This window comes from Lineus longissimus, chromosome 17 (assembly GCF_910592395.1).
Source record: "Lineus longissimus chromosome 17, tnLinLong1.2, whole genome shotgun sequence".
In the NCBI taxonomy this organism is placed as follows: Eukaryota; Metazoa; Nemertea; class Pilidiophora; order Heteronemertea; family Lineidae; genus Lineus; species Lineus longissimus.
Window position 1 is genome coordinate 5,674,149 of NC_088324.1, and position 144,179 is coordinate 5,818,327.

The 144,179-nt window shown below is 42.0% G+C and overlaps 6 protein-coding genes and 1 long non-coding RNA gene across 10 annotated transcripts; 4 read left to right on the top strand and 3 right to left on the bottom strand.

Moving 5' to 3' along the window:
* Window positions 1–12,925: 12,925 nt before the first annotated feature.
* LOC135501695 (multidrug and toxin extrusion protein 1-like) lies at window positions 12,926–51,624 on the bottom strand. The gene is made up of 19 exons (XM_064793938.1): window positions 51,474–51,624; window positions 49,132–49,311; window positions 48,451–48,569; window positions 47,995–48,096; window positions 46,858–46,975; window positions 46,320–46,419; window positions 40,279–40,321; window positions 36,505–36,549; window positions 35,600–35,697; window positions 33,127–33,224; window positions 31,412–31,525; window positions 29,335–29,402; window positions 20,165–20,273; window positions 17,425–17,500; window positions 16,372–16,441; window positions 15,845–15,977; window positions 15,321–15,415; window positions 14,369–14,489; window positions 12,926–13,905 (listed from the first exon to the last, which is right to left on the bottom strand). The coding sequence occupies exons 2-19, from the start codon at window positions 49,289–49,291 to the stop codon at window positions 13,508–13,510; spliced, it is 2,067 nt and encodes a 688-aa protein (XP_064650008.1). The 5' UTR covers window positions 49,292–49,311; window positions 51,474–51,624; the 3' UTR covers window positions 12,926–13,507.
* Window positions 41,454–42,680, top strand: LOC135501843 (uncharacterized). The gene is made up of 3 exons (XR_010449655.1): window positions 41,454–41,730; window positions 42,074–42,159; window positions 42,372–42,680. It is a non-coding gene; the product is annotated as an uncharacterized LOC135501843 (long non-coding RNA).
* A 4,872-nt stretch (window positions 51,625–56,496) lies between the features above and the next one.
* LOC135501268 (universal stress protein Sll1388-like) lies at window positions 56,497–64,042 on the top strand. Of its 2 annotated transcripts, none has more exons than XM_064793295.1 (5): window positions 56,497–56,880; window positions 58,400–58,544; window positions 59,637–59,744; window positions 62,892–62,998; window positions 63,516–64,042. In XM_064793295.1, the coding sequence occupies exons 2-5, from the start codon at window positions 58,418–58,420 to the stop codon at window positions 63,747–63,749; spliced, it is 576 nt and encodes a 191-aa protein (XP_064649365.1). In that variant the 5' UTR covers window positions 56,497–56,880; window positions 58,400–58,417; the 3' UTR covers window positions 63,750–64,042. The 2 variants fall into 2 exon arrangements, with proteins under 2 accessions (XP_064649365.1, XP_064649364.1); XM_064793294.1 differs by lacking the exon at window positions 62,892–62,998 and adding an exon at window positions 61,609–61,715 and having other exon boundaries at window positions 56,704–56,880.
* A 3-nt stretch (window positions 64,043–64,045) lies between these two features.
* LOC135501269 (equistatin-like) lies at window positions 64,046–71,329 on the bottom strand. Of its 2 annotated transcripts, XM_064793296.1 has the most exons (6): window positions 71,143–71,329; window positions 68,252–68,353; window positions 67,126–67,252; window positions 65,116–65,195; window positions 64,728–64,921; window positions 64,046–64,196 (listed from the first exon to the last, which is right to left on the bottom strand). In XM_064793296.1, the coding sequence occupies exons 1-5, from the start codon at window positions 71,327–71,329 to the stop codon at window positions 64,731–64,733; spliced, it is 687 nt and encodes a 228-aa protein (XP_064649366.1). In that variant the 3' UTR covers window positions 64,046–64,196; window positions 64,728–64,730. The 2 variants fall into 2 exon arrangements, with proteins under 2 accessions (XP_064649366.1, XP_064649367.1); XM_064793297.1 differs by lacking the exon at window positions 68,252–68,353.
* Window positions 71,330–71,699: 370 nt separating this feature from the next.
* Window positions 71,700–92,324, bottom strand: LOC135501692 (nose resistant to fluoxetine protein 6-like). 2 transcript variants are annotated; one of them, XM_064793936.1, is made up of 17 exons: window positions 92,010–92,324; window positions 88,254–88,916; window positions 86,973–87,117; window positions 83,343–83,497; window positions 82,893–83,010; window positions 81,388–81,481; window positions 80,200–80,393; window positions 78,911–79,105; window positions 77,879–77,972; window positions 76,958–77,050; window positions 76,462–76,627; window positions 76,026–76,105; window positions 75,332–75,460; window positions 74,813–74,954; window positions 73,962–74,151; window positions 73,374–73,516; window positions 71,700–72,851 (listed from the first exon to the last, which is right to left on the bottom strand). In XM_064793936.1, exons 2-17 carry the CDS (start codon window positions 88,386–88,388, stop codon window positions 72,687–72,689), a joined length of 2,238 nt encoding a protein of 745 aa, XP_064650006.1. In that variant the 5' UTR covers window positions 88,389–88,916; window positions 92,010–92,324; the 3' UTR covers window positions 71,700–72,686. The 2 variants fall into 2 exon arrangements, with proteins under 2 accessions (XP_064650006.1, XP_064650005.1); XM_064793935.1 differs by having other exon boundaries at window positions 88,254–89,553.
* A 496-nt stretch (window positions 92,325–92,820) lies between these two features.
* Window positions 92,821–107,178, top strand: LOC135501425 (sodium/mannose cotransporter SLC5A10-like). The gene is made up of 13 exons (XM_064793542.1): window positions 92,821–93,367; window positions 93,816–93,887; window positions 95,549–95,653; window positions 96,015–96,179; window positions 96,669–96,855; window positions 97,402–97,607; window positions 98,203–98,338; window positions 99,118–99,234; window positions 99,847–99,988; window positions 102,518–102,686; window positions 103,455–103,670; window positions 103,786–103,945; window positions 104,747–107,178. The coding sequence occupies exons 1-13, from the start codon at window positions 93,284–93,286 to the stop codon at window positions 104,968–104,970; spliced, it is 1,983 nt and encodes a 660-aa protein (XP_064649612.1). The 5' UTR covers window positions 92,821–93,283; the 3' UTR covers window positions 104,971–107,178.
* Window positions 107,179–110,419: 3,241 nt separating this feature from the next.
* On the top strand, window positions 110,420–120,708 carry LOC135501501 (low-density lipoprotein receptor-related protein 2-like). The gene is made up of 9 exons (XM_064793647.1): window positions 110,420–110,689; window positions 110,911–111,258; window positions 113,867–114,202; window positions 114,794–114,985; window positions 115,327–115,611; window positions 116,230–116,412; window positions 116,904–117,374; window positions 118,966–119,130; window positions 119,521–120,708. Exons 1-9 carry the CDS (start codon window positions 110,620–110,622, stop codon window positions 119,970–119,972), a joined length of 2,502 nt encoding a protein of 833 aa, XP_064649717.1. The 5' UTR covers window positions 110,420–110,619; the 3' UTR covers window positions 119,973–120,708.
* The last annotated feature ends 23,471 nt before the right edge of the window (window positions 120,709–144,179 follow it).

Sequence of the window (144,179 nt, forward strand, 5' to 3'; positions counted from 1 at the left end):
GGCGTGGTAGTAACCGGACCTGTTTCATAAAGCCTAATAAAGTACCTTTAGCCCTAATGCTAGGATAAAGTCACTCCTTAAAGGAAGAACGCGTTTCATAAACGTGCCTTTAAAATATCTAGGTTAATGTTACCATTAAGAGTGTTTCAGGAAGTGGTTTTATCCTGTCTTTATTTTATTCGGTTCCTTTAAACCTGAAGGTAGTCTAGAGTTCCTTTAGTCGCGAGGACTTCGTCCAGGGTAGACGCAGAATCACATTGCGCTTGATTCAGGAACGGAATAGGCGAAATCTTCGACGAGAACGGGTATTCAGTGATCGATTCAATCCGCTGGATTCCTCGGTTTTGTCGTCAGCTGTCGGAGGAGTTGGAGCATCCTACTCAGAGAAATGACGCCCTCCCAGTCATTGCAAGTGTGTATAGCATTACGATATTTCGCAACCGGCCATGAACAATCTAGTATCGGTGATATTCACCATGTGAGCACTGCGACAATATCGAAGTGTATTGGCGCTGTGTCATCCGCGTTTGCAGCACGCATTGACCAACACGTTCACTTCGAGAGGGACCTCCAGAAGGTCAAAACCAATTTTTTTGATAACACGGGTTTTCCAAGAGTAATTGGATCGATCGATGGCACCCTCGTATACGCAAGCCTCACATCAACGAAAACGTGTATATCAATCGGAAAGGATACCACAGCATTAATGTCATGCTAGTTTGTGATTGGGATATGATCATAAATAACTGTGTGGCACGTTTTCCAGGAGGGTCTCATGACGCCTTCGTTCTGCACAGTTCAGCCTTTGGCCAGGCATTTGAAAACAATCCACCGAATGGTTGGATGTTGGGAGACTCGGGGTATCCTTGCAAGAGGTGGCTTCTGACACCTCTTGCCAATGCCCACATCAGACAGGAAAGGACATTCCAGCGGATGCAAATAAGAGCCAGATGCATCATAGAACGATCTCCTAAAGCAACGGTTCAGATGCCTCCGCAAGGAGATTCAATACACACCACAAAAGGCAAGCATTATTATTTAGTCCTGCTGCCTGCTCCACAACATTGCTGTCCGGGATAGATTGCCCTTAGTGGAGGATTCAGATGACGATGACGATGATGACGAGGACTCTGATGATGACGCAGGGATGATGACTTTCCTTCTCGAGACATGGATGTTAACTGCAATCAAATTCGCCAGCTTGTAATTAAGTTCTGAGTAGAACTCCACTAAAACATCCAAGTCAGTATCAGTCCAATTGCGAGATCGCTGTCTCTTGGCCATGTTCCCGGCACAGAGTTAATGCATGGAAAGAAAGTTGTGTATGTCGAAAGGGCATTTATATAGTGTATAGGAACCAAAGACACTGAAATTGACACATTTTGCCACGGCTCGATCATGTATTACGAATCTCAACACAATAAATCACTCTGCGTTCGAGTTATTTTTTTTTCACCAATGAGGTACACCATACAATCATTTACTAATGGCAGGCCTGTTAAATTTAATGTAATGGCAGAGTAAAAACAAGTTATGAAACGATTTTAATACGCAGCTTTAAATAGACGTTATATCCTTCCTTTATGGTACCTTGAAGGAAGTCTGTTAAAAAGTTTTATGAAACAGGCCCCTGGCTAGGAGGATAATGCTGAGTTCTAAGTGTGGTCTATAGATACATGTAGGGCTTTTTCCGTGACCACGTGTCGAGTAAATTCCGGCGATGTCATGTTACATGAATATTTGGTCACCACCCAGATGTAACCTCAATGCTGAGTTGAGTGTTCAACGTGTTCAAAGTATGCAGAAGCTCTGCTCCATGCACATCTTTATTGTTACCACAGGCTTTCGTGTCCCTGGCGCATACTGAATAATTTGTTGATGGCCAATATAATATCTGTATAAACAAGTTCAATTGAGTATCACTGGTAATTGTTGTGGCATTCGCTGCCTGTTTCTAACTTGTTTTAAAATGTTCTTCCATCTATTTATTTTTCTCACTGCACAATACAGCACTGCACTCTGTTGAATGTACTATTATGTACGACTAAATAAATAAATAAATTGAAATAAACGTCAGTGATTCAGCTATTATTTTATTAACAAAGGAGTTATTGATTATGAATTGCAACAACGAAATATCATCTCCAACAAACAAAAAATGAACACCATTGATCTTAAACCTTTTGTTCCAAAGCTACGCTTACAATTACATGTACTTGTTTTATGATTTCATTCATTTCACATGTGACAACGGAGAGGAATACTCCCTGACGCGCATCTTTTCATCTTTATGCATAAATTGTTCTTGTCACATCCTGGAACCTCATACTACTGGTGATGTGACCGGTCAGACTTCAGTTAATGCCAAGTACACGGTTCACTGCATTCGGATGAACAAGATGAGGAAAGCAGGTAAAACTACATTTTCGGCAAGAATGCGAAAATCGGACCTGTAAGACACATTATTTTCATAACGGATGAGGAATTTCGTATCGCACCCGTTTCATCGCAATGTACAAATGTATCAGACATTTTGTTCTCTCAGTTCGTCAGGCTGCAGATAACCGTCAGCAGACACAGCTGAATTTATGTACACGTACTTGACGTAATGCTACCCTTAAGCGATCTGTAGTCAACAATGATTTAATTGAAATTCGTTTTTTTTCGTTCTGTCTTGACCATCTTCACCACTAAGGTTTTCGCATATTACTAAGGGGATATTATCTACTTTCTACTCTCGAACAATACACACCCAATGCACTGCAATAGACTATTTGCCTCACATGCATCTCACGCAGGTCCACTGGTAAAACTGGTATATAAACAGCAGAAGAGTGTTTACCTTGTGGGCAGAAATCCTGGGCGCTATATCTTTTTGCATTGCCACATCTCCGAGAGAAGATCATAATATCAAACACTGTGGAATATTTTTTGATCAAATCAAGGGAGATTTGATTTTTCTCGCTACCTGAGAACGGGTGTATACCCAGTCACGCAAAGTCTTAGTTTTTATAAATGGGATATTGGAGTCATTCATACATGTAGCTACCATATATTAAAAAGAAGTACCCGACCACGAGGCTCAGGATGATCGTAGACACGAAGCAAAATGGATTTCTTACACCAGTGACTATCGCCACCCGTCTTCTCTTAGTTTCACAATTCGCAATACGCGTATTCATAACCTTAGGAAACAGATGTTGGGACTGGCCTTTCGATAAATTCAACGTTGGTGAAAATATTATCGACGGAGCATGGGTGGCAAGTGGAAGGTTACAGGGATTTCAGAGAAACCTGAAGTCGGGTCCGCTTGTTCCCGGCGCAGAGGGAATTGAAAATGGCGCCATCGAAATCGGAAACAGGCTACCTTTGATTCGACTATTTAATGTGCACCTATCATCAGATCTACAGTTTACGCTGATGTTCAGTGCTCGTCTGATACCAAATAATGGAGAATCCGTCGCTAAGTTCGGTATCCTGATAATTACAAACACAGACAATGTACGAGTACTATCCATCCGTATTGAGGTAAAAAAGAAAGGCGCAAGGATATGTATCTTCCGAGGAAGGTACAGATCATGGTTAAATCTTGGTAAAACCGTCAAACTCGGGCAATGGGTCAGTTTTGTCTTCAGTCACCGTCTCGGTCAACTTCGTTGTAACAACATGGTGAAGCTATATGATACTGGACAGCGGGTTGGACGAATGAAAAATATATATATAGGTTACAATGCTAATCCCAAAATTCCCAAACGGTACAATATTGTGGTTGGTAAACTTCAAATTGACAGGATCCTCCTTTTTGACAGACTGATAAGTGCCGGTGAGATAGACAATCACAAAGCATGGTTGCGAGGTAAATTGAAATCACTTTATGTTTTTGTATTCTCACAATGGATCTGGCCTGGTTCCAACCTTAGGCGAGTCCTGGTGTGTTCTTACAAGCCACCATTTTGTCATGTGGCTCCATTAGCTTTCAGTCGTGCCAGAACGTTTACATATACATGTACATGTACACTGAAAGTTTGAATAAAATCTGCAATTCTTACAAAAAACTCTTGATCAGGTATAAAGGTTGCATGCCATACATACCTACATGTATTATTCCTATAAATACATGCAAAAATTGGCATTATGTGCAATATTTCAAGAAATATAAGAAAATAAAAATATCGCGAAAAATCAATCTTTTCAAATCGTGTTAGTGCTGTTTCACCTATTATATTACTTTAATGTTAATTTCGTATGATGAATAGAAGTACGTTTACAGTAATGTGTGTCTGAATGTGCTAGCGTGCAAGTGTGCTTATACATGTGGTAAAGAGGTGAAGCATACAATACTTGGTACATTGATACCAATACACTGGAAGAGGACCTCCCAGAGGGGTCCCTACAATAACCTCCAGATATTGGTGTTTCTCCAAGTTCAGATCAATGTACACACAGAAGCTCAGTTATCTCACTGGTTTCTGCGTGGGTTAGGAAATCGTGTCCGTAGTCTCTCAGAACCAAATGTTCCCTAATCTGTGTCCCACCTGTTTCACTCATTCCTCCGTTTGGGTACCAAAGTTTGCTATTAAATCTGCCGTAAGAGCTTTTTTGTTGTTGTTGTACATGTTCGTTATATACAAGTGATTGGTACTATTGCTTACATTAGTAGGAGGCTTTTTCCGACTTATTAACGTTTTCTATAACTTTTCCTGATTTATCCGACATTTCTCCGACATTGTCCGACTTTTCGCCGACTTTGACCAAATGGTCGGATTTGCAGAAAACCTGTGAAAAAAAATTGGACTTGCCAAAATAGCTCAATGAAGATCAAAGGCCTTTGTTGAATGGGGTAAATGAGGTGAGACCCTAGGTAATACTATGCCCGCTGTACACGATCCCTCAAAATTGGATGAAAAAAATTTGACCGAAAAGATTGATGAAAAAGTTTGATGAAAATGATTGACCGTGTACAGCGGCCATTACACCTAGGGTCACTCCTATCTCATAATCGAATTCAACCTAGGCCTTCGATCTTTAAAGGCCTGTTTTGGGAAGCCCTATTATTTTCAAAGTCGGAGAAAAGTCGGTCAATGTCGGAAAAATCAGGAAAAGTTAGAGAAACCGAAATGGCATTCTGCTCCCTTCAAGGACTGGTCGCACATGTAATTTTAAGTCATAAAATACATTTCAGGGAGAATATTTCGGAGGAGGATGAGCAAGATCATAATTTCTGCCGTGTTTAGTACTGCAACAAGGATGCCATTATCAGAATGTGCTATAAACTGCATCATAACGACAACATGTCGATCTTTTAGCTGGCAAAAGAAAAACACCGTTTGTAGAATGACTGCTTCAGATGAAAGAAATATCGCAAGAACTTTGCGAGTTAAACAAATATCAATCATAAGGCTACCGTTCTATTTTAAAAAGCATTACAAGAACTGTGGTGAATATGTGTAGACGTGCAATTAATCAATAACACTCAATGACTGAGAGCCTTCATGTAGCTCGTGGGTACAGTTTTGCTTATTGCCCCCCCCCCCCCTGCAGGCTGTACATGTTTTAGAGAGTTCGAACCTAGGTTCGTATCTCTTAATGAGCACAGAAACGACCACAAGCCAATTCTTCCGGAATTGAAGATGACTTCACGGTGCAGACCAGTTATAGTGCGCACCACTGTGGTGGTTATCCTATACACTTGTAATTCAGGCGAGCGATCATTGAGGAGACCCCTCCCCCCGACACATTAAAAGATGTTTACTGGACATCTAGGCATCTATGTGATAATAATATATGGAGCGGTGGGAACTCTCGTGTGTACTTCCCTTGGAAGATGAGGTTATTTTGATACGTTGATTATGTTTTCGATTGGGTCGCTTAATCTGGTGATGACGTGTCTCCTAAATGGTTGGGACATGTGTCACCTGACGAATGCCTAATCGGTCGATTTTATATCACTTATTCGGCTTTGCCACCTGTTCGATTGATTCTGTGTCACTTGTTCAGTTATGTTTTTTATCGGTTGATTTCGTGTAACTTAGTGTGTTGGGTCACTTATTCGGGCGATAGTCACCTAATCGGTTGTAACAACCCCTAATTACCTTTTGGCAAGCTTTCATCTGATTGGTTAATGTTGGATTTCAAATTTCGGTTTCAAATTTCGGATTACAGATTTCAGATGAGCCTTCTCGGCTTTCGTATGTTATAGTGGGCTCGTGGCCGTTATGACAGAGTCACGAGTATGAATCATTTGTTCAACCTTCATTCCGAGCCTCTGTCCCATATCCTGACCACACAACATGCATCGAGTAAACCTAGTGAATGACCAGTTCAAGAGGAAACTTTCAACTGATATTTTGTAGAATCATGGACTCAGTTAGTAAGGAGTTGCCCTGGTATCATGAGAATGGGACGACAGTAGTTTATTGACCGACTACCAAATATCTTACCATGTAAGCCATTGAAGCGAGTTGAAATGCAATGGACTGGGCGCCAAGTTGAACTGGGCCAAGCAGACCTGTATAAGAAGAAATAAAATGGTTTTATCAGGAGGTCACCTCCTAGATAGAATGGGCTAAGAGGTTGGAAGAGTGAGATTCGTCACCATCATACGAATCATGCACCATCATCGATAAAGATTATATGCCGCTGCAAAAGATGAAAAACAATACCTAGCATGACATAGCGTCCCCTAGCATGTTTTACGAATTCAGCATACAACATGGTGGAATATAGTGGAAGAGCGTCACACCTGAGAGAGGAAGGTCCTGGGTGCGAGGCCCGTCCACTAGAACTTGTATCGTGTTTTACCGCCCTTCTCCTGGCACTCATTCAAAGTTGTTGGTGAATGCACATTTAGAGGCAACTTTACGAACAATGTCGCGACCGACCCCTGTTATGTACACATTCTCCGGAGAAGAGGCTACGATTTGCCAATGTCAATGAATTGTAAAACCTAATTAAGCAAGGAATCCAACCTTAATATTGAACTCACATCATTTCATCAACCTCACTAACTTGTCACTGGCTTGCTTCCATTTCTTCCATTTACCATCATATGGCGAAAAGACCAACGTTGGTCAGGGTGGCCCATATTCATAAAAGTTCTTAAATGCCATAAAACCCTAAGTGGCCATCTTCCCAAAGTTCCCCACCTAAAATTGGATTCATAAAGCAACTCAGCGCCCCACTTAGCTAGGTTGACCGCTTAATTTTGAGTGTAACACTTATCTTTCTTCAAAATATACATCAGGTACCCGTGTTATATTTCTTGTTGATATCTGCCTATGAATTACTTCATTATTCATTGATCGTTGGCATTCAAATGTGCAAATTGCAAAGCATTTCAGTCGCAAGCAACTTTAGCTCAGGAAGCAGCGCGTAATTCCTCCCAGTTACCGATGATTCTAGGTCATCCCTCACAAGAAGAATCTTCGCTGATCAAACCTATATCGCTAATATAATCATAAGTCGTTTCAGAAGTCCAGTGGATGGTGGCGATCACGAAAACCCCCCTTTCTCTGTGAATTGCACGCCTCATGTTGCCAAGCCAACACCAACAAAATTATCTCCGACGAGCGCCGTGCTCAAAATGAACTGAAAGAACCAGTCCACTTAGAGTTGACTTAAGCATGTTTATGAATATAACTTATTTTAGGTTACTACCCCACCTAAACTGAAGTTGCATTTTAGGCCGTGCAGGCAAGTACGTCAACGAACCGAGTCGCGCGTACACGTGATTTTGTGTCACTTACTCAGTTAGGTGACATAATCGGTTGATTTCGTTTCAACTTTTCGGCTAGGTCACTTTATCTGTTGATTTGGTGTCATTTATTCAATTAGGTCACTGTGACTTGATCGGTTGTAAAAGGGGCCAGTTGCTTTTTTTTAACAAGAAACAAAATCCTGTTGAAAAAGTGTGTCATGATCATCAGGGGTTAGAGCTACAATTCGATGCAATAAAGCTTGTTTTTTTACTTTTAATTTCTCCATTTTTATAACGGCAAAGTACTGAATGTTACACTTGATCTCATTGGCTAAAGGTTTCCGATTAGGATTTTGAATCTCGGATTTCGAACCTAAAATTTAAAATTTCGAATTTTCGATGCGCCTTCTGGGCTTTCGTTACGAAAATCCAATCAGAATATAAGATGGTCAATTTTTAACACAATCTACGTATGTACCTCATCCCCGATCGCTGTTGAGGGAGGGTTTGAGAGTCCTAATCTGCATAGCTTCCTTCACGCCACGTTTAAACCACTCAGGGTGGCGAGAAGGAAGTAGCCAAATATGTAACTCATTAGTCTTATTTATTCAAAGTTCTCTAAATTTCCGTTGAAAAAATTGGCGAAATCCGATTCTTAAATATAGATTTTACGATTTAAAAAAACTATTCAACAAATGGCCGGGTATATTTGGCAAGTCGCTTGCCGAATAGGCATCATTTTTGCCCTGTTTGGAGAGCCGCTTACCGAACAGCAATGAAAATCAACCCTGTTTGGCAAGCACGTTTTGCCGAAGAGGTAAACAATTCTACCCTGTTTGGCGAGTTGGAGACCTAACAACACAATAGCCAATCGGAGAGCGTTACGTCTTATTTGAATTAATATGCGCATAATCAACAATGGCCCATTTCTCGCTCGCGAATCATTTTCTTTTACTTAACTCATTTTCTTGTCAAAAATCGATGGAGAGGAATATACTCGAGTATATGATTAACTGATAAGCGTAACAAATGCATCGGGTACAATGCTAAGGTCATTGCTGTACCTCCAGTAGTGTTGTTGACCGCTTTGCCGTTGAATGATAATGAGCTCTTCGACAACTATCAATAGTAATGAGTTCGGCTCTCCATTCAGGGCAAAAAAGTCGCTGTTTGGTAAATACCCATTTCCTCAATAAAAAGATAACATTATGAATTTAGAAGTGCTTAACATGCTTAGGGGAAAGGGTATATTTTATACGAGTTCTGAAACCCCTTTAATGCATGCGAGTACTCACTATCAAGCTCCAGCAGGGAGTAGGATTATGCACGATAACAAAATGCCCCATTTCGCATTTCTTTCTGGGCGTTCTGGGCTCGGTTGTTCAAATTGTGTCACTAATGCTGGCGTTAACTGAACTTGGGGGTTCAGTCTAAGCACAGGCACGTGGAAATAAGATTAATGATTAACAATTACTGCTATGTGCCATGATAACACACATGTATAGTATTATCACTATAAAAAACAGTTTAAGTTTTGATAAAACAATTTAGCGAAGACTTTGTAATCTGGTTACAAATGTGCAGTACCTTCCATTCTTTTACAAGAGCTGAATGATGAATAATTGTATACGCCTTGATTACATATTTCAGTTAAAGTAATAACAAGTATAGATAAGATTCTTTAATCCAAACTTGAAGATAACAGCCTAAATTTAGTTTGGTTTCCTACTTTTTGAGAGAGGGAAAGCTTCTGGATTCAGACGTGAATTGGGAGTTGGCCTACCAAAGAGCAGCAAGATGTCGGGAAGCAGAACTCAGCATCTGTAGAACCTGTAACAGAGAAGGAGGATCCTGTGATACATGAAGTCGAAGAACCTGAAGTGAAACAATCCAGCCTGAGGATAACAAGGATGTGGAGGCCAAGAATACAGAACCAGAAAAAGAGGACCCTCATACTGGGATGATGAAGAGAGGCACCAACGTTGGAACTGGGAGAACATCATGAAGAAGGTGGGAAAGAAGATGGTGTAAAGCCGGAGGGCGATGTGAAGACGAAGATCGGGTTTCAGCAGCCAGAGAGGTTAACAGACCAACTCCGACCACTCCCGGATCTACCTCAAAGTGATATGTTCGACAGAAAGCCGATTTTGCCTTCAACAAAGTATGAGCCGAGCTATCAGACACCGCATGAGGACCGTCATCTCAGGACTCAGAATTACGCACAGCGGTCATCCATCTTCAATGATGAAGCAGCAGCTGAGACTCCAGGTCAACGAAGTAGGGCCCCATCCAGGCAGTTTACCAACTTACCTGATGAGACTGATGATAAAGCTTTACGACAGTTTTTCCAAGGAACAGTTAAACCTAAGCTGAAGCACTTTCAAGGAGAAAGGGACAATTATTTTGATTGGCGTGAGCAGTTTGATGTATTTATCGACCAAGCTCAGGTACCAGTCCGGCATCAGATGGTAATGTTGATGTCGGCTCTCCAAGGAAAACCCCTTAATTTGATTGAGAAGTATGGCTACACCCAAGTTCAGTACCAGGCGGCCTTATATAAGTTAGGAGATTGATATGGTGGTAAACGACGACTCATCCAACGTCACACGAGAAAGCTGATCTCACCAACCCGAGTTCATAAAAACGCTTTGAAAGGCCTTGAACGATTTGCTGACAACATTGAAGATGCCGTTATGGCGCTGAATGAACAAAGTGGAGAGTCTGCATTGATAGGAGATTCAGCCATCCTTTCCATTGTCATCCAGAAGACCCCATAGAAACTCTTTCTCAGGTACCAAGATAGCAAGCCGGATCATGAAAATCGCACCTCATTTAGCCGTGGGTTGTCCGAATACGTGAATAGGGGATTGGAGTTACGTGGGATTAGGGAATCCACCAATGGTGACAGTGACAAGAAGGGAAATTCCAACCAAAATGCGGGAAGCAAAAAGAAGTTCCATTCCATAGAAGCCCGGGAAAAATTAGTGGAATTGGTGATAGGGTCGGATCATCCTGAGTTGTCTTTGTCTTTAGAAGAAAGAATAGGAAACCCGGGAGAGCCGATTGCCAGAAGAACCCCATTTGGCTGGTGTTGTACCGGAATAATAGAACCAGGAAGTCCGAGAAATAAGCTTCAGTCTTGTTTTTGGGCCGTAGTAGGAGAGGTGTCATTGAATGAGAATTATAAATTGTTATGGAATATGGACATTATCGAACCTGAGCGCAGTGATACATTGCCTCAAGAAGAAAATTGTGCCTTGAAGCACACAGTGGCATCCATAGCGAAAGTGGGTGATAGATATCAAGTCGCCATTCCGTGGAAGGAAGGATGTCCAGACCTACCGGACGATCGAAAGATGGCCGAGAAGCGACTTCGTAGCCTTGAGGCACAGCTTAAGAGGAACCAAGAGGTTGCTGAGAAGTACAAAGCAGCATTTCAGGCGACAACCGATAAGGCTTACCTTAAGAGGGTCGACCCCGACGTTGCAGAAGAACTAGGCTTGCCTCACTCTGCAGTAGTGAAAGAAGATAGGGAAATTTCAAAAGTCCGGATAGTCTACGATGCTGCCGCCACATATGAAGGAACAAGTCTTAACTAGAATTCCGAAATTTGCTGGTAGCAAATTTGATAGTCCCCAGGTAGTCGTCATGTCAACCGAGTAGAAACCGAGTAACAAACTCGACTGTAGTCAAACTACGAAGAAGAACGTGTGCAAATACTCGAGTCGAACGCGTTCGAATTAACAGCCTGAGTGTAGTATTTACTTGCGGTTACAGACAGGTCGTCATCATTGTATTTACGCATACGCGAGTAACCGGATGTAAACAAATCCACGTGTTTTACGAATGAAGCATTGGAGTAATAAAGTCCTTTTACTCTAAGGTTGAAATAAAATAATTCAGGCATAAATGCCCATAATGGGGGAGTTGTTTTTATTTTTATTTTCTACTAATTAATAGGGGAAGGAAAATCCAAATTATTTTAATAAGTGTGGTTCAACTAAATAACTGTAGATTGCATGATGACAAGCCAGGAGAAATCCAGTTATTTCATGGAATACCGGCATTCTGTAAATAAAAGCACGTGGAAAGATATAAATATCTTCAATCAAATGCACGTGACTTAATTTGTTTACATACGGTTACTCGCGCATGCGTAAATACAATGATGACGACCTGTCTGTAACCGCATGTTTAGTATTTGACCTTGACCCGATACTCTCGTCAAAATCGCAGCACAAAACGCATCTAAAGCATCGAAATATTCAGAGTTTTGAAAAATCGTTTTGCGATAGTCCATGAATCGAATTGGGTTTCTTTATAATACCTCCATCGTCCCATCGCTCGACCAACTCCTGAGAATAATGACGTCATTATGTCGGGGCGGAGCTTATGCTAATGTGTCAGCGTCGGCATGTTGGGAGAAGACGGTATCATATCTCAGCAAAATATGCTTCAAAAGTATCGAAATACTCAGGATTTTTAAAATACTTTTGCGATAGTCCATAGATGGAATTGGGTTTGGTGGTGTAAGGGTGATTGATTTCTGGTTTATTTAGCCGTTTTGCTGGACTACCGCAATGAATGTGTAAAAATCGTGGAAGAAAATAACAGTTTCGAGAATTCCAATGATATCAATGTAGTCCCCAGACGGGATCTGGGGCTATAATGAACAAATGTTACCGGGACCGAATCTGCAGAAGGATATCTCCGAGATACTCGTCCGATTTCAAGAGAAGCCTGTAGCTATAGCTGGTGATATACGAGAAATGTTTAACCAGGTTTTGTAAGACCTTAAATCGAAGAGGTACCATAAGATGTTACGGAGAGGTTTGGACACAACCAAACCTATACAGACTTATGAATCTCAGTGTCTGGTTTTCGGATATAGAGCGTCTCCCTTTCTAGCTCAGTATGTTCTACAGCAACAAGCGAGAGAGTCGCAATACAGATATCCTGTCGCAGCTGATACTATTCTAACATGTACCTACATGGACGATATTTTAGATAGTATCGAGACCATCCCTGAAGCCAAAGAGCTGAGAGAAGAAATCCAGGACGTTGGTAAATCAGCTGGGTTTGTAGCTCGGAAATGGTGCAGCAACAAGATTGAAGTATTGGCAGACATCCAAGTTGAAGAGAGCCATCGGGGTAACCATCGGTTTTCATTCAAGAATCAAAAAGAAGAAAGATCACGAGAAAGCGGCAATGAATACATATGAACGTGTATAATCATATCCAATTCAAAGTTTATTGTACAGCTTTGAGAATTCATTTACATCGGCTTTACATAAGATATCTCGGGCGTACAATAAACATCAACATCAACAGAATAAATATATCATACGACATGATTATGATTATGTATATAATTGGTAATTTAGCACGGAATACTAAGTATCTAGCATTAAAGCATTTCCTTTGAAAATCCTAATAGATATTGTCGCACGATCATGATCAGTGCTTTCGATTGAATCCGCAATAAAATAATTGACGCTGAAAAAGGTTTTTGGCTCCAGGGCATATTCAGTATGGTCAATACCAGCTGGTATCTACAAATACCGGAAAAACTAACCAGCTAAATGGTACGCCCTGTACCAGCTGACACATGGGAGGAGACGCCCAGGCCGCCGCCAGCGAAGGTCCTACCTGGCTTACACCCGGTCACTGCCGGGAGATGGAGAAAGTCTGCTGACACCTAGCCAAATATAGGACCTCGCCCAGGATAGGGTTAGTAGGCTGAAGCTTGTGATCGCCTAATCGCAGTCGACTAATAATGATAATGATGATGATGTTGATGATGATGACCATCTAAGGAGTAACCGTTGTATTCATAAAAGTCGTTGAAGATATGGCAGCAGAAATTGTTGACGTCACATGACTAGCGGTGGTCGTATTTATGACACTAGTGTAATTACAATATGGCAGGGTCGTGTTCAAAAGTGGAGAGTTTGTTGTATTTTGTGGAATACAGAGTTCACTCCAGTGGTCTTGGATGGGTATGAAGAACCGCACGCACAGTCCAGCGGCAAATGTCAAGATCATCCCCAGTACGAATATCATTCGTTGAAAGATGACTTGTTTGCCAGTTGGCTTCTCTGAGTAGCGGCTTTGATCCAACAGGTTCACTTCACTGCTTGAGACGTAGGGACTGTGAATAACTGAATGAGTTCGTTTTCGTCTTCTCGGTTTATCTTCGTTGGCGAAGGCTGGAAAAGAACCAACGGTGTTAAGATTCGGTTAACCGTTACATTTACTAGATAAAGGAGTTATGGTATTATTCCTTCAATGGGTGGGTATGCATAAAAAAGAAATGAATACTATCAGGAGAAGCAAAAAAATAAAGAAATTTACCAGTAGTAAGTAGTAAAAGTATAAGTAAAAGGTAATTTTATGCGCAATTGAATGATGGGAACAACTCCATACACACGAATAAGACGTATCGGTATGTATATTAAGTGCTGCATTATCCCATGAATCTTATGCTAAACGCTTAATTTCATCAGGAACAGTTGGGAAAGTTTCTCCAATCTAATACTGATGTAACAATATCTCTAAATCTCTCCTCCAAACATCCCCTCATGATCAGTGTTCTCGATTGATTCGAGTTAGTGCACACGCTTTTTTCCTAATACATAATCAATATGCGTTTATAATTTTGAAATGCATTACCAATCCTCTCCTCTTCGGCCTCCTTGACTTCATCCCGTCCTCGGAATACATCGTCATTACCGTCAAGCAAGGCCTGCTTCTCATCTTCCGTCATGTCAGCCGTTCCAGCACGCACTTGAGCCTGGACAGGAAATAAAATAATGGAATAACAGTAACGGCGACAGCAGCCGCGACAGCCATGGCAGCAGTGCCAATATTTGTTTCTCATTTTTTATGGCTCCGCGACTGCACATCTCGGATATATGTTTCACTCAATCGACAAGACAATCGCTGTGAAGTGACTTGTTTTAGTTTACAGGCAAGCGTAAATGTAGTTGTCAGAATTAGAATTATGAATTTGACACCCCCCCCCCGCCCCCTTTTAGACTCAGATGTGAGTGCAAGCGAAATATTTACCGGAAGATGCAACACAGCAGTTTTCGCCATTTCGGTTAACAGTTAAAGGCAAATACTACTATACTCATCACGCGTCATAACAAGACTAGTGCTTATAGTAAAAACAATTATGAAGCATAATGATGATGATCAGGACGTCGACGACGACGACGACGACGACGACGACGACGACGACGACGATAATGGTATATGATAAAGATGCTGATAATGATAACCCACAATTTGTCTCTTTTATCTGCTTTATCTATTGGACATTGTTCAAAGCGCTTTTGGAATTATTACTATACCGGTCTCATCAGCATTATCAATATCATCATCGCCGTACACGTTTAATGTCAATAAAACGCTTAAAAGTAGTCCCTTAGCTGTTAAATCATCAGTGGCTCGTGGCGAAACTCTGTAAAACTGTCTTTGATCAAAAAATCAATAATTGAAGAATCGTTTGAAGTATATACAATCCTTTATGCTGCAGAACGTGGAAGTATCCGAGCTGCTGCAATGTTTTAAGTTGACGTGGTTGATCATAGTGGTGAATGCTGAATATGACGAATGTTACCTTTTGGACCTCTCCCTGCCAATCTGTCTTGTAAACGACGATGAAGAAGACGGTGGACTCGATAACTAGTCCAACAGTGAGCCCAACGTAAAGACCTGCAAGGGAAAATTGAGTATTTGGTTTCAAATTGATCTTGTGGCAAGCTAATTAAAAAGGGGTTATCTTTAGACGTAAAATGCCTTATGTGTGTATCGTGTGCCACTAAACACTAAGACGTCATTGGTGTCATTTGCCAATAGCGACACATTTCATGCCCGGAAGCCTGGGTTATGAACGGATCAGGCGGAAGCAACAGTTTTTGCAGAAGAGATGCTCTTAAAATCGTGTGGCGACAAATCGTAGACTCCTCGAAATGAAAGTTTCTGAGCTTTAAAAAAGACCCTCTTTTTTCGAGCAACAGAATTTTTATTTCACAAAAAAACTCTACAGGGCGCATATTCATGTTGGTTAAATCTTTCGAAGGTGCTTCAAAGAAAAAAAACAACATGTATTTCTATTAAGAGTGAGCTGTACTGGAAACGTACCGAGTACCTCTAACGATGTGAGGAACATAAGAGATATTCCAACAGGAAGGCCGATGATGTAATAACACGCCAGGATAATGCCTGCACCAATCCCCTGGCGGCCGCAACCTCTTAGGATACCAGCACAGACTCCCTGAAGGACAAATGATGATAAGCTATGACGGTAAGACCCCGTGAGGTTAAAAAGCCAAAAACCAGCACGACTTTTTTTCATTTTTACCAAAAATTGACAGTACGATTTGCACATTTGCGTTGGCTGAAAATCTTTCACAGGCACCAAGCAACAAACTTAAAACATAACATTGAAGCCACACTGCTTAACTTGATCAACGTGCAATTTCAAATATGTTCGTTTACAACACGTACTTATACGGATCACCAAAACAGAATTGTCAAATCATCAAGATATATATATGGTATCCCTGAACAAGTTATCATGGCTCATCATTATTGTTGGTAATCGCTCTGTTATCTGAAGGGAAGACTTTCCAGACCTCTGTTTTGAAACTACTTTCATACTGACTTACGGCAATACTGTCAAAGAACTCAAAGAGTGCAACCATCAGAATGACGTTTGTTGCATATCTGATAACTTCACTGAAAAGGAAAAAGGTGCAGTAATATCAGCGACTTAAAAGTGAATTAATATCAATTATTTCAATTACAAGTTGTCTCAGAATTTCTAGCTGGTCACTGCCTTACGAAGACCTCTGAAGAACGTGGTACGAAGTCTGTAATTGTACTTCATTGAAGATGAAGGTGATATGCATAAAAACTAGTAAATACTATTTTCCGGTAGAGATGACGTTTTACGAGGGTCGTGTAAATGAATTCAGCCAAGGCTTGATAACACCAGACTTTCTAGGGCCCTAAGGGTTGCGAAACCAGCCTATTTCCAAGTTTAAAAAAATTTCAAATAGCAAAATATAACTGTCATATTGCTAGCTGCAACGGCCCCTAACCACTTTACAGTTGTGGAAATACGCCACGTCCGCACTACGTTATAATATTCTTTCCAGCCAGGGGTCACTGCCAGGTGATAGTTCTATAAGATAAGTTCCTCAGATGTCATGTGACTGTCAATTAACATAATGAAAACCATGAGCTAAATGCTTATAACACTGAACTACGACAAAAAAAACCTGAAACCCTGCTTCATTGCATCTATCCAGGAATTAGGAATGATAGGTCGCCTCCCAAAACGTTCGTATGATCAACGTCTCAGCGGAGACCGTAAGCTCATAAGTAAATGCTCCTATTTATCCAGTGATTCATGTTAAAAGCTGTTATGACACACTTAGTAGTATCCTCAACCAAAGTCCTGAGGACAAACGCAAAGGACTGATTGTGGTTGTGGGATGTCACCGTTGTTGCAGCACTCAGTTGATTATTATTGTTATTATACATATTACTATAACGTCACTTTACCAATAAGCTATTATATTCAGATTGTAACTTTCCCATTCATGTTATTGTTTTAGAATCAGGCTCAATTGTAAAGCCCTTTTCTCGTCACTAAAAGACTCCAAAATAGTTTTACCCCTAGAGCATTTTCATTTATACATTGACATGATACTTACATATCAGATGAGAATACATATGGGATGACGCTACTTGCTGCTGCTATAAATGATGCCATGAAAAGACTGGAACACACTTAAAGTAGAAAGATACAGACATGACAGACCCAATCCTCAAGTATATTTTGTGATTACTGTGAACACGGGGTTGTGTTACATTTATCGCTAAATATACTATGTAGACTCAACATACAACACCAGGTTTAAAGCTTCCTCTTAATTGCACCACTATAGTGTAACGGATCGGAACGTATAATGTCAAATGTGACCCGCTCTACCAAAACTAGGCGCTTGTCGCATCTGAACTTGACAGGTTGATACGGACTTGTTGTGCATTTCCCTATTGTAGACCTTTTGTGAAATGTAACCAAATCAGTTTGTAATAGATTTCACAAAAGGTCTACAATAGGGGAATGAACAACAAGTCCGTATCAACCTGTCAAGTTCAGATGCGACAAGCGCCTAGTTTTGGTAGAGCGAGTCACAAATTTGCAGTTTCCCGATTGTAATGAGGACATGCCAGGACACGCAAGATGAAATGTTAGGCGTTCAAACTGATAGTGCATTCAAGGCTTTAGTGTTCGAATGAAAAAGTTACGTGTACAAAATCGAAGTATACATTCGAACTGTTTCGAATTAACGCTATTAACGATAATGTTTGAAAACACGACAGTAGCCTCTTTGGTGTCCTGGTGCGGCATATCCTAACTACCATGCCGAAACTGCAAGATGAGTGTATAGTCCATAGGTCTACATGAGCCAGTTAGTCTTCTATTTGGGGCTTGTATATCGCTGAGAGGTGCTTAGCCTCGAATCGAGAGGGGCATCCGTCGGCGAGATTGCTGCTGATTACCTATGGTTCTACCTCTCTCTGGGTGAGAGGTGACTGCATGCCGCGGCGAAAATGACATTTATTCCTCCATACCTTCGCCACGGCAGTCTGCTTCAAACTTGTCGGACATACACGCCTGGCGATAATGGAGATGCTTTTAAATTTCACAAATAATTACGAATTAGGAATTACTGCTATTCATCCAAGAAAGTGACGATACGATCAATGTTTTTTTCAGCTGATCTGAATCTGCTTAGAATGTGGTTTTGAAAAGCAAAAAGCTTTTATCAATACGCTGAACGGTCACGGCAGTGAAATCGAGACGACGAATGGGCCAAGTGGTTTTTTGATCGCAAGACTGGTCGGACGCGTACTATCCCCTAGCTTTATGTATGTATTACAAGATACAATCCTGTGGCAAAATGGAACATGCGTTAATGTGGAAGCAATGGTTTTGCATTTCGTAATATTTGCGAAACTTCACTTTTAACATCAGCAACCTTTAATCAAATTTAATTCATAAGATCTATTGAGCATCATATCAAGACATAAGATAAGCAACCGAATAATGAACATAAACATAATGAAATGGCCAGGGCCATTGTGCTCACCTCATGTGGAGGAAAGATGGATAAAGAGCATGGTATTGTGTCATGTAGTGTTAGGTTTGATGTAGGTCCAAGCAATTACAATTTCCCCAAAATGGCCAATTTACAGTACATTCGACCTCTGTGACCTTGAAAAGTAGGTCAAATCAAAGAAGACCCGGGTGACACATTGAATGGTTGTTAGAATTAGATGTACCTATGATATAAAATTGGTGCCAATCGGGCAAGTCATTACTAGGAATAATGGCATTTTGAAGAATTTAGGATTTGGCCCCCTCCCTGGAGGCCAAACGGCAAATCAGATCGCACCAAACTTCGGTACCTAAGATCACCTGACCAAGGGGTACATGTGTACTTAATTTGTGATCAATAGTCATTGCAGTTAAGAAACGTGCCATAGTTACGGCCTGACGGCGAATTTACGCCATTTGGCCTCTGTGACCTTGACAAGAAGGTCAAATTAAAAACCTGTGTGACATATACTGTATGGTGGTTAGATGTACCCATGATATCAAATTGGTGGCAATCGGGCAAGAAGTTAAGGAATAATCACATTTTTAAGGTTTTTGGATTTTGCCCCCTGGTGGTCAAGTGGTGAATCATATTGGACCAAACTTCGGTCCCTGAGATCACCTGACTAAGGGGTAAATGTGTACCAAATTTGGTATCAATAGTCATTGCAGTTTAGAAACGTGCCATCGTTACATCCTGACGGCCAATTTACACCACTTGACCTCTGTGACCTTGAAAAGGAGGTCAAATCAAAAACCCGGAGGATATATGATGCACCTTTGCTAGAAGTACCTACCATATTTTTTTCAAAATTTCCCGACTACTATTAAGGGAGATATTGCATATTTTCACTTTTAACGTTTGGCCCCCTGGTGGCCAAACCATGAAACGAATTGGACCGAAACTTGGTCTCCAAGGTGTCATTACATAAGGGTACATGTGTACCAAGTTTCAACTCAATAGCTCTAACAGTTACGAAACGTGCCCTGCTAACGGACGACGGACGACGACGGACGACGACGACGACGACGACGACGACGACGACGACGACGACGACGACGGACGACGGACGCCACGGTATGGGATAAGCTCACCTCTGCTAAGAGGTGAGCTAAAAACAGACAAATGAGCACAATGATGGCACCCAGTGGGGACGCCCGTTGGAGTCATAGACCCATAATAGGGGTCACCTTCTAGCTTATGTTATCATTCCTTTTTAACATCATTATGAAGGACGGCTCAGAGCTTGACGGCTATCAATTTTTCAGCCGACAGCATATAATCTCACCTATCATAATGAGACCAAGTTTAGTAACTTGCCATGCCCGCCCATGACTCTCGGATCCCAGCATCTGCCCAACCCGGATGTTACAGGCAAGGCCAACTCCAAGGGGAAGCTGCAAATAGATAATACCAATTATAAAATGATATACTAAGAATTTGGAATTTAAGAAAAAGCCAAAAGCTTACCCCTCACAAAAAAGACGTAAACTAAACTAAACTCAGGCTCTTATCTTCAAGTTTGGATTAAAGAATATAACCAATACTTGTTATTACTTTAATTGAAATATGTGATCCGTCACAGCAAAACCATACGCATGTCGCACAGACGATGAGCCTAAATGACACCAGGGAATAATTGAAGAAATTGATGTGCTCATATTTTATAAAAGGCAGACAATAATAAATGAACAAACAGTCCGTCTCGACCTGCCAAGCTCAGAGCGACATGTACCTGGTTTTGCTGTGACAGGTCACATATGTAATCAAGACGTATAAATTATATATATCATTCAGCTCTTGTAAACGAATGGAAGGTACTGCAGTGTATATTGGCGATTTTGGTCACCACATTTGAATCAAGATTACAAAGTCATCGTAAACTTGTTTTATCAAAACTTCAACTGTTTTTTATAGTGAGAATACTATATGTTATCATGGCACATAGCAGTAATCTTTAATAGTTAATCTTATCTCCACGTGCCTGTGCTTAGACTGAACCCCCAAGTTCAGTTAACGCCAGCATTAGTGAAACAATTTGAACAACCGAGCCCAGAACGCCAAGAAAGAAGTGCGAAATGGGGCATTTCTGTTATCGTGCAAAATCCTACTCCCTGCTAGAGCTTGATAGTGAGTACTCGCATGCATTAAAGGGGTTTGAGAACTCATTATATAATATACCCTTTCCCCTAAGCATGTTAAGCACTTCTAAATTCATAGTTTTTATATCTTTTATCGCTTTTATTTCTTTTATCAACTTTTTTGCCCTAAATGGAGAGCCGAACTCACTAATATTTAGAGTTGTCGAAGAGCTCATTATCATTCAACGGCAAAGCGGTCAACAACACTACTGGAGGTATAGCGAAGAACCTTAGCAATGTATCCAATGCATTTATTATGCTTATCAGTTGTGACCCGCTCTACCAAAACTAGGCGCTTGTCGCATCTGAACTTGACAGGTTGATACGGACTTGTTGTTCATTTCCCTATTGTAGACCTTTGGTGAAATGTAACCAAATCAGTTTGTAATAGATTTCACAAAAGGTCTACAATAGGGAAATGAACAACAAGTCCGTATCAACCTGTCAAGTTCAGATGCGACAAGCGCCTAGTTTTGGTAGAGCGAGTCACAGTTAATCACATACTGGTGTATAATCCTCTCGATCGATTTTTGACATGAACGCAAGTTCTGCAAAAGAAAATGAATCGAGAGCGAGAAATGGGCCATTGTTAATTATGTGCATGTTAATTCATATATTATGATGTCACTTCTCTCCGATTGGCTGATGCGATGCAAAGTCTCTGGCTCGCCAAACAGGGTAGAATTTTTTACCTCATCGGCAAAACAGGCTTGCCAAACATCGTTGATTTTCAGTGCTGTTCGGCAAGCGGCTCTCTAAATAGGGCACAAAATGATGCCTATTCGGCGAGCGGCTTGCAAAATATACCCGGCCATTTATCGAATAATTGTTTGAAATCGTAAAATCTGTCTTTAAGAGTTGGACTTCGCCAATCATTTCAACGGAAATTTAGAAAACTTTGAATAAATAAGAATAATGAACTACATATTGAACTACTTCCTTCTCGCCACCCTGAGTGGTTTAAACGTGGCGTGAAGGAAGCTATGCAGATTAGGACTCACAAACCCTCCCTCAACAGGGATCTGGGATGAGGTACGTACAAAGTTTGCGTTCAAAATTGACCATCTTTTATTCCGACTGGCCTTCTGTGGCGAAAGCCCAGTAGGCGCATCGGAAATTCGAAATCCGAACAAATCCGAAATTTTAAATTTTATGCTCGAAATCCGAAATTCAAAGTCCCTAATCGGAAACCTTTAGCCAATCAGATCAAGTGTAACATTCAGTACTTTGGCGTTATAACAATGGAGAAATTAAAAGTAAAAGGTCAAGCTTTATTGCATCGAACTGTAGCTCTAACCCCTGATGATCATGACACTCTTTTTCAACAGGATTTTGTTTCCTGTTAATAAAAAACCAGCTGACCCCTATTACAACCGATTAGGTGACATCGCCCGATTATGTGACCTAACTAAATAAATGACACAAAATCAGCCGATTTGGTTACAGACCGTTCAGGTAACACGCCATCGCCCGATTAAGTGACCAAACTGATTAGGTGGCACAAAATCAACCGATGACCTAACCGCAAAAAAGCTACGAAATCAACCGATTTGGTGGCCAAACCGAATAAGTGACACAAAATCAGCCAATTTGGTGACACACATCCCAAAGTTTAGGTGACACGCCATCGCCCGATTACGTGAACAAGCTGAATAAGAAGCACAAAATCAACCGGTTAAAGTCAAATCATCTTCCAAGGGGCACACACGAGTTGGCACTGCTTCTTTCGTGGTATTACTAACGGTGCAACCAAGTGCGCTTTGAATACCAGCAAATCGGTTCCTAATAAATGCACCCACTATTGTTCGAAAGGGAATCTTTAGGCAGAAGAGAGGTAGGCCGGATTAAGTTACACGAAATCGCCGATATGGGTCACTCTGATCTCTCAGAATATCAATGCTGTTCACGCTTGTTCGAGGAATATATCATTACTGAAACCAACATTTTCAAGGCTCTTGTCCACTGTGCATAAGCCTTGCACCATATGCTTTAGTCTACTAATTACCACCACTGTCACCCCCTGGCTGTTGCATAGTACATGTACCTCTTTAAAGAGGGTTATTTGCCTTTGAGTGGTGTAATATTGAGGTTTTGGTTGATCCGCTTTAGCTCCAGTAAATTGTATAAGAATAAATGAACTGGCCATGGGGCATGTCCTCAGCTTAAGGCATGAATAGAATTTAAAAAGTATTTTATGACACCTGACCTACATGTAGTATATACGGCATAGAGGTACGCGACTTTGACCATTTTGGGTCAACAAGTTGAGATGCTTATACGCTATAGACTCCTTGACAAAACATTCAAAACATCACTAATGTTAAAATTTAAGAGTTTGACCCCTTTGACCTTGAAAAGTAGGTCAACATTAAATTGATATGTATTTACAATGGAAACCCTTTTCGATTTCTTTTCATTTAAGGCACGACACTTCCTTGTACTTTTGCTATGTGCAAGTCCAATACAAACAAACATGGTAGGTAAGCAGATGTGGGGTTTTCTCGGTAAATTTCACCTCAATTAAATTGAGAGTTTGTTGAAAACATTTGGAAAATGAACAAATGAACAGTCCCTTGCAGGCAGTTTCCCATATAAGCACAAAAAACATTCACCTGCCGGAAGATAGGGGGACTAATTGGTCACCACCAAGATGTAACCTCAATGCTGAGCTGAGTGTTCAACGTGTTCAAAGTATGCATAAGTTATGCTCAATGCACACCGTTAAAGTTACCACAGGCTTTCGATGTCTTTAAAGACTATTGATTACGAATTGCAATAACGAAATATCATCCCCAACAAACAAAAAATGAACACCATTGATCTTAAACCTTTTGTTCCAAAGCTACAATTAAAATAACTTGTTTTATGTTTTCATTCGTTGCACATGTGACAACGGAGAGGAATTCTCTATGACGCGCATCTTTTCATCTTTATGCATAAATTGTTCTTGTCACATCCTGGAACTTCATACTTCTGGTGATGTGACTGGTTACACCTCAGTAAATGCAAATTACACGGCTGACTGATGAACAAGTTGAGTAAGGCAGGTAAAACTACAAGAACAAGAATGCGAAAACTACAAGAATACGAAAATCAGACCTGTAAGACACATTATTTTCATAACGGATGAGGAATTTCGTATCGCACCCGTTTCATCGCAATGTACAAATGTATCAGACATTTTGTTCTCTTAATTCGTCAGGGTGCAGACACAGCAACCGTCAGCAGACACAGCTGCATTTATGTACTTGACGTAATGCTACTCTTAAGTGATCTGTAGTCAACAATGATTCAATGAAATTCGTTTTTTTCTTTCTGTCGAGACCATCTTGACCACCAAGGTTTTCGCATATTACTGAGGGGATATTATCTACTTTCTACTCTCGAACAATGCACACCCAATGCACTGCAATAGACTATTTGCCTCACATGCATCTCACGCAGGTCCACTGGTAAAACTGGTCTATAAACAGCAGAAGATTGTTTACCTTGTGGGCAGAAATCCTGGGCCCTATATCTTTTTGCATTGCCACATCTCCGAGAGAAGATCATAATATCAAACACTGTGGACTATATTTTGATCAAATCAAAGGAGATTTGGTGATGGAAACTTGACCAAGCATGTATATCCATTTCAGGTGAGGTTGGCATAGTAATACAAATTGTGTTTCTCGCTGCCTGAGAACTGGTGTATGATGCCAAGTCACGCAAAGTCTTAGTTTTTATAAATGTGATATTGGAATCATTCTTACATGTAGGCTACCCTACATTAAAAATAAGTACACGACCACGAGGCTCAGGATGATCCTAGACAAGAAGCAAAATGGATTTCCTACACCAGTGACTATCGCCACCCGTCTTTTCTTAGTTTTGCAATTCGCAATATTCATAACCTCAGGAAACAGATGTTGGGACTGGCCTTTCGATAAATTCAGCGTTGGTGAAAATATTATCGGCGGAGCAGGGGTGGCAAGTGGAAAGTTACGGGGATTTCAGAGAAAATTGAAGTCTTGTCTGCTTGTTCCCGGCAAATATGGAATTGATAATGGCGCCATCGAAATCGGAAACAAGCTACCTTTTATTGAACTAAATGCGAACCTGTCGCCAGATCTACAGTTTACCATGATGTTCAGTGCTCGTCTGATACCAAATAATGGAGAATCTGTCGTTAAGTTGGGTATCCTGATGATTGTACCAGTACTAATTATCCGTATTGAGGTAAAAAAGAAAGGCGCAAGGCTAGGTATCTTCCGAGGAAGGAAATACAGATCATGGTTAAATCTTGGTAAAACCGTCAAACTCGGGCAATGGGCCAGTTTTGTCTTCAGTCACCGTCTCGGTCAACTTTGTTGTAACAACATGGTGAAACCATATGATACTGGACAGCGGGTTGGACGAAAGAAATGTATATGCATAGGTCACCATTATAATCCCAAACTTCCTAAACGGTACAATACTGTGGATGGTAAACTGCAAATCGACAGGATCCTCCTTTTTGACAGACTGATAAGTGCCGCCGAGATAGACAATCACAAAGCATGGTGGCGAGGTAAATTGATATCACTTTAATGTTTCTGTATTCTCACAATGGATCTGGCCTGGTTCCAACATTAGGTGAGTCCTGGTGTGTTCTTACAAGCCACCATTTTGTCATGTGGCTCCATTAGCTTACAGCCGTGCCAGAACATTTATATGTACATGTACATGTACACTGAAAATTTGAAAAAAAGATCTGCAATTCTTACCACAATTATTTTATCAGGTATAAAGGTTGCATGCCATACATACCTTAATGTATTATTCCTATGACTACATGCGAAAATTGGCATTATTGGCAAATGTGTAAAAATTCAAGAAATATAAGAATATCAAAATATCGCGAAAAATCTATCTTTTCAAATCGTATTTGTGCTGTTTTATCCATACATTATCTTAACGTTTATTTCGTATATCAATAGAAGTTCATTTTACACAGTAATGTGTGAGTGTGAATGTGCTAGTGTGCTAGTATGCTTGTACATGTGATAAAGAGGTGAAACATACGCGATTTTGATTTGGTACATTAATACTAAAACACTGAGAGTGGACCCCAAGAGAGGACCCCTCTAATAACCTCCAGATATTGGGGTTTTACTCCAAGTTCAGATCAATGTACACACAGAAGCTCAATGATCTCACTGGTTTCTGCGCGGGTTAGGAAATCGTGTACGTAGTCTCTCAGATCGAAATGTTCCCTGTTTCACTAGTTCCTTGGTTTTGGTACCAAAGTCAGCTAACAAATCAGCCGAAAGAGCTTGTTTATTGATGTTGTACATTGTACACAAGTGATTGATAATGTTGCTTACACTAGTAGGAGACTTTGTCCGACTTATTAACTTATTAACGGTTTCTGATTTTTTTTCGCTGATTTTCTCCGACATTTCTCCGACATTCTCCGACTTTTCTCCGACTTTGCCCAAATGATTTATATATGCCGGATCATTGAAGGACAAGTAAGATATGTTGATGAAAATCAGATACCAGAAAAAGGGAGTTAGGATGCGAATTGCTATATATAGAACGACTAAAGAAGAAATGAAGGTCATGACAATCTGTAAATAGTGTAAAAAGTTAAATTTTTTGTTTCTTCCCACTGTGTTAAACCCGCATGCGTATAAAATGAAGAAGTGCAGAAGTTTACGTATGAAGGAGGCAAAGACCCTTCATGGGCCAAGATGCCGCTATGACGGTAACGGTAACGGTAAAATGGTCGGATTTCCAGAAAACTTTTGAAAAATAATAGGGTCATATGACATTAAAGATCAAAGGCCTTAGTCGAATAGGGTTGATGAGGTGTGACCCTAGGTGTGAATACTAATTAGCTCCTCTCCTTGGACCCTTTTCATGTCGGACATTATTGTATCTGGGTTGGACCTCTTAAGGGGATCCCCGTGACTTCTAAAACAAAGGGCCTAATTCGATCTATAAATGGTAAGAAACAAAGTTTTATGTATATAAAAACAATTGGTCATATTAAATCATAATCTGGAATATCTATAAGTTATTTACAAACAACTGATAACACTCAAGCACAAATACCTTTTTTAAAAGTTCAACACTATTATCTTGGCTTTTTTTAGAAAATCGCATAACTGTAAACCATGAAAATCGCATTTTAAATGTAAACAATTAATTAATTGTGAGCATTTTAGTTTTGAGATTTTATAGAATGCACCATCAAATTAGAACTTAAAGAGCCATACATTAATGCATAACCATTAAATTTGGCAGCCAATGCAATGCGTGAGTCATCCATCACGATTGTACTTTTTGAATTGCAATGTAAGGATCTGTGAAATGCACTTTTTCTGCTGCACTTGGTCAACTCTTTGCAACATACTTGCAAATAGATTTGAGTATGGTCATCCTCTTGCAAACAGGGCCTACAACACGACTTCCATTTACGCATTGAGGGAGTAAGTATGTATCGAGTAAAATGGCCTGATATTGTCAGGTTGGAGTATATGGTGTACAATTCAAGAAGTTTAATTCAAAAACAACACTTTTACCAATGGTATTGAACAAACATGAAGGTATTGGTCTGTATTATGCATGCAAATACTGTCAATGAAACAGTTCAGTACATCAACAATTTCTTGAATTCATAAGGTTTTGTTTCTTTAAAACATTTATCTAGTAAGGCCCATTTTTGTAGAAGTCTGCCCTGGAGTGGGCCATCCAAGATGCATCCATGTGTGATATGCAAAGGGTCCAAGGAGAGGAGCTAATTAGTATTCACACCTAGGTTCACTCTGGGAGTTTGAATCACATCTCATTAACCCATTTCAACTTAGGCCTTTGATCTTTAATGGCCTATTTTGGGAAGCCCTATTTTTTTCGAAGGTTTTCTGGAAATCCGACCTTTTGTACAAAGTCGGGCAATGTCGGAGAAATCAGGTAAAATGTTAGAGAAACCGTTTCAACGGTTTCTCTAACATTTATTACATTTATTTAAAAAAAGTCGGAAAAAGCCTCCTACTAGCGCTAATGGCGTTCCCCTCCCTCCAAGGACTAGCCGCCAACCCAATATATTTCAGGGAGAATTTTTCGGAGGAGGATGAGCAAGATCATAATTTCTGCCGTGTTTAGTACTGCAACAAGGGTGACATTATCAGAATGTGCTATAAACTGCATCATAACGACAACATGTCGATCTTTTAGTTGGCAAAAGAAAAACACCGTTTGCAGAATGACTGATTCAGATGAAGGAAATATCACAAGAATTTTGCGAGTGAAACAAACATCAATCATAAGGCTGCCTTTCTATTTTACAAAGCACTCCAAGAACTGCGGCGAATATGTGTAGACGTGCAATCAATAACACTCAATGACTGAGAGCCTACATGGGTACAGGGTACAGCTAGTGGGTACAGTTTTGCTTATTGCCCCCTTTCCCCTTCAGGCAGTACATGTATATGTTTAGTGAGTTTGAACCTAGGTTCGTATCTCTTAACGAGCACAGAAACGACCAGAAGCCAATGCTTCCGGACTTGGAGATGACGTCACGGCGCAGACCAGTTATAGTGCGCCCCTCTATGGTGGTTATCCTATACACATGTAATTCAGGCGAGTGTTCACTTAACAGACCCCCCCCCCCGACACATTAAACGATGTTTGATGGATATCTAGGCAGTCTATGTGATAATAATATAAGAAGCGCTTGCAACTCGTGTATGGCAACTCGTGTATACTCCCCTTGGAAGATGAGGTTATTTTGATACGTTGATTTCGTTTTGTCACTTATTCGAATGCCTAATCGGTCGATTTTATATCACTTATTCGGCTTTGCCACCTTATCGATTGATTCTGTGTCACTTTTTCGGTTATGTTTTTTTATAAGTTAATTTTGTGTCACTTATTTGGTTGGGTCGCTTATTCGGGCGAGAGTCACCAAATCGTTTGTAACCCCCAATTACTTTTTGGTAAGCTTTCCTCTGATTAGTTAATATTGGATTTCAAATTTCGGGTTATAAATTTCGGATTTCGGACTTCATATGAGCCTTCTTGGTTTTGGTATTTTATGGTGGGCTCGTGGCCGTTATGACAGAGTCAAGAACGCGACAAGCCATTTTTTGTCAACCTTCGTTCTGAGCCTCTGTCCCATATCCTGACCACACAACATGCATCGAGTAAATCTAGTGAATGACCAGGTCAAGAAGCAACTTTCAACTGATATTTTGTAGAAACATGAACTCAGTTAGTAAGGAGTTGCCCTGATATCATGAGTGTGGAGCGACCACCAAACAGTAGTTTATTGACCGACTGACAAATTTCTTACCATGTATGCCATTGAAGCGACTTGAAATGCAATGGACTGGGCGCCAAGTGGAACTGAGCCAAGCAAACCTGTATAAGAAGAAATAAAATGTTTTATCAGGGGTCACCTACTAGATAGAATGGGCTAACAGGTTGTAAGAGTGAGATTTGTCACCATCATACGAATCATGCATCATCATCGACAAAGATTATATGCCGCTGCAAAAGATGAAAAAGAATACCTAGCATGACATAGCGTCCCCTAGCATGTTTGACAAAATCAGCATTGAGCATGGTGGAATATAGTGGAAGAGCGTCACACCTGAGAGAGGAAGGTCCTGGCGCGAGGCCCTCCCACTAACACTTGTAGCATGCTTGACAGCCCTTCTCCTGGTACTCATTCAAAGTTGTTGGTGAATGCACATTAGAGGCGACTTTACGAAGGATGTCGCGACCGAGCCCTGTTAAGTGCATTCTCCGGAGAAGAGGTTACGGTTTGCGAGTGTCAAAAAATTGTAAAACCTAAACGAGGAATCCAACCTTAATACTGAACTCACATCATTTCATCAACCACACTTGTCACTAGCATACTTCAATTTCTTCAATTTACCATCATCCCACGAAAATGACAATTATGGTCATGGGATGTCGATATCAGTCAGGCGGATTTGAAGCCTCAATGCTGACGAGAACGTCAACGAATCAAGTCGCGCGTACACGTGCAGGCGCGGCTCACGTAATCAAAAATGCTATTTGTAGCTCTCAACTGACGTGATGGCGCAGTGTAGCGCAGTATGGGCACTCATTGGTTTCTACTGAAAGTTATCTGGATTAGGCTAAGAAAGTACACTCTCAAAATGTATTAGTAAATATGACTAATTTGGTAGTTGCTATTGCACCAAGTGTGAAATTAGCAAAAAAAAAACTAACCATTAATTAGTTGTTCCAGTTGTTCCAGTTGTTCTAGTAAAAACTACATTTGAAATGGTTAAGGATTGCTATTTTGATAGTTCAACAACAAATTTCACAAACGGTGCAATAGCAACTAACGGAGTAGTAAAAGATAACTATTAAATAGTTACCTTCACTTTTTAATTTTAAGAATGTATTGCAAAAGCGCTTCGAGACTTTAGTTTGGTATAAAGTGCTTTGCAATTCATTATATTTTTCATGCCGGTACATGTATATTAAGTAGCCCACGGCACATGTCATTTTCCTGAAGTTGAGGTCAACCATACGCACCACCATATCGGCCTGAACTTAAAAACCTTAAGCAATTAGAACTCCTACCAAACCAAGTGATGGCAAATTTAAAAAAATTGGGAGCCTGTTCTTAGTTTTTCAGAAAAAAGTGCCCCAAGTTTTTAATTAAGGAATTTAACCCGAGGCGGAGGACCTTGGTTGGATACAGTCCAAACCCGAGCCGATTTTAGCTCCACCCGAGAGTGTCTTGGTAACTCAACCAAGGTCCGAAGCCGAGGGTTCAATTTCTATTCTAAAATACCTCAAACTTAAAGAGATAGGCCACGAAAATAACTTGAATATGTGCGAATTTGGCAAATTCCATCCATCGCCGGCCCGGAGCGCAGGTAGCGCCGTTGTTTACATTATGTTACGGCAACGTTACAGAAAATGAGACATGTACATTTTGTACAGCGCGCATAGGAAGTCCGCATCGGCTCGCTCAAGTGATGCTAAAATCCGCGCAAAGCTATTTGGAGCGTTTCTCTCGGCAAATAATGTGTAGTGCTCATTAAAAAACTTAGGGTGGTTGATGCTTCCTTGGCTGATTTGTGTTTGAAGCAGTGTTTTGAGAGCCTCAAACTTCTGAAGTGAGCTGAAATTCCATTGACGTCGCAGCCCGGTTTCCACATTTTAGTGCAACCCGAGGGGACTTTGGTAGAGCATCTTGGTTGCGTGTCCAAAACACTCCACTCTCAGAACGAGGCTTATGCATTTTCCATTTAAAAGTTGACTTTACGGTACCAAGGTATTTTAGAATAGTCTTTCACTACCTTTTGAAAGAATTCTAATCACTCTAAGATTTTACAATTCTAGCCAAAACAGTGTTGCCTATTTATAAAACCTTAAACGTTTACCTGCTAATACTGTGCCGATCTCAAAGCTCCACCACTCGAGACCAACCATCAACAACCCTGCCATAGCCATCTTGAGAAACACACCCCAGTCATAGAAAACATCGACAGTCCAACCTGAAAAAAAAAAAATTATGAGCCACCGGGAAAGGCAACTTTGTGGCAACGAAGAAATCTATCCGCGTGTCTGGGACTGTGAAAGTGTCATCTTTCAATCGATCAAGATCAAGTAGCTCGAAGTGCATTCTGCTTTAAGAATACTATTCTCGTTAAAGGATGGGCGGCTTTTATTGCAGTATGTTTGGTCTTCCTTTGGTTTATCAGTAAACTGTTTTTCTTAACGTGTTTGATGCTTTTCCAACATCGTTTCAGCTCTTATATCGTAGAAAAACGCGTTATTCAGTATTTTTAGTTCGCCTTAGTCCTGGCGCGAAATACCTTTCCTGCCACGTGAGTGCACGCCGAGATCCGAGTTCACGTCAATCTACTATGACGACGCAACTTCATTTCCATTTATCGTCACAGTTGCGGGGTAATCAAGCGCCGTCAGCGTAAAGTCGGAAAAATCTACATCAGCACCAAGACGTCACAGGGTAGATCCCAACTCCAGGAAACCACTTACAGTGCATCGTTTCAAGTGGAATGGGTCGATGCATGGAGATCTAACTCAAATCGGAGTCAACATCCATAGTGAGACTGTGTCATTGTAGGATCAGGTTTTATTATTGCGATATAACGTTTAAAAGTGAGTACAGCAAAGTAATAGAAAGGATTATAGCTTCCGCCCGACTCCGACTCCTAGCACGAGGAAAGGTGCGCATATATTCACTTCAAACGGTTATGATCGAGCCTTCGAGACGAGTTGATGTACTTTTGATGTATACATGACTGTATGCACACCAATCTCCTAGCCCCGACACTGGTAACGGTTGCTAAATGATACATGTACATGTATATCTGGCACCTTCCGGTTATTCTCTACTCTGTTAAAGGGCAGCAAATGCAACAAGTCTGGTTGTATGCACACCAGCTGTAACAACATGGCGGAACTTGCACCCGACAAAAACGCCCCTTTTAACGAGTGTTCTTGCTGTCAAAAGTTCATCACTGGCCATTAGCGTTTCGCGTAGATCATATGAATAGCATTCCGCGATAATGAGGTCACTGCAGCTGCTGCCCTCCATTTCCCTCCGTTTCGTAATGGAGTCAGGCGTTCTAACTATGGCAGTTGGATTCAATCTGGCACATGTCCGAGTGTTGGAAATACTACATAATTGTTCTGAATATTTCTCTCTCTGACTCTATGGTATCATTCATGCTAAAAACAATGCAGGGTCAAAGATAATTGACTTTGAAATAAGCTCAAATGCGTAGAAGTAAGTGTCGATGTCCGACTGTCACGTGACTAAAACGTCATCAATATCTTATTCAAATGACCTTGTGAGCTATAAATAGTAACGTCGTGGAATGCTATTCAAGAAACAACAGGGAAATGCCCTGAAGCGAGGATGAGAAAAGAGAAATTTGTTGTCGGAGAGCGCTTACGAGTAGATGCAGGACTATCCGTGTTTCACGAGCACGAACACACTACTGGATAACCTTTGCAGTTGATGAATGTAGAATGCAAAACGGGAATCATCTCGTAATCGGAGCCGGAGTCGGGCGGCTGCTAATCCTGTCTAATAGCTGCGCTTGTCATAAATGCCAGAAGTACGTACCTCCCCAAGTTGGCTTGAAGACCTTACTGATGAGGGTGTAAAGAACCAATAGGATGGCCATCAGGTAGAACGAGATGAGTTGGGACACTGCCGAGCCGCTGCAGAAGAAAAGCTACAACGTTACCGCAAAACTGTCAATCAGCCCTCCATCCCTAATACTCTCGGTTTATTGATCCAAGAGCGCTTTAGTAAGGTTACTTCGAAATCGGCACTGAGGCCAGAATCATTAGACAAATTGGAGTTGGCAACCAACTGTATATCAAAACTGAGAATGCTTAGATCTAAAAACCGCTTCATTGATTACTAGGAAGTTACAGCCAGACCAGGCCGAAACTTGGCGTCATGACTATCAGACGAAATTGTTTCGCCGAACCACCGTCAACATCGTCTTTATGAAATGAAGGTGTTGAGTTTGATGAGATCAACAGGTTTATATCTAAGGTCCTCACTAGAGTATTCAGAAACCATTTTAGATTATACAGGCATGCGAACAGCCAACTAGCACATTTTAGGGAGAACATTAATGGATTTTGAGCGATAATTTGGCTCAAAATTAGGACGTTTTAGGTCAATTTGAAGGTTATAATTCCAATATTTTCAGATGTTTCCATACTACAGGTACTTACGTAGATCTTATGCATTGCACTAACGGGCTTACATCTTGAGAAACAATATACTATACCCAGTTACCGTTTACCCTTTGAGATGCAAAGAAAGGACGTATGAAGCTGATATCCCACCATACCAAAATTTCTTTTTTCAGGCATCAGATGAAGAGCATCTACCATCTTGCCATGTGCCTCAACATCATCAAAGAGATGATGCGAGGCAGCGCGGATGTTACCCGAAAGAAAACATAGGAAATTTTAGGAAAATTTGCTGGAAAGACTGGAATGTTAGGGAGGCACAAAAAATATTAGGAATTTTAGAGCCGTTTGCATGCCTGTTATGATGTCTGACTAGATCGGGTAAGTAAGCAAACAGTATATTGCTAGTCACAAAAAAATATTTCAAATTTGAAATTTAAGAAAAGGTTAAAACGAAATGTTGAATATACAGTACAGTATGTTAATTTGGAAAAACACGCGTGCTGAGAAAGTCCGAAAATAATGAATGAGGATATAGTTATTTGAGAGCCTTCGAGAATAACAGAATACCCGAAGAGCCTCGACAATGAAATCGTTAAGCCGCTACACACGAGGGATTTCTCACCAACTTAGTTGGAATTTGAATTCATAACAGGAATCGGCCAACTCAAATCTTTCGTGTGTTTGCAACGCAGACCAGGTAACTGATACTTTGCCTGATTGGTTGGAGTTGCTGGCTGCACTACCGACTTGTTCTATTTCTCGATGTGATTCAGTCAACAACATAGTTGGGCCATATTTTGACTCTTTACCTTTATAGAGTCCCATAGGCGCCAAGGCTGTACCTTCTCATAATCCAGGGTTTTGCCCAAAACCTCCTATTATCCCATCGATTTCTCCTTTTCCTCTTTTCACTGATACTTTTTACAATAATAATAGATAAAATCTCCTTTTTCTTCCTCTCATTGTACACAACAAAATCATTGGCAGCCATGTTTCTAGATCTAAGATTTCCCCGCCAGAAATAATAGATTTTTGCACTCAGCCTTGACCAAGGTTTTGGCCTAAAAATAGTGCAGGACCTAAATATTGCTGCGATTATGTCTTTCGTGTGAGTCGGTGAACGACTCTCAACTTCCAGTCACCTATGCACCTGTTCTTAATTTTAAAACCAACTAAGTTGGTTAGAAATCCCTCGTGTGTAACGTGCTCAACTCGAGGTATTTGGACGAAGAGTGTTTCATATTAGGGACGATTGGCACCACATATTTTGGCTAGAACTTTAAATCCTCCTTAAGGACTCTTTCAAAACGAAGTGATTGCCCATTTCAAAGATGGGATCGGGATTTGGGAGTCTGTTCTTTAGTGTATTAAAGGTTGGGGTTCACATACAGCCAACACTTTTGACAAGAGGCGATCTTCTCACCTAATGCTTACTACATGCCATTTGAACGCAGATTTAATTCCCTTCGTCGCTCAGATAAACTCTATTCAAAACAAATTCTATGCACTTTTCAGCGTTCATGGTCGGTCAGTCAGAGAGAGGCCCATTGACCTGTTTTGCACATCGGAGGTTTAGTTCAACGGCAGGCGTTCAGATGGCAGTCGTAGCGGTTTTCGCTTTTTGATGTTGATGTTGAACGAGAGTCTTTCAAATAAACCCTCATTCCTAGATTGTTGGCTCGTGTAATGGACGCAGTGTAAAATTATGATAGGCACTTGCATTTGTGACATATTATTTGACCCTAAAAGGCAAAACCAATACGTTGATGACTGACCCACTTATACTTAATACTTCTTTTGTAAACATTATCATACTGCTTTTACAACAATTGAACAACTTGCCGCAAGTTTGTTTGGACTGTGGAAATATAGACCCGACTTACATGTATCCAAAGTCAAATACATAAAGAAAGAGGTAATGCGTCAATGCGCATGTCCCGATGCCTATCGCGCCTATGATCACCGTGGGCAACAAGATATTCTGAAATAAAAGCAACAAATTATTGATAAGCTACGTCACGCCAATTTTCTAGGTCAAGTGACAAAATTCATCTGAACAATTTTTCATACCGAATTTCTTTCTCGGTGAATTCAAACCTTTCCGGCTCAGACATGGGCATGATATTTTCACAGAGGAATAAATGATACTTCATTATATGACTGGGACGAATAAGTCCTCATGTTTTCATAAATGAGTGGTCATGTACATTCGAGCAGTGGTTTTCCGACAGCGCACCTCGGGACGTTAATAACAAGCCCAGTTACGCGACGTAGTCGTTAGCCACTCGTGATGGCTCCTGCCGAATGAATAAATTGGCACATCCAGGCCTTGTCTTTGCCTAGTTCACAGGTATTTGCTTCTTCATTATGTAACTTGCCAGTGAACCAGTAGTGAAATTAAGTAGAATTTTAGAAAACAAAACGTCTTCCAAGTTTGTCAGCAGTCACAACCTGGTCCGAGTCGGAATTCAACGCACAAAAAATAGTCCTGAGACTTTTAAACGCTCCGCAAACGAGCAGCGTTTATCATTGCAAGCTGCGACGTAGCGATGACAATATGACGATTGAAATTGAAAAGTTGCTGTCGATGATAAATTAAAATCAACAATCTCGCTATCTGAGTCACATTCAATGGCGATACAGGTTTCCGCGATAAAAAACACTTGTTGGCGAAGCGCTTTTATATGCAATTGACGGAATCCAAGTCTTTCGAACGAATTTTATTTTATTTTGAAAGATGGAGGAATGGAGTGGGTTGGGTAGGCTAGGCTCTTGTTGAAGAACTTACCTGACATCGAAGGTACTGCAGCATTATCTCCTGTACGAAAATCGCCTGCAATGGAAAGAAGGGTCATTGTCAAAACATAACATTGTACACTCGTGGTCAAAAGTTTATGGACACCAGTTTTCCTCAATTTTCTCGAAAACCACTGGATCAAAAATTGCCCGGGTACTATCGAGGTGTAGAGAAATTCCTAGGCTATACGATGAAGCTAAAACTACCGACAGGTATTATGATGTAATGATGCTGTAATGTAATTTGTATGGACACCCCCTAATCAACTTTTTTCTGGTTTTCTTTTACCAGGAGAAACACATTGTAGGAAAATACAGTTTAAGACACTAAATTCCGGATTATTCTCATTGCATTGCCCTAGTTGTCCCATATTTGTAACTTTTCGCACTGAGGCCCTGCACTGCATAAACTTAACTAATAACATGGCCCTTGTCCTCATTTTCCTGGCAGAAAACTAACACAAAGTGAATTTGAATAAAGAAACAAGTGTTTGGATGACCACAGTTTGTCATATTTCTATGGCTCAGACAGGCCATCTTCGTAATTTTAAGTTCTGAAGTTCAAGCCAACAGACAGTGATTTGATGAGTGTTATGAGTGTTTATGTAACGTGTGCTTAATTATCCAATTATGAGTCGTGGTATATCACACAATCGGGGACCATTTTATTAGTGCTTGGTCAGCTTGGAATACTGGTGGAAATTGCTAAGGAAAAAGGTGAGAAAAACGCATTTTCATTGGTAATTGTTGTGGCAGACCATGCTACTATGTCTTCTGAACAATGGAGACATATTATAGTGAGAAAAAAAACGCCAAAGAAAATTGGTTGATAAAAAAGTTGAGGGGTTGTCCATACAAATTACATCGCATCATCATTACATCATGATACCTGTCGGTAAATCTAGACCAACTTATAACCTAGGAATTACTCTACACATCGGTAGTATCCGGGTAATTTTTGACCCAGTGGTTTTCGAGAAAGTTGAAGAAAACTGGTGAACTTTGACCATGAGTGAACACTCATATTAAGATCACTCAAAGATAAAATACATGTTTCAACCTCTCAAGTTCTGTCTTCTACAGTAGATAGAACCTGTCTATTTAGGACACCCCGGGACTGACAAATGCTGTCCTTGATAGAGAGGTGTCCTGATTAGAGAGGTCGAATTGAATGGAAACAACCGATTTGAGACCAAACATAGTGTCCTTAATCAACAGAGGTGTCAGTAAAGAGAAGTGCCACTGTGTTTCCTGATGGAAGAGTATAGGGGATCTCTCCAATTTTGGTTGAATGGTGACCCAATTACTCCCTCACCCTCATCTATAATAGACTCTCAGACCACAGTTATAATCCACTCATGACTGTTTTAATTTTCTGAACGTCGCTTAACACGGAAGTTAGCTCTCCTTTTTGACAGCTCAACCGACAGAATTTCAAAACCAGGGATCCATTATTAGTCTAAAACTGTGACTGTTGACCAATTGCGTCTGTTCAAGTGTCTATTGCACAATATAGTTCATGCTGGTAATGAGATCGGACAAACTGGAAACAGGTAGATATTGATCTCAGCTACATGTGGCTGACAATTTGAAAATCTGTGATTGATATAGGGGGAGTTGTTAAAAATATGGAAGTGACTACTTGGCAAGCCCGGCTTACCAAACAGCGACTTTTTCTTGTCCTGAATGGAGAGCCGAACTCATTAATATTAAAGTAAAGTCTCCAGCTCGCCAAACAGGGTAGATTTTTTACCTGTTTGGCAAGTCCGGCTGGCCGAACAGGGTGGCTTTTAGTGCTGTTTGGCAAGCGGCTCTCCAAACAGGACAAAAAAAAGATGCCTGTTCGGCGAGCGGCTTGCCAAATAGACCCGGCCTAAAATATATGACTTTTTTCATCGTGGTGATATACAATGTAGTTTTGCTTATGTTGTCCAAGGATGGACACATGTTATTGTCGTAAACCAGGGTGCACATTTTACTTGTCGGAGGGCTCGCCTTTAATACACAAGTTTATATCTCTCCAATGTCGATCATGAATTTAGCACACATTAGTTCACATCAATTTCACAACACTTTCGTTGATTGTTTCTGCTCTAAATTGCTTCTGGTTAACGATAAGGTATTGATAAGATAATTATTATCAATGGTCACTTATTTAAGTTGATGAAAACTATCTCTTGTGAAAATTGTTACAAGTAATGGCAAAAAATTGATCAAAAAGATAATATAAATATCGTGCAAACAGTCCATGATTGTGTGATCAAGACCACTCGGGTAGAGCGAAAAGAGGCACCGGCCGGGGGGGGGGTTGACGGGCATGCAATTTGAGGCTTATTCGAGTCTTGATTTAAGAAACTGATGATATCAAACTGGAGGTTTTAGTTGTGTCACCAATTAATAGCGCGTGACAGGACCTATGACAGGATCTGAGGTTGTCCCCGGGTGGACTGCGCCCTTCTCCTGTTTCTTGTGTTTGTGCCTCCCAAAATCTAGGGTCTATGTACCCATTTTCATGACTGAGGTGGACTTTGTTGCCCAATTGTTTGCCGACCCCCTTAATTACATTCAGGTTACGGTGCGGCAAGCCTTCCACTTCAAGCTAACAAGACTTACTATATCAGTGCACTATATATCACATTTTACACAATAGATCAGCTCACACAAGATGGATTGACCACTGGTCAATGTTTACGTGGCCCGTGCAGGTCACCCATTGTTTCTCAAATTACTATGTCGTATCTTCCAACGTGGCCAAGGTCAGAAAATTACTGATTCATTCGCACAACTAACCTACTGACCATTAACTAAGCAATATACAATGATTGAAGTAAAGCAAAAACATATACATGTATCATCAACTCAAATTCATAAGTACATTAACCCAATATGGTACCATACTCTGGTCTGAAAATAACTCATAACATAACACATTACATGACGCGCGTGGGCGGGGCTAAACTGTTGGGTATTTTAGCTCTCCCCGAGCAGTTTTGGGGAAGACAATCAATACCGACAGTGAGGTATCAGTTTCTATTTTAGAACACCTCAAATCTTGTGAATTTCACAATGAATGATTATTTTTATTTTGAATGCTTTTAGACTGCATCAATATGTGACCCGCTCTACCAAAACTAGGCGCTTGTCGCATCTGAACTTGACAGGTTGATACGGACTTGTTGTTAATTTCCCTATTGTAGACCTTTTGTGAAATCTATTACAAACTGATTTGGTCACATTTCACAAAAGGTCTACAATAGGGAAATGAACAACAAGTCCGTATCAACCTGTCGAGTTCAGATGCGACAAGCGCCTAGTTTTGGTAGAGCGAGTCACATATTTTGTACTAACCCAAACCGTTTTGGATGCCTTATCATAACCGCTGAAATTCGAGACGAGACTTCGTTGGCGCATTTTCACTGTGAACAGTAGGAGGGAATCCGACTCCAAGGCCTTTAGGAATGATTGATAAAAACTGGATGTCGACAATATTTTCATAACATTTCAATGATTGATGAGTCCACTTACTATTGCGCCTGTTCTAGCGGGCTTATTTCTGATACTGATTCTGTTTTCTGATTCAATCAATCATTCAGTCTCATATTGAAGAGCGCTTCACAACAAATAATGTGGCTTCACACAAGTCGCCGAATGGTGTCTGGAAGTCGAATGCAGCGGTCAATGTGAAAACGTATTAAGGGGATTTAGTGGCTTTTGCAGCCAACTTTAATCGAATCCAAGCACCCGCATTATAAAACGTAGTCCTTACCGGTAAGGCTGGCATCATCCAGGTGATGTACTCCCCAGCAATTCTGGAAAAAGGAAACAAGAGGCGTACATCAAAAGATGCATTTTGGAATATTACAACTAGATAATTAGCGCTAAAGATAGGGACAGTTTGAAGTGAGATCGTCAACTGAAGATTGGTGTTTGTCTATATTAAGGTTGAGGTTGAGATAGTGTCAAGCGGTTAAGTCTCAGTCCATGATACCACCATGCAGGATCATGCAAATGGTGGCAAGGTGGGGGGTCAACAGATCTAGTTGTAATTTCTACCACAGACCTGTCCTAGGGTACTATGAAGGCTGGTGGATTGGTTTCGAAAATAACCCCACAGTTTTGGGGTACGGCTGTTAACCATTTCCTACTCATTTTCCTTTTAAAAAAACATGCATTATCCCTCAAAATAGGCTAAGTCTTTTGTCAATTTTCGTGCATCAAACAGAATTATCACTAAACACCGCCTATTGAAATTGAAAGTACATGATCTGAGCTACCTTTTCATGCCTTTTGTTTTGCCCCAGGTACATTTTAATGATAGGTACAGTACGTCCCAAAAACAATGCAATCTCAAATTTCAGTAAAAAGGCAATTTTAACTCTCCTTTAGCTCCAACACTGCAGTTTTTTAGGTGATGCCACTTCCAGGTAAGGAAGTCAGAATGCTGTTTTTTAATTTGCAAAAGAAAAAAATCCGGCCGCCCTCACGGTTTTCCGGTGAGGGGGTCGAGTCGCGCCCTTCTCACTGGTGCCCATTTTTTGCCCATTCCCTCAGATAACTGACGAAATACACATGCTTTCCAAATAAAATTACATTTTTAGATGTTAGTGAACCCCCCTCTCCCTTGCCCCTCCCACACACTCCCTCAAACAACCTAGAGGCCTTTATTACCCCCGTGGAGGCTTAGCGGTCTAGGCGGAAACGAACACCAGCAACGACAACAACAACAACAGTTACAGTTACAATGCATTGTGTACATGCACGTGTACATTGTGTGATAGTCTATTGAAAATGGAACCTGAAAAATCACAGTTGAAATGTGGATTTGCTTTCATATCCAAGGATATCGAGTGTGGTACTGACGCTTCATACCCCAATGACAAGAGTGTGATCCCCTTGAAACAATGTAAGTAGGACGTGCACTCCCATTTGATGCGTTGGATGTCCTCCAGGAAAGCCAGTCAAGTCAAAAGTGAATGGGAGCTCATAGCACTTCGTGCTGGCGTGTTTGATATGAGTTCTCCAGTTCTGGACACCACAATATGCCCGAACCACCGATACAAGTTGAGTTTATCATGGAATCAGCAAAGGAGATGCCAGCACCCACTTCATCAACCCTCTAAAACAAGTCGGAAGCCCAGAAAAGATGGTGGTTCAGTTCATCGAGTGATGTCTCGGGAAATATACATCAAGTGGGGAGTTTTTGTCCCAGTTGGCTCAGGTAAGGGATCAGTCTCAAAATCACTGAAGTAGAAAAGAAGCAGTAGGCCTGTAATGATACCCACTCTGACTAAACCTAACTTTGGTGCAAAACCAACTGAGTGATAACGATTTACCACTTCACTTGTGTTCTTCCTAGAAAGTTGATTGGAGCCTTGGCTTGATGATCAGGAAGTCCCAGTTATGATTCCCTGCCAGTGCCACTGGAGGTGATGCTTCACTGCCGTACAAAATCAGCATGGCCGTTCGCATTATCAAAACAAGTCTATCATCATCATCATGTCCTCACACTATTATATTGCTCATCATATTATCATTACCCCCATAATCTGGTGCCTTTTCAGCTCTGTGTAAAGGATGTGAGGCTAAACATCGAGTATCTGTGGCAAATGTAGAACCAGAAGTAGAACCAGCACCCATGGATACAGAGGTGAGTTGAATGAAAAAAAAGGGGAGAAGATTCGGGGCAAGCCAAAGTGAATATTGGTTAATTCTGCCTGCAGCGACTGACTTACATGTAAGAAGGTCACTGATGAGAGAGGAGGGACTAAGCTGAAAACCTTGATGCCATTCTGGCTCCCATCTCCTTGGCAATGAGGGATTCTAAGCCAAACCTGATTCTCCATCAATATTTTTTTTCAGTCCGCTGTTGCCTCTTCCTCTGTTCAACCAGCCGACGCCTTAGAAAACCCAGCAGACGGGACAGAAGGGCAAATTTGATGGGTAATGTTGTTGCAACAGTATCATAAGGACTGCTGGTCAAGCACTCTTGAGCTGGGAGAGAGAAATGATAAGAGGGTGGAGACAGATTTTCTGAAATGTTGGTCTTTGAGCCATGACTGGGCAGAATTAGCCCAGTGAAAGTTGTCAGCTACACATCAAGAATTCTTGATTTAGAATGAAAGGGTACGACTTTATTGGATGTACATTCATCAGGCTTGACCTGAGATTTTCCACGCCATCGATTGCAAATGCATTGTTCGCATTCTACAATACATCTCTCATTTTCTAAAGAAAATACATGCTGAATTTCCTAAAACTGTTACATGCTGTGTTTTTGTCTCCCTTGACTAACATAACCTGCAATATGAAGGACATCCAGATTTGATGTTCTAGTATATCTAGGGGATGGTTCATCAGGTAAAATGCGGGGCTTGGTTGAAAAATGATTTTATAGCGATATCTTGGGATAAATTTGAACTTTGGCTTTCAGTAAACAATTGTAAATGCCAAGATAGATTTTTAATGTCAGTATACTTAGTAGCGCTAATGTCAGTTTTGAACAACCAAGCCTGCTACTGGAAAGTGGGACTCTCTCCTGATACTATCCTGCACTTGGGCATGACATGTAGTACCGTAAATGAGGTGTTACTAGTATTGGTCCCTCCCTAGTAGTGGTTAGTAGTGGTTTGGCTATTGTCTGCAAAATAGCCTTTTTTCTATGTATCATTATATTAGCTTGTAAATAAATCACCCATTTGTAAAAAAAAAGTGTCCCTGCTTCTTAGGTGGCAGCACTGTCCTCTGCAGACAGGTACAAGTGTAGCATGTGGAAAGTTGTGATCTCTCCTAAGGGACTGGACAGTACCGTATCTCAGTTCATGAAAAACTTCTCCATTCCAGTACATGTATATGTACAATTTAGCCAATGCTAGAGCAACTCCAGGAGAACATTTCACCGCCAACCAAGGAGCTAAAAACTTCCAATAGCAGTACTCTGACGGTGCAGCCAACTGCAGGGTTGTCCTCATCAAACAGTAATTACAGTAGGAACTGCACCTTTGGTCAATTGGCTCCTTAGCAATGGAAGGTGTTACTAGTATGTGAGAGCACTTCTGCAAGGTTCTTAGGAACAGGATGATCCCTGCATGGGTTGATAAAGATGTATTAGTAGGTCATACCACATGCCCTTCAGGTGCCTTAGCCATGGGGGGGGGGGTCCAACCCTTACAACATGCTCTGGCAGCATGACACAGGTTAATGATGGGTCAACATTAGCATCCTCACCAAAAGGGGGGTTTCTTTAGGTTTTCGGACTGTAAGAAGGCCTACATGTAGCTTATTCAATTACGTTGCCATCAGGTAGGCCAAGGCCGAAATGTTATTTGAAATTCAAATCAGCATTTCAGGACCTATGGGGCCCAATTCCCCAAAGGGCTTTCATCAAGGGCAAATTTGTAGTGATGAGCTTGTTCTTTTTTGGGGGGAAAATGCAAGTGGAGTTATTTACCGGTAGGCCTTAAAATAGGTAAGTAGGCCTAGGCATGGGGGGGGGGGGGGGGTGATCATGGTGGTTGACAGTAACTACTAATCCTCATGGCCAGCACCAAGCATAAATTATGTGTTCATTATGCATTTATTTTATAATTCATCAAGTGTACACAAGGTGGCAGCACTAGCCAATGAGTGTCATTTTGGTGGAAAATAGCACCTTTTCCTTGGTTTATCCTGGGAAAACAGTAAAAGCGGCCGGAAATTTTATTTCTGATTTTGAAAGTAGGTATCATTACCTTTATCATGTGCAAGCCACAGCATTCAAAGACCTGCAGTGTTGGAGATATGAGCGTCGATAGAGAGCTCTTCCTAAGCACTGCCCCTAGGTATGCATAATTACTAGGCCTAGCACGACCAAAGTATGAAGTGTTACTCAATGACCTGTTGCAGAATGGAAGATCTCATCAAATACTTCCATCATACAAAGGGGGAAATCCAGCTATTTTTTTTAGTCTCTGCAGGAGTGCCCAACATTGACCCAAAAATACACAAAAAAATAGGGGGAAAAAAGCTAAAACAAGCCCCCTAACTAGGCCTGCCCCTAACTCGGTTGCTAGTGATTTTTGAGAGTCATCAATTGCTGTGTAATGATGTCTTAGTGGAAGGATCTTGCATACCTAATCTCGTTAAAAACGGTTGACCCCCACCTTGCCACCCTCTGCATGGTGGTATCATGGACTGACACTTAACATCTATTTCATATAGAATTGTTAAGGGAGTATTACGAGTTCAAGGCAGGAAATAATTCAGAATCACAGTGACATGGGGGTAGGAACCAAGAGGCGTATTTTGTTTTCCTAAACATGTAGTTTTACACAGGGTACATCAGCAAAACTTTCAACCAATCAGACGCTAGCAAATCTGTGACATAAAACTCGTAAAACAGGTAGATCCATGTAAAGTACAGTATGTAAGTTATGTACATGATGTAGTGTTGTGATGTATACATGAATACTCAGCGAGAAGATGAGCACCAAGTTTGGAGACAAAAATACGACAGCATTTTCCTACAGTCATCATCCGATGCATACTCGATCATTGGTCGGGAGTGAAAAGTAGATGATTTAAACCAGTATCTTTATACTATTTGATGCTGGAAAGTTTTATCGTGGTTTTCGTACGACGCAGTGTACATCGGCAAAACATTCAACAAAACCACCATATTCCAGCGTCAAAATAGTAAGCTGATTTGAATCATTCACAGTACACACTTTACACCCCGATCAATAAGTATGCAGCTGTACTGTATTCTACATGGATCTAGTACATACTTTACGAGTTTGCTTCCTTTTTATGATTGGTTGAACATCTTGCTGATGTACATCGTGTTGTACGAAAGGTTCAGAAAAAAGAGTCGCCGCCCGGAGGGATAGTGGAAGTCCTCAACGAAGGGTGCGAACACACTCGGCAACCGCGTTGCCCTAACGTCTAACACTAATAAAGGTTTAAATTGAAATATATTAACATCCATCACATTTGCTCCAATAATGACCCAATAATGACTCAATAACGATGTCGCCTTGATCACAAGATTGTAATTGGAAAATAATGGCTTTTTAGATTCGGTCTACACAAATCTGTACCCAATACACTAGTGGGAGGCATTTTCCAACTTATTAACGGTTTCCCTAACCTTTGCCGGATTTCTCTGACATTGTCCGACTTTCCCCGACTTTGTCCAAATGGATTAATTTGAAACTTTGAAATTAAATTGCAAAAAAATAAGCCATTTCTGTATTTCATCTTGTATTACACAGTAGTTTCCTCCTGCTTAAATATGGAGTTGCCAAAGTCAGATGCACTCATGTGTGACATGCAAAAGGTCGAAAGGGGAGGAAGTCATTAATATTCACACCTATGGTCACTCTGGGTGTTTGCATCACACCTCATTAACACCATTCAACGAAGGCCTTTGATCTTTAATGGCCTACTTTGGGACGACCTAGTTTTTGTTCACAGGTTTAATGGAAATCCGACCTTTTGGACAAAGTCGGGGAAAAGTCGGACAATGTCGGAGAAATGTCGGAGAAATCAAGAAAAAAATAGAGAAGACGTGAATAAGTCGGAAAAAGCCTCCCACGAGTGTTAGTTTGTTTCCATGTAATGAAAAACCGCTGAAGGTTGTTTTTTGACTGCAAAAGACATCATGAGACGCTAACCCAGAGTAAGAATGAATATTTTCTTTTTTTTCTAAAGGACAATACACTGCAGTTAGCAATTTTAGTATGTTGGAATAGCTTAGGAAATAAACTTTACAATCTGGGTTTGTTCTCATTGTCAGTAGTTTTTGGCTACTACAGACTCACGTATATTTACCTTGCAATTTCCCTATCCTGTCCCATCGCGACAAGTATGAGCTCGGCGTTGATATGGATTGCCCAACATGGGAATATGAATAACAATATGATCATCATACCTGAAGGAAAGCATGCATAAACGATATGAAAAATACATTAGACCCTTCCCCCAAAGTCCCTAAACCGGTTTGATAAGAAAGTGAAACAATTATAACGATCTAACATAGTCGAAAATTCAGATCAGATTCTTATAAGATTCAGTGATCTTTTCAGTTCCGCGTATCTGTATATTCGTTACATGATTCTTATTCCAGATCTGATCCACATGTAAGAATCTTACAATGATAATGTAACGAAGTGATTTTTACTTAAGACCTTAATTGTAATCTTTATATGAATTTCATCTTGATTTTCGAGCAGGGTCCGTTATGACGCTTGAACGAAATTCGTGTGCAACCTGGGGTGCAAGAGGCGACCTTGCAATGCGAAAGAATTGTCATCACATGGCATGCAGATAAAATTTGAAAAAGATACTCATAGTTAAAAGACAGACTTACCTCTGATGAGATAAATGCCTACCATCTTCTTGTTGACGCTGCCAAACGATTGAGAGAAACATGTATCGCACGCGGTAGAGAGACCGGCACCAATAGATACACCAGTCACGTTAAACACCTGTAAGGAGTGACGAATATGGATCAGAGACAGACGAGGCAATACAAAATCATCTACTTCTTCTGCTTCCTAGCGATCACTGCCGATCTGTTAAAGGGATACTCCACTCATTGAACAAAATGTCCAAAAAACGCACAGTTGGAAGCCATGGCCTTAGTACATGAATATGTGTTTTCAAATGTTGACAAAATTCATTCCCTAGATGTTTTGAGCAGTTCTGTCATACATTGTCATACACACGACAAAAATCCAAAATCCATGGGAGCTGCCATTGATCTAACTTGTGATGTCACTAGTGCTTTGTGAATATTCATGCACAACACTGAATAGGCCTAGGTCCTAATGCCATTGAAATTAAAATCATTGCGTAATGAGGAACAATGATGACCATGGTGCATGAATATTCATACAGCACAAGTGACATCTCAAGCCAGAGTAATGGCATCTCCCATGGATTTTGTCATATTCGTATCAAATTGAATTATATTGAAATTTGAGAATATGTCAAATCAGACCATGGGCTACGGATTGTGGGGTTATTGCATTTTTTTTCAATGAGTGGTGTATCCCTTTAACAAATGAGTTGTTATTCCGAGATGTTCTCTGCCTCAATGTATCAATAAAGCTTGTTATGCGGGCAAGTTCCTCGAGGACAAACAAACGTCGTTCCTAAACGGTTGCCAATCTCGGACACCTCCCAAAGGTTGTGGTCAAGGGTCATAGGTTCCATGCGATGTGTGTTGCGTTCTCTCGACTTCGCAAACCCTACACACTGCACGGTTCCCTTTAAACTGGACCTCCGCTATAAGATGAGGCTGCCTACGGTGGCATGACAATCACTGTGCTATTTTGGACTGATGAATTTCCCATGTTCCCACGAGCTGCCATGCACCAGCTGGAATTGATGTTCTCCGATCAGCAAGGTTCAATCAAATATCTTGCTTCTATCTCTGTCAAAGTTTGTCCTTAAACAACCTCTACTCGAGATGAGTGTTTACAACAGGGTATCACACACTTACCGTGCCAGCCATGGCCACCCCGGCCAGTATATCTGTACCAAGATGACCACAAAACGCTAGACTGACTGGTCCGAATAGGAAACTGAACAACGAGAGGACAATCTGAAGGGAAAAGCATAGAATTACTTCGGATGAGTCTTCCAGTGGTAACTATAGGTACGTTGAAGTTGATTCCATAACCCGATACAAAATCGGTTGGAGCCAATTTAGGAAGAACATGCAAAATTGCATTTCCATTTCAACTTGTGAATGCAACGTGCTGCATCCCTGATAAAGGCGAGTTTCTCTATATCATTCATGGACGCCAAAGGCTGCTCTAGAATTTGCCTCGGGTAAATCCTTAGTTTAAAATGTCCCCGTAGTGAGCAGTGAATGCTAATACACTTAATACATTTGATATATTGCCAGTTAGACATATTGCATTTTTGATATACTTCGCGAACCTGCACCACTTACCATAGACCAGGCTAGGCTAAACAACTCTGGGAATTCCTCTCTGACCCAATCAGGTGCGCATGGGCAGCAGGCGTAACAGATCTTGTCCCAACGCGTTGAGCCCGAGCTCACTAATGTGGCTGGAAGGAGATCAACATTTTAAACCCCAGGCAGACGCTCCGGTTTTTCCAATTGAAACATAAGATTCGCAATCTTTATTTTTGCCAATCGAATATATTTGCAAGATCTGCGAAAATATGACGACCGTGAAAATGTCGTGGTTATACAGTATTCGCATGCAAAACATCGCTTGTGTCCTCCAGATTTGTGTAACTGAGTGTAAAAGCAAGTAAATCATCTTTTATCCTTTTGAAATACCGGGCCCAATCGCCCTAGCTCATCCAAAACGTCAATGAAGCATATTTCGGGTGTGACGCCCCTGCCTGAATCCAAGAATTAATGAAATCAAGTCTGTATTAAGGGTCGACCACATTCACCATTATTTTGGTGAGAACTTGAAATCGTTAAACATGTAATTATTTCCAAATGAAGTGAATGCCAAGGTTGGTTCGAGACTCCAACGCTTTAAATTCGTATTCATTATGAAGGAGTTATATTGCTTTAGGACTTCAAGTTCTAGCAAAAATGTCTTTGCCTTTGGTCAACCCTTGAATCTTTTTGACCACTCCTCCTAGTACTTACATTCTGAACTATCGTCATCTGGCTTGTAAATCGTGCCATACTCGTGTGGCCTGCTGTTTTTGCCTCCGTTGGCTTGACTTTCGGCTACCCTTTCCTGCTCACAGTGATTACTTCCCACCGACTGAGTTCTTGTATGGAGGCGTTGGTTGTCCGAATCCATGGCGAGTGATGTTTATAAAACTTGAAAAAAAAGGCAATGCACATTAAGGCCGAGTTCGGGCGTGTTCCGGAGTCGGACCAGAGCAGACTGGTACGAAAACTCATACGGCTCAAACTCGCACACTCGTTTGAAATAAATGTGATGTTTTCTTACTTGAAAACTCAAAAACTGACTTGAAGCAAGGTTTGAATTTTGAATGCGCCTTACAGGCTTTCGTCTATACCCGGTTCACCTGTCGTGACGTCAATTCTGACCTTTTTTGCGACGCGAGCTCCACCCTTAAAGGCTTCTAGGGCCAGCCCAAAGAACTCGAGAATAGCCGCGTAGCCATAAGTGAAAATAATATGTGACAAGACTGACAGAGACTAAGATAAATCTGACATTGTTGAGGCTCATTACTCGATTTCAGGAAGTTCTATCATCGAAGCGCATTGGCGGAGGTGCAGTTGGCGGAGAACACCAATGCCTTTTCAGCAGTTTCCAGAATAGGTCGTGGTCAACTTCAGCAGCATAGCTCAGATTGTTGTTAAATTCATTCTCAACAAGTGCATCGAGTTTTCTAAGTTCTGCACGAAAAATGCGCTTGTGCCGCTTTTACTGAACACGTCCGGTTGAGTTCGGGTTGCTCGATTTATCGGCTTTAAGCCACACGTTCCTAGCGAGGCTCATGTTTTCATGGAGACCGCGTCGTTTGCGGGAGTACCTTCGTGGAATGGTCGTTTCGGCGGCTTTGCTCACAGCGCAGGTTATATTGTCGTAGAGATAGTCCACTTCATTTGGGTTGGGATCATTACCCTTTTGAGTAGCTGATAGTTCCTGACTGAGTTCTCGTCGATAGCACACAATTTTTTTCGAAATCACCCTGAAGGCAATGTCTCCATTGAAGAGTCTTTCGCGAGTCTAGGGGAGCATTCGAGTACGGTGTGTTCTACATGTTAGCGAAGGGCTTCAGGGTTGTAAAGACAGACAAGTGATCCGACGTATTCAGAAGTCCTTCATCGATTACTTCGTTGCACTATGCACTTTCAAGCATCACTGACGAAACGCAAATATGGTCAATTGGGGTTTTACTTGAACCCACGAATGGATCAAACGCATAGGCGGGGCCCGAACACGAATAACTAACAGGAATAGAAACCAGATTCGTTCGTTTCATCAAGGACTGAAGACACCTCGTTCTTTGACAGGATGTCGCAGCGGGGGTTCTTACACCACTAATTTGCGCATTAAGGTCACCCGGTGTTTGGAAAAGGGTTTCTTAAAGGGGGACTATAGGTAGGAGCTGGTTGGTCAGATTGGTGGTCTTTGTTTTAATATAATGTACAGTTAGGGGGATGGGGACTGTTTTGACCGTGGGTTTACATACGCATGCATGTGAGACGGAATTACATCGAGGGGGGACTATTTTGAGTACACTGTACATATTTACGATAATTTGCATGGGGGGGGGGGGGGGTCTGTCGGTACAAACTTTTAAAAAGTACGGCCCCTTAGTGATAAACATAGGATAGTCAAGAGGCAAAGACATTGCCGGTGCATCGGACCTGTCAAGGTGTTAAATGCATGCAACCTGTCGCATTCCCGAAAGGAAATTCCCGGGAAAATCCATATTCGTATTTGGTATTGAAATGCGAAGTGAAGACCACGTGCGTTTATTTACATCACGTGACCTGCAATCGTGATTGAATATAACACTTGTCAAGGTATAATCTGCTGACCGGGCGTCGGGTGTCGGGCGTGATCGGGCGTCCGGGCATCTTTCATCATAGGCCCTGGCCGCGGGTACAATAGCTGGTTAATCCTAGTCTCTCAAGGCTCGTTAGAAGCTTACCCTAATGTACAAGGCTGCAGGCGTAGCTGACGACGGGTGATAGTACTGATACCCGCACTGGTAAGCGAAAGGGCGAAAAGGCGAACGAACCCCCCCCCCCCCCCCCCCCCCCCCACCCCCCAACTATTGCCAAAATCCTTGATACGTACGTGCCAGCACACCACACACTCATCTACACACATTCATTATTACATCTTTTTTCATCATCAGTTATGAACGTTTGTCCCATAGCGTATTTTTGAGGTCAACCAAACTAGTAGCTATACATGTATATAGCCTATAATATGATAGTGCCGCGATGGCCGGGCAAAGTGAGCAAGGCATTGTCGAAAGAGCGAATAAACTTCTTACCTGTTTTCAGAAAAGTTCCAACAGTTATAATTGCCTCAGACGAGTGTTATGCTTAAGGATAAGGCTATTTCACAATGTGTACTGCTGATAACGCAACAAACAGCTCATCGATCGAGGTTGTTTCAAGTAGAGAGGCCAAGACTGGTCACATGTCAACCGGTTTTCAGAAAGTAGGCCACGCTGTCATACAGACAAACAAAACGACTGCCATGCAGTTTATTACATGTATATTTGAGTATTCTAATGTCCACTTGATATCTCGATATCTTAATACACTCTATAATAATGGGGACCGATCCCGCTCTTCAAATAACTATAAAGTGGCCTTAGACCAAAATACTTGCTGTCTTTCCGTTGGTAGTTTTTCTTGTCTTTTACCGATAAAGATTAGATTGCCGTTTTTGAAGAGGTAGAGGAAGCGGTATCATGGCGTACCGACCATGGTCGTATTTAGCACGGCGGGCGGGGGTTACTACCAAAAAGGTAAACACGACCCTGCCGACCTATCTGTTCTCCGGGTTCTATGTCCAGCGGGTTCTGTGATATCCGTGTTCAACGTTCATCGGGCTCAATGTTCCCCGAGTCCGATACTCTCTCGCGCCTGTGCTGGAGCTTATTCGAATTAAGTTTGCACAATGCCAAATAAAAAAACATTGAAATCCCTACCGAATAATCACTAGATTAATGTTTATGTCCTGAAGGACATTTATTAGAGTAAGCGCTTTGCTAACAGATATGTTAATGGGAACAACCGAAGATTAGTGTACGACAGCCGTCCCGACAGCCCTACAGATGTTTCGGCCAAAATCGCGGTCAAAAACACATGTTGTGATTTCGGGGGAGAGGTCATCTTGAGGAGGGGTGAATGTAATGTTAATGTGATAGTGGTTTTATTCATTTACAAATCTTTGGTATGACCTCATCAACTATACATGTACATATAGACAAACTAGGAATAAGGGTTAAGAGTGAAGTGGAAATTTAGTTCGAAGCCAGGGTAAATGTCTATCTTAAAAATTCAACTATAGGTATTTTGTTACAAAAGATAATTCATTCAAAGAGCTTTCAGTTAGCATTAGATGGTAGCTCTTCCTTTGTGTCCATGTTTATGCATGGGAGACTTTGTATATAATTATCATTATTGATATCTTTATTCGACATGTAAATTACATTTACATTTCTTGAAAAATAAATAAATGCAGATTGTGTGAATACAAATTATGGTGCAAGTGCAAGCACGTATAATACATGTTACTCAGTGCACAAACAATCAAGGGTGGTTCTTATATTTATATCCCCCCGGTTATTATCCTGTTTGTGTAGAAAATCCCTAATGGCAGTAGACCGAACTAAAATTTCTTCAGAATGATGAACGTACGGTAGCGCGCCAGTTTTCCCAATTGTAGAACGCGGTGCCCCGATTAAACCAGTAGTTTGGGCGATTGCGAAAATTCCCCAGTGGTCTTTCTCGTACGCACAAAATATTACGCTGGCAAAGTATTTCAAATTTGGCACCCCAATCTTTAAACCGCCCTGTTAGTGTAAGAACAATTTGTCTCTACTGACCATAACACGGATGGCGTCGTACCGACCTCAGTCAGGCTGAACTTTGGGTCACGACGCACAGTGGGACATCTCCACAGCTTCGACCAGGTTCGCGACCAGGCAAGGCGGCTGAACTCGGCAGTGAATGACAGATTGTGGCTCCGCTAATGCCGCGCCATCTCAACTTCCATCTCGTGGGTCGTTGTTGAACTAATTGTATCGGCAAGATTATTGTCACACGCTTCCACACGCTCGTCCGTCCATGCCATCCCTACGTACATCCATGACTTCCATGATTTCTACTCTTTTCAATAGCTCATTTGGTCCTGTTGATTGATATATTAGAATATCCTGCTGCGACGTCTTAAAATGCTTAGTATATTAGAAACGGCACTCATCTGGTTCGAATCGTATCCATCAAAGAAAACTCAAACAGTGGTTGTTCGTGGTTTAAGGAATTGATACCTCACTTTGGTTGTCTGGGTGGAGCTAAAATGTAAAGAAAAACCGAGGCGTACGTTTGGCCTACGTTTTAGCTCCACCCTCACGGTTTTGATGAGACAATCAATTAGTGACAGTGAGGTATCCATTCATAAAAATCTCAAAATAAATAACGAATGATGTGGTTTTAAACACTGCTTCCATATTTTGCCCCCTCCTGAACGATGATTGCCTATTCTAAAACATCTAGACTTATAATGAACCGCAGTTTACAGTGTTAATTCCACTATAACCATGGATGACGTGCAACTCTATGAGGTTTTTTGATAACATCAGAGGATCTGATGAGAGATGCCATAGGGGAATCAGAATTATAATATAATAATACGAGTCTTATATAGCGCAGTATCGAACCATCAACTGGCCGCTCAAAGCGCTTGGGGATATCATATTCTTATCCCGGTCTCCACAGAAATCAATCAGGGGTTTCAAGGAGCAACCCCAGAAGGTGCTCACTTGAACTCGACCAGTAGGGGAACTAAGCAGTGACTCGGCCGGGAGTCGAACCCACGACCTCCTGATCATGAGGCCGACTCTCTTCCACTGCGCTACCGCTGCCCCATTGCCCACTGCCCAATTGTGCGTTGGCGATGTCCGGAAATGGTTAGGTCCAAATGATTAGAAGGGAACTAATGAAAATAATGATTTTTCAACCAGAGTGCTTCAAAACGTGGGTTATCCAAGTTCCAGCTTCCTCCCCCAATTCGGATTAATTGGTCAGGCTTAAGTTCATCCTTAAGGCCACGTTCGCAACTTAGGCGCCATCTTTGATTAAAGCATGCCCATGTCGAACCAGATAAATGCCACCAAATATACCGATTGGCAAAGATCCGTAAGCAAATCGACAAAGGAACATGTAAAAGTGCAGTTTAAAATACTTTGGTCACGTCTCGTCTTGATCTATATAATGGTCTGCTTCTTGGTCTCCACGAGTTGTATCGGCTGCAAAAAGGAATCACAAAATGCTGCCGCACGACTTAGTCCACAGAGGAAGAGGCGGGACCATATTACCTCCGTGTTAAAGGACCTGCATTGGTTACCCGTGGGCTCGCGCATTTAGCACAAGGTTCTACTGGTTGCACACAAGACCTTTGATCAGGCATGTCAGGAGGATAGTCCTCGCTACTTAAAGGAGTTGTTCAGCCTGGTGCCATATCGTGGTCGTCAGTCCTCAGACGATCCATGGCTTATTTTGTCACCAAACGTTATCGTATGGAGACCGTCGTCTCCGTGTGATGGTCCTAGACAGTGGAACTCTCTGTCGGTTTCGATGTACGAGCTCGACGGCTCTGTTGCATTAAAAAAAAACCCAGCTAAAAACGGAATTTAAAAAGACATTTCTATAGATTTTTCGTACAGAAATTGTTTTATTCCTGTATACACATGTACATATTGTACATTGTATAGTTATTGTCTATTCTTTCTGCTTTTATAACTACATGTTGTGCTTAGAAAATGTACACAATAAAAAATGTAGCACAAAGATTAAAGAAATATTATTATTATCATCATTATCATTGCTAAAGAATGAAAATCCAGATGTCTAAAATATACTTTCTGCTACTCTTTCACCATTTTATGCAACAAGCCATCAAGGATTGGAACAAACTCATCCTCCAAACAGTAGTTGAGGCAGAGACCATTGCCGCCTTCAAAGCTGGCCTTAAAGATAAACGCAGTCGATAATACCCTCCAGATCAAGCGCACTCATCCCGCTAATAGGAGGTCTACTGATTACAAATATAGAACATGAATATAATCTGCCCCCCCCCCCCCCCCCCCGCTAGCTATGCCCCTTGGCCTATAAACATGGCCAATTTTGATTATTTCGACCTCCAAGAAATATTTTTCATTCGAGTCGATAGGCTCATAAACCGGCAAAGCAGATGGGCGTAATGTACATGACAGGATATACATGCGTACATTTATGCACATATGAAATTAACATGAGGATGACGACTTTGTAGCCCGCTCTTTGAAATTGACATTTTTTTTCAAAGCAAGTATGTCCGAATTGATTCACCAAAAAATATGACAGATTAATTAATAGAATTTTAAATGACAAAAATAATGATACCCGTTTCATAAAGGTGACGGAGGTCATGGCACTTTTCTCACCGCAGTGATCATTACACATGCAGACGTTCGTTTACCTACTCTAGACTCACCGATATAGGCCGGTGTAAAAGAAATGCAAGTCCCCCGGAATCTAAGTCCGGTCCTTTTGTTAAAGTGAATAGAGTCGCCGAGTTCCTTTGTTGAAGTATAGTAGCTAACCCTAACTAAATCATTAGCCACATACGCTGACAATACACAGCTATTGTATGGGGTCCTGCATTCCTAGGACGTCCATTCCTTTTACACCGGTCATTAATTTGAGGGATGACCGCCCCCGATATAATATACTCTGTTTCCTCACGTATACCGTCTTTGGGCGCTATGTTTAAGAGGCCCGAAGGGATGAATACCTCCTATACCTGATACAAAGGTTAGGCCTAGTGGATTGGACTGATTGGCTCGGATCGTGGCGCAGACCTATGACCAGAGACACCCAATACTTAAAGTCCACTACAATTGGTCGATGGGATTTTAAATGAATTGAATTACCAGGCAATCGTGTTTGGGCTATATTCATGGCGTGACCGAGGCGGCGCAAATGGACAATGCACATTCATCACGTGGACAAAGAAAACCGTCCAGTATGTGGTAAATCCTATTGCGTACCCCACCCAATGTATGGACACTGTCATTTTGTATTTGTGGTGCAGGAATACGGTATACGTGAGGAAAAAGATTATATGCATTGAATACGAAATTGATTCAAAGGCGAATGGTGTACAACTATTAGACAAATGGTGTTGCCCACCCATTGTTCATTCCCATTGAAAAATGTCGAATGGCATCGATCGACAGTGCGCATATCTTTTGGGGCTGGACTTGCATATTCTTCAACTGTCTTAGATCGGTAATTCTAAAGTAATTGTGATCTGTCACAGCAAAACCAGGCGCATGTCACACAGAAGATGAGCCTAAATGACACCAGGAGATAATAGAAGAAATTGATGTGCTCATATTTCACAAAAGGCAGACAATAGAGAAATGAACAAACAGTCCGTCTCAACCTGCCAAACTCAGATCGACATGCGCCTGGTTTTGCTGTGATGGGTCATTTGTTATCATGTATTGATTTGCACCAGAAATTTGAAGTAGGCCGAATATGAGTTAGATAGCTCGACAGGTGTTATCGCATGTACGCATATACACGGTTGGCAGTAGTGTGGGCGACTTTCAGAAGCCAACGACGAATTGAAGGAGCTGGGATCACATTCAAACGTCGAGAGAAGGATCTGAATTGGATAAGGTAATGCTTTTTTGTTAGAGGGACAACTAAAAAGTGCAATATATCTCGCTTATAAGTGACTCGTTTTCGATCAAATTTAACCTCGTTTTGGCCTTACCGGTACTTGGCGTCACGACTTAGGACGGCCTGGGTACTAGGTGAAAAAAAATTCTTAATAAACAAGATGCGAAAATAAATGTCGGCCATTTTGAAATGCCTTTTCACAGGCAAAGTATGTGTAACATGGCATTAAAGCAGATGACAGCAAATAAATTGAAAGCACAGGCAGATTCAACCGCGAATATTTCCTGTTCTTTCTACGCACTCGACGTAGATTTGCTTGTTGGTATTCCTAGATGATAGCTTAAACACACCTGTTAATTGGTTTATATTGATGAAGCTGTCCTGAATAAGTAGATAAATCAGTGTTTCTGTAGCTCTTCGCCAAATCGATGGCACACTTTGCGCTTATTTCTACCATAATTGCCACAGCCGTGGACATTATTGTAGCATGTACAACAGAATAGGGGGTGTGATAACAAGCGCTTGGCTCAAAGTATTCTATAAAATGACTTTAAATGCAAAAATATACGGCAGACAGTCCGCTATGGTTACCTCTGTGCACATGTGTGACTGTCCAGTATGGTTACACATAGACATAAACATAGCGGACAGTCATGACAGTGTCAACATGTAACCATTAGCGGATGGTATGCCAACTATAACTGCATTTTTAAGTCACGTTAGGAAACACTTAGAGCCAAGTGCATGATATCACATCTTCCTATTCTGGTGTACATGCTACACAACACAGCACGTGCAATGATAATCACAACTTAGGCAGATATGGTAGATATAAGCGCAATTTGTACATTTAATTGGGCGTAGGGATACAAACACACTGATTTCACTGCTTCATTAACATAGACCTATTAACAGATGTGTTTGAGCTACCATCCAGGAAAAAAACAACCAGCAAATCCACGTCGAGTGTCATAGAACAGGAAATATTCGCGTTTGAATCTGCCGTTTCGGTAACCATAGCGGAGAGTGCTGACCCTGCTGACCTTGCTGACCCTGTCCGAATACCCACACTGATATCATAACCCGGGTCTCCACAGAAATCAATGAGGGGCTTCAAGGAGCAACCATAAGGCGCTCACTAACTCGACCAGTAGGGGAACCAAGCATTAACTCGACCAGTAGGGGAACCAAGCATCAACTCGGCCAGGACTCGAACCCACGACCTCTTGATTATGAGGCCGAATCTCTTCCACTGTGCTACCGCTGCCCCATGTGTCATCTTGCTTGTTATTCAATCAACTACTCGGGTTTCGCACGCCTAACGTCCACTGTATGTGTTCATTTTGGTAGGCCCACGACGGAAGTAAGTTCTTGATCGATTGACCAGCAGCATCAATGGCAATAGTGGCTTGAATAGAGGGCCTAAAATTTCCCCCATTACGGGCCTAGAAATGTGCACTATGTGAAGATCTGGCTGGACGTTAGCATTGAGAAACTAGAGCATTTTCTTCTGTAGGCTAGCAAGGTAACAGCGATGGCATCCGATGAGGCAGCAGTGATTGACACTCAGGTCGAGCATCATGAAGAGGAAGACACCCCTAAGGGGATGCGGGTTATGATGGCCATTGATTCAAGTGAATTTGCAAAATATGCTTTTAGATGTAAGTAGTAGTAGAGCATCTCAAGTGCATGAGCATCTAAAAGGTATTCTGTCATCGGTGATGTCTCCCCTGAACTGTCTTACCAATTTTTTTTTATTCAAGTTTTATCCTTATTATCATATCCGATTTTAAACGAAATTATCCCGTTAGTGTTGCAGGGGTTATGTCGTGCTGAGTACTGCGACAGATTTGTGAGATCTAGATACAAAGTGAAATACTCCGGTTTCGTACGCCTAACGTCCACTGCAGTAAGCCAATGTATGTGTTCATTTTGGTAGGCCCACGACGGAAGTAAGTTTCTTGATTGATTGACCAGCAGTATCAATGGCAATAGTGGCTTGAATAGAGGGCCTAAAATTTCCCCCATCACGGGCCTAGAAATGTGCACTATGTAAAGATCTGGCTTGACGTTAGAGTGAGAAACTAGAGTAAAATATATTGCCAGGTCGTTGTTACTACACAAGCAAAGCAGTCCTAAATCACTCATGTGAACAATCAGTCCGCTAAGATTCCAGACCTACTAGTATTTTTTTAGATGAGCTTAGAATTGAAGATTCGTAAGCTGGATTATGATAGGAAAAAATACATAAAACGCCCCAAAATTTTCTGAAAATGGTGAAAAAAAGACTTCCTAAAAACCACGAATAGGACATTTTCCTGATACAAATCCACCAAATGCAAATGCTATAGGGACAATGTGGTACAGTATATTGGAGAGTTTTTCCAGATAAGGCATGTTTTTTCTCCCCATACACCTCCTCTCTTGAAAGTAGGCCTTTGAATGCGTCATGAATGGCAGATTTCGCCGTTTCGTTTTTGGCGCACAGTCGGGTAGTCTATACAATACCTCACCAGTGTCCGGTCCGTCGTTGGTAGTGCGTCGTAGTATGAATTGGGCACATATTTATGGCATTTCACTGAAAAGTGCAGGTACAGCGTTTTGCACTTTCATTGAAGTCCAGTCGCGCACCTACATGTATACCAATACATGACATTACACATGTATCATCACAACTTGTTGTATCCTGCATCACCAGAAGCAGGCCTATTCAAAGTTGAAAGACGGGACTATGAATCATTACATTCTTTCAGATTATTTTGAGAAGGTGCATCGGGAGGAGAACTTCGTTGTGTTTGCTCACAGCATAGAGTCGCCGTATGTCGCCACAGCCATCGCCACGGCGGGGTTCGGACACGCAGGTAAGAGTACGAATAGAGAGGAGTACGAGCAATTATTGGGGGCGTCGGATGAGGGACGGGGATCTTTTGCGTCCGGAAGCAGGGAATTAGTTGTCTCACCAAACATTGCGAGGGTGGAATTAAGATGTAGGTGAGAACCGAGGTGACAGCCAAGGATTTGGGTGAAGTGACTGCTCTTCCCGAGCGATGGTTGGTCAAACAATCACGAGGCGTCAATTTCAATCATTAAAAACCTCGGACTTTTTTTGCAAAATCTCGCCAATAAACGGGATTCAGTTTTGACCCATTTTATACCAACCAAAGAGATTAGGGCCGTGTCATCAAAATCTGTGTTGTCAATGTTTGGCAATAATCCATTATGTAAAAAAGTGGGACCAAGGGGCTCGGGAATTTGCCGCTTGACAAATGTTTCTGAGTGTTGCGTCAGGGAGTTGTTTAATGTTTTTGAAAGACTCTCACGATGGCTGAAGGTATCGGTTTGCCTAAGAAAAATACGTGCTTACCTGGAGAGTAAATGACGACACATAAGAAACATACAAAAGATTATTTCATTTTGAGGGGCGTAAGCAAAGGTTGGGCCCGCATTTATTCTCTTTATCCATTTGTACCCATCCAACAATATAATGGGAGGGCCTTGGTTCTATTGTGGTGCAAAGGTAAAGCGATACATTAAATTACTCCGAGGCAGTTATGCACTGGCGTTTGGTTGAGTTTCATTGACGCGTGCTCATATCATCACTTTTAAATCGCTTCGAAATCGCCTGAGGGCCATGGCCCCTACAGAACCACATATCATAATCCATCTGAATACAATATGTATGCTTCACACTTTTTTGGGCGGATTTGTCTATTTCTGCTACACCGGTACTAAAAAGCTCGTTATATGAGCCTTCATTCAGCTTTGCCTCCTTCATGATGCAGGGCTCCCATCCGGATATGCGCCAATACTTACCAATGATACATCCTGAAGCTCAGGCCAACACCCGGAACTATCGACCGAGCTTATGCGCTGTATAAACCCACAAGCTTCCAGCGGGATTGCCGGCTGTTTACTGATATTACAACACCCCCGCCGTTCGATGATAAATGTGTACCATCCATGTCTCAAAACCGCACTTCAAATGAACATAGCGATTACAAACTGCTTTCTAGTTATATTGCATTCATTCCGTACTTTAATAGACACGTATATTGTTCTTTTGTGGTATTTATCTACATTCTTTCGACTGCGGGCCGGGGGGGGGGGGGTTATTGCTCTTAGAGCAAGAAATTCCGCACTTGCGTCCCATGCATTTCAAATTTCAGCCAATGCGAGCGCGTTTTAGATACAGTGATTGTTTTCAATAGTGACTGAGTTTCTAGGAAAGATGTAAGAGCCGTTTTTATTTGGCGAGGTCGATTTCACCGCCTCGTCCCGCAAATAACTATCGGTTTATTCCACGGTCAGTAACGTGTGCGAGGGGTGGAGGATACGACTGACTCCGGATTTTCGAGGATGCAAATGGTAGTGATGTCGACCATACTCGGTCATTCCCTGACAGAAGAAATCCTACTTCTTTTAAAGAGGATTTACAACTTTCCTTGAAATCTTATAATCATATCTCACAGGGCTTTTAGCACTATGGCCTGTGTGCTTTAAAAAGCACACAGGCCATAGTGCAATTTTGAAAACAGAGGAGATCAACAGCGTCGCCATCTATCATGACAACTGTGCATTGAACGCATAATAGGGCATAAATCTGATGAAAGATGACCACACTGTCTATCTGCTCCTGTTTCGGCAACTCACTATATGTCCGTTGTATTCTAAGCCCGTTGATGCACGCTGTACAATCATTTTCTCATCATTCATCCTTGCTTCCAGCGTTTTTGCCAATGCCCCAGGCAAACGTAACGAATCTAATTAAGGAAAAGCGGCATGCGTACAGGGAGCTAGTCAAGCGCTATGAAGAAACCGTCAAGGCACTTCCGGTAAACCTGGTCGCCAGGTGTCGATGCTAGTACATGAGACAACACCAATCCCATCATAATCCCATCTTAAACACAAATCCTAACCATTTTGTGTCACCCTGTATTCGCTTACTCCGACCTTGTTCAATCACCAGGGATTGCGGTGCCGACTCGAAGAACATAGCATATTCTTGCCAGTGAAGTATCATTCCTCCAAATCTAAACCCCACCTGGCGTATTACGTACTCACTATGCACTTCAAGCAGTTATGCCCAGGCAACACATCAGCCTTCTCCTGCATTTGGAGAGGGAAAGACGGCGAGAGTACCAACGCCTATGCAAACACTATGAAGCCACATTCACGTCACTTCCGGTAATTATATCGACCATGCCACCAGGTACATTTATGTTATATCCTGCAGCTATGTCGATTTCCCTCTGGCGGTCGAGATTGAATTGCGCACTGTGAGCTGGTGTGGCCGGCATCCAAATGTGCTTCGTGTTTGCATAAAGGAATAAACATAAATGTCTCGCTTAGAACTACGTAATTGGGTCGTTTTCTTCAAATAATTGAAGAGCGAAAGGATATGACTGATTGCTTTACTGAAGAAAACGCCCAAATTACGTAGTTCTATTAAGTGAAGCATTTGTTTATTCCTTTATGGTGTTAGGTTCTTGCAAATCAGTTGGTACTGGCTTCAGCTTGATCTGTTAGTGATCTTCTACCCAATCTCGACCAGCCTAAGCGCCATTTAAAGTTAATGGCTCTAGCAGATATTCAAAGCTGTAGCAGTCGTAGTTGGAAATGCTAAGTGGATCTTTCTAAGCAGCAAGAGATGACTGAGTTGTCTATGCCTTGTAGGTCATCTTAATCTACACATCCCTGTCATCCAACCAGCTGATCTTGTGTTAGGGTTGCCTATTGGAGTTGTTTCTTTTTCCGCTATACTCCATGTTCGGATCCCAACCGCAGCAGCGACACGGACAGCGACCAGGTATCTGGAACAACTTGCTGTAATTGTATATTGCTACAACCACCTGATATGCATGCATGGTTTAAATAAATTTCCTGTCCCGCCTTTCGTTATTCCAGCATCAACACCATATTCACCCCTTTTGTATATATCATAATTACCTGCCAAATGAACCATCCGCTTCCCCGCCCTAGCTCCTTAAACCCTGCTATTGCCATTCCAGTTGTAACACCCAATCCCGATGGTCACATCAAAACATTGCGCGAGAATACAGACAGACAGATCAGACACCTCAAGAAACGGTATACGAGGAGGATCAGTAGATTACCGGTAATAGAGGTCGCAACGAACGCCGGCATCAAAGGCCTGGTCCTCTTGAAAATCTTGACCACACGTACTTGTACATCGGACTTATTTACACTTGCGTATTAGCAGTTCCACACGGCAATCCTCTCGAGATCTAGCACTGAATCATTTTTTGCATGAAGTTGAATGTACTTGTGCTTTACAATTTACGTCAAATGCAGTGTCCCGCACTTTTAAGTTGAGTGCGACTACGTCATAGGTACTTCATACTTTGGGAAATTCTTTGGAACTTTTTAAGCATCTCATCCGGGGTCTGCTTGAAAATATAGCCTAATTGAAAAAAAAATTTGAAATCCTATCTAAAGAAATATGTATTGTGCATGTACATGTACTTTGTCACTAGGTAAGATAATACGGGTTTTTCCAAAAATGCAACGGATGAAAATATCGATAACATTCACGATTGATAGGTTTCATCTCCGTATTTCCCCTGCACGGGAGGGCGGGGGTCATCCTGTATAACATTGACTTTATTTTTCAGTTCAAAGTGAAGCACAAGTTCCATATCAATGAACACACAAGCGACCCAGGCGATGCTCTCATCCAGCTCTCGCGAGACGAGCACGTGGATATGGTTGTCATAGGAACACGTGGTCTTGGTACTGTAAGGCGCACTCTGCTGGGTAGCGTGAGTGATTATGTGCTCCATCATAGCTCAGTGCCGGTGCTGGTCGTACATATGGAGGAAGACGAGGTACACGACAAAGATTCGTGAATGCAAGCAAACAAAAAAATAAGCTTTTAATATGAATTTACTATATCAATTTGTTTGAGGGTAGGTTCTCGCCGAGTTTGATTGGGACAATGCATGTGAACGTGCTTTAATGAGCAAAAAATCGCGTACGAATGGAAATATTTTGTCTTCGATCGGATACTGTGGATATCAACCACACTTGCAGCGGCTTCAGCAAAAAGCACGTAAACTGTACGTCAATGAAGGTGTATTATTATTATTGTCGTCTCAGGGCTGACTGATTAATCGCTTGCAAATTAAATGAAATGAATGTACTCTTGTTGTTAAATGTGCTTTATTTACTAAAAATCCAGAAAATTGTATTATACTGCAAACATAAGTCTTCGGATGTGAATCGTGAGTGTTTTGCCTTGCGGAAGCTTTCGGAAGGGAGGCAACGTGAGTGGATTCAATCGAAGAGCTTCGCAACTGAAATGATAAAATGACCGGTCACACATGGTTACATGTCGTTCGCTACGAACTGCCATTAATATTAAACCCAACGATGACCGGTTTACAGCCAGATATCGTTTTGTCGCACTTTGCAGCGGTAACTACCACAGGTCGCGGCGACAATAATTGCTCGTTTGTGGGGCGTTTAACATGACAGCTTTACGCGAGATATGGGCGTTGATCGGAGTGGGATAGTTAAAGCGGTTGATATATTCGAAAATAACGTCATTCTCTCTTTGCCAGCAAAGGTTACAAAATACGTCCGAGTTTGTATGTCCTTCTCGACATTTATACCTCTTTGGGATTGTCGCCATCTTGTACGAAGGGGGCGTCTCGTGCGCCAGATTATCTTTCAACTCCGCGATGGCAGTGTCATCTCGTTAAATGAAACTTAGTATTCCTCTCCAGCTGATGCGACTTGATGTGTCGTGACAAAAGCAGGAATGCATGAGCTTACACGCCACCTTCCATGCATAGTGGGGACATGCGTCACTGGGCACAACTTACATGCTAACAGCTTAGAGTACTGGACTGTGCGATATGGACAGCCTGTGCTCCGAGGAGTTGTTTGCCGTTCTCATCCGTGCAGAAGCACACGGACCCTTGGCACTGGACCTTCTCGTAGTTCCCATTGCTTGCACAGTTGAACATTTGACCAACGATACCAAGCTTCTTGTATTCAGCAGCATCGCGGGCGCAGTCTGTAATAAAGAATATGCGCAGCTGTAAGAACTAGATTGTTTTCAGAGCTTCCTATTGGTGAACGCAAGATCGAAGGTTGAGTGTTAACGCCATACATATTGGTGTACTTCCCTTTTCCCAAAATTTATGATTCACTCTGTTAACATTTTTTAATTGTCTGTGATTCAGGCCAATTCCGCCATTGATTACTTACTGCAGTTCATGCCGTCGACCTCCCACCTGTTTACGGAATAACCGCTGATGGTAGCACCGTCCTTGCTCACACAATAACACCTGAAACCGAGGACAAAATGTTCAAGCACCATGCAGCCGAAGGAGCCTTAAGGTGGATTCATACTCCGACGCACGACCATCGCCGGCGTCGAACGCAGCGTCCTGCGTCGGTCGCCTATGCCATCGCACGATTTTGTAGGCGTCGTATCGCGTGACTATGAATGCTCACGCGATTATACCATTCTGCCACGTCAAAATGGAGGAGGAGGACGCACTGTTTATTTTAAATGTCCAGGCAATGGCTGTCCTCTACAGGATGCGAAGGAAACGCCACCGACGAGATATGTATGTAACGTTTTACTTCACATATTAGTAGCTCTTCTGCGTCCGACATTTTAACTGCGTTATGTGAGGAAGCACAAGCGTAAAACGACGTAATCAATTCCCATTCCCCGTCTTTCCAGTTTGAACATGGCGCCTTTGAAAATATGCATAAACATGAGTCCTTGGTCCCATGACCAGAAAAGTGATCATTCATTGGTACGACGCCGCGATCGGACGCAGAGAGTTCAAATTTGTTGAACTCTTTAATATCGCACGCCGACCGAACGCGCGTCCGGACGCCGATGGCCATCGCCGTCGCACGCGAAAGTATGAATCAACATCACGACGTCGGCGTCGAGTATTTGATCGTGCATCGGTCGCCGGCGGTCGTGCGTCGGAGTATGAACTAGGCCATACTTATTCTTTCGATTTTCAGGACAACCCTTCTCTCCCCGCACGCATAAAGTTGGTCAAAATGTTCAGGAAAATATACAGTGGGCGCAAGTGACCGCCCCTATTATTCTTGACCTCCTCCCATCAAATACGTACGTACCGTACTTAAAGCTGATGAGTCAAATATACGTTCCCAAGTCAGGCCGAGCGAGGTATTGTAATGTAATGTAATGTCCTTGTCTTTAAAGCGCTAATCAGTTTGACTATGCAAGCGCTGCCTTTAGAATTAGATGTTGAAAAGCCAGGTCTTAAGCCCTTTTCTGAATGACAAGGTGTCATCATTGTCTTTAAGGGTGGTTGGGAGACTGTTCAAAAGTTTAGCTGCAGCTGCTTCAAAGCTGCGATCTCCGAATCTTGTCCTGGATCTGGGGACACGCAACAAACTTCCGGAAATAGTCCTTGTCAGGCAAGTCCCTGAGTGACGATTCAGCAGTGAAGCGAGTTATTCAGGAGCGCCGGTGTAGAAGTTTAAAATGTCCGAGGATAGAATGCCCGGGAAACAAAGGAATCTATTATGCGCTTCAATCTCTGAGCTATTGACGGTCAGGGTCTCTATAGAACCATATTGCAGAATACAATAGGGCCGGACACTTTTTCCAGGGGGGCATTTGTTACTGTTACACCGGTATGGAGAGCCTTATGCGTCAGGCTAATAAGGACTTTAAAGTCCTGGCGGTCCACAGCCAGTGGAGACCTTTCAGATGTGTCTTCAGAGAATGCCTCGCTTTCTGTTCGTCTACTAAGGGTACTGGGTATAATTCAGTAGAAGAGCTACATGTATATCACGAATATTTCCGAGAGCACGTCTTCGGCCTTGCTCGGGAAGGTATATTTGACCCGTCAGCTTTAAAGACTTGTACAAAATCACATGGCGGATATTGGTTAAGTAGTACAATATACATCATTTACAGTAAGTTGCGGGATTAAAGGTTTAAGATATTTCGAGCATATTAATGCATTACATGTAGTGTGTAGACCATGCATGATTCAACATAAACACATAAAATTATTACACAATTTCAAAGCTGACGCTTGATCATAATTATCGCTCCCAGTCACGTGCGAATACGAACTCACGTTTTGCGTGGTATGGTACAGGCCGGATAAGGGTGTCTGTATAAAAGGCCGGTATTTAGTGCAAACTAGGCCTATGTGAAACAGACGCACCAGCGTCTGCACAATCTATATCTTGTAGTTCATTAGGTCGACTCACTGTGATCCCTGACACTGGTAGGCGGAGTAGCTGCCGTCAGCTTCACATCTTGGCACGAAGGTCCCCAGCATTGGTCGTGGACCACTGAGAGCAGCTTGGGAAGAGGCGTGTTCTTCTTTGCAGCGGTCTGCAAAGAAGAAAAGCTGCACAATTGGATTACAATGCCAAGAATGATAAACATTGATAGCGACTACAATGGAAACGATACTGCAGGCAAGAAGAAAGGCTTCATCATTGGATTACATAATACCAAGAAAAAGAATATGGAAACAATACTACAGCGTATCATTGTTACAAATGCTACTGTACCATATTTTGAAGAGATGATCAGCTTTTCCAAAATAAATCTGCCCCTAAATGTAGTGCAATGGCTATCAGCTCGTTGGTTGCGGATTTTTTTGGTCAGGAAATACACTCCCCGAATAGTTCCACGCTCTCTGTGTGTAGTGTTTAATTAAGGAATTGATAGATCACTCTCGGTATTGGTTGTATCAGACCCAAACCGATGCAGAGCCGAGGTATTTGGCCAACATTTCAGCTCCACCCGAGTAGTTTCGGGGAGACAATCAATACCGATGGTGATGTATCCATTTCTATTCTAAAATATCTCAAATCAAACAACGAAAAATGTGATTTTAAATTCATTTTGACAGATTTCACCTTTTGCACCAACCGCTGAATTCAAAACGAGGCTTCGTTTGCGCATAGTGCATTTACACTGTAAAGTGTAGTTCGTTCTAAATCCAGGTATCTTAGAATACTTTCTCATAGTAAAGATACTCAAAAGAAACCGCAAGACCTTCGAAAATTTTGCTATGACAGTCGCGATTTTTTTCTTTGAAAAAACGATCGATATCCCGCCAAAATGAGAATCGTAAAATTGTTTTTTACTTTAGCAAATTTTCTAATCGGATTTAATCGTGACAGATACACAGGAATTAACAGCTTCTGCTGGATAGTTCATGCTCCATCTTCCTTCAAATCAATTCATTTTGATGTTTAGTTAAATCGGATTTACCATTGGCACGATGGCAGATCGATGGATGACCAGTTTCAAAATGATCCACGCAATAAACATGTCATACCATGGAGGTATTATTAATAATACCTCCATGGTCATACTCACAGGCACACTTCTTGGTGTTCCAGTCACATTGAAGGTTTCCTTCACATTCAGATTTTGGCACGCCACCGAGGAGCATCAGCGCTGAGCAGTCCTCGTCAACCTCTGTGATAGAAGAAAGCGGTTACCAATAGATACGATCGCGACCACCGCACACTTGAAAAGTAACCTAGTCCTCATCAGATGAGCCGCTCAACTAGCGCTGCAATCTGAGCATTTCTGACTGGTACCCATTCATACACCAGGGTTCAGTGAGGCAAGTAAGACAAAGAGACCTGCCTACAGTCACACGCCGACAGTGGGGATCGAACCCGGAACAGCTAGTCGAGATTCCCAGCCGCCACTTCACCACCGCGACTTGATAATGATATGTCGTAGCAATAAATACTCTGTTTCTTCACGTATTTAAGAGGCCCGAGGGGATGAATACCTTTCATACCTAATACAAAGGTTAGGCCTAGTGGATTGCACTGATTGGCTCAGATCGTGGCGCAGACCTATGACCAGAGACACCCAACACTTGCATTCCACTACCATTGGTTGATGGGATTTTAAATGAATTGAATGGGTTGTATTACCAGACAATCGTGTTTGGGCTTTATTCATGGCGTGACCGAGGCAGAGCAAATGGACAATGCCCATTCATCAAAACCGGCCCGCATGTGGTGAACTCTATATTGTGTACCCCACCCAATGTATGGACACTGTTATTTTGTATTAGCGGTATATGAAGACGGTATACGTGAGGAAACATATTATTTACACCAGGCCCTTGATACATGCTAGATACTGTATACGTTGCATTTGCTGGCCACCACAAGAATACCAGAATAGGCCTATACTTATACATGTTTAAGGCCACGAGGAGAGTTCCATTTGTCACCATTCACTGAAATGTTGTATAATAATTTTGGAAGCTACGGATTGTCCTGTCAGCAGTCTGCTGGCACACTGACATTAACTGTCAATGAAAGTTAGGCCTTTGAAAACAATCTTATGCAATATTGATTAGCAAGATATTGAGGCCAAGGCAGTTGATGTTGTCAGCATGCTTGTAAGGACAATTCTTTTTCTCCTGATTTTGCACCGTCTTTGGTGCATGGACAATGGAAATGGAGCTGAGGAGGACCGTAATGAAAATGATGCTGTTGGTGATAATGAAAATGTCGTAATTCCTCGCAGACTGAACGCCTACTCATTAGATATTCGTATCAGGCGACTTGATGAGTACCATGAGCTGAACATTGCAAGGCCAAATGGGATTACTCCTTCAGAATATGGACAGCTACGTGGCATTCCCCTAAGGACCATTGCGCGATGGATACAGGAGGAGGATGAATTGCGCGAGAGACACCGAGAATCCACATACAGATTGCGACAGATGCAAAGGCTAAGGCAACATGGAATTGATGGCACAGGTAAGTTATCCTGGTGACCTTGGTGCATCGGGGAAATGAATCAGGTGAATGAGGTGAAATGTAGGTGGGGGCTGGTAGGCAGGCAGGTGATGTGGCCCTTACGATTTTCCTCTCTCATTTCAGGTAGATGGCCAGAGGTAGAGAGACTCTTAAATGATTGGTTCCTACAGCGTCGAGAACATGGTCTTCCGGCTGGGAGTGACCTGATGTTCCAGGGTGAACGGTTCTTCAACATTTGGTGGCACGATCTTCCTGAGGAACAGCGAGAACATTGGATGGAACTGCGCCCTCATCTCATACCATTTTCAGCATCAAGTGGATGGTTACAAGATTTCTTGACTCGTCATGGTATTAGCTACAGGAAGACTTGCAAAGACTCTACATCAATACTGCTCAATGCTGCAGAGTTGGTAACGGCATTTCAAAATGAGGTCCGAAACATTATCAATGATAATGGAATACAGATTATCGTCAACATGGATGAAACTTTTGTTCTTTGGGACATCGCACCCACGTACACGTACTCTTTGCAAGGTTTGAAACAAGTGGACATACGAACTCCGCGAGGAAATGTAAAATTAGGGTGTACGGTGACTTTAGCGATGACTGCGTGTGGGAGAAAACTCCCTGCAAGTATAATTTTCAAGGGTCTGCGCGATGATGGTCCAGAAATCGCTGAACTTCAGGCAACTGCCCCCGATGGTGTGCGGGTAACGGGCTCGCAAACAGGCTGGGCAAGTTGGCAGACACTGATTGCTTGGGTAAATGATTGCCTCATACTGTTTGTGGGAGACAACTTTCCATTCCTCCTAATTTGGGACATGTTCCCAGCGCACCGGCATCAACAAGTGCGTGACCATGTAGAGGACGCTCCCGGGTTCATAGGGCTGATACCAGGGAGATGTACCTCACTGGTACAACCTTTTGATCTGACCATCATCCGCAGCTTCAAATGTACAATGAGACGCCTATGGGAAGAGTGGAAAATTGAGAACAATGACATTCATGGTCGTTCCCCACAAATCACCAGGGATGCTGTAATTCAGATGGTATCAACTGCCTGGGAGAGAATTGCCCCAGAAGCAATCAATACAGCATGGAGAGTGAGTGGGATTGAAGGCAATCAAGAAAATCCGCCTCATCAAAATGATGAGGTACACTTTGAAGTTGATGCCGAAAATCCCGAAGATGATCTTCATTTTCTTGAAGATTTAGATGAGCGAGATTGATAGGGTAATGCTCTCCAATAAAGCCCCGTGTGTTCAAATCAATGTGTTATGATGTAAGTTTTTCCCACAGGCCTAGACCTCATTCCCTGACAATGCAGTTTATCTATGAAGGCCTAAAACATGTATAAGGAGTAATATAGGCCTATTCTGGTCTTCTTGTGGTGGCCAGCGCAGCAAATGCAACGTAAACAGTATGTTCATATGGGCAAGACAAAAAATACCGGTAATGCTGCAAATGAGTACTTACTCAACTGGGAGATGCACGTTGGGCAACATCCACACACACCACCATTCTGCTCAAACCGATCTGCGCCACAGTCTCGCGCCTGCAATAAGGCGTTTTCACACTCCAGGTTCTCGCAAGCATTTGGAGGGCACCAGATAGCCGCACGGGCCGTGGCCACAGCGAGGAGGAGACACAATGCGACCTTCATTGTGGAAATGAACTTGTGGTATGACGGATACCGGCCTTTCGTTGGCATTTTATTCTTGTGACACGTTACAGCTGCAGGATATCAGGCTGTTTATCTTGCTATCGGATTATGATAATATTAACTATGGTGTACATGTAATCGTGGTTTAATGACGTCATACACCACTATCCCTTGTCGATGTGGCATTCCCGTCCTTGCTCGTTCGGCTATAATGATTATACTGCGCTTAGTTGATATGAATGGATAAAACCACGGCCACGTCGACCATCCAACAACTGCTTACAATACGATATGCCGCTGAAGCCGCTCGTAACGTTTGCCATGTGACTAGGAAATTGGATTTGAATTCGATCAAAGGCTTTTGCAAACCTATCCGTGTTGTCAATGTCAGACGTGATATGCTGACCTTTATGGTGACAAAATGGCTGTAAATACAGGACAAAAAGCCAGAAAAGACTAGCTTTGTTTACAGTAAGTCGTAGCGCTAGCAAAATTCGAGTTAACAGCGTCGTCCAACGTGCATGATGAATAGTGTGCGAGTCACATGAATTTAAAGTTGACCTGACAGGAGTCTGAGTCGATTGGGCGAGGCACCATGCGTGTCAGCGAACCCTCGTCGTCGATTTTTTTTCTCCTATGAACGTTGATTAAAAATAATACATCTTAGCAAGACACCAGTTAAAGGAACCCTATCACGGAACGTGTATAAAAATGGGGAGTTCTGAGCGGCCAAGTTAAAACATAAGGCGTGAATTAAACGGCTGCGTATACTCTGCGTACCGTTCGTACTGCTCCGCTTTCTTATGTCTTTGTATTTTAACCAAATATAATTGGAATATAAGAAAGCTAGCAATTTTTTAATAACAATGGCCAGTTCGACATGCAATTTCTAAAACAAATTGGGCGTAAAAAAGTTTAACTCGGTTGCCTATTTTCTTTCGCTGCATAGCACGTGCAAATCAATGAGCAAATTACATGAATAAGTGATTGACTATGTGGGATGGGGAAATCAGTAGCGTCTTGTACCATTGAAGATCCCGAGTTCGAACTCCGTCGGTGACACTGTTGTTAAGATATGGTCTCCAGTGTAGGGATTCGGACAGTGTCAGCAAATCACTGTCCGCTATGGTTACCAAAGCGGCTATAGCAGACGACAGCAAATAAACTGAAAACCCAGGCCGATTCAACCGCTGATATTTCCTGTTCTATGGCACTCGACGTAGATTTGCTGGTTGGTATTTCGAGATGATAGCACAAATATATCTGATAATAGGTTTATTTTGACGTAAAGCTAGTCCATAACGTGTAGACAGTTTAAACAATTAACAAGCTGATGATACATTTCTTTCGCACAACATTAAAAATATGCCTTCCTGCTCGGTGCAAAGTTCCATATTCCTCTGGGTCTGGTGCGACCTTTAAAGACGATCCTTTCCAGCGCTAAGAGCGGCGATTCAACCAGCAAAGACAGGCAGAAGGCGATAAGATATGATATCACTAAATTTCCGATGAACAAGTAGATCTGAAAGAAAAGAAGTTTATCAACTGATGCGTAAAATATACTGGAAAAATGATATGCTAGGCATGTGTCGCAGCCGCTACGGACGACAAATAACAAACTACAAATGTATGTCACATCAAGTCATGTTTTAAGTCGTTTACGCGACACTAAATCATCTTCTGTACTTCTATAATCGATCCCGATGGGCTACTAAATACAATGTAGTATGTCCGTCTCGTGAACGGAAAGTCGAAGGTTGGATGCCCGCGGGTAGCTCCTATTGATGCGGGCCGGTTGGTCATTCGTCTCCAGCTAGTAAAATAATATAGGGGGAAAACTTCCTCTCGCCAGGCGCCTTGCAGAGATAGGAGTTTGGAAGTAAGAAATGTCTCATAAGCCAATGTTGGTTGGGCCATTCTGTAGGGGTGACAATATGGCAAACACAGTGTACTCTACTATACAGAAGAGGCACGAAGCTGCATTTATCCGGTATATGTAATAGTAGATAGACTTGACGAATACTTTTTAAACGAATAAACTTACGAAATTCAGATCATCAAAATGAACTTGTCTCCTGAGATAATTTGCATAGATCATCATCCATATTGGATGGACGAGGTAGACGCAATACGTCAGGTGACTGAGTGGCTTCCAAAATCTCCATGACAGCACTACCTCGACTGGACCTAATGAAGGTAATATAATAAGTGACTGGATTATCGTCGGGAAGATATCAATTTATTTTTTGGAATTAAAACATACAGCAGAAAATGTGAAAGGGGACAAGGAAACCTGGATTTACATACTTTAGAATCCTTTCTAAGAGGTTCCATATCCCGCCTATGACTTGCAAGCAAACAGAAGACACGATGTGTGGCCTCTTTAGAATTGATTTCAAAGTGTTCGCAACCAGTCACTGACGCGCGCTATTTCTATTGAGACTCGCAAGTTATAGCGAGGCTCCACCAAGCTGAAAAGAAATTATTTTCGGACCAACGCAACAAGTTTCGCCAAACGTTTTATGTCGACCCGTTGAGAGTGTCTTAGCGGTTCAGAAATAGGTTGAAAATATATAGATAGATATATAGATAGAAAGATATCGATCTAGACGGGCGTGATGCATACACTTACCTCCAGCTCCATGTATACTGGCAAACACAACCCAAGCTAGACTGACCGCCCAGGCCAGCCTTGCCACGCCATTATAGAATGTTGCAAGCTCGTACTTGACTACGACGCCATTTTGTATATTGCCGTAAAAACCGTAAACAACGGCAAGAGCGATTGATGTAAACACTATCCAAGCGATCATGATGGTCACCTGAAAATATAATCGAATATGCTGAAATAGTGAACGCAAGAAAATGTGTTATATCACTTTAGCTGGACATGAACTGGACATGAACGGGGATACTTAATACACATGATTTACTGGATCCACTCACCAATAAGTTCCCAAGCACGACAATACCCGATTTGTACCACCGCCTCGATAAGTAGAGTCTGAACAGTCGAATCCCACCGCTTTTATTGCTGCGAAAGGCCTACTATGTCCGGTTGTTCAGGCTCGACATATCGAGGCGGGAGTAGAAATCGGGTATTTTCGGGCTTGGGATCTTATTGGTGAGTGGGTCTAGTACAATATTTCAAAACAAGATACATGTATATTATTGATCAATCATATGGTGGCTACCATTGGATATTCGTCGAAACAAGAAGGAACTATACGTAAGAGTCAAACAAAATCAGAAGAAAAAAAACAAAACAGGGTTTTACGTAATTAGACAACCTCTATGGGATTCATATTTGTAATGAGCGAAAATGCTTTGAAAGCTTTTTAAAAGGCTCAAAAACCTTTTTTTCTAAGAGTGTAGAAACTTATGACAATGTGATTAAGACTCCGCACCTGACCGTTTAACAAATGCATCTTTCCTTTGGAGTTTCTCTGAAAGGATCTGAGAGATGTATCATTTTGAACCCACCCTTTTGAATCTGTATGCATTCCTGCATTGAGTAGTGAACAGCACCATGCCCATGAACATGCCGACTAGGTAGGCCGGTATCCTCGTGTAGGGCTTCGAGTAGAGATAATCAAACCCATCCACCGGGTACAGGTTCCGCGGACTGAAACGATTCGAAATTATCAATGTCATGTCGTGTTAAAGACGACCAATCAATTTAGAAACCGCATGAAGTTGGCCGTGGGAACTTCTGAGCGGCCGGCAGTGAACTACATAATGAGAACAACAGTGACTGGTAATCTGCATGCAGTTGATGGGAGACCATCATTCACTTTCTGCTGCATTTTCGATCAGAATGTTAGAAACACTCTGCGCTACTCGAACTATAGGTTTTACGTAGTGCTTTCGCATGAGCTTTTAATAAGTCATTTACTAATTTGACGGTCAGGGAGGTGAAATAAAGCTCAGCTGTAAACATTGTCTTTTTTGAGAACGTGTCTTCCCCGGCCAGGCCGCCACTTTTAAATGCCTTTTACTCACATTGGTGCTTGTCCTAAATAAAACATTGTAGCGAACGGCTGCTGGCCAAACATTTCCGAGATGAGGAGCGTGGCTATTACGGACACGAACGTCACCAGGCAGACGATGAAAACACCCAGACGCGGTTTGCTGAAAATGAAAAGATGCTTTTTTAGAGTAATGAGCCAGGTGTTCTACTTTTAATGTCATGGTCTCATTTTTTGCCGAAAAAAAAGTCGGACTGATGAAGTTTGATTCCATAACACCAGTCTTATGTACCTGCGCTGGCTCTCAATAAAATCAGTAAAAAAATGTGATTGTAACTAGGGTCTTTAACAGAATCATTCAAGAACCCGTAGATGGAATATATATTTGTCAACTATGTTTTTAGAACAGGAGTACTCCTAATGGTATTATCGCAAGTTAACATTTTACTGGAAGATGATGCTAAGGCCCGGTTGTTCAAAATTAAATGTTGTCACCAAACCTTGAGTTATCTAATGGCGTTACGTCTGAGGGCTTAACTGAATGACAAAACGCTAAGTTAACACCAGCGTTAGGCCCAAGTCAACAACTAACCAGGCCCAGGTGTCACAGTTCTGCTTCAAGGTTCACCCAAACATTTTCTCAAAAACTACACACAGTCAGCTCAAATGGACTATATTATGACCTGTCGATCAGCAAGACTACCTTGGAAGAGATATGGTTCACTTACAAGTATAAGAGTATTATAAAGAGGGGGCTGATGAGAAAGAATTGGAAGTCACAGGACAGGAACCACGTCCACTGTAAACACTGAAAAGAGAATGTCACAAAAATCATATAGATCCTATGATATGTATACTGGAAGTCGTCGTGATCTCCAGATTGTTTGTATTTGACCTCCAGATTGTTTGTATCTGACCTCCAGATTGTTTGTATCTGACCTCCAGATTGTTTGTACATGACCTCCAGATTGCTTGTATCTGACCAAAGGTAGGTTGCAAGCGAATTAAATGCTCTTGGAAAGAAAGGTTTTCGAGCTTTTGAAATGGAATACTGGAATACTTGATTCACCGCTATTTGTCAGGTTATTTATGTTATATTTGAGCTAAACTGTGGTATTTCTCAACTAGTTTACGACAAGGAAGAGAAGCAATACTTATACATACAATGTCAGAGAAACCGAGAGGATAGAGGTTGTTGATGAATAGCAAGGTCGTCCACCAGTAGTCCGCACACTTATCCTGAACGATCCCGGGACCTTTTGGCACCAGGGGTAGGTGAGGCAGGATGACAGTGTAGAACATTACGACAAAGCCAAGGGCAGGCGTCAGTCTGAAAGTGAACATCAGTTTGTGCTATCAAGTTTACAGAAACTGGTACTGTTTCATCGCCAAAGTGACAAAGTCGAAGATAAACGATTCAATCCACATTGTGGACATGTGGCATTTAAGGAACAAATATATGCCATTAGCGTGGTGCAGAACATTTTGTCAACAATTAAAATTTCTGTGCTAATAATGGTGTTCCTGTAGGCTGCTTCCAGTGGACACGATATACACAATTATTCTCATGTTCAAAAATAAATATGAGGTATTATCATCATATGGACTTGTACTTATCACCAACATTTATATTATATTGTAACTCTGCATGATTACCCACCTCCACACTCTATGGAAGTAAAACAAGCCCCAGTTGAGGCTGCCGTCGTGCTCATCTAATTTCCTCATGGTGAGATAACATACGAGAAGACCACTGAAAAAAGTAACTTAACATTATGTCCCTCGATCGTGCGTGTCAGCATTTTTAGTTATTATAGATAGTCAGGGTATCAAAAACTGACGTAAGAATACTTGGGTTTCGGGTGGGCTCTTGAAATTTTTTGTGATAGAGATACATTTTGTTGACGAACTGTCTCGTTCCCAAACGCGACACAGCAGCACATTATTTTACCTTTTATTTCTTTAGTGGCTAGGAAATACTACCGGGATACACGAATTGAAAGGCTAATCCCAAGGGTCATCCTGCCAATCTTGATAACATGTACCCCAAGAAAGGCTTCGAAAGTGGGGTACTTACGGCAAAAACACCAAGGGCAGAGAAACGTAATGGTAAAGTTAAATATTAATTAAGAATCGCTCAGGAATCTTACTGTGAACAATATCCATGTCCATGTATATGGCGAGCCGTGCGTCCAATAATTCAGAAACCTTGTTTTCTTCTTTAATGGAAAAAAAACATGGTTTTCTTCCATGAAACTAAGTTTTGAAAGAAGAAAACATAGTTGACTTGAGTTTCTTAGTTATTGGACGAACGGCTTGCCATACATGTAGACAAAACTGAAAGTCGAGATCTACTGGTGATCACACTTTGACTGAAGCCGCGACGTTGTCCTTCAACCGAATTCATTATCTGAAGCACGACCATATTCGTCCGATCGACGCGCGATCAAAATCAGGCCGCCGATCAGAGGTAAGCTTTTCACTTGCTCTTCACTTTTGGTCATGGTTTTGCTCTTGCGAACATGTCGGCCGCTTATGGTCGTGCGCTGGAGTATGAGAGAGTAATGTATAAAAACACTACCTGAGAAAGAAGAAGCTGTCCACAGAAAATGTGGCGTTGGTGATTATCAGGAAGGTGAACCTCTTGGACATCTCAATAACAGTGAGGATGTTATCTGAAGACAATGAGAACTGACATATGAAAACCACATTAAGGTGTAGACCACAAAATTAATGAGATTCGTGAAAATTATCAAAAAGGAGTAAAAATCTTGCAAAAAAGTATTTTCGCGGATTACGCAAGACATTTTTCCCGGTTTTCGAAAATAACAAAATGGAAAGTCTTGGGTCGGGTGAACAGGCAAGCTCGGTAAACTGGAAGGCCTGATAAGATACTCGGCAATGTGGGGAAATGATTATCCAGGGTGAGGATACGATAACGAATATGTTCGCAGAATTCTTAAAGAATACGTTCCGATGTTGTCAGTTAGGTTCAAAAGTTAGATTTTTCACATCATTTGGCCGAAAACTTGTTAAAAACAAATGCTTTTTTGATAGTGCATGCTGATCGACGACCAACTTTCATTGAAATTGAGATGCTACTTTGTACTGGTACAGAACGTACAATATGCAGCTTGGAAGAACATCACGATTTAGCAGTCTCCGTTCGTATAATTCCAGACCTTACGTGCAGAGGGTGCCTTACGTGTGGAGGTACCATATTGAGATATTGATATCCTCGTTGATGCTTAGCTCTCAACTCAATATTTTAAAGAGGTACCAGGTGATAAAGTTGTAGTTGGGGAGATTAACCTTGGCTCTCGTCGCGTGGACCAGAGCAACGAAGCAGGTGTATTAAAGATCATGGTTGAATACGTGTTTTATTTTTCTGAGTCGAACCTGGAGGGCGAAAGCCCATGCATTATATAAATTACGAGTGCACTTAAAAAACTTAACAGATATGTGATGATCATGCTTGCATCTTCCTGATACCACAGCCCATATACGTTTAAATACATTTCAATATGAAAGTGTGCATAAAAAGTTAGTTCGGCCAATAGAGATTCGGCCTAACATGTCTAATAATTTAACAATTCGTTTAATTATCGCTTACCAGTGTAGAGGATAATGAAGAGGACAGTATGACCGAGGATGACCCACCACATGCTGAGCACCCGGACGCCATGAAGGACACCGATACTCTCACTGCCTCCTTCCGTCCGGAGGATCTTTTCTCCGTTAGTGATGGCAGAGAAGCAAAGGACAATTCTCCAGAAGAGGGGAAGTTCATCCACTGGATACGAATCACCTATAAAGAAGATGAAACATCGATTTTAGATCGAAAACTCGGTAAAGGTCGGTCGGTACAAGCACCACAAAATGATGCAACGAATTCTGCACCCGAAATAATGTACTTGCTATGTAATATTGTTACAGTTTGCAACGATCACATTAATAAGCTACAATAAATGCCTGGGGTCTTTCGGCTGGATCACACCTTCTGAAAGATGGCCACGCTCGCTGTTGTAACACTCAAAGCACGCTAGTGGCAATTGATCGAATTGGTTTCAACGTGCGTGTGTGTCAGTAGGGAGGAAGGGTGTATAGTAATTGTACACGTATATGGCTGGCGCTAGTGGACAAAATTCAGAATTATGCCACGGCATACATAGGAATAGTGGTACACCATAAATCAACCAATCAAAACATCGGATCTCGTAAATTATGCCGCGGCAGAATTCAGAATTATGCCACGGCATAAATAGGAATTGTGGTTCGACCAATCAGAAAGTGGCAATCGTTTTATTTATGGTGCGGCATAAATCGCACTTCCGTCCACAATTCCTATTTATGCCGTGGCATAATTCACGAGATCCGATGTTTTGATTGGTTGATTTGTGGTGCACCACAATTCCGATTTACTTCCGTCCTCCATAAATGACACTTCCGTCCACAATTCCTATTTATGCCGCGGCATAATTCACGAGATCCGAGGTTTTGATTGGTCGATTTATGGTGCACCACAGTTCCGATTTATGCCGTGGCATACTTCTGAATTCTGTCCGATTGCGCCAGCCATACACGTAGCCTAGTAGTTCTCGAGGGCATGTAGGCCGATCGTCAGTGAGTAGAATTGGTTTATGGTCCCGCTGCCAGGATTCTAAGCGGATATATTACATGTATCAACGCCAATTTAATACGACATATCATCATCGTCACAGGAATGAGATTGCATAAGTTTTCAGTATGAAATCGACAATGTACGTAGGACCAGTGTCTTAAACCTGACCACACTGCTGCAGCTCAAACCACGCATAAAGTATTCGTAAACTTATTGCGTATGAAATAAATTAGTATAATTCCATCAAGAAAATACACTAAAGGCGCTATTTTGTGTTTTACTTTGCTCCAGGCTACCGCTATGTGTCGAACTCGTCGAGCTGCGAAGCAGCGGCTGGTTTTCCTCGATCTCGGAAGACTCTCCAGGAATCGGTATTGATGGAGGCTCTCTGAGGGTCCAAGTTTTCAAGCACCTGTAGATGATGTCATAGCCGGTACCAACCAACATGAGCAGTATAAGGAAGCCTGCTACCGACCTGTAGAAGCAATGATAAGTTTAAGTATTAGTGACCGTATCTCTCAAAGACTAACTTGTGCCAAACACAGATTGCTTATAATTTCGATTCCACGCTGTTTAAAAACACCATGGAATCTCGTCCCTTGCAACACAACAAAAACAAGGATGCTTTTTACACCCTTTCTGTTTCAACAATGGTCTTTATGCTCAGTTGGCCTATTGGGGAAGGAACATAAAGTAGCTGGGTGCATATTCATCGCCCAGCAAAGGAAAATTTGAGGAATATAATAAGGGGGGGGGGTTCTAAAGACCCTATAATGGTGTTGGTGTGGGGTTTAAAGCAACCCCTCTCCCCAAATTACTCTTTGGAGAGACAAGAAACCTAATCGCTGTTTTACCACTTGAAACGAGAGCTAAAGAAATGCTACGAAAAAAAATCGTGGTGTCCTTCGATATATGCAACTGTGCATTCGTGTTTTGAATGCTTCTCCAAGTGTTGTTCTTAATCTGAGACACCAGCCATAATATAAAATATTGACATCATTGAAGGAAACTAGTTGGCTACAGCCAAAGTCATAAATACACATATTGTAGGATTGTTTTTAGATTCTTAGCGAAAATCTTTACTAACCATCTTTTCAAGCAACAGATTAAAGATTGTAGATACGGAGTTGAATAAGATGTTAAAGAGTAGGAATCTGAACTGGACGATGCGCGACAATTCTCATCATCAGGTAGCTATCTGCATGTTCTGGTACATACTACGAGATTGATTTGCATGGGTTATATGAGAACCTCTTCATTTGGTGTTCAACAAGGAAATGGCAATACAGTTTGTTCTTCCCGACTAATTCATATGGTAGGCTGGATCTTATAAGAATCCCTTGGAGACCTTTAACTTTGTATTGCCTTAAGTCTGTGGTCGCAATAACGGAAAACGTCTTCCGCCCGCGGAGACCCTTCATGGCGAATAACTGTCCTGCTGGTACACGATGCCAGTGAAAGCTACTCACAATGCTACGATGTCTCCAGTCTCAAATGGCTTTGGAATGGCACAGTCGACGCTTTCAATTGTCAGGGAAGACGTTACAGGCATAATCTGAAGCGCTGTAAGAGACCAAATCGTTTTACAAAAAAAACTGTTTAAAGAGGTCCAGTCGTGGCACAAGTCTTTATTTAGATTAGCTGAACGTGGTAATAATAACTAAATTGGTGATTACCTCTCATGCAGCTCATTGGCTACATAATCAACTACCTGAGGGGAACTCGAAACTGCTAACATTTGTCAATGGAAGCTTATTCCCGCCTTAGGTTTTAACCAGGCCGTTCAAAACTCCCCATTTTATAAGCATTTCGCTATAGGTTTCCTTTAATTGAGCTGATGATGAATGACCATAGTGTCGCAGTTCATTATCAATTTTTGCTCATTCTTTGTATATTTTTGGTGAAGTAAAAACAATGACGTGTTTAAGTCAACGTAAATCAGGCAGACAAGGCAGTTGGTTATAAGCTCATTATATTAGACAGAAAACAAGTTACATGTACCAAAACACATCCCGCCGAAATCCTGCCGCAATGAGGAACCTGCACAACAAAACCAGCCAATAGGGGGCCCTGCAGGCAAGTGGACCATGGTTGTAATGAGAAAGCCATTTCCCGGGTCAATGATTATTGAATAATCCCTTAATTACACTACATGGGGAAATAGCACCAAAATTTTTGTTTTATTGGTCCTTAATTCTATCTTGATGAGTTTTTAGGGAGAAAATCAGCAACATTTGATTTTAATGGAAAATGCTCTTGAAGTGTACCTTTAGTACTGGTGCTGCCATCTGGATGTTTAGTTCTGATGGTTCCTCATTGTTATGTTGTTTGAACACCCGAAGATACTTATGATTGCTATCGATGGACGAGCCGGAGTGTCGTTAAGTGCGCTAATAATCCCAAACAGAGCTCGTTCGATATCCGATTCGATTACAAAGTTGGTGACTCTCCGCAAGTCACTATATCTTAACTCCCAGGTATATGGCTGGCTGGAGTGGACACAATTCAGAATCAACGATCGGCACAAATCCGAACTGTTGCATTGCATATTTGCAAATTATGGTGACTTAAAATCACCCCATGAAAAAATCGAATATCATGAATTATGCCTCGCCATGAAGCTGAATTATGGCGTGGCATAATTAGACCGAGCAGAACGGGGTATTTCCTTATTCATGGTATGGCATGGCACAACCGTGGTGAATCAAGGTCGTTAATCTCATTAATGGACGACGAATGACGAGTCAAAAACGCAAGTATCTAGGAAAGACTTCACTACAGGCTAGTTTATGACGAAGGCTCTTGGCAGAGACCCACATTGGTGCTTGTAATTACATTGTGTATATCGTATTGCAATGCACACAACAACAAATAGGAGGGAAGGCAGAAAGGCTGGTGCTTGCGCAGGGTACCAAGAAAACCAGCCACGTTGAAAACGATCAAGGATTGAAAATTGAATTCGATATATATTTACCTGAATTCATTATCCCTATCACGCCACTCTCCTCACACGAGTCCGGCACGCACAGGGAGTATGTGGCCATTATTCTCGCCGAGTATAGGGAACCAGTGCTGTTTAACTGTGAGGGCAGCTGGAATGGGACAAATACACAATGTCATCGAAGGAGGGTCGAGGAAGCATCGTTGATTTATCCGAGGCGAGACATACAATTAGAAGCAGCCTGCTTCTAACTGTACTGCCAGATACTTGTCTTCACCTTGGGTTCAAACGGTTTTTTTTGTTCAGAAACTGAAAGGCTCCACTAAATGCGAAAGATGTAATTTTGGTCAGAGTTTTAGCACTGCATCTTCACAGTACCCGTGACAATCTTGATCTTTCGATCGATTCGATTGGCGTTTGTGATTTGCTTATCGAATTAGGAGTGTTTTGTTTGTATTCTCGGGAATGGGGATTAAGCCTTACCATGTCCTGAAGGTCTATGTTAGCTGTGCAGTACCTCCCGCCGAATGTAGTCTTGTTTACCACTGGCGCCACTTTGATACAGGTGTCATATGCCCCCGGGAATCTCAGTATCCCCTCCGATACTCCACTTGGGATCTTGGCCGCTGCATCGAGCACTGAAAAGATGGACAGAGTAAAAGATGTTAACACTTGTAACTATGGTACGGTTAAGCGCCAATTGGGTTCGACTTCGGCAAGGCCTAGTGGCTCTAATAACTCCAGATTGTTTTGTAGCACGTGCTGAAATTTAGTCCATATAGATATGTACAATCTGGAATTTCTATGCTTATTCTAAAATGTTTTGTTAGTTTTTTTACAGCCATTTGAAGAAAACGTGTCAGAAATTGCAATGTCCAAAATGGCCACTCATACGTTACCTGCGGGCACACATGGTTACCATAGGCCATGGAGCACCTGTATGGTAATTTTGAACCGGTTTTTTTTCTTAGACAGCATGTCATGAAACAATTTTAATGTTCATCATTTGTTGCATGGAAGAAGAGGCTTGGGGCAGTAAAATTGGCCCAATTTTACAATTCGTCAGCCGATGTAGGACTTTCAAGCAATGATTTTGACATTTTGACTGGCTAGTCGTTATTTCAAACTGAAATTTGCACACACTGTGGTGGAAATGTGGATTTAGTAATGCATGAATTGACTCGTTGCCTTTTAGGATACAGCGTTCTGAATTTTGGAATAACATTGCTCTTGACGAGCGTATTCTAGTGATATTTGAACACTGCCCATTTTGATCCATCATTTTCATTCTGCCATAAATCTAAAACTATCAAGCCTTTCTTAAGCAAAAATCAAACTGATATAAAGGACATTCAGGACTTATGATTCACCAACTCTCAATGTTATAGACTGGATATCTGTATAGTAATGAAGTTCGTTGCGTTTTTTTATCCACCCGATATATATTGAGTTATTGAGCCTAAATGTAAGGATGTTTTTATGGACACCCCATATAATCCTGGCTTTTCAGTCGTCCAAACTGACGGACAATTTTCATTCTGATGAGCCGCTGAAGCCCGATTTTACATGCACATATCGAAGACTTTTTAGAAATAGTACCAGAAAGTCCATTTAGAAATCGTTTAACACATTTTTTGGAAGTTGTAGTTTTATTTCACCCGTCGTGGCGGGATTAAGGCGTCAGGTATATTTGTAGTACATTCTTTGACGGAGCTGAAATAAAATAATGCCTAGCTAGGCTAAAGTACATGCACTTATACTGTATCTCCGGAACTATAACGCCAGACAAAGAAAAGTCCCTAGGCCCACCTAATAATAGTCTAGCAAAAGCCTATTATAGGAGAGCAGGGCAAATCAGTCATATATACCTGGTCAAGTAGCATAAGTTGAGGGATAGGCCTAGGCTGGTCAGTGTTGATTATGACAGCCTTCCTACGCCTTATTTCATTTCAACCAACCAGAAATAAGCAAGTCATTATCGTAAGTCATGGTGAATGATAAATGACTGTATTCGGGGTGGAGTTATATGGTGTAAAAGTCCCGGAGATAGAGCAATATAGATTTAAGACTGCATAACCTGGCGTACGTCTGGAATAATTACGAATTCTACCGAAACGATTCAGCTTAGTAGCCTCTAAAGGACGAGTTTCGAGACTCGTATCGAAAGGGTTATTAGTGTAATCAATTTTGATTATTTTAAAGACATACTGAACATTGACTAATTCTCCCAATATTTTTAATAATACCCTTTTTCGGGCAAAATTTTAGGGTTTTTAATAAAGGTGTCGGGAAACATAGCGTCGATGATTTCACGAAGTGGCCAATCAGCATTTTTTCCCGAAATTAAGATAAAAGCGCCATCTGCGTTGTACCACCCATGTCTATTAACACACTAATCGTCATGGTGATATTCAAAGCCATGTCAATTCTTTAACACTCTACCCTGTATTTATGCATTTCGTGCCGCTATGCTCTTTCAGATGTTATGCACAGAGTCATTCAAACTATATGGAGTATTTTAAAGGAGTTATCTCAAAAATGAAAAATTGGCTGATTTGCAACTTCGTGAAATCATCGACGATAGGTATATGATCCCATCAATACAGGTCGCTGTTATAAATTGGTAGACCTACGAATGCATTGTTCATAAGCTTGCAGTTGTGTGGCGCTGGACCGCTGTGCTGGACGAGAAATCTGCCGAGTCAGCACGCTATGGAATATCATAAGGGGATTGTATCTTACGTCAAAACCCCTTGAAGGTAAAAACCAGAGTTGAAAGCATCAGTAACTGGCACCTTATCAGGGACCTTCGGTGTAATACACGCAAGACTGAAAAATACTCTTGTTTCATTAGCCGGTTTTTTACATACGCGTAATGAGCTACTTGTGGATAGACTATCCGAAAAACGTGTTTGTACACGTCACTAGAGCGAAAATTCTGATGACCTAAATGTCGTCGTTGGGCTTACAATGCAGGTGCGAAGCTCGCTATTATGAAAAAGCGAATTGACGCCGAGAAGTAAATGACAGTCAGACATTCCCCGATTTACGCCGGGCCGAATTAAATGAAAGATGAGGTAGACGGTGTCTATCAAAACATGACCCAGTCGTAAGGCCTAATTTATGTTTTAGATAACATAGGGCTATTTATATCATTTCATCCGATTGAACTTGTGCATGTTGTGAAAAATATTATGGTTTATGGTTATGGTATTATTATTTTGTTCGCCAAATTATTTTGTTTGACCAAGTTCGCATAACACTTCTTATCAAAGAAAGCTGATAATGGGCTATGCGCCGCTTATGAATGTTATCAATATTTTACTTTATCAATAAAATTGAGTATTTTACCTCGTTTACAGAAAAGGGACATTGATTTTAGTGAGGAAAGTAGAAATCACCTCAGAAGACAGAGATACAAAAAAAGGGTAAAGTACATCAAATATCTACTTTAGATGCAATAGGGGAGAGGACCATTACCTCTACGGGTTTTACTTATCACACGAAAACTTCTACCGGGAGCATATTGGCGTTTGGCGGAAAAGTCTTTAGAGAGTTTTCAAAAGCGCAACAACATTTATTTCTAAGAGTGTTGGTGTTGACGGAAAGGCAACGCAAGTCGAAGTATTCAATCTTTTACGATGTAAATGTACATCAATAGTGCAAAACGGACAGCTATATGTTCAAAAAGATCATATTCTTTTGTTACGAAATGGTATTCCAATGCGAATCGGCTATTTTTCAATGGCTTTACTCGTGGGCTTTGATATACAGGTTATCCTCGCCTATAACGTCTTTGGGTGACATTGCAATGAGGCCCGATGGGGTATATAATAGTTGTTCTTGAATAAGCATATGTAACCGGGCAATACTAGGCCTAGAGAGTGGAGTTTACTGCAAAGATTTCTTGAGTATTCACACCCACTCCTGGTGATACCCCTTTAAGGGCCTAATTAAATGTATGATACATCTTCAATTGTACAAGAAGATATAGAAGACGTAAAAGGCAAGGATAACCTATATACAACAAAGAATTCGGCCATTGGAATGTACTTCATGTTAGTATAATACGCTTTGCTTATGACGCGCTTACATTGTTACATGGGAACTTACTTTGTAGGGCATAATATTCGCCTTTGATGAGGTCGACCAGGGTCTGGTTGACGTCTCTCCTGCATTCCTCCGATACTTCACCAGGGATGTCGGTCAAGATCAACATTTGGTACGGGTCGGCCAAAAGGGCAGCTCTTACCTCCCCCTAGAAGGAGGCAATATAATGCACTGAAACACCTTGGTTACAATGAGGCACGGATTACAGCATAGAATACACTGTGCCTCGTTTTCGACAGTTGTTGTGGTGACCATAACGGATTGGGTTGGTGAAATGTATGGAAGGAGTCAAAATAAGATTTTAATGTTGTGTTTGAGACGTTTTAGAATAGATTGATACCTTACTGTAAGTACTGCCAGTGTCATTTCGTCAAAACCTCGAAGAGGCACATCGATCGGTTTTGGTTCAAGGAATAGATACCGAAATAGAGGTGTTGGTGAGAGAATCAATAACGACAGGGCGGTATCAATTTCTATTCTAAAACATCTTAAATTGAATAACGAAAAATGTGGTTTATGGTGCCTTTCGACTGCTTCCATATTTTGCACCAACCCAAGCGGTAATGGTATCTGCTGAACTCAAAACGAGGCTTCGTTATTAAACTTAATTTTTATCTCATGAATGGTATCACCATTATCGTGCAAATTGCATCGAACAATTAATTCAAATCAGGCCATTAACCGCGATCCTGTCTTCCGCCAAACATTCCATAACATTTCATTCATAGCAGTAGTTGAGCAGTAGTATATTTTAAAGGGAGCCTCTTCAAGGATTCTTGTTGTGAAATCGAAACTCTCATTAAACACTACCGAAACCCTATCCTTACGGAAATAATGACAATGATGATTTGTTATGTCTTTCCAAATGATGGCACTATACTACCGGTAGTCAGTGCGATGAAAAAAAGCCCAATTAATACATAACCACATTTTTGCAAAAAGATGTCCAATCGCACTGCACAGCATGCTGCGATATGTAATATAACTCGTACAACAATACATCTTTAGAGTAAAAGAAAGCGTGTTTTAATTGCCTCACACGATTCCAATTCTTTTCCTCACGATACAGAAACAAATTTTGATTTCCCGCCCAGTTCATTGCCAAGACCGGGATAGCCCACGTGAGAATAAGCTCCCTAAATGTGAACTAAAAAGCATCGGGCTGAAAGCGAAATGTTGTAATCAAAAGCGTGACCGGGAATTCCAGAATGGGTTGGAGAAAAAGGGTGGGCCGCCCAAAAAAACCGGGCAAGTCAGTAGGTAATATTTAGTGTTTATGCTTACCAGGTACCGCCGTAACTCCTGGCCAAGAAGTCCCCATGAAAATTCCTCAGTAGTTTGCGGCTGCTCCGTCCTTGCAAAGGTCACATGGGGACGCCCTAGCAGTATGAAGCAGAGAGCCACCTCGCACACCCTCATGCTCCCACCGACACAGATACCTCTCCACTGCCGACTGCCTTCCCCAATTATCAGACATTGTTGGCCTAGTACTAAATAAGCATAATAATCCGCTAAATTGTAAGTTCGAGAGTACCATTGGTCTTGTGAAAGGCCTGAGAGTACAAAGCTGTTCAAGATCGTTTAAACCGACGAGCAAAAAGTACACGAACACGATCGAGGAGTTGTAGTGTACTTTTACTCAGTGTCTGTTGACCAGGGCCTTTTTCTTGGGCATTTCGTCTTTATGGCGCAAAGTTAATGAGGTCCGAATATCTATCGCCAACCTCTCGTTAGGCGATGTCAGTGCTGTGATTGTGATCAGAGGGAGTTCTTGATGCCACACTTTCATTGCTTGACCGCTGTTACCTGTTGTAGGGCGATTGCTTTATCTGCGGATATTTGTGGATAAGATCATAATTTCCTCGTGCCTGTATTTTCAAATCGCCGTGAAGTTCAATAGAGGGCTATCGAAATGGCTTAATGAAAACATCATGCGGCTGACATCACCTGAAAGATTTCGGTTCCAAATTCAATTCTCCTTATCACTCACAGAAGCCAAGTCATTGCTGTTTAGTTATGCAGGGGATTAATCAATTACCTGCACTTCCTGTGGGTTGACTAACACTACTTGTTGAACAGCTGGCTGTAGTTGGATGATTGGAACAGCCTGTACCTGTTGACCTGCTGAACCAAGGTTAATGTTATTTTAAATCCACGATTGCAGGTCACCTGATCTTCGAGATTTTGCGGGGAAAGAAATTGTAAACAAACGCATGTGTGCAGTTCAAATGTAAACAAAAATGTATTTTTGGTACTTTTGGTTGCTGGACTTGGGTTTTCCGGCAGTAAGGAGCTGGGGTCAAATTGGTGGGCTATTGTTTATGGGTGCTGTGTTAGCCAATGCTAGCCCTTGATTATAAAGGGATTTTCAAATGAAGGTTACCATGGTCTGTTTATGTGCTCACCACAGCTTTCAATACTTGATGTATCTGAAGAGGCACTCTGAACTTGGCATGGACTTATCAAGGAGCTGCTCACGGTGCTGAACTTCTAGCTTGCCTGTCGACTAAGTGCCTTGCCCGAGACATGTGAAGGCCTATCTGGGTTCTCCTTCTTCTCCGTATAAAAAGGCGCATATTGCTGACTAAGAAACGAGGCATTATTCACATCATCCTCATCATCTCTATCAGACCAATTGATATACTTTTATGTGCACGCATACAGCAGGCCACAGCTAGGTCCGAGTCTGTGGACAAATGGTTGGTTTAATTTGTCTCTTCGATATTGCTCCTTTGATATTGCATTATATTTTCATTGCAATTCAATCTATTCAAGGTATAGCCCATTTGAACCTGCCTGCGCCACGGGTACAATGCTAGTAACGTGTAATACTCTAAAACCTCGAATACAAGGAATGAGGCTCCTCCCCCCAATCATCACAATGATTTGAATGGGGATGGGCGAATAAGTCAGATATTATTCTTTTATCAATGGCATGGGCCAATGGAGTATAATCTTGCTCTGATCTTGGCTGACATTGACACTGAAACGAATTCAACATCACCGGTTATATAGTTGGCCCATTTCTTCTAATAAAAGATATCCTATTATGTCGTTTCTTTAGAATTGATATTGAGGTTTTATAATCCCTCCTCCATTGGAATGAATGGGGCGGAGCCTCATTCCTTTTATTCAAGGTTTTAGAGTATATACCCATCCTTGTGTGCTATAGTGGCCTTATTACCCGACAGAATGAAACCTGTTGACAGTGGATTTGAATAATCTATAGCCATCCAAACTGCACGGCCTATTTACTAAGAGCTGTATGACAAAGTAGACAATTTAAATTTCATTAGAAAAAATATCTTGATTCGCGAAAATTTTATGCCGCCAAAACTTTCCGTTCTACAATAACAGTATCTGGGTCATTTTCTAGACACATATGTAACTTTTGTCATCGTGACAATTATATTTTCATTTCAATTTTTTATTTCGGTCATTTGTTGTAAATCGGCCATTTGTCCTTAACTAATTTAAAATTTGTTTGTTACGGGCATGGTTGAATCCAAGCTGCAAGCACGAATATCATATTTACGACGGCGCGATCTTGACTGCTAGCTAATCTCGCGCAGTTTCGCAGGTTCTGTCCCCGATGCACGTGCTCTAATAAAATCCAATCTGTTGGACCACCAAATGACGACATTGTTACAGCGATATGTGATAGACCAACTATTTTGTTGAAAGCCAGACACTCAGATGTTATGTGTTGTTGTGTTCAATGATGTGGTTAGATATTTACTGTTCGTCAAACATGCGTTTACTTCATGACATGACAACGTGTTTTGTTGATCATGAGCTTATCGTGTTGGCTTATAATGTTGGCACTTTGTGATTGGTCCTTCCCAATTATCTGATGACATGTTTGACTCGAGAAGGGTAACACACGAGCAACAAACTAGGAAACGTGGCTCTGTCCCTTCGAGGCATCCTAGGCAACGCATTATTTCTCACCTAATTTCGAACGACGGGCATGTTCTTTCTTTTATCAAGCAAATTACACCATTAATTCTTATTGTCTTACTGCACATTGAGCGCGATGTCTTTTTTATTAATCCCAGTGATCTGGTAAACCATCGGGTTGGCCAAAAAATAGCGCTTGAGATCGGATTGCCATAGCAGCCCCTGCTTATCTACACCGTGAGGTATCTTTCGAATTCTCCCTTTATCAGTGATAAATACGTTTCGGCTAGTTAATCGGACACACGCATCTTATTGTAGGAGAGTTACCAATACATGTGACACGAGGAGTTGAGACGATGAATGATGTGACTAAACATGAACGGTCCCCTTGTTACCATCCACAGCTCAGTTTTGTCTGAGCTTACGTTGCCTTTTCCAGGTGGAAAAGAAATGTTCGAGATCATTGATATGTAGCACATGTCCTCTACTGGTTCACACGGTGAAACCAGAGCGGACAGTCATGACAGCCCACAAAGGTAACCATAGCGGACAGTCGTGACAGTCCACAGAGGTAACCATAGCGGACAGTCTGCCTCCTAATATTTCATTTTAAGTCACTTTATAGAACACTCTCAGCCACTATCTTGTTTTCACCTCCTCCTATTCTGGTGCAAGGTAACATGGGGTATTTGTAGCCCCGTCTAATTGTAGCCACTGGCAATGTTTTTGATTCATATTCCGGTAACCATGGAATTATTCAGCCAACCCAAGCATGAATAAGAAAGAGGTGACTCTTGAGTATCACAACATAAATAATTTTGGATCATGCACAGGTTTTGTAAGAACTTTGGCTATAAGAAGTAAACAAATCAGACACATGCACAAAATAAGTTGGGATCGAACTTTTTACAGGTCTGAAATTCATCACTTGCAGAGCATTGATATATTTGAGACTTGGTTCAGGCAATCAGTATCGGGTGTAGAGAATGTTGTATGCGGCATTTGATGTCATTATTAAAAGGAAATTTTCAGAGGCACTTTTCTGACCAAGGTGCCCACCGGCAGAGATGGCAATACCAAACGTGGCGCGCTATTTAACTGAGAAACACGTGGGATTTTTAGTGGTGGATGGGTACTTACCACCTTAAGGGTTTTTAGTGTACCTTGACAGTTCCTCATAAAGGTTGCCGAGTGATCGAACTGTTATGAGAGTAAAGCACTATGACGATCTCGGGGAGCAAACACACCAGCCGGTCTCACTCCATTGCCTGGGCGCTTCAAGACAAAGACGTGTGCCACCTAAAAAAATCATATACGAGAGGGTGGTCGAGGGGGGGGCGATGACCCTCTCGAGTGTCCAGCGTAGAGTGTCCAGTGACCAGAGTCTTCGAGTATCCTTGAAAACCGCATTGAATCACAGGCATATGGAAATAAGAGCTCAATATCCCCAAATCGACTGACAAACACACACACACACGCATGCGCACAACATACCATCATTTTACGTGTGTTGTCAGTGGAGATGCTCTTATTTACAAGTGCCGGTGATTGAATTTAGGCTAATTTGTTTGCGAGATATTGTATGAGATATGCATTGATACACTGCTTCTGCCTGGAAACGTGGAGGTCCGCCGGACCCATACATCCGTGAAAACAGCGATCGCTGAATGAACTATACAGTCTATAGATGTTGTCCAGTATCATGATTACACATGTAATTGCGACTCATTTCGATCAGTGATTGAAAGGCGTCCTATGGCCACTGTTATTAGTGTTGATGTATTTGTGTTATGACCCCGCTGTGAAACGTAATATTGATATTCAATGTTGATTTTGATATCCACTATAAATATTGTGACGTGTTTTCAATCGAAATATGTACGCCCGATCATTAGGATTGATCAGTTTAATATTAGTAGTCAAACTATTCAGCTTTATGTGCGCCTCGATTTAATCTGTGGATGTGGAGTGTGGTTGTTTTTCTTATTTGTTAACTGATGGTCTTTAGTCTAGCTTACATCCTTACAAGAGATATATACCATAAAATCACGAGATATCAATAATCAGACGGTTGACCTGCATGCTTATCAGTGGCCAGGTGGATCACTGACCTCTTCGAGAGAACGTAGAAACACTGTTTAACCGTGGTCAACCGTTATAAGCACACAAGCTCGGATCTATGGGACGAGAAAAGTGTTGGAGTGGCGTATTCGATATCGAGATTGAAGAACACGAATTTGGCTGAACTAAAACTGCTTGGAATCATCCAAATTTCGCCAGTAGGCATTGGAACACAAAAAACCGTATTAGGTCTTCCCAAGACTAAGTGCCTATGAACTTTGCATGACTTGACATCTCTGTGCAACTGGATATATTTGGATCTGATACACCAAGTGTGACAGGTGAAGTGAACAATGGAACAGAAAGGACTGGATCATTGGGCAGACATTCTTGTGCTTGTCATTTACTTTGCAGTCGTCCTGGCTGTCGGATTATGGGTGAGGTTACATTGTGTATCAGTGGACAGGTTCGCAACCCTGTGAACGTCGAAGTACGAACTACAAGTGTCAATGTTTTTGCGAAGAAATTTTCGCGACACTCGTAAATCATGTTTTATATTAGGTGTACGAGAAATAGAGAAGTTGTTTAAAAGTCGGTACCGGTTTACATATACCGTGTACCTCGTCGTTCCTGCCTCCTCTTAGGTTTATGAACGCTGCCTATAGCAGAATTCGCTGCAATTGATGAACTATAGTATCGCGATTGCATGGCCGGTAGTGCGCTATCAAACGAAGACGGGTTAAACAGCCCCGTTGCCTTGTGGCCGCTTTGGGCTTAGCGCAGATACGTGGTTTGGGAGGGGGAGGGGGGCTTACAACGGACACTTTAGTAGTTGAATATTGGTGGTAGTGGCTTAATTTCTTCGATCTGTGTCTTTCTTTGCAGTCTCTGTGCAGGAAAAATCGAGGCAGTTTGAAAGGATATTTTCTGGCAGGTCGCAATATACCGTGGTGGCCGGTGAGTTAGTTTTATATTTATGATGATGACCAGGTCCGTTCATCGTGAACCAGAGATGAGCGTGATCCATTAAATAAATCTTGAAATCACAATGTAAAAACAACCATTGATTTCCTGGGCCATATTGCAGTTCATCTGCCGATGTTTTACCCCGGTACATCAATTAATGTGTGTGGTTTTGAATCTGAAATGTTAAAATGATACTCTTGGCAGCCTCGGACGAGTACATAAAGCTGATGAAAGATTTTGATTGGTAGTTGACCACGGAAATTCTGAGATTAGTCGACGAGTCTGAGAGACGTTTATATTTTGACCCATACGTCCAAGTTAGCAAATATAAAAATTATTTTTCATTTTCACTTTTAATTTTGTTATGAAACAATTTCTTTGCATCCATAAATTTGCTAGGAAATAACGTTTGAATACCACTCCAAATGTGTTCTTGATTAAAGAATAAACTCGCGATTAATAGATAAGCCTGCATGATCCAAATATTTACCGATTGATGGCCTTGTCCCAATGGATACTAATTTATACTAGGCAGCGTCATACCACTTCTATGTCTTCAATATTGCTTTTGTATCCATGTAAACAAGATCAGAGCGACGGTACTCGATCAGCATATATATATTTTTTTGCAGAAACCAAATCACTCAAATTATAACTGTAAATTTTAAACGTGCACACTGTCTTGACCTTGTGTAGGCTCAGCAAATCAATCTGCTTGCATTATGCATTATACGCTATAAAATTTCATTGCGCATTTTCGTTGATTATTAGTCAGTGTGAGTGATATCGGAAATGGAGGTATATGCGTCCTTATATATGATGATGGTAATATATATATATCTAATATAAATGTATAGTGATAAGCTTCCCCGATACATCTTATATCGTCAATAACAACTTTTTCCTCTCCGCAAAGAATGAATAAAGTCAATAAGATAGAGGCAATACTAGTAGTGTTCACAAGACAACTAAGCAATACAATATAACGTTGAAAAGTTTTATCTTTGCAGATGGAAAATATATGAAACCGAAGTTTGAACCATTTTACGACATGACATAGTTTCAGCGTACCTATCCAGAGCCGTCATCTCTTCTCTTCTGGACATGCTTTACGCATGTCCGAAAGTAGATTGTCCCAGATTTCTGGAAGTTGATATCGTCCCCCATCCCAGTTAGAAGATTGAAAAAATAAATCGGCTTTCTTTTCAATGGCCATCCAGTCTCGCAGTCCGATTTTTGCTTGATTTTCTTTTTAAAAATACATGTCTCGGATACTTTAGCTAACTAAGCAGTGCTTAAACTAATAAGAAAATGGTCAGTTTCGAAAACCCCTCTAAAGATGTGAGGGACCGGTACCGCGCCATTAGCAAAGCATATAAAAAGGTGGCGAACCAGCTCTACATTTTTTGAGCCTAAAGAAATGAGGTTTCTAAATGAAATAAGGTATCTAAAATGAAATGAGGTCTCTAAAATGAAATGGGGTCTCATTTTGCATGTCTTGTTTTTAACTTTATATTCGTCAGGAAAACCTGGACAACCTTACAAAAAAGACAAGTGGTCGGCCTTTCTGAAGTTTTAGTCCCCTATTATATTCTAGATCTTGCCACCGCCTCCTTTTCTAGGTCGATTCTCGTACCGTCTATACTTTTTAGGTTGGAGCGTCTCTCTTCTCGAGTAACATCGGCAGTGAGCATTTTATCGGTTTGGCAGGAACAGGTGCAGCGTCAGGCATCGCTGTGGTTCTCTACGAGTGGGCGGTACGTACAGATTTCTAACAATAAATTAGCCAAAATATTTCCTTGACAGAACAGTGAAGGAACAGCGCTGACTATACGTTTTGACTTGAGTTTAAGTAATTATACAGATTATAGCAAGAAAAGCGTAGTAGCCACTTCAAATTAGTGTTTCGGCAGAATGCAGGTAACGGAAATAAAGTGACTCGAAACGAATAGTTTTTATCTCAGCTACATGTGACAGAAATATGGTACAAATTACAATTTTATTTCGATTATTATTTAATATCAAATATTTTTAATAATTTTTTTGTTTCAAATTATGTTCGAAGAAAAAAAGGTTATACTATTAGGCACTTATTACGTGATTACGTTGTTTTTTCAGTCACTTCCACTTTTGATCATCCTTTCATGGCTCTTCCTTCCGGTCTACGTCACATCCGGTGTGTACACACTTCCGGAATACCTCGGCAAACGATTCGGTGGTCAGAGACTGAGGATATATCTCAGCGTGCTTGCTCTCGTCCTCTACATCATTACCAAGTTAGCGGTAAGATGTTTTGACTCTGCTTTTTGATTCATCCTTTCATGGCTCTTTAATAGTATGCAGCTGCATACTACATGTGCCAAAAATACACATTCCATAAAACAGGTGATCATATAACGGAATAATTGTCATCACTACTTGCAAATGTACTCGCCATTATTTTAGCATATACAGTAGTAACCTTGGGACTTACAAGTGCTGTCCTTAATAGAGAGTAGTACTGATAAGATAGGTCAAATTGAATTCCTAAAGTAAATGGTGAAACGAAGATTAGGAAGCTTTCGCATAATCCCCAAAATGCCAACGCGTGAACGCCAAGCTTGTCCTCCTGAGAGCAAAGTCATACAATGGGAGAGGCGTTCACGTGGACGTTTTGTGAACTTTGCAAAAACTCCCTATAGTTCCAGGAGGCGAAGCGTGAAAAGATGTTCAACGTAAATCATCGATAAGAGTTTGCGACCCATGTGATTAATTCTTCGATGTCTGTTGCAGGTGTGTATCTACGCTGGCGCCCTCTTCATCCAACTCGCCCTTGGCTGGGACATGTATCTCTCCATCGTGGTCCTGCTCATTATTACAGGCATCTTCACAGTGCTAGGCGGCTTGGCTGCTGTCATCTATACTGATACACTGCAGACACTCATCATGGTCATTGGCGCGGTTATCTTGACCATTTTAGGTAAACATCGTACTGCTCGGGAAAGAAAACGAATGAAAAACCTTTGATGGCTTTTTCGGCCAGCACGAATAATAATGTACCCCGAAAGAACCGTTAACACTTTTTCCGAAGCTCGAACACCTATTTTTTCCTAGTGTGTACTATAATAGCCATGCTATGGCAATCATTTAAACACGATTATTCCTATATCTTTGTGTCAGAAAGGCAATCGACATGATTATCTTGCCAGCAGGTGATGCACTGAGACACATTTGTACCCTGAAACCAGGGCCGCGTTGTTGAAAACCACACATTAGCTTTAACGTAGTCGTCAAGTATTAACTTGAACATTTTAATGGGATTAACTGAAAGAGATAGCATCCATAAGGATGCATAACGTAACCGTTTGGGATAACGAAGCCGGGCCAAGGTGACTCATAAACGCACGTAAAAATTAAAAGTAATTGGCAATCGACTTTTGCACCACTCTTCTACAAGGGTATCTAGCCATGGCTGTTTCAACACAAATTTCTGAGTTTAATCTACTGTAATTTGCTTTATTTTGAGGTTATATCGAAATTGGTGGTGAGGATAATCTAAAGCGGAGGTACATGGAAGCGGTGCCCTCCATCAGGAGTAATAACACGACGTGCGGCTTGCCCAGGCATGACGCTTTCAACTTGTTCCGGCATCCTGGCGACCCAGATACCCCCTGGATTGGTATGATTCTACAGCCAACCATTGGCTGCCTCTGGTATTGGTGTGCAGACCAGGTGAGAATTCATTCGTCTATTGCATTGGCTTCGTGTTTGTTTCTTTCATTGACAATTGTTAGTCCTCATAAGACCAAATGCCGATGACTGGAAGTGGGATGATCGCACACCTTCTTAACGGAATACATCGTCTTGCAGCTTGGTAATAATACAGCTGATGTATTATATCAGACCTTGACACCTTAACGGCCGAACGAAAACGAAAACCAGAACCCCTTCTTCCAGCAGGTAATCACTGCTATTCGATTTTAAGGTGCGACTCATTACAATCGCCATTAGGGAATGACTCACAGTACATTATATATCCTAAAGGAGAAAGTAAATATAAACGTAAGGGGTGTAGACATATTTGTTTCTGCATCGATTCCTAACGTTCTGGGCTCGGATAAGCTATCTCTAGCTAAAGAATGTATGCATTATAATTTTATCTCTTGGGCTTTTGAGGGGAGGGGAAGACGGGGGGGGGGGGTCTCGCTGTGTAAGAAATAATCATAACGTGTTAGGCGTTCTTTGAATCAACTACACGTTATGTTGTCATAGCACAGTCTCAAATAACTGCTTGCCGGGAAATAATAGTTTAATGATCTGTTTTCAGGTAATGGTCCAAAGAGTGCTGGCAGCCAAAGACATCAGCCACGCAAAGGGTGGCGCAATCCTGGCCGGCTACTTGAAGCTACTCCCCCTCTGGCTCATCATTATGCCTGGAATGATCAGTAGGGCACTTTACCCTGGTAGGTTAGCATTCCAATAACTCAATATCTGTTTGTGGCCCATAATGCCTACTACTTTTGCAAGAGCAGGACACATGCCTATCGCAGTGAAACGAATAATCACCCAATCACCAACGCAAGGTTGCAAATATCATACTGTGTCCACTCAATTAAGCCGTTTGAGGAGCGCCGGGGCAGAATGTCTATTTTACATGTAATAGGTCTATGTGTAACACACTTGGCTCAACCGGTTTATAGCGTCGACACAGTTTATTAAATGAGACGAGGATTACATGTACGCGCGTTCCTATCGTTTTCGATGCTCTATTATTTCTCTACTGGCTCTCTTAACAATGTCACTGCCTTCGCTTGATGGGCGAGACTCTTTGCGGATGGCCTTGTTAGAGTGATATGTAGAGTGATGTGTTAACATTCGCCAACCCTCACCTGGTCAGACCATAAGCTGAGGTACCCGTAGCTCAGGTAGCCAGCTCAGGGCAGGCAACAAGTTGCGATGCCAAATTGAGAAGGAGCTGACCGGCTGACCGGCTTGAAAGAAGCTGATTGGATAACATGTGGGTGGTTGCATGAAAAATGTAAGGAACGAGGAGTACGAGATAGAATGCGAAGGAAGATAGATGTTTTTTGTGTGTCGAGTGAAAATAATAAAAGGAACTATATCCCTATATGATGGGTTGTAAGGAGTTAATTCAACAGCCTATAGAGAAGAGATTTTGGAGAATCTTATTGGAATTGTCGGTCTTTGAAATTTTGACAGCCGAGACCCCCTCCACTTTCAGATGAGATCGGCTGCGTTGATCCCGATGAATGTATGAGATTCTGCGGCAACGCAGTGGGATGTTCCAACATTGCTTATCCCAAGTTGGTCATGGAGCTCATGCCAGTAGCACTGAAAGGTTAGCAATCTTCTCTTTCTATAATTTTGGCAATATCTGTATAACCAATTAGATGAGGCTTATTCAACCTCAACCGTGTTGGGAATATCAATGTGTCCGAACTGTAGGCATATATTTAGCTTCCCTAGCCAACTCAGATGCGCGAGCTCCGCACTGAAGCAAGAATTTTTCGACAAAATGACAACGTACAACCTATTCTTTCAATACTGACGAAGAGTGTTGTCCTGTTAAATGGGATCACTACCACGAAAAAAGACTTTTTGGTGTCGGCAATTATTTGGTAATTTAGCAATAATTAACGAAAGAATACTCACTGATGTAGTTGACGTCTTTTTCGCCAGCAGCTGCGCGATTTGGCAATTTATGCGAGCGGCCCGAAAACCGGCTGGAGCACAGAGCCGGCGAAGTTTTCTAGCAGCGATGATCGACCGACCGGGGCAATAAATTACAACACAATCTTGATCACATGACTTTATTATATGAAATTGTACCAACTATATAATCCAAGTTGGAAATAAACCGACCTCCAGTCAAAAGACACAAAATTGTCAAACTGAATGCATCGTCAACGTACAGCGCTATATTTGAGCATTCAGCTTTTTCCTTTTGAAGGGCTCCTCCTAGCGGTGATGTTGGCGGCAATCATGAGTTCCTTGTCGAGTATATTCAACAGTGCCAGCAGTGTGTTCACCATGGACCTTTGGAGGAGATTCAGAAAACAGGCCCAGGAGAGGGAGCTGCTAATTGTAGGGAGGTATGACTGTTAAAGACAGACGATAGACATTAACAAATTATTCTGTAGGTAGGCGAGATTAAATTTGCTCTGAAAATGCCAGATGTCACCACAGGTTTTTAGTAAACCCAATTCAAGTCTCAGCGAGCATAGTACACCATTATTGTTATGTAACAATACTAAATATGCTTCCACGTACAAAATGGAGCATCCTCGTCCGAGGTTACAGCACCATTGCGCGTAAATCGAGAGCAGCGATATAATACACTCATGCAGCTACAATTGCATTTGAGTTAATCGCTAGATATTGGCTGCTCCTTTTGTAATTGCGATTTAACTATTGAATTGAATACCTCCTCTGAATTGTCGCCCAAATCGACACTGTACCTATATCGAAAATCTAGACAAGATGCTTAAACAATTCTAAGATAATATTCAGTTTCGTGTCCATGGACATGTACATTCCATGCACGATTCTTGTTAGATTCTAAATGAAGATTTCAACAATAAACATGTTCTTTTTAATTTGGCGGTATTCAAATATTGCATCTATCTGCGCATCGCAGTAAAATCCACGTCGATAATCATCCAGGATGCAAGCTTTATTACTGGAAGTATCGCTTTAGCAAAGCGCCGAAACACAGACAATCATGGTACCGAATCATTCCGAAATGGACATTTACAAGGCGCGGTTATATACATGTGCCCATTCGCTCGCACAGTGAGGTTCGTTATACTGTCAGACCTGTCATGATTGTCGGCTGTTATAAAACGCGGATTCCGCGGAAATCCTCGGAAAAATCACAAAGCCACCAGTAAATACGCGCATGATATTTAATGATAATTATATTATATACAAATAACAACATAAATCATAAATCAGAGGCAAGAACTACCAGTTATCTGCACATTTCATCGGTCAGATTTTAATCCTCTGGAGCGCCATTCATGCCATTCCGATCGACTCTTCCCTCTTTTTTTCTTGGTGTTGATAAACTTTGCATGTTATCTTCGACACCACCGTGGTTCCTTCCCTAACGGAACACATTACGAGGCTGCTTTCAAGTGTGATTGATGCCCGGATTGATGTACGTTACGGTATATGCCTCCTTCAAATATAAGTCGATGACGAACTGAATTCTGGTCTACGAAAATGTTTTAGGACAATCTCCTTGCAGCTCGAACCTAACCAACCATATGCGACTGCACATCGGAGTCTATTTTAAGCAATCACAAAAACTTACTTCGCGTCTAGAGTATAAGTTTATTTCAAACTACAAGGTGCTTGTGATTTACGGCGCATACAGCGCACCATATAACGGGGATTCCCAACGACCTTGTCACCAGGAGTACTTCATGCCAACAACAATGCACACTACTAATATGAAAAACTCTCACCTGCGGTTCAGGTAGCCACCCTGTAGCCAAGTTAGATTTTTCCGCGGATTTCCGCGGAATCCGCGTTTTATAACAGCCGCATGTATGGCAAGCCAAAGCGGAATTTATTCAAGACTTTAGAATTACCATTCAAGAAGTTAAATATAAGTTCAAGAAGGAAATATATGTTCAAGACTAAAATATGTTCAACCTTGAATCAAATGTTTTCAACCTTGAATAAAATATGTTCAACCTTGAATAAAATATGTTCAACCTTGAATAAAATATGTCCAACCTTGAACAAAATATATTCAACCTTGAACAAAATATATTCAAGACTCACGTGACCATATTCAAGACGCACGTGACCACAAAATTGATGACGTAGAGCGTAGAATCTGTGGTACTTCCGATGCGTTCTGTTTCACGACAGGCATTGCGCATTTTGAACCTATAATTTGCCTGATATGTCTGTGAAACATGTATCGACTCTGACATTCACTCGGCATCCATGTCATGATGTGTAGGATTACAGTACATGTCAGGTGTAGGCGGCTAGGTACGTGTACAACCATGTGTCAAAACCTCGTGCGAACAATTCGAGCTCCGAAACGCAACACAAGTACCATGGGTTCGGGAAAGTCCGGACGCGGGTTCGGGAAAGTCCGTAAAGCATCAAAACATGAGCAACTACGTCATCAATTTTTGTGGTCACGTGCGTCTTGAATATGGTCACGTGAGTCTTGACTATATTTTGTTCAAGGTTGAATATATTTTGTTCAAGGTTGAATATATTTTGTTCAAGGTTGACAATATTTGATTCAAGGTTGACAATATTTGATTCAAGGTTGACAATATTTGATTCAGGATTGAACATATTTTGGTCTTGAACATATATTTAACTTCTTGAATAGTAATTCCACGGTCTTGAATAAATTCCGCTTTGGCTTGCCATACGCATGATTGTGGACAGCATCATTCGGTGCAGTTGTGTGTATCATATACATGTACGCGTAGTTTCTGTGTAGTTTTCGTATGTTTTGATAAAGTGTTTGGTTAAAGGTCGGTGTTTTTTTATTGGCCATCCGATATATGAGCAAAATTACCAATTAGATTTATATCCTCATTAGAAGACGTCGCAGTACTAAACAATTTGTTGGGTTTTTTTTCCAGAATTTTCATAGTCATCTTATGCATGGTGAGCATCTTGTGGATTCCCCTGGTGCAGTCTGCTCACGGGGGACAACTGTTTGTTTATATCCAGGCTGTCCAAGGTTACCTGGGGACACCCATTGGGGCTCTCTTCATGATGGCCATACTGTGGAAGCGCATGAATGAAACGGTAAGTACGACTTGCCTGCCTGGGTGAAAGTGGCTCATGGGTGAAAGTGCCTGGGTGAAAGTGATCATGCAGGGCAAAGCTTAACAACAAACACAATAATATCATGTAATACATCGCTGGTATTTTGTCATTTTCAACATACATTAATTTGCAGTTGTCTGTTTAGCTGGAACAACAGTAATGTTCAACTTTCAATTTTCGCCAGCAAACAACTTTCATTAAGTGTGTGTTTTTTTTTCTACAAACCGGCTGGGGAATAAGCCCGACAGCAAAATTCCTTCTACTCCTCTATTTACTAGGAAGTCTTCGTTTAAAATAAGAATAGATGCTGTCCTGGGCGATACTAAAAAACAGCGTGAAACATCGATAGCAATCAATCAATCAATCAATCAATCAAATTGTCATTTCTATGCCGCAACTTTCCAGGCAAAAGAGTCATGTTCAAGTGACCATTCCCATCTGTACTCCATCTGTACTAGATGTACTTTCTGTATAGTTCTGTTTTTAACAGTCTCCTGAATGTGTCATATGTTCCAAATGTCACTGTTTAGGTTATTCCAACGTCTCGGAGCACTGCTTGAGAAGGCTCGGCCTATAAACTTCACATTCTTGAACCTTGGTTCAATAAGAAGGATCAATATCATGCACCAATGCATTCGTCTACCGCGAACGTATGTGAAATTGCTGAAGATGACATTCTATTCAACAGTAACATGACTGTAAAAGGCAGAATTCTTTTCTACGTAGTACATTTGTATTTGATTTCAGGGAGCTTTCTGGGGAATAGTAGCAGGCCATACCGGTGGTGTCATCAGGATGGTGTTGGATTTTGTATACACGGCTCCTGCCTGTGGTGAGGTGGATACGAGACCTTTCGTGGTCTATGCCGTACACTACAGCTACTTCGGCACGATTCTGTTTTGTTTAACACTTGGTGTAGGGGCCATTGGAAGTCTGGTCACACAGCCGCAGGAAGAAACCACAGTGAGTATTGTCTTCTACTTCACCAGCACCGTCAACGCCGAGAGTGGGATCGAACCAGGGAGCTCTTTTAACATAGTACACCTTGGACCTGATTATATTGTATTCTTCGATTCAGCTTGCTGGTGTCACGTGGTGGACTAAAATGGTCGACCCTTCAACAGGGAAGCGAGTTCCGGAAGACAAACTCGAGATGGCCGTGCGTAGTGACGAATCGACTACATCCGAAGATGATGGTCACGTGGTCGAGAATGGCCATATACCACCAGATGACAAAGGTACTGACGTTTGATATTCCTTTGAGGCCTTGAATTTAAAGATTTTACATCCGCATACGCATGCACAGTGGTATGTATCTAAGATAACCATGGTATACTTTATTCATACGAAAGCGTAACTTTATGCAAAATCTGGATTTTTTCCCAGTTTCTGCCGACAGCATTACTGATTTAACGTCTTCAAAGACGAATATTATTAGGCAACACATTTCGGCGTGCGTTGTTTGGCAGTTGGAGGGTGATATGAATAAAAGCTCGTATAGGTTATTTTACTTCCGTTTCGTATAGGCAAGCCTGGCGTACTTACGTCTCCAGTAAAAGCGCCCATATGTATCAAATCACTCTGTCCATAGGATGCCTGCCGATACATCAATCTAAACGGACGATGGCGGTGTTTCAAATACACTCATAGGATTATTTAATTTTTGTTTTGTGTTTGGTCAATCAGTTGTGCCGGAGAATTTCACTATAAATGTATATTCATAAACAACTCTGGTTGTGCTAATTACCTGCCTCATTCAATAAAACGGAATGCCCAGCTTGCCAGGAGCGAAGATTCATTTTGTCTTGTTGGTCCTAGCTGTGGTATGCTTTCATGAAGGGGAGATCCATACAGTGCCGTTGGTAATGGGAGTCTAATGATCCCGGGCTACAGATAGGGGAAGGTTATACCAAGGCTCAATCCTGACCCATTAGGTCAATACCACATTGTTAGTCTTTTCATAGCATGAAATAATTCTCGACTAATTATGAGTCTTCCTTTAATATGATCAGGATTTCATCCTAAATACTTACTTTCAGAATCTGAATTGGCAAGTGGGGATTCCGAAGAAGAGACTGGCTTCTGTAAGAAATGGCTGAATACAATTCTCGGCATCAAGGACAAAGACCATGCGGTTACTACAGAAACCTTTCAAAACCGCGTGGCATTCCTTCATCAACGAACAAGATGGCGTCGTTTGGTCAACGTGAATGCCGCCATTGCTTTAGGCGTTTTGATATTTTTGGTTGGATTCTACCACTGACATTTTTGGCTCACCGTAGGGGAGTCTATACGATACCGCAGTGTCCGTCGTCCGTTGCGTCCGTCGTCGTCGTCGTCGTCGTCGTCGTCGTCGTCGTCGTCGTCGTCGTCGTCGTCCGTCGTATCCTAGTTCAAAAACAGTGGCACGTTTTTTAACCGCTAGGCCTATGAACTTAAAACTTTGTACACATGACCCCCTAGGTCAGATGACCCGTGACACTAAATTTCTGTCCGATCTGATTTTCTACTTGGCCACCAGGGGGCAAAATGTGGATATCTAAAAAGTGTGATATCTCGCTTATTAGTGACTTGTTTTCGATAAAACTTTTGTGGTAGGTACTCATAGCAAGGATACATCATATATCTTACGGGTTTTTAATTTGATCTACTTTTCAAGGTCGCAGAGGTCAAATGGCGTGAATTGGCCGTTTGAGTGTAACTATGGCACGTTTCTGAACCACCAAAGCTATGAGCTTGAAACTTGGTACATATAACCCCCTATATCAGATAACCTCTGGTGCTGAATTTCAGCCTGATCTGATTCTTGACTTTGCCACCAGGGGGCCAAAACAGAAAAAGTAAGAAGTGCAATAGCCTGCCTATTAGCAAATTGTTTTTGATGAAATTTTTATGGCAGGGACCCCTAGCAAGGTTACCTCAGATGTTGCACGATTTTTCGGATTTGACCTACTTTTTAAGGTCGCAGAGGTCAAATGGCGTAAATTTGCCGTTTGAGTGTAACTATGGCACGTTTCTCAACCGCAACAGTTATGAACTTGAAACTTTGAACAAATGACCCCCTAGGTCAGTTGACCTTTTACACTGAATTTTGGTTTGGTCTGATTATTGACTTGGCCACCAGGGGGCCCAAACTCAAAACTCAAAAAGTGTGATTTCTCGCTTATTACTGATTTGTTTTTGATAAAAGTTTCATGGTAGGTACTCCCAGCAAGGATACATCACATATCTTACGGGTTTTTGATTTGACCCACCTTTCAAGTTCACAGAGGTCAAAGTTGAAAACTTTACCGTTCTTGGTACGTTTTGTCGTTGTTCAATGTAAAGAGTTTTAATTTTGTGTAATGATGCATCTAAGAAGCCACTATTTGTATGCCAAGTTTCAGCCAGATCGGAATTCAAATATGGCCGAAATTGCATGTTTTGTGGGTTTTTCCTCGTATTGTGGCAATCCAAAGGTCGTGAGTTCAAACCCCGGTCAAGGACAGCCAAAAATATTTTTATTTTTCATCTTTTCCTTTTTTCTTTTCTGAGTTCTATCTTACATTTTCTTCATTTTTTGATTTATTTGGTGCCATAGATTTAATTAGGCGGCCATCTTGGAAATCGTTTTTTGCCGATTGCTGTAGTGTAACCAGTGATGAAATTGTTATGGTCAGGTGGATGTGTCTACATCACATATCACCCTGGTTTGTTATTTGACCTACCTGTCAGGGTCACTGAGGTCAAAGTTAAAAATATATTCACCGTGACCATTGTCATGGAGTGGCACGTTTCTTCACTATCATTTTCACCTAGACTCTACAAGCTTGGAACCACAAGTCTCGGATTCACCACTTGGCCAGGGCCGGCTCTGAACTGGTCACAGATGCATGTATAAATTATGAGAGGCCTACATACTGTAGCACTTTCTGTAACTGTCTACTAAAAATACCTACGGTGAGCACAATGGCCCCTGGCCGTTTCATTCATTTCCGGAGAGGTCGCAGTAGGCCTGGTGACATTGGCGCTGCTCATTGGTCTCGCTAGATCATCAGGGTTTCGCACTAACCGTTAAATATATCCACAGTTGCAGTCAAGCAAGGTGTGACTTATACATGGAATACAAGGTATCCACGATGCCCACGGCAGCGAATGGTAGTTTTCACGGCAGATATAGTATCCGCAGTGCGAACTTGACCATCGACATCGAAAGAGTGCGGCTTTTTGATGATTTGGTTTTTACTTTCGACTATCCCGTCACACATACCTTTCCATGGCAGGTATAAAGTAGATGTTATTTAATTATTCGTAGCCTCGAGGACTAATGTAAGCATGCGTTTGCCGAATAAACTTATCGATGAGACAAAATAAAACGGACGGATCACTTTTTAGTGTCTTCAAATATCGTGCATAATGTATGCAAATAATAATGATAATGATGATGATAATGATACATATATTATTTATTTATTATTTACTAGCATTATACCTGTGGCGCAGGCAGGATGAAATGGGCTATACCTTGAAATGCATGGACCGAAATATTGAATTGCAATGAAAATCTAATGCAATATCAAAGGGGCCATATCGAAGAAACAAATTCAACCAACCAATGGTCCACACACCCGGACTCTGTGCTGTTGCTTGCATATAAAAGTATATCAATTTGTCCGATAGAGATGATGAGGCAATGACAACATGCCTCAATAGTAAGGTATCTTGTTTACGGTCCCGATTGAGGAGGATTCGCGAGGAGGATTCGTCTAAAATATATTCTAGGCGGAAAATGTTTTAAAAAGTTCTCAAGTGGACAAAAGAGGGTGCTTTAATCAGCGGGAAATTTGTTGAAAAATGCATTCAGTTTTGGAGAGATCTTTATTGCAGTTGGTGATTTTTTAAAGGCTCACGCCGTCTGCCCGTTTACATTGGTCGTCGCTTGAATGAAAATGACACACTCCACAGCCGTACCGGTACTCCAATAAATATATGCGAAAGAACGGCGATCCCCTTTAAACATTCTGGCAGCAGTGGTTTTCTATCTACTCCCCCTCTCGATATGACGAAGGAGTATAAAAAGCCTGAATCTCAGAATGCCCTTTAACTTATTGTGATTGGAAAAATCACGGTCTGACAGAAATACTTTTCTACCCAAATGTATAGTAGCCTCGAGAAATCTTGCTGCTGTGATTTGAAGGGACAAATTAGGTTTGGCATCTAGGTAACCAAGATGACTAGTGTTCGAATTCCTTTCCGGGCACCTCCTCTTTATGTAGCATTCTTATTCTCGCTAATAATGAGTTTTCAAGTGTTGCGAGGTGGTTTGGATATGTCTTGCAAATCCAAGGCCAACAGTTACATTCGGTTTTGGTGAGATCAGTTGGTGATTTTTAAAGGCTCACGCCGTCTGTACGTTTACATTGGTCGTCGCTTGAATGAAAATGACACACTCCACAGCCGTACCGGTACTCCAGTAAATATATGTGAACGAACGGCGATCCCCTTTAAACATCCTGGCAGCAGTGGTTTTCTATCTACTCCCCTCTCGATATGACGTAGGAGTATAAAAAGCCTGAATCTCAGAATGCCCTTTAACTAATTCTGATTGGAGAAATCACGGTCTGACATCAACTACTTTTCCACCCCAATGTAGCCTCGAGAAGTCTTGCTGCTGATACGAATCTTCCTCGGAAGTACTCGAACGCACGGAATCAGTGCGTGCTGCAGTTTGAAAAGGTTTGTTTCGGTGGTTTTCTTCAAGATACAATAATGTCAATGATGATAATGAAAATAATAACAGGAACATGAATGAATAGATAACAAGATAATCAAGAAAAAAATATGGCAGATTCACCGGGAGTCGAACCCGTGACCAGCCGAATGACCGTCTAACACTCTAAGCGCTATACCGTCAAGGATTTCATGTTTACGTGGATATTTTATTTGCCTGTTATCAACGACCCAGGTGATGCATGACTAGATTGTGAATAGGTCGCGCAGGTGGCAGAGTGATTTGCCGAAATATTAATCTTATATTTCGATAGTTGTACAGGTTTTTCCCAATATATCGTATTTATATACCTCAGTGATATAAAAGATAATGCTTGCAGTTGACTTTACGTTTGTATGGCCTTTTTGAAAAGGTTTTTAGAATCGAGGTCAACAGGGTCAAAAGAAATAGTTTTTTGGCGCCAATGATGTCAGCGCGCGACATGGCGGATTTGTTCTTAAGTTCGAGTCGATTCTCTTGGAATCCATTATGCCGATGCTCACTGTGCCGGCTGTGATTTGAAGGGACAAATTAGGTTTGGGATCTAGGTAACCAAGATGACTAGTGTTCGAATTCCCTTCCGTGCACCTCCTCATTCTGTAGCATACTTTTTCTCGCTAATAATGAGTTTGCAAATGTCGTGAGGTGGTTTGGTTATGTGCACTATGAAAAGATCTTGCTGGACGTAAGGAGTGAGAAACTAGAGTATTTTTGTCAAGGTTATTTAGTGATAGTGATTCGCACACATGGTACATTTAGAATAAGGTGTGCAGGCAACCAAAATATTGGAAAACGTGCAAGGTATACTTACTGATTATACAATGTTATGATGAATCTACATGACCATAAAAGTAGTTATGTCATATGCCACATTTGATAAATCTTATTAATACTATTATGACATTCATGTCTTATAGGGAAAAGAATGTGAGGTCTGTTGAATCTTTTAGCATTATTGTGTCTTTTTGCAACTCCGAAGCAGTTGCAGCCAGGTTCTGGTCGGGGACAGGTGCGTGGGTCACAACGTCACCCAGTTCTTTTCTAGGAACATTAAAGGTTGACTATAGATACCGCCATTTTGGCTAGAAGTTGAAACCATAAAGCAGTTATAACTCCCCTTAACCATTCTAGAGTAATGCGTGACATACTTTACAACGCTGGATCTGCTCCCGTCGAGCACAATTTTGGCACCCAGTTGGATTGTCACCTCGAAGGGCAGATCTAAAAAAAAACCGGAATGAAACGCGGTTGCAGTTGTAATTGTGGGTGCATATCACTACAAAGAAGAGGCAGGTGATTACGCTGAGTGCTGAATGGCATGGCGTATTATTTTGCTCACGCATTTCCCCCAGGCCACTAGAAATGTGTCATTTGGTTTATCTAAGAGATCCAAGATTGCAGACCCATAAACAATTTGTATTTTAAGTCTACTGAATGGCAGTGGCCAAAAAGGCTATGATAGTATTGACCTTTGCATACAAGCCATTACATTATTTAGGACACTGTCATATGGGGGTAATTAATGGGTCATGTGATGGTTATGTGATTATTCAAGTGTGGATGCTAATTAAGTTGGGCCATTAAAATGGGACACTGCCCTATTTTGTATACATAACAATCAAGGCCTTTTCCGATTTCCCGCGGCGGCCGCTTATTTCTATTGTATGAGTATTTGGCGCGCTAATCGGTTTCAGACATGGAACATTTTCAAACGTGTATTTGTAACAACTGTGACTTTTATCAATGAACTATTCGTTTTTAACTATGGCAGCGTTAGGAGTAATCGCATACTGCACCAGTGTGCAGTATTCTTGATCACAATGGCATATGAAAAAGTTCAACTGAGATATAAGCCCATGGAATACAACGTTTAAGGTCATTCGGTGCATAATCAATAGCAATAATTGGTTGCTGACGATGGTTTGTCTTTAAGATAGTACGAGGAAGAGTAGTGAGAGCCACAGTGCAAGAAAGACGATTCTTATCAGAGTTCCTAGTACCAATTAGGGATTGTATTAGAGGCCAACAGGATGTCCGAAGGCAAGGGCCGGTGCGGTCATTATGAAATGTGGAACAATTCGCAACATAATTCAGAAAGAGCGCAGCGCCTTTTGAAGGCTAACGTGTTTCAAGGTAGATTCGCTAGACTCGGAGTGGGGAAACATGTGCCACGTTACTATTTACACGGTGTGCTTCGTCGGACTGGCTCTGTTGCGGTATTCACCCGTTGAATGTGAGTATATCAGTTATGCTTTCGATTTCACAATATCATGTCTCCCGCTGCAACTTATGCAATCATGTCTTCTATTAAAATGTCGATCTTTTTGCGCGAAATGTTCAACATCAACTTTAAAATATTGTCGCATTCGATTCTATCACTGATATACTATTCGACGAGGACAGACCATTCTTAAAGAAAGCATCGCCTTATCCATCATTCTTCTGGTTTCCTAGGTAGGCCTACTGGAGGAACGCAAAATGAACCATGTCCTGGTTGTGATAATCAGATACGATGCAAGTCCATACAGTTCGGATGCAACAATGAGTTTCGGTGCCTTCCGTTATTATGGAAATGTGATGGCGAAACAGACTGTTCCGATGGATCTGATGAAGTCGGGTGTCCACCGGTACGTTGCCGAAGTGATAAGTTCTTGTGCGACCAGACGCGTTGTGTCGCCAAGCGTTGGAGGTGTGATGGCGCTAGGGACTGTTTTGATAACTCAGATGAGATTGGATGTGAAAATGGAGCACTAAGTGAACCCCTAACTAACCATGGAGATGTATCACCTACCATTCCAACAGGTAAGACCGTTTCTTTATAGCATCCCTCAGCGATATCATCAAATGCCATTTTGTGTGACAATTACATATTGCCCCCCCCCCCCCCCCCCCCAGCTGGCTTTGAGATGTTCGCCCGTAACAAACATCCGCGTCTATCAATCGAAGGAGCCATTCACTTCAGCACCTACGCACAATTTCCCGTCTTTTCAGAACCTCTTCTCCTCGCATTCATGCGTCCGCCCTAGCCAACACTACCAACTGCGTTCGTGTCGGTGTAATGTTTTTGGTTGTTCGCAGTACTTCAGTGTCTCCATAAAATAGACGACGAGAGACCTTGCATTTCTGACAGGGGAACAGAAAAGAATACGTCGATATGTTTTTAGCGTTCCAACAATGAGGGGAAACACTAAAACACGGAAATACTCAAAAAACGCTACGCCGTTGGGTAAAACGAGCCTTAGTCGATACTGACGAAGGTATTCAATTACAAATTCAAATTCAAATTCAAATTGTTTATTACTCCTTATAAAAGTACATTTACATTTGATTTTTATGTAATAAACATACAAGACGATTAAAAGAACAGAACATGAATAATGAACCTTTTACAAAAGCTACCAAAAAAAATTATTATAAGCAGATTAGACCCATCACTCATACATTAAATTGCAAAATTTTGCTGCCTTCTTAATTACTTCCCCTTCAGATGACATCAAATAAATGAAAATATCTTTTTGCGATAAATTTGACAAATTTGGATATAGACAATAACAGTATTTATGTAATTGTTCACTCTCACTCGCAAATATGGGACACTTAAAAACAGAATGAAATTCATCACCAACTACCATCCAACCTAAATCCCTAGCTACAATGTGAAAATCTTTCATCCTGGGGGTTTGTGGTTTACTATATCGTCCTGTTTCAAATTCTAACATATGATTACTAACCCTAAATTTAGTTATTACATGATTGAAACTTTCTCCTTTGAGTACAAAAGTTATATCAAAGTGATAGGCGTTTTTTTTATTGCAGTATGTTTGTCCTTCCTCTGGTTCATCAGTAAACTATCTTTTTAAACCTATTTGATGCTTTTCCAATTTTATTTCAGCTCTTAGATAGTAGAAAAACGCGTTATTCGTTATTTCTATTGCGCACAAGTACATAAGTAGTTTTCTTCAACAAGTTGCACAAAAAAGGAAAACCCCCCTTAACTGACTGAGTTAAGTACACGCGCACCCACCTACATCAACTGATTTCCATTCAAGCCAATTAAGGATATGATCAGCAGCTGAAAATTATGTCGATATCAGTACCAAGACCTAAAGTCTCGATAAGATCCAGCAGATCCTTTTTTGAAGGATTGGGTGGCTTTTTACTGCAGCATATTAATAGTTCTTTATCTGTTTCACCAGTAACGTTAAACTATTTTTCTGAACTTGTTTGCATGCTTTTCCAATTTCGTTTCAGCTCTTAGATAGTAGAAAAACGCGTTTTTCGTTATTTTTAGAACGCATAAGTCCTGGCACGAAAGACGTTTCTCGCCAGGTGAGTGCACGCCGAAATACCAGTTCACGTCGCCTCGCTATTACGACGCAACGTCAATGCGGAACCGGCGTTAAGATAAATGCCAGTGGCGGCGCCACAATCGATAGTACCTTTTGACGCCATGACGTCATTTTCTGGTGTGTTGACGTCGCATGAGGTCAATCACGGGAAACCATTGCGTACATTTTTGCACAGGATTTCAACAACAGAAAACGTGCCCAATAACTGGCATCGCGCATATTTTCCGCAAAATTATCTTAAGAAACTGATAGCTCAATAGATTTAAAACAGGAAGATGCAAACGTCGCCGAAATCGGTCGAAAATAAGCGATCGTTTTCGGGCTCAGAAATAATATGATAATGCATTGGAAATGGAGAGTTTTGGTATGATCGATTGCAGCGCCACGCGGCGGATAAATCGCGCCGGTTCCTCATTCCATTATCTTCGCAGTTGCGAGGTAATCCAGCGCCATCCGCGTGACGTCGGAAAAATCTGTATCTTCACCAAGACGTCACAGGGTAGATCCATGGCTCCAGGAAGCACATTACTAGTGCCTCGTTCCACGTGGATCGACGCATGGAGAACTAACTCGGGTCAAATCGGAGTCAACACTGGAACAACGTGACAATTCACCGTGATCTGGATTTTTTCCTTTTTTTCCTGCAATTTGTTGATGGAAACTACTTAGTAAAATAGGAGGTGACTGGGAATCCGGCAGCTGGGTAATGTTGCCCTTAATAATGCCAATGGTCCTTTAAAAACATATTCAGCTTGTAGACACAATAATCTTAAGATTCTTGGTCAAGATTCTAACTAAGAATGTTGCAACGAATGTACATGTTCATGCACACGAACCTTACCAGATTTTAAATATGAAGAGTCGGATGACTTATGTTATCCGATTTTTGGCCAGGAGAATGATTATAAACTTTGAGATTTCCTGTAAGCGGACATTTGAAAAGCCATCCACGCTTTACTAAGGCTGGGTTTGATAGGCATCCATCATTAGTCACATATCTCTGTATCTTAACTGTACTTCCCCATTATAGTCATTAATAATTCAATGATTGGATTCCTTAGGTTTACCGCAATGTCAATCATACCAATTCCGATGTGGCAACGGTTACTGCATTCATGCGAGTTGGCGATGTGACGGCAAGACCGACTGTCGTGACGACTCTGATGAAGTTGGATGTGTCAATTCAACCTTGCCGGGTAGCCTCACTGGTCTACCAACGACAGTCTCCCCAATTTGTGACTTGTCTTTGGAATTTCGATGCAACAATGGTTCTTGTGTAGATAAGATTTTGAGATGTGACGGTGAGTCAGACTGTGGAGACGGCTCTGATGAAGTGGGATGTGACAATAAAGACCTGGCTGGCAACCTCACTGACCTACCATCTTCATTTTCTCAAGGTATTATTGAATTCAATCTTCATGTTTAACATTGTACTCCGCGAGAACGATCGATTAACTCGTTTGTCCGTCCAGCTGGTTTCTGTTGGTCACTCAGTTTGTTCCCTGGTATAAATGGACCAGAACAAATGCTGAATTTACTATTTCACTCAGCCAACAATGATGAATACTTTTACGTGTCCTAAATGTAGAAGTGGCTTTGTTAAAACTACAACCACGGAATATAAAAAGGCGGCGTGCAGTCGATCTCAACTTAATTAAATCGATAACGCATCTAGCTTGCATTGATTACTTTTTACTGCCCTACGAAACTTGTAAGATCCCTTATGTCGGTGCAACGTCACCCTTGACTGTCTCATTTCGCACATATTTCCATTCATCCTACTGACACCCTCCAATCTACCGGCCTGGTGATAAACTATAGACGCATACTGTTTTCCTGTCTTCAGATAAACCCTGTCGATCACTAGATCTGAAGTTGCGGGAATTCAGCGTTAATCACCTCATCCCAAATAATCACACGGACGCAAAGTTAAGGAAGCAAGCAAGCAGCATTGCACCCTTCATCAGACGTCATTTCTATTTTCCCAGGTAATGGTACCGGATTAACTGGTACTCAGTGTAATTCATCCGTCGAATTCCATTGCGACAACGATATATGCATAGAAAAGGGTTGGCGATGTGACGGGGAGAATGATTGTGGAGACGGTTCTGATGAAGTTGGATGTAATAATAGAACCCTCGCGGGCAACCTCAATGGCGTACCAAATACCGCTGCTGAAGGTACCACATCAAACTCTTGATTGTTTTTCAGCTGTGAATGCCCCAACAATTTAAGAAGCTGCTGATCTATATGTGCCATTTGCAACCCGACTTGTCTGCTATGGACACACACACTGATCATGTTTCAATGATGTTTTCCCCAACCATGACTCAAATGTGACATAGTATACATTTTCGCTTAAATTCATTCGATATTACTTGAGACGGTGAAAATTTAGTAGGTTGACTGTCTGTATTATAATTGGACCTGCAATTCTCATTCGTAAACTCCGCATGTTGCTGTGTTGCCGCTTCACCCTCATCAGCCCCATTATAAGTTTTTTAATTTAATGTATCCCTAGATTCGCCGCAATGTCAGTCATATCAATTCCAATGTGACGACGACTCCTGTATTCATAAGAGTTGGATGTGTGACGGAGATGCAGATTGCAGAGATGGCTCTGACGAAGCGACGTGCAACAGGACAGTACAGTGTAAATCCATTGAATTTATTTGTGACCAGAAGTGTCTGCCAATCCTATGGAGATGTGATGGAGAAGTTGACTGTGGGGACGGCTCTGATGAAGTACGATGCGACAATGGAAACTTGGCCGAAAACTTCACTGACATAATCACAATTTCTCAAGGTAAAACTGGATTTAGTACTACCTGAACTTCCTGACGGTCGTTGTCCTCAAAACTAATTATTCTAAAAATCAGAAAGTTGTATTGATAAGAAACTGTAGACGTTTTTAACATACATAACATTTCATATTCCACCCGCCATTTTTCATTAGCTGTTTGGCATTACTGTACAGTTTGCTAAAATTCGAAATGTCGCCGGTTGTTTGGAGGTTTTGTCCAACGAATTCATGTCGAAGGCAGCCTATGCCTGTTGAGAGATGGATCAATGGTCCTATCGCAGCCTCTCGAATACCATTCCGGCTTGTCGGGGGTTTCAGTGTTCCTAACGAGCTGATGATGAAATAGGCTGGTTGCTAACTGAAACGTTCTGCAAATTTCCATTTTCGACTATTGTGTCGAGTTGTGGATATTATCAAAACACCTAGTTAAAGAAGTTTAACTAGATGAAGTGTTTCCACAATTTCTCTGGACTGGGAACTTTTCTCATCTGTGTAAGCAAATTGGGTCGAAGTTTCTTCTACCCAACTTGCTCAACTGTATCAGTTACACTTGCAATATCGTAAGGTTTATCAATTTCAGAAATACAAAACTCCTTCTGAAGTATCTCGTCTCATTCCTAGGTGTTGGACAAGTTGACATCCAGTGTAACTCATCCACTGAGTTTCGATGCGGTGACGGTAGTTGCATCGACAGGAATTGGAGATGTGACGGGGAAGCTGATTGTAGTGGAGACGCCGCTGATGAACTTGGATGTGTCAATGGAACCTTGGCTAGCAACTTCACTGATGTATTAACTACTCAAGGTAGTACTAGACCTAGAACTCGATTTGCCCTGTGGTGATATAAGTCAGTCATTTTCAGCTTGAAGGTGTTATTAATGCATGAATATACTAAACGCTTGCAATGCCATTACTTTTTGATTCATATATGGTCATCACTTATAAAACAAAAAACACGTTTTGATCCGAAAAGTTTAATCGTTGGTCATGAATTTCAAAGAAAACGACACGTACAGTATAATAAAAGTATCAGATTTGAGGGCATTTTCGGAATCCGAATTTGCATGTATCCATAGTTGACTGTATTTGAAAGAATGTGTTGAGTAATGCACTGGGAATATCTCCATAGAGAAGGCACGGCTGTATCATTAGTTGCCGAAGAATATCATGAATTTGTCCACCACTACGTCTGACCAGAGTCTTTATTTGAAAGACTCTGGTCTGACACAGTATTATGTTGCTAGAGCGTCAGCAGATGACAGACGTTTCTTCATCACTTACCTTATTCCTCACAGGTTTTCTTCGATGTCCTTCACACCATTTCTTATGTGACAACAGTACATGTATTCACCGGAGCTTGATATGTGACGGGGATGCTGATTGTAGAGATGGCTCTGACGAAATAATGTGCAACAGGACAGGCCAGTGTAAAGCCAGCGAGTTTCTCTGTGGAGAGAGATGTATGCCAATCCAATGGATATGTGACGGGGAGGCTGACTGTGGAGACGGCTCGGATGAAGTTGGATGTAATAATGGAACATTGGCTTGCAACCTCACCGGGCTACCAAATGCAACGACAGTCTTCCAAGGCTGTGACATTACCACAGAATTTCGATGTAGCAACGGCTTCTGTGTCCTTAAGAATTGGAGATGTGACGGGGAAACTGACTGTGGAGACGCATCTGATGAAGTTGGATGCGAAAATGGAACCTTGGCTGGCAACTTCACTGGCGTACCAACTAACGTGGCTCCAGTTACCATACCATGTTTGTATCAATCCTTACTTTTGTTATAGCTCAAATGACACTATTGGCTTAGAATATGAGGGAGTCCACTTTATACTAAGTAGAAGAGCAACTATAATGAAAATGCAGGCCATTTCTTATCTCTTACCTGATTCTCATTAAGTTAAAAATACCCGATTCTGGCAATATCATAGCTAAAGTTGCGCTTCCACCTAGTAAATCCCGGTGTTTGCGCTTCCACCTTTGAATTGCCGTGCTTAAATAGACCCGTGTGTGAAAACCCCGTGTCTATTAGCCCCACCGAGCTCGATGGGGTAATTTAAACACGGGTTTGACACGGGGTTTTCAGAGCGCAAGAAACACCGCAATCTGTAGTTCCTTAGCACGGCGATAGATGGCGCGTTCGATTTCTGTAATTGCGATCCCTACGGCGCATGCGTAAAAAGTGTCAGCAAACCTCCAACATTTACAAAACACAGGAGAGGTACTAACTGCAGCGGCACCTGTCGGCGGATCGACGAACAATATCTTATGCTGATTTTATAGGTGGACAGGCTCGCCGGGTTTTTCTTACACACAGCGAACACACGGGTGTCGAAAAACCCGGGAATTTTGGATAGGTGAAACTGTGGCTATAGTCAGTAGTCCATTACGAAGGGAAGAGGTCGGTCATAAATTGGAATAAGGAGCCATGCCATAAATATCCAAAGATCGAGAAGAATCAGAAATAAGTAGATCGGAAATAAGAAGTCGAAATGACTTAGTTTTCCGTTTCGCCAGAATATATATTACATCTACAGTTACTCTCCTAATCAGCTGGTGACCCCCCCCCCCCCCCGTCTCATGTGTCAAGCAAATTACAAGATTAACAAAATAATATACTCTCCCATTCTCTATGACCGATTGGAGGATCAGCACTCTATCAAAAAAATTAAAATGATGATCACGATTTAAAAACTTAAAGTACAAATTTAACTATCAACACAACGTAAACATTGCTTTTGTGTTAACTTTGAACGAAACAGTTAATATTCTTCCAAACTGAAATTAAACTGCTGTCATACACTATCGTAGTAACAGCTAATGCAAATTAACACTGCATTATCGTAAACCTCCTAAAAATCCAATTTATCTTAGATTCAATGTATTATCTTGAACCTCCAAAAGCCTCCTCTCCATTTTGAGCTTAACATGGACTATACAATACAATAAATGAAATTCCGCGCCTTCAAGTCATAAAGGTTGTCGGAAGATCGCGTGGAACTGTAGGCTGTGATTAGGATTTCAGATATAGTAGATAGGATATAGAAGTAGAAAATGTTCCCCCTAAATTAGTGTCCGGCCCTATTGTATTCTTAGTTGCGGATTTTTAATCATTTCGGATTTTGGTAATGTTCGATAAAGACCATGACCGTCGATAAAGACCATGACCGCCGATAGCTTAGAGAATAAAGCGTACGATCGATATACTTGTTCCCCGGGCAGTCTTCTAATTGTATCCTAGGACATTTCAAAGCGGTAATCATAACATCGTAAAATAGCCTTTATTCTCTGCAGTGTCAAAGATCAATATAATGGCTTCCCAACATCATTTTTTCCTCTCATTTTCTAGGTATTCTATCAGATATATTTCGATGTGAAGATGGCAATGCATTCGTACATACGAGTTGGCGATGTGATGGGGATGCTGATTGTAAAGACGGCTCTGATGAGTTTGGATGTGACAATGGCACTTTGCCTGGGAACTTCACTGACGTGCTACTTGCAGCTTCTCCAGGTAGGGAATAGTTGGCTGGAAACATGTTGCAGAATTAACATCACATCTGGGCTTGTCGTAATTCGGTATCACTCCCGAATTCGGACTCCGATATAGTCTGAATCAAGACTCCCTTAAACGAATCCCAATTGGGATTTCGAGTCAAAATATAAAATAGACTTTTTTACTCTTTGATTTGCCACGTACGCAAGATGCACTTCACAATTGAAAAAAAACGCCTTACGATGTCAAACTTTAGAATAGGGGGGGGGGGGGGTACTTCTTTAACAGCCGTGGGTCCCGTTCGACATTACTCTTGCACTTAATGTATTGAACCTATCATACAGCAGACATACTCCGGCGAAGGTCAATTAGAAGCAGAAACTGATTTTAACCCGTTCCCCATTACAGTCACGGTGGACTGTGCGGCTGACACATATGAACTGGATTGCAACAGCTCACCCCACTGTAACTCCTCAAGGTTCGTGTGTAATGACGGGAAACGGTGTTTGCCATTGGCCTGGAGATGTGACAGACAGTCTGATTGTGACGATGGTAGTGACGAGATAGGGTGCAATGGAACCATCTGTGACGTGGCGACCCAATTCGCGTGTGACAACGGTTCATGTGTGGATAACAATTGGAGATGTGACGGAGATAGAGATTGCACTGACGGCGCTGACGAGATGGGATGCAACATGACTGTGCAGTGTCAATCGAGTGAATTTCTCTGCGGGGAGAAATGTGTGCCAGCTCTTTGGAGATGCGACGGGGAGAACGACTGCGGAGACGGCTCAGATGAAATTGGATGTGATAACGTCACTGATATACCAGATATGTTTTCTACACAGTTAAGAAATTAATGTAAAGTGGCCTTCTTAGAGTTAACATAGTTTTTGGTTTATAAAGTGATCAAGAAAAGTGTCAGACAGATCACCCGATACCCAGTGTCTGCCGAGTAATGCATTGCATAATCACCCCTTTGCTACCGGAGTTCTATGTTGAACTGGTCCCTCGTGCCCCGGGTGTTTTGTTCTCCCCGTAAAAAAGTTATGTTTATGAAGAGATATATCTAATATCAATGGATAATGACAGGGATTATGCTGGGGCTTTGTTAATCATACAGTGATCTTTTCGTCGATAATTTGACAAAGTGACCAATCTGCAATCGTTCTGAAATTGAGATAACAGCGCCATCTTGGTACTACTACCGATGGCTACTCACACACCAATTATGATGGTGATATTCAAAGTTCTTTTCATAATAAAATATGGGGCAGTGATTCCAATCCAGAGTCATTCAAACTATACAGAATCTTTTGAGTTGAGTTTTCTCAAAATGAAAAATTTGCTGATTGGCCGCTTCGTGACATCATCGACGCTGTTATGATTGTATAATGTACACATTAAAATAATAGTTCGCGAAATATTTGTCCCGTGCGCCACCACCCGAGCTTTTCTCACGCGAGCTATCCTAGCCATATCTACCGACGAAAAATGACTTGTCACAATTACTGTACTGCTTGACGCCATGATTGGCATGTTTCACAACCCTAACGAAAGTTTAAGAATGACGAAGTGTGTAAATAAAGTACTTTCTCGGTGATTATTTTCATATACTCTGTGTGGATGGACGCATGGGATTTGGAATCCCAATCAACTCAGAATTCTTGATACACTCTCGAGACGACTGGAAACGAACACAGCATTGGAAAAAATGAATTTATTCTCGGCTCTGACATTCGCTCTCCGTGACTCGCTAAAGTGTCCAACGTCCAACAGAGGGCACCATTGACTCACGACAGATTTAAAGGCGGGATGGCACGAACATACTCCCCCCGATTGTCTAAGGATCGCGAAGACCATCCAATCCATACGTGCCATTGCAACAGTCCAATACCGTATTTGGTACCACGTAAAATGTCACTCAAAAAACAATGAAAGTGTCTGCCACACATTACACTTGCAGTGAAGTCCAGTTATTGTCCTTGCATCAATCTACATTCACAAGTCCAGAAACCGCGAAAATATTGTATAGAATCCGATATGCACGAAAAAACACCATGTCTCGACCGAAGTATTTTTGGCAAACCAAGGTTAGCTGTGCGTAGAAAAATTGCCCATGACAGAAATATTGTATAAGTTTTGGACCCATACAAACAACGAAACCAGAAACCCAGAAGGCTACCCTCTAAACATAATAGCAACACAGCTCCCGCTTAGGATACCGCCATACAAGATCCGACACGAACTAAAGCACTGTAGAATCGCATCTCCGATATCCGATAACTGAAATTTGAACGATTCACTGAATCAATTAACCCTTAACTACACTGGGTTTGAATAATTGACATTCAAGCACTATTCTGTAGCAAACCTGGAGAAGGCCAAATGCTATCAGACGTTAGCAAATTTGAAAAACATTAAGTGAGATGTCCATGGCAGGACATCTAGTGACAAGTTTCTGTACTAATTTTTTATTGAAAACATCGTCTGCTTCAGGTCTCTCCCAAGTCGCAGTTCTCCGTACATCCGCACAGATCGGAAATTTTTTTTGGTCGCAAAAAAGCGTACATCCGCAGCGAAAGGGTTAAAACACCTCGGTAGGGAATAACTAAAATAGTGATGGCCTTTATACCAAGTGGGTTCATGAAATGTACTTAAACAACTACATGTAATCACATCCTCGATCGAATTACTGAATCCAACAACGAACAACGAACGAAGAGTTTCGCACAGAGTATGTGTCCGTCCTCCTCAATGTCCTTATCAGCAACCGTCTACGTGCTTTCCTCAAGCAGACAAAGCTTGTGAACTGGACGTTTTAGAAAGGAATCTCCACGTTTCACTTCCACGACACGAACATGACCATCCTCTCCCGGGAAGACCTGCGTGATTCTGCCCATTGGCCAATGGCCCCGAACCTTGTCGTCATCCGACACCAGTACCAGATCTCCAATCTTGGCATTTCGTTGCGGTAAATGCCAATTCGCTCTTTCTTGCAGGGTAGACATGTACTCAGGTACGAATCTTCTCCAGAAGTGGTTTGCCAAAAGCTGGACGTGACGCCACTTCCGACGGTGATACTGATCTGTGTCCTCGAAATCTCCGGGAGGTAGAGATATGGCAGGTCTCTGAATGAGGAAGTGCGCTGGTGTCAGCACCTCCTCATCCTTGCTGTCTTCACTGGTTCTGCACAACGACCGGCTGTTCAGTATCCCTTCGACTTCTACCAAAGCAGAATAAAGCACTTCATCGGAGACTACAAAGCTTGTGCCCAAAATGGCGTTAAGGCCAAGCTTAACCGACCTCACAAGCCTTTCCCATATGCCTGACATGTGAGGTGCTTGTAGTGGCTGGAAGTGCCACTGGATTCCTTTCTGGATTAGCTCCCGATTGATCTGATCTTGATTCCAAGCTGCCAATGCTTCGCTCAGCTCTCGATTCCCACCAACAAAGTTTGTCCCATTGTCAGACCAAATCTCTTCTGGCTGACCTCTACGACATGCAAATCTCATGAGTGCATTCAAAAATGAGCTCGTGTCCAGGGAATCCGCCATCTCAAGGTGAATAGCTCGAACGTTTAAGCAGGTGAAAAGGACTCCCCGACGTTTCGTAGTACTTCTACCCCTTTTGGTCAGCATCGGCCCAAAATAATCTTTTAATTTTTTTATTTATTAAAACATTTTTTATAGCGCTTAACGTTGTTAAAACTTTTAAGCGCTTTACAATTTATGATAAAACAATAAAACATTAATACATGATAGAATAAAAGTCATTACTAAAGAAAACGTGCAAGTGGGATTTAAAAATAGGATTCAAAATAATTTCTTAAAAATATGAGTTTTTAGTGCAGTTTTAAAACGACCCAGGGTACTCTGGCCACGAACACTATTTGGCAGCTCATTCCATAGCTTTGGTCCCGCCACTGCGAATGCAGAGGAGCCTATCACCCGGTTTGTGCGGACTTCCTTACACAGACCCATCGTACTTGATCGCAGGGAGCGAGAGGGTTTGTAAACTTCTAAGCAGTCTGCGAGATATTTTGGTGCGTAATCATGTAGACATTTGTAGACCATAAGATTAACCTTGTACTCAAGCCTTGCTTTCAAAGGAATATTAAATAAGAAATAAAATAATCAACACCAGAACGTGTGAACGGGGGATCATACACCCTCAGCCTGTAGTCTGGGAGTTTCGCCATTATTTGCGTCATCCGCTTTGCATGTCGCTTGCGGCATCCAATGCAAGCTCTAAGTACCTTCTTTACGAGGGTACGGGCTCTGCAAATCCACAACTCTTCTCTCAACTTGGCAAGTACGTGCTCCTGACCAGCATGACCAACAGCATCATGGAAATAACGAACCAGCACGTCCGCTACGTGATCATGGCTTGGCAGTATTATCGGAAATTTACTGTCAAAGGACATCGGTGCTTTTGCCAATCTTCCTCCAACACGTTACACCTCATCGACCAACACAGGGTACAGTCGATGCAACTGACTTTTTGCTTTGACTTTTCCCGTCTATTGGATGCTGTCAATTTCTTCAGCAAAAGCAACTGCCTGCACCAACTTTACAACTGTGAGTTTCGCCTCAATCAATTCCTGGATCGTGATTTCTCGAATAACTGAAGACTTGTCTCTCAGATATCTGCAGAACTTTGTCAGCATCACCACATCTCTCAGCAATCTGGTCCATGATGAGTATCTCTGCAGAATATTCTCGACTGACGGTGCTGCTGTAGCAACCGTCCCAATAAACTTCTCTTCCTTCTCTTCCTCTCCGAATCATCGCCAGGTAAACACGATACAGCGGCATCTGGCCAGCAATCATCCGTTTTCCAGAGAAAGTCCGGCCCATGAAACCATTGTTTCGACTCCAATAACTTCTCGACGGATTTTTCCCTAGACGCCATGTCTGCAGAGTTCAATACTCCTGGTATATGCCGCCACTGCCTTGGCGTCGTCGAGTCCCGTATTTCATTGACACGATTAGCCGCATAATGTCTTGAAGCGCCTATTCTCACTCTGCAGGTACTGAAGTGTGATCTTCGAGTCTGTCCAGTAATACATGTCACTAAAAGGTAGGTCAAGCTCTCTTCGTAGAAGGGTGTCTACTCTCACTGCAATCACAGCTGTCTGCAATTCCAGGCGTGGAATTGAGACATACTGGCTTGGCGCGCATCTGGACTTGGCCATCACAAAGGCACATTCGATGACTCCAGTTTTGTAGATCTTCCTTATGTATCGTATTGTCCCATATCCAACTTCGCTCGCATCAGCAAAATGATGTAGTTCATAACGACCTTCCGCTTCCGATGTGAAGTACCACCTTGGCAGTGAAATCTTAGTAAGATCTGGCAGACTTCGCTTCCACGTTTCCCAGGCTGTCGTCAAGTCGTCTGGAAGCTCATCATCCCAAGTCAGCCAAGACTTCCAGCTCAGCTGTAGGATACGCTTGGCGACCAATGTCACCGGAGCCACCTGACCCAAAGGATCATAGATACCACTCACAGCTGAGAGACACTCCCGTCGAGTGTTAGCCTTCTCGGCACCTTTGTCAATTCCTGTGACCTGTAGGCCCAAGGTGTCATCGTCAACATTCCATCTAGCACCCAAAGGTCACTCAGTAGTTGGCGAGTCCAAATCAAGATCCACAACTCCTGTTGCACGGACATTTCCCGGCAAGGCTTTCATCACTTCAGGCGAATTGGAGACAAATTTCACCAACTCCATCCTTCCTGCAGCTACCAGAGCAATTAAGCCCAATGATAGCACAATTGCAACCGCGACTGTAGCCAATGAACACAGCGAGTCATCTACATAGAACCTCCGGTGTACAGCTTCGGCAACTCTACTGTCGTACTTGGCACCGTGATCATTTGCACACTGTCTCAATCCAAAGGTACACGCACTCGGGCTATCTGTCGCGCCAAAAATGTGCTATGGCAAATAACAGGCTTAACCTCAAGCCCATCCAGCCACCACAGAAATCTCAAAGCTTGGCAATCTTCTTCAGGAACCTTGAACTGCGAAAACATGGCCTTGATGTCTGCTATAACGGCTATTGAATGCTCTCTAAACCTCAAGAGCACTCCGAGTGGACCATTATTGAGGTCTGGCCCCTGTATCAGCTCTCGATTCAAGGAAGTGCCTTGATACTCTGCGGCTGCATCAAAGACTACTCGCACTCGACCAGTTGTGTTGATATTTTGCACTCAATGGTGCGGCAAATACCAGGTTTGGTCATGGGATGCTGCTGCTTCTTCTGCGGTGAAAACTCTCGCGTAACCTTCCTTAAAGTTGATGTCCATCGATTCCCTGTACATTGCAGCATACACAAGATCCCTGTCAAACCGCCTCTTTAGCTAATCTTTTCTGTGCCAACATTCGGTTGTTCGGGAGTACTGGGTGGCTGCTCTTCCACAAGAGACCAATCTCATAATGACCATCATCAGTCTGACGTGTACCACTTTCAAGCATGGCTAATGAACGACGATCTTCAACTGACATCATCTTTACTCCCGTATTTTCGAATCCATGCTTCTCGACTACACATAACTTCTCCACGGCCTTTGTGAGGTCAACATCTTGAGCTCCACCCAGTACTCCCAACTCCCTTGCCTGACTCATCCCGACATAACTGACGTTCATCCCTGGCGATGCCAGCTCATTGGTGGGTCCAGCACCACACCATCCCAATGGTGTCCTCACCGCATAAGGTTGGTTATGAGGTTCTTCACCATAGCGACTTTTCAGCACAGCATGCGCTGTAGGTACGTTCTCTTCGATAAGGACTGTGACTGAGTCAAAATCAACCGTCGTCGAAAATTCAATCTCCCGCAGGTGATCCCATGCACAGAGACTCTGGATGATACTTGTTGTCTCTGTGACGGTCTGCAACGATGTAGGCCTTATTTACAGGTATTACTGACTGGTCAGCTCCAACTGGCTGCAGGCTACAACTACAGACCGAGACATACTGACGTTGTCCTCGAGCTAGAACAGTGTTAACCATGATCGTCTCCTTCCTCCTGGCCATCTTCAGAGCATCCGCTAACTCCCTCGTAATCAGCGTTGTGCTAGACCCAGTGTCTAGCAGACCACGTGTTGTGAAAGATCTTCCGTTGTCCGCAATTACACGGACAGGCACCACCTTCAGCAACACTGCATCTTTTCCCGGTTTTGATGCTACCACCGACCCAGCCGTTTGACTGTGGGTCTTGGTTTGACCTGAACGATCCTGACTGCTGGTTGGCCGAGCTGCTCCATCAGCTCTTTGTGTTCGGTGTCCGATGGATTCCTTTTGGCCCTGACCTGATGCGCCACGACCTGGCGTATGGAGGAGTGAATGGTGATCACCACCACAACTTTTACACGGCCTTTTCTTTCTGCAATCTTTAATCTTATGCCTGCCAAGGCAGCCATAGCACAGCATATTGTTCCAGGCAAATCTCTTCCTGACTGCGGGTTCCTCCTTCTCGAACTTCTGACAATGGATAATCAGATGTTCCTGACTGCAAAATTTGCACTGCGGCTTTCCGCCCCCTGGTTTTTCGCCCTTCTGCATTTATTCACTCGCCGCCTGAGTGGAGAGGGTGGTAACCTTTACCTTTGGTGGGAATGCTGCCATTGTCCTGTTTTTCCACGCCGCAGCTGATGGTTGCGCTGCCGCTACCACTGACTTGACTTCAAAGACTACATGGTTCATCATCTTAGCTTGATTCTTCACATACTCCACCAAATTCTTCAATCGCGGAAACTTATCCTCCTCTTCCATACGTGACACCATCTTCGCCCATCCCGCCTGGACTGCCGGCGGCAATCGCTCAAATGTGGCCTTCAAGGTGGTTTGAGTGTCCGCCTCGCTAAGTAGGTCGATGTCTGACAGAGTCTCGTAGACAGCGTTCAGGTGGTCGGAGTACTAAAGCAATCCCTTTGGATCATGGGGGCCGATCCTCTTTCCAAACGTAATTTTCTCCAAGCATGACTTAACGATCTGGTAGGGCCGACCGAACATGTCCTTATGTACATCCAAGGCTTTGGCGTAGCCCTCCCTTGTACCATCAAGGTGCATTATTGCCTTGTGGGCATTATCAGTTGTCAACATCAGCAGCTGGGAAAGCTTAAAGCTATCGGTAAAGGGTTTGCATCCAACCCGCAGGTCAAACGATCGACGAAATTTCGTATACTCGGCCGGAGTTCCATCAAACGACATAGGTGGCGGTGAAGGCAACTCTGTTTGGACCGCTAATTTTTCCAGTACCGGTGCTAAACTTAGCTCATTAGACATAGCCTGGTCTCTCCCCCCATTAGGTACGATGTGGGGCTCTTGAATCATCCCTCCATGGCGTGTTGCACTTAGGTCTGCAGCTGGATGTGCCACCGTATGGGGCCTTCGGCTCACAGCATCTGCCCTCTCGTGGATTTGGCTCAAACTAGACTCATGAGGCATTTGGCGCACCCCATAGCCTCCTTTAAATCCGCTGGCCTGGGTTTCTCCTCTCAATTTCTGAATACCATTGCAGTATTCTTGACCACAATCACCAATGTACTCGGACTGGTTAATAGGGATACTACATGTTGGGTTTGGTTCCCTCACAAGTATTGGGTGACTAGTCAACTGGCTATCACCATAGGCATCCTCCTGCAAAGGTCCAACATCACCATCTATGTGAGTGCTAACACGAACCTGTGGCGCCATCTTCACCGTTCCGAATGACTGGCTGGTAGGCCTACCTAACCCTTGCAAACTATTCCCTGTCCTAGGTGTCGATGACATAGCAGCTCCAATATGGCGACTAAACGTCCCTGCTCCCTCAGCATGAAAATTTATACCATCAGACTTAAAGCCAATCACAGGATCTGGCCTTCGCGACATGCGTTGAGCACTCCCATGGCCACTGGGACCCGTTTCCCTAAAGCTATGGTAGACGTCTTTCGGTACTGTTGGCCAAATTCAAAAACAGCTATCCTGGTGCATACTAATCTCATTCTCCAATCTCTTGCATTCCTCCTTTAATGCAATAATTTCCCTTTCAAACCTATCATCTGCCTGAGAAGCCCGAGATCCAACTGTAAAATCACCGCCCTGTGTCCCCTTCAAGGCTGGACTCATTGGGTTAACATAACATAACATAACATAACATAACATAACATAATTTATTTCTCCCCAAAAAACCCTTTCGGGTATAAGAGGTTACATGATTTAACATTTACATATGGTGGACCAAGCTGATGAATTCTTTACAAAAACTATGAATATTGTCTAAGTTTACCCGGGAACATTTAGTCATAATGCGACGGAAAAATTCATGATAAAAAACCTGAGGTAATTCTTTTAAGTTTGGAAACAACCTTACTCGCATGTGACGGAAATACGGACACGTAATAAAATAATGAAGTTCGTCTCTTACACAAACCTGGTCACAAAGACCACAAATATTTTCTGCAGTTTCATTTCTATACATTCTGGTTACTGTTTCTGGGAATTTTATAGATCCAGTACGAAATTTACAAATACTGACGTTTGATATAATGGTAATTTTTTAACATAGGGCTCCATATTCAGGTTTTGTTTAAACATTCTATAAATTGTACATCTGAAATCGTTATTTACCTCGTTTCTCCATAGTTGTTCACACTGGTCTCTCATTATCTGTTCAACAACAATTTTCAGTTCTCGTAGGGACAAAACCTCGGGAGTATACCAAATTTGAGTGAGGCCACAGCTGTCTTGAACAGTTTTTACACTTTTACACCAGCCTTGGTTTAAATAACCCTTGTCTAAATGCTCCCTAGTTATGTTATAAAAGATATTACCCCATTTATCTGTTTTTCCAATTCTGAGTCTGTTCCAAAAAGATAACATTCGCACGGCTATGTGAATCTTCAAAGAGTATCGCCCAAGTTCTCCCATTACCATTACTGTAGGAGTTCTTAACGGTAATCGTAGCAAATATTTGCAAAATTTAACTTGTACACGATCCAGCAACTCGGTGTTTTGGTTACCCCACACCTCACTACCATATAGCAAAACTGGTGTGACAACTTTGTCAAATATGTCTAGACTCAATTCGACCGTAAGAGAAAGTCTTCTACACGCTCTCAGTACACCAAACATGGCTTTCATACCTTTATTATATCTATCTTTTATTGCCCTCGCAAAATTTCCATTATATGCCCTGCCTAACCCCCATGGAACACGGAAAATAATCTGATCTATTATTGTTAATCTGAACACACGATTTCGCTTTATCATACATATTTACCATGACATTCAATATTTTACCGTTTATACCATTTCCAATAAGTTTACGCCAAAGTCCTAACCTCCATATTTTATCGAAAGCTTGTTTGAAATCAATAAATACCACATATGAGCGTTTGCCCTTACTCAAATATAAATCAATCAAACACTTCAGAACAAAAACTTTGTCCATGGTAGAGTAACCTGATCTGAAACCTGTTTGTTCTTCACCTAATACCTCGTGTAAATTCACATACTCGTCTAACCTGCTGTTTAAAATAGATGTGAACAATTTACCTAAACAGCTTAATAAAGTAATACCTCTGTAATTCTCACCCTTTGTTCTATCACCCTTTTTCTTATAGATTGGTTTTATAATGCCATTAATCCAATTTGTCGGTATGCATCCACTGTCCAAAATTCTGTTAAACAAATTATAGTAAAAATCTATTAAATACTCCCCAGTGTTAATGTTAAAGCGAACTGGAACCGCCAAGCCAGTTCGTATGATCTCGTTTTCATTTCCCGCGTATCGGGTGATCAGAGCGAGGCATGAATGAAACATGGCGCCTAGCTGTCAATCATTCAGTGACGTCACTACTATGGAATTTACTACGAAAATTCATGAATGAAAGATCGCATGACTCACGTGATTCTCACATGATTCTCAATAATAACAAATTGAACTGCGCATGCTCGGGCACTGGGGGCGGAGCTACAAATCTGAACTCGACTTTCTCGGGCGGTGAAAGTCGAAAAGTTGAATAAATCGCTCGGTGGTTCCAGTTCGCTTTAAGTTCCTGTGTTGTAACAGTGGCGCCACCCAACGCTTCTGCCTTGCCCTATCTTGCTTTGACATCAAATACCGGATCTGAACCTTCGCTGCCTCCAATCTGAACTTCATCTCTCGGCCGATCTCATAAAACCTGTCCCATGCCACTCCAGCTTCGACCGGAATTGCCACAACATCAAATCTTTCGAGTTGATCCCTGTACTTTGTGGCAGACGAACATATTTCATTTTCAGCGTCCTCTATTTCCTCAATTGACATGACCCAAAGCCTTTCATCCAGACGTGCTAACTTTCGTCTGACAATTCCCGAGTACTGGCCCAAAGATCTCCTTTAGTATTGTATGCGCGGTTATTACCGCAAATAAAGACAAACCAAAGCAAAGACACTTGTGTTGCATATCAAGGACACGTAGATTGATACTCCTATGTGTGCCACATCAAAGACATCTGGAATGCATGTTTTGTTTTTGTTTGATACAGCACAGATAAAACTAGACCGCAACCTCTCTGGGATGGACAGTTGTTTTCATGAGCCATACACAGCACAGATAACACATGACCGCAATACCTCTCTGGACCATACACCACGTCAAAGATAACGATGCGAAGTCAACAGACGGCGCCACCGTCTTGGGAAAAGTAAAAAGTTGAAGGAGGTTGACACAGTTTTCTAACTTATCTCTATCCATGGTTATGATATACTAGTATGATTGATGATGTTGAAAAGAAAGGGGATCTCAAAATACGACAGTCTACTACGATTAGATGCAATAGTGACATAACAACACATGTGCATTTTCCCGCTAGTCGCTTATATCAACAAAAACCTGAAGTTGTCGATGTCGTTTTTACTTTTCCAAAGACGGTGGCGCCGTCTGTTGACTTCGCATCGTTAGATCGTCTTTGATGTGGCACACATAGGAGTATCAATCTACGTGTCCTTGATATGCTACACAAGTGTCTTTGCTTTGGTTTGCGGTAATAACCGCCCATAGTATTGCCGGTCTGCCATTCTCAAACGTGCGTACTGTAGCCCGAACTTACTACTGTGACTACTGTCCTGGGGACGAGGTTGACCAAAATTCGGCGATTAGTGGACAACTGTCTAGTGAGACTGTCTAACTCTTGTGGACGAGGCTGCTTGCAATGGATTCATCATTGGAGTGCCGGAGAAGTATCAGATATTCGGTACTTTCCTCAAACAAAAACGATAATTTACGGACTTACGAGTCACCCATGTGGATGGACGCATGGGATTTTGAATCCCAATCAACTCAGAATTCTTGATAAACTCTCGAGACGACTGGAAACGAACACAGCATTGGAAAAAATTAATTTATTCTCGGCTCTGACATTCGCTCTCCGTGACTCGCTAAAGTGTCCAACGTCCAACAGAGGGCACCACTGACTCACGACAGATTTAAAGGCGGGATGGCACGAACACTCTGTTCCCTCATGTATACCGTCTTTGGGTCCATATTTGAGAGGCCCGAAGGGATGAATACCTCGCAAACCTAATACAAAGGTTAGGCCTATTGGATTGGACTGATTGGCTTAGATCGTGGCGTATATGAACGCCGATGTACACACGACGCGTAAATGAATTCACGAAGGACTCAGTGACACTGTTGACCTTCATACTTCGTACTTGGTAATTCGTTGCGAAACCTACCTAGTATCACGATTTCCCAAGGCTTATCTGAACAGTTTAAAGCGTGGAAAAGCGACAACAAATATTAAACATGTTGCATCGCCGATGGCTTTTGCTCTAAATCGAATGTTTTTTCTTTTCTTTATTCACTGACGAGTGTCTATCGGCAACATTCGCGCGTCTCAGTTTATTTTCGGGAGAATTCAAAACGACTTGTTTGGCTGTACAAAGCACACTGCTATGATGTTCGCGGAAGAGTTTTTGCAGACGGACCATCTGAGGGTGACGGCATTGTCGTATGACAGCGTAAACTTTTGTTGGGTAACCTTTGATCGTTGGCAGAGTCTGTAATCACAGCTACAGCGTTTTTATATAACTTTAGATGTTTAATGTGTATGTGTAATGTGTATATTTGATATTTTGTTTCCAGTGACGCCACACTGTACCTTATCAACGGAGTTTGAATGCAACAGTGGTGCATGCATTCGTAAGAGTTGGCGATGTGACGGGGTCGACGACTGTGGAGATGGCTCTGACGAAATCGATTGCGCCAATAAACCCGGCCCGGCTGGTAACCTTACTGTTGATCTAACTGCAGTTCCTCCTCAGTGTAACTTGTCCGTTCAGTTTTGAAGTAACAACGGAATATGCATTGAGAAGAGTTGGCGATGCAACGTGGAAGCCGATTGTTGAGACAGTGCGGATGAAGTTGGATGTGGAACCTCGGACGGCAACCCTACTACAGTATAATACCGCTATGCCAACTACGGTTGCTCCAGGTATCTTTAGCATTGATTTCTCGAACTATTTATCCACATTTCGCATTAATATGTGGAAGTTAAGAGTACAGGGTGACCAAAATATGCCATCAAAGAATAATGTGAATAACATTATGTCATTTGCCTCTTGTTACGTGGTCTAATTCAGCACTTGGTAAGATTTAGAGACATGTCCAGAGAGAAGGTGGGTGGGAACAGTAGCGTTAGCTTAACAATGTTTTTTAGTGAAAAAAACCATTGGGCCAACGTGTCCAGGATATTTGCAGTGTAGTATGTATGGCCGGAGCATTTGAGAGCATGCTGATAAATGGTCATGTCATGATGCATATGTCCTTGGGACATTCAGTTTATTTGGTATCCCACTATTTTCGCTCCATCTTCCTATTTTGGCACTGTAGGACTCTGAGGTCGTCTTAGGACAGCAATTGTGCACTTTCTTGACGGGACGTGTTCTCTCAAGGATGTCAGGTATGTGAGTGACCTATCGTACTGTTTGCATGACAACAATGTTCAAAGCATCCAAACAAGTTTGTTTGGTACTTTATGATACTTCATGATTTGCGATTTTCCCTCCGAAGCCCATGTCCCCTAAATCATGCTAATCACCTCAACATCAAATGAATCCATTCAGCCTAATACGTTGTTGGTCCTTGCTCCCGTGTTCGGACGGTAATATTCGGGCAGTCAATGGGTATTTTTGACACTGTTTTTACAATTCTAAACTACACGTGAAGTCCTGGAACTAGAAAATCATGCACATCAGGCATGTCAGGGTGAGTAACATAATGCCCACATTTATTTCTCCTTAACTATGGCAGTTACGACTTTAATCCCGACATTGCCATCCCATGTTATATTCTGCACCACGCTATTCATTATAGCCCTGCATTTGTAATGCTAACAGTTACCATTTTAGCATATACCATTTTGTATACTAGTATGAGTAAGCTGCTTCTGCGACAGCGATTTCGATGTAATGAATTACGTTTCAACTGACGCTTGAAGAAGTTGTCAGTTATTTTCTCTTCCAGTTTTCGACTTTGTGGAGTGTATCCATGACAATTCTGTCTTGGGGGGGGGGGGATTAACCAAAGGGTGACACTAAATGTGAATACCAATTAGGTCTCTCAATCGGATCACTCTGACTGTTTGGCTCACACTTCATTAACCCCATTCAAAATAGGCCCTTGATCTACAATGCCCGATTTTGGGAAGCCCTAGAAATTTTGACGGCTTTTCTAGAAATCTGACCGTTCTCAAATCCGACCTTTCACAGAAAAGTCGGATAATGTCAGACTTTTGTAGGATGAGTTAGAAAATTTTTAGGAAACCGTTAAGAAGTCAGAAAATGTATCCCACTTATGTGTTTTTCCTAATACGCCTGATCAACATTAAAAAGCATGCCGATCTATATGCCTTTGTAGTAGGACTCGCAGTGTGGCCTTGGTCACTTAATTGTTGGTGCCGTCATTTTATAGCGGTTAGGTGCATAAAATGCAACAAATTCATGGTGTTTTTTTGTTGAAAGTTAAAGTGCAATAAATATTTCATGACACGCATTATCTTATAAGAAAGAATTCTTTGGATGACAAAGTATCCAAAGCGGTGCGTCATCATATGCATGCTCTGTGCCTTTAAGTAATGGACATGAAATCGCTCTCGGCACGAAGCACCCACATGATACGCACGAGAGACTCTAGTCAAGGGGAGGGAGGGTGGGCTCGACAAAACAACTCACTGGAGACAACTTGAGACGATAACAACACCCCCAACGCGTACTGACATTTCTCCTTCCCATCCGATGATTTCCAAAACCAACTGAGCTCATTAGGAAATCACGTGCTCTTGACGTCACCCCACTTCGGATAACAAAGTATCCAAAGCGGTGCGTCATCATATGCATGCTCTGTGCCTTTAAGTAATGGACATGAAATCGCTCTCTCTCCGAAACGCTACGAGTTAACCCCTCCGGGCGCTAATGTCATGATAGAGTTTCCCTCATATTTGGGGCGATTATCTGATATGAGTTATATTGCCTCTCCATCTACTCCACACCTTAACCCCCATCACTCAATAAAACTCATATCAAATAAACGCCCCAAACACCACCACCCGCTAAAGAACTAACCAACGTCAATCTCTTAGTGATAAACCTTTATTCAGTACAACATTGCAAATACTATATCCCAACCATGTACACTTTTCCCAAACAGGAGTCCTCCACATCGGGCAACTACTCTACACCTTCTGAGGAAACGGACTCGGCAGATCGCATTCCTCGATATATTCCCCCTCCACCTGCCTCCAGTCTTCAAAAGAAGCTGCCGACATAATTGCGGCCATTTTAGCTGCTTGGTCGAGCTTCCCCGACCTAGCGTAGCGTGAAGCCGACGATTCGGACGACCAACCAATGTGATCCATCATGGCTTCAATATCTGGCTGTGAAGGCACCACTTTGGATGACAAAAAATGGATTGATATCGCACAGCCGCCCCTAAAAACTATGAGGCGTTTCCCCCTCATCTGCCTCTATTTTCCCCAAATAATGCTTTAACCTCTGATAGGTAACCTCATATGACAGGGGGCTATCAACAACCCTCTGGTGCGCGAGAGGCCTACAGAATCCCCATACTTAAATCCACGCCGAACGAACTGTCAACCTGAAAATACGTCTTTAAACCCAAGACCGGACACACCCTAGCTACCCTGGATTCCCCTGGCTCGCGGAGGACCACCCTTTAGGCTTTCCCAATCGATCAAATATGTCCCTAAGTTGTGAGATCTTGGACGCCACCGTGCCGTACGCTAACCTCCTTGGGCAGACACATGTGGGTAATCTCTGACCAATAGCAGGGCACTGTATAACATGCACCACTGTTTTCCCTTCACTATCGGCCCATGCCAGATATAAACAAATATCATCCGGAGTACATGTATCAAGAACCTTCCCGAGATTGTCCAAGAATAATTCCAAATTCTTCTGAAGTTTCGACTTGCGAATCTGATAACACGATGATTTGAACCCGTCCATCAGGGAATCGACCCGTCTGCGCAATTCAGCAACATCCAACCCCGAAGGCAGACCATGGGCACCTCTCTGAAATGGAACAAGAAGAAACGCTATTACTACATAAAACTACGATCAACTACCGACACATAAACATAAGCCCCCGCTCAACCAGCTCTTAACCTCTCATTCTAGAACGAGCCTAGCTGCCAACAAGGGGTACAATAACGGTGAAGAGATATAACCCCACTTTGACGGGATCTCTAGCACTTCCCGATCATCCCTCCGACCAAGGACAATAACCGACTTTGCCACCGACATCAAAACCGGCCACCAAGACGGAAGAGGAGATAGCCGAGGAACTACAAAGATTACCCGAAGTGGCCTAGGGTTTTCATGTAACACGAAAGTCAAGACCGAACCTATCATGCAAAAAGGCGGGAAACAATGGTAATTTTCCGTGCCGGATAGTATCTTCGTCAAAACGTTAACCCCCGTTGATCTCGGAAGTGGGTAAGGCGTGAAGTGTGGCAACGCGTTACCATCCCTATCTAGCATTGCGTTGGAATCTAATGCCATCAAATCCAGGGTATGGGGTCCAAACAACCTTTCTAACCTCGACCAAGCCTCCACTGATAACCTTGCGTCTCTCGGAGACAAATTACGAGAAGCAGCATCCGCCGTGTTTTCCTTCGAAGGCACGTAAGTTAGCTTCAAATCGCAATTTAGTCCAGAAATCACCTGAAATATGGACTTGAGTAGTTTGACCAACGGAGGGTCTCTAGCCCCCTGCTTAGCCAATGATGCTACCAACGCCAGATTGTCAACAGATACATCTACCCGTTTGTCCCGTAACCACTCAGGAATCGCCTGCAGAGTCTTCAACAAAGCCTCAGTCTCCTTCAGATGGATTGGTCTGATGTCATCCCGTGGCCAGAAATCATGCATCTCCCGACCATCGGGCAGGGTGCCCCCCCCCCCAAGCGAAGCCACTGGCATCCGTGGACAAGTTCAAATCCACATGGCGTTCACCCCTCCAATAAGCCCAATCCGAAAAGCCATCCAGGAAGCGCCAGAACACTATTTCCTCCCTCAAGTCCCCTTCAACCCGAATATCTGCCTTGGCTTTCCCTGACCGACCAATTTCAATAGCCATTGCCCGAATGTAAAGACTTGCGGCAGGAACACAGATTTTGAACGAAACGCATTTGCCCATGAACTTTTGCAAAGTCCTTACGGGAACCACGGCCTCCGCCAAAATCTGTTCCCTTGATTCTCTAAATTTCAGTTTCTTATCCGCAGGTATCTGAAATTGCCTTTAATCCGAGTGAACTATCAACCCAAGGTTAAGCAATGAACAGGACGGAAACCATATACTCTTCAGAAATTCGATGGTGTAGCCTAGCAGAGACAGGGTTGCCGCGTTGCAAATTATCGAGATCCCCGTTTGTTGTAACTTCGAACCTGTTACATACCTTGCCGGGCCAAGAAACCTGTCATCCAGATATTGGGTTGTGATAACCCCTTTTAATCTCAAAAACGTCGTTGCCTGCATCCCTATCGATTGATAAACGAAAGGAGACAAAGACCATCCAAACGGCAAGCAGTTATAAACCAGATACCACCCACCAAATTGTATTCCAAAAAACGTTCTGGACCTCTCGGACAAAAATACGTTGAGATAAGCAGATTTCTCGTCAGTGGATGCCATGAAATCCCCTTTCTCTATCAGACCCGGGATGAGATCAGAACCTTCCAGGGAAAAAGGCATGTGTTTCATGAAAAGATTTAAGAACCTCATCATGGCATAATCTATTCTTCCAAGTTCCCCTTATCATCAATAGGGGCATAACCAAATATGGTGGAGGAACCTCGCCAACTCTACCAAGAAGCTTAAGGGAACCATTCCTTAAACCCTCCTCCAAGTGACGAGCTATTTTCTCCTTGTGGGGCTCACAGTTGGCATAATTATTAAATATCCGCGACGGTGGAAACTGTGCGTCGTACAAGACGCCATTGAAATAGCCTCTGAAAAATGTCCATGGTCCCTTAGCGGTAGGTTGTCAAGTAGCTCCTCTCAATTGTTGCCGAGGTCTCCCCACTCTTCAGCCAAGAAACCTGGATCCGAACGAGTAGAGGGGAAGGGCCTGCCCTTGTAGTTAACGTATCTCGTTGATCTCAACTCTGCAGTTGCCTTGACCGGGTTGTATGAAGAATCCAACTCCCATGCAGGTACACTCTGACGGTTGGGCTGAAACTACAGCAAGGAACCCATAACTAATGTGTTTGACCAAAGTTCCAGGCAACTGCAGAACAGATACTCTCTTGCAAGGCTAGACCCTCCCCCTCCTGTTCCAACCGGGCATCAGTGTCCCAGGAAACAAGAGAGAAAGCATCTTGCCCTCCCCAAAGCGACTGCAAAATAAGCAACTACGAGGAAGATATGAAATTCAAATCTTTATTTACCTCTCACAGGGCCAGAGACATGTCGTATAGTACCACACTTGTAGCTATCACCTGTACATGCCTCATCTCTTCAATTTAACATTCAACTATTTTTGTAAATGCTCACTAACTTACATATCTCCAAGAAACATTTCATCATTGACTAATATCCCAACCTAGAGTTACATGTGTTACTCGGTCTTTGGACTATTACTCGTAGTAGCGGCACCCGACAGATACTGAGGGCATGAGTGAAATAGGTGCTCACTTGACCCGCAGATGTAGCAATTTCTTGCGTATGGGCTAGGCCCACCTCTCCCAAAAGCACTACGGAAGTTTCGCCTCCCTCTGAAGCCCCTTCTGCTGAAGCTATTATATCCAACCCCAAAATTTTGTGGCACGTTATACCCCGAAAAAACCGGCTCATTCTTTTTCTCCTTCTCCTTCTCCTTCTCCTTTTCTCTTTCTTCCTTCTTCTTAGCCTTACGCCAAGAGTCCACCGACGCCTGTGCTTTCCGCGCCTGGTCAGTTCCGAATAGACGTGTCACCAGTGATTGTAGCTGACCCCCGGAGTCATTCTCCCGACTCATTTTAAGCGCCACCTTGAATGAATCAACGTCCTCGTGATCCACCCTTAGAGCGGTGTCGTACAGCGTCTCCATCGCCGCCAGCAGCACACCATTATCCGTACTCTTGCGTAACGCTATTAGGTTCTCACCTGCTTAAGAGCTGTGACGACTGAACCCTTGTCCTGAGTCTCCTTCATCTGCTTCAGAGACTTCTCGAGTTCCTCCAGCCTCGACGACGATACCGACGATGCCGACGACGGCCCAGCAGCCGGCTCCTTCGCGTCCAACTTGGCGTCACCCGCCACTCCCTGCAACAATATAAAACATTACTGTTTACGCATGGGTTGAACGTTAAACGTTGAACACACCTCCCAGCACAGACCCAGACCAACCTGATACTACCAAGTTAATCCCACTTACGAAGAACTCCACGCACACTACGGGGAACAAACCACTACTTTAAAACGGAAACTCACCCTCTTTACTCCCTTCGCCGCTGACTTCTCGCCACTCGTGCTCGCCTTTGCGCTCCCCGTAGCCTCCTGCTGAACTAACCCTGGCTCCGACACCGCGGGAAGACTATTGGCCTGAAGCACGGCACAGTGCAACATATATCGGCGGTTCTCAATCGTATCATCCGCATCGACGATCTCCAACAGAGACTACAACAAAACAAATAAAAATTGCCAACGGTTATCTTAAAAGATTTGAATTTAGAGTCGGTGTGTGAAACACAGTGTACGTCTCGTACCGCCACACAACTGTCTTATCATTGTTTTCTCATGAGATGGTATTTGAGGACTGTATATTTTTGGCCAGGAAGAAACGCATGCGTTCTCTCCATATAAAATCTTTATTGCTACTAATACTCGTATAAGTTTACAACAGGTAATCGAATTAACAACATATAATAGAATTAAAAATAAACCATTGAACATGAAATCAACATATGTACAATCTATTGCAACTCCAAAAGGTAAATAAAATCTATAGCATCGTGTTAAACTCTATATCCCTGTCTGATAGGTCTAAACAATCATAAAGGACTCCATGTCCGAAACGGAAGCTGATTTGTCAACTCTATATTCAAAAATGTCACGACTTGGCTCAGGTCCTCCCTTTATCTTTGAGTTCTGCATTTTGGACCTTCCAATTACTATGTTACGTCTTTTTTGTTCGTTCCTTCTGATCCGTTTCATTTCTTTCTTTCCAAGAATAAAACCATCTGAATCTACACTCTTTCCTGAATACTGGCTACTTTCACTATTCAATGACCGCGCACTACCTCGTAGCCGTTGTATGTCCGGGTGTACTATCAGATTACCGGTACTGCGATTAGCTACTCCACCACGTCCACCTCGACGACCCCGCAAACTTGGTCTTAGACCCGTTGCTCCTAGTCGCCCAGCGATATCAGCAAAGGAATTAGTTTCCGGTACACTTTGTTTTTCACTTTTTGACTGACTTTGTTTCACTTTCGTATCGTTCACACTATTCTTATTCTCGACCCCATTATAACCACTGGCATAGACCATACCTCATCGAAGTCCTGACTCTGCATATCTTCCCAACCTGAACGGTGTTTGGTTTGTCCTCCTGTTTGGAACTAATCACCAATTCATAAATATCATTTGAATTCTTTACAACCGCATCCTGCATTTTATACGCTTTGGCGTCCAGTTTACTCAACCGATCAACAATCGAAATTGAATTCAGTTCTTCTGGTACTGACCTCGGGATATTGCACAGACTGTACGCGCAAATCACAATGTAAGGCATTTTATCGACTTTTTCTAAATTTTGCATTGCACCGATGTTGTCCGCTACATTTGCACCATATTCTGTTCTTTTTTTTTCACTATTTCGATAGACGGCTCAAATCAGAAAGATGCAGAAGATTTCTCTGTCGTATCATTTGCTCGTGATTGTTGGTGTTCCCTATCGCGAGAGCAACGACTAGGAAGACTGCGGTCAGCGAGAAAAGGGTCCGATGATGCGCCTGGGATAAAACGTGATTGTGAGCAAAACCCTCATTATGATGGATGTACATGTGTATATCAAGTACGGGTACATGTCACCTTATTGTATCGTTAGAAGGCTTGCTGCAGTCTTCAGTGTTTTCTTAGCGGTGGACAGTGATGACCTGTATTTAATAATGATCCAGGATTAATCCATTTTCCACTCATTCAACAACATTTCACCTATTACCTTACAAAAAGTGGCAACAGTCTTATTACTCTCGCTGACTAATTACCATATCGTGGAAAGAGATTTATTCCTGCAACAATAGTAGTAGTCTGATCAAAAAAACACTGAGCGGTAGAAATAAATGCGCATGATGCCAACTTGGGTTCCCATCGAAACATGTGCAGTTGACTCATTGCTCATCGATAGCTGATTGATTGGATTGAGTAAGTATCAATACGTGCCTGTAATCACGTGGCCTAATGGAAGTGTGTGTGGACTGAGAGAAAATCTTTCCAACTCAAATATAATTAATGCAGATAGATGTCTTCTATTGGGGCTTGTTCTTCATTATAGTCGATAGAGGGCCAAATCACAAACATGCAGGTGATTCACCTGTCGTATCCTTTGGTCATGACTGTTGGTTATCTCAGGAGTGTGACGACGAGGAAGACTGCAGTCAGCGAGCTGCTGGCAAAAGGTAGGCTCAGAGTTATGGCTATGGGTGTCGTGTTATTCTTTTGAATGCTCGTCAGTTACGATACATATTTGATGATGTAGGTTAATTGTTCTTCAGAGCCTCTCTTTGTCTCCGTGAAGCGTGCCGTGGCCGTAGAAGTAAAATTGTTAAGGCCAGATCATCCTTCTGAGGGTCGTCAGCCTTGAACATCTGCCTAGAAATGGGTCGCAGTCATATGGTCGTTGTGAAGTGGTTTTATTGCTTTCTCAGGCTTTTTAAAGTCCAGATCGAGTCATTTGGGTGAAAATATATGGCTGTTCTGGTGTTGTGAAGAGTTTTCAGACTTTTCTAGCATCTTCGCTGGGTAAATTTTTCAAAATCGGTATCTAGTTACACGAAGGATATAATGTTTTCAAGTTGCCTTTGTCAGGAATGTACCTAACTACATGTAGTTCCACACTCCGTTGGCAATCGCAGTATTTCCTCCATCGCCGCTGTCATTTCTTATAGCAACTCACAAATGGTTATTCAACAGAAGTGTAGAGATCTTAAGGTAAGGTGTATCTAAAAGTGGGGTTATTATCGCATATCATGGCAAAAGGTGAGTGACTCCATATAAAAACTATGGACCGATTCCGGTACGGTTTCTTTTGCTCATGACGAGAACCTTCGTCACACGACCGTTTGATTTCTTCATAAATTCCTTCACTTTCTTAATGGAAAGGGAATTGTCACTTGACTTCATGCATGTAAAGTAATTTGCTTTTTAAAGTTCATTCGTTTTTTGTTACTATCAACCAATGTAACCAACATCTGACAGAGACAATAAATATCATATTTATATCATTTCATAATGTACCGTCTTGTTTTTTTAGGATGGATAAACGCTACTACAAGTTTGTGAATTCCAGATATTTTGGTGAGGTGCTTTCTGTGAGAGGACCAGTGCACCACGATAGCCGTGGCCTAGTGGTACAAACGAACGAAATAGAAACGTTGACTACAGCGAGTTCCTATTCTATATCGATACTATCACGCCCGATGCAGACTTATAAGGCCTTTCATAGGCATATTTTCAGTTACCGAATAAAAAAGAAATCTGTATCCATTGGTCTCTGTGACCAATACTTTACGCTAATGATTGAGATAAAGGTGAGAGGACGCTGCATTGCCTTCATGGGTGGAGAAGTACTAACTGGACAAACTTGGCAACTGATGACTGTAAGTTACGACGCCAATAAAAATAAAGTTGTCTTCTATATAAACTCTGAGGCTTATGTTGGACGGATGACTCGTGTCGCTTGCAGTCCACTCAGAACCTATTATATCACTATCGGCCGCAACTATGGTGGAGAAATCGCATGGGCAATGCTATTTCCATATGTATTGAAACAACCTGATGTAACTCTCATTTCGAACAACAGTAAGTCAATCATGTGCACTTCTAAATGATAGTCTGGAAAGGCTAAACATGTAAATTACTTGTAGCTAGATATAGCCAGGGGCCATGTTTTCACTTGATGTCAAGTCTATAAAAAGAATTACGGTTATCGTACGTTATGGTTACAGATAGTTTGACCTCTGTAACCTTGAATATTAGGTCAATTTGAAAATGTTTCGTGAACGATTTTAGGCTTGTCTACGGTGGCTGGGAAAGAACATCGAAATAATTTTGTTTCTGTGCGGGACGACTTATTGTATCGGGGGACGACTTCGCGAATATTTTTTCACATCTAAAAAATCCGCCATCTTGGATTGGTTATAAGCATGGAGGAATCTACATGCGACGTCATTAGTCGATTTTGTTCTATTTTAAGCCATTCACTCTACGTGCGTTTGTTGACATTAACTTAGATGCTTCTCTTGGCAACTTGCATTTAATTTTACTGTAGTATCATGGTAACTGCAGCAAAACAAAGGCTTGGCACCAGTAGAAAAGCATTCATTCCTACTCTTTTTAGAGGATAGGAGAGGGTTTAGTAAATTTTCCCTGAAATGTTAAGATGAAAAAGACAAAGGCAAATTGAAGAGTTTGCTTCAATTTTGGAGCTCCTTTTTAGTCTTTCAGGGAATTTAGGCTGCAATTTCCTCATTCACTTCTACTTTCACATTCACAAATTTTAACTCACAAATCCCTTATAAATGAATAACCCAAGGCAGTTAATTGCTAAAAACAACACTTTATTAATCTTGATGATGCTTTTGCTAAACATCATTTAATATAATCTTCATACAAAAAGTTTATGATGCTTAAACATGTATGGTAAACATAACCACTACACAACACTTTATTAAAGGGATAGTATTATGGCCGGAAAAGGGCGTATTTAGTGCCTTTGTACATGCAAGGTTTTTGAGGATCTCAAATACCGGCAGAATCATGAAAGTGTACGCATAAATACGCCATAAATGCATACACACGCCGTGGATGCAATTCCGAGGGTATTCCTAATGAAATGACGTCATCTGGAGATTCCCTTCCAACCTTATTACCAATCCAAGTTGGCGGATTTTTTAGATGTGAAAAAAATATTAGCGACAACTTCATAGAGAGTTTTCGCTATCCCGTACCGCCGAGAAATTCGACGAGAAAGAACCCATTTCTGCGTATGACGTCATCAGTTTTCGTGAAAAAATTTCCGATCTCGAGCTGGTCTCCATGAACCAAGCGAAGTATCTCGTTCACTATTTCGGGATCGGGAACTCGGGAAATGGCGGACTACTCAATCAAAATGCAAGGTTTTCTGTGATGTTACGCTCACGTGCCTATGGCGAGCGGTTACGGTCACAATTAATATATACTGTTCAACAATAAATATGTAGCGTTCAACCATAACTCTTTTTTGATTTGTGCACAACAGAAATCTTTTCCTGCTGGTCGACCTGTTAGAGCACCAGCTGAACATCACATGGTCGATAAGTGGGCCCGGTCT

What these genes read in the sequence shown, in the direction of transcription:
- LOC135501695 (XM_064793938.1), bottom strand. Translation starts at nt 49,291, where the DNA reads ATGGATTCGGACAACCAACGCCTCCATACAAGAACTCAGTCGGTGGGA. An exon ending in CTTCAAGCCAACTTGGGGAG is followed by an intron (nt 31,526 to 33,126) that starts GTACGTACTTCT and finishes TTTTTTTTTCAG; the next exon opens with GTTGGACTGTCGATGTTTTC. An exon ending in TATGTATTCTCATCTGATAT is followed by an intron (nt 16,442 to 17,424) that starts GTAAGTATCATG and finishes TTTCCTTTTCAG; the next exon opens with TGAAGTTATCAGATATGCAA.
- LOC135501501 (XM_064793647.1), top strand. Translation starts at nt 110,620, where the DNA reads ATGTGCCACGTTACTATTTACACGGTGTGCTTCGTCGGACTGGCTCTG. An exon ending in TGATGTATTAACTACTCAAG is followed by an intron (nt 116,413 to 116,903) that starts GTAGTACTAGAC and finishes TATTCCTCACAG; the next exon opens with GTTTTCTTCGATGTCCTTCA. An exon ending in GCTACTTGCAGCTTCTCCAG is followed by an intron (nt 119,131 to 119,520) that starts GTAGGGAATAGT and finishes TCCCCATTACAG; the next exon opens with TCACGGTGGACTGTGCGGCT.
- LOC135501268 (XM_064793295.1), top strand. Translation starts at nt 58,418, where the DNA reads ATGGCATCCGATGAGGCAGCAGTGATTGACACTCAGGTCGAGCATCAT. An exon ending in TGCAAAATATGCTTTTAGAT is followed by an intron (nt 58,545 to 59,636) that starts GTAAGTAGTAGT and finishes ACATTCTTTCAG; the next exon opens with ATTATTTTGAGAAGGTGCAT. An exon ending in GGCGGGGTTCGGACACGCAG is followed by an intron (nt 59,745 to 62,891) that starts GTAAGAGTACGA and finishes TTGCCATTCCAG; the next exon opens with TTGTAACACCCAATCCCGAT.
- LOC135501692 (XM_064793936.1), bottom strand. Translation starts at nt 88,388, where the DNA reads ATGAGGGTGTGCGAGGTGGCTCTCTGCTTCATACTGCTAGGGCGTCCC. An exon ending in ACTGGAGACATCGTAGCATT is followed by an intron (nt 80,394 to 81,387) that starts GTGAGTAGCTTT and finishes TTGCTTCTACAG; the next exon opens with GTCGGTAGCAGGCTTCCTTA. An exon ending in CTCTCGGTTTCTCTGACATT is followed by an intron (nt 76,106 to 76,461) that starts GTATGTATAAGT and finishes TTCTCTTTTCAG; the next exon opens with TGTTTACAGTGGACGTGGTT.
- LOC135501269 (XM_064793296.1), bottom strand. Translation starts at nt 71,329, where the DNA reads ATGAAGGTCGCATTGTGTCTCCTCCTCGCTGTGGCCACGGCCCGTGCG. An exon ending in TACCAGTGTCAGGGATCACA is followed by an intron (nt 65,196 to 67,125) that starts GTGAGTCGACCT and finishes CCTCGGTTTCAG; the next exon opens with GTGTTATTGTGTGAGCAAGG. An exon ending in GGTCGACGGCATGAACTGCA is followed by an intron (nt 64,922 to 65,115) that starts GTAAGTAATCAA and finishes TCTTTATTACAG; the next exon opens with ACTGCGCCCGCGATGCTGCT.
- LOC135501425 (XM_064793542.1), top strand. Translation starts at nt 93,284, where the DNA reads ATGGAACAGAAAGGACTGGATCATTGGGCAGACATTCTTGTGCTTGTC. An exon ending in ACATCATTACCAAGTTAGCG is followed by an intron (nt 96,180 to 96,668) that starts GTAAGATGTTTT and finishes TGTCTGTTGCAG; the next exon opens with GTGTGTATCTACGCTGGCGC. An exon ending in CAGTAGGGCACTTTACCCTG is followed by an intron (nt 98,339 to 99,117) that starts GTAGGTTAGCAT and finishes CTCCACTTTCAG; the next exon opens with ATGAGATCGGCTGCGTTGAT.